The sequence below is a fragment of the Prosopis cineraria genome, unplaced genomic scaffold, assembly GCF_029017545.1.
Source record: "Prosopis cineraria cultivar Desert tree isolate PC_DT_omini unplaced genomic scaffold, ASM2901754v1 PC9, whole genome shotgun sequence".
NCBI classification, from domain to species: domain Eukaryota; kingdom Viridiplantae; phylum Streptophyta; class Magnoliopsida; order Fabales; family Fabaceae; genus Prosopis; species Prosopis cineraria.
This window is the reverse complement of record NW_026555340.1, coordinates 32,590,791-32,712,488: the sequence shown is the minus strand read 5'-3', so window position 1 is coordinate 32,712,488 and position 121,698 is coordinate 32,590,791. Positions and strand designations below refer to the sequence as shown.

Here is a 121,698-nt window from a genome sequence, read left to right as displayed (position 1 = left end):
GGGGCTGGAGGGTTTGCCCCGGTGTTCAAGTTGGCCATTAATGGCAACATTTTTCAAAAGTGAAAAGATAAATGAATATTAATTAGTACGTCGTATTATTATATATTAAAGGTTAATAATGATGGAGGAAAGCTTTGTCACCAAGGTACGATTGCAAGAACCCTAATTTCGGTCACGCTTTGTTGGACATAGTACGGACAAACAAATTTGATGGGAAATCCAAAATTACCTACTTTTGATCTCATCCGCTAGCTGATATGCATAGAAAGAAGAATGAGGTGGACCAAAATGGGACACATAATTTATGCCAAAAGGGGTGAAAAGGTAATTTTCAGTTCGGGGAGGTGCACGTGCCAGGCGAGAGGGAGAGGGAGAGGGGAGGAGCAACACGTGATAGAATAGTTTAGAGAGAGAGAGAGAGAGATAGAGGGTATGGCGGCGGGGGAATCAGGCAGTAGGGCGCGTGCCTATAAGAGAAGGGGACGGGAATCATGGAAATGGTCCAGGAGCGTGAAGTGTTACAAGGATGCCACGTGGAAGTGATGAACGAATTTTTTATAGAGAGAGAGAGGGAGGGAGGGAGAGGAGGGTGGAAAATGAAATGAGATGAGGGGGGGAGGCTTTCTGGACCGAAGCACTCACGGCCGCAACCGTTGAAACTGCCTTTCTCTTCATGAGTCCACCACCTCCGTGCCCCCTGTCCGTGTTTTCCTTTCCTTCCTTCTCTTTCACATTCCCTCTTGAAGACACTTTCTCTCAATATAATACATCTTCGTGATCAACAAAATTAATACTCTTCCAATCTCAAATATAGGGCACTCTATCTTTGATTACCCTCATGTAAAATTTTAAAAAAAAAATTAATACGGTTAAAATTCATTAAATTTGTTGCAAATCGATGCTATTTTTTTCAGAAATATACACGGAAGAGTAGTTACTGTGGGGGACACTATATTGAAAGGGAAATTCAATAGTACTCCATGTATTGTGAAATAGGTGGCTTAATATATATGTGTATGTGTGAAATCATCATCTCAATCTTTTCTCTCTCACACCTTGTGTAGGAGATTTTCTTTTTCGCAATGACTGAAAAATAAATTGACTTGTTTACGCGTGCATGTTCTGTCTCTGGCCCTCCTTGTAAGGTGTTGAGTTGAACTTCAAAATAATCAAATTAATTAGGCAGACTTTATTTGTTCATATACACAGAAATCAAGTTCACTCCTTGTATTTGCAAATTTAATTTGAATATCGCCGGCTCCGAAAGGATACATGTATACATAAGAACGGGTGGAAGGAAGCAGAAAAAATTACAGGATGGCGATGATATGGATTGTTCAAGAGAGGCCTACATGTATGTATGTATTTATGTATGTATGAGATAGTAAGAAGATGTATAACCGGACTCCACGACAACGTGGCGGCAGACTTTCGCATGGCCGAGCCATTTTTGGTGGAGATATGGAAGATAAGTTTTTCAATGCATTACAGATATCATATATGTTATGTAGTTATATAGGTAAACAAGTGCTGAGAACACAACATGATCCTCCTTTTAAAAAAAAATAAATAAATAAAGGAAAGGAAAGTGAATGTGTTTAGCTTTTTATAGTTTTGTGAGAATGAACGAGAGCCGCTTCAATCGTGATAACTGTAATAATAGAAAATAGTACAGTGTTGGGTCCTTTTTTTCCCAAGCAAGTGCAGTGTTAATAATTAAGATACACTTGCATGCAAATAATTTTATTTACAATTGCGTACTAAAATGAAAGTATATATTTGAGAACATTTTGAAGGGATGGACGAGAGGAGTGAGAAAGCCAGATGGGAATTCCAAGTGGCATGGTTGGGATGGGACCACCCGCCTTTGTGGGCTGGTGTTGTTGCGTAGTATCATCTAATTCCCGTTCGAAAGCTCCTTCGCCCCCTGTTTCAAAACTTAAATTCTACTTTTAGCTTTTTTCAAAAATAACAAAAAAATTTGATTGGGCTTTGGGAAAATGGAAATTGTAAACCTCAACAAGGGCATTGATGACAATTAAAAAACTCAAATTATTAAAATGTTATGAAAGGATCGGATCATGGTCTTTATTTACAATTAAAAATTAAATAATTATTAAAATAATTAATGGACACTCATGAATTTGATGATCATTGGTCATGAATTGTAGGTAATGTCAATTGTGAGTAAATTAAAAATTAATTGCAAATGAATAGATAAACTCATGAATTTATGTATTGCTGCTTGTGATTTTTTTTAGAAGGTCAATTGTAAATTTAGATAAGGCCAATTGTGACTGAATATATGGTCCAATAAATTTATACACCGTCACTCGCAATTTACAGATAGTTAATCATGTTATAAATTTATAAAAGGTTACTTGTGAATAGATGCGTCGTTACTTGTAAATTATTTAAGAATAATTACTTGTAGACCAGTGAATAATCTTGATTGCAAATCTATGAACACTCTTCTATCTTTGAATATCTGTTCATAGTTGACTTTATATAAATTTAGAAATATTTTTTTTTTAAATTTCACTAGTGACTATAGTTCAATTTATAAGACTATTATCTATATATCTATATTCATTACCATGATAGAGTTTTGTAAATAACATTATAAAGAGTATTTTTTAAAAAAAATATAATTAAGAATATTAAGATGAATTATATTCTAAGTGCTTATAGCTTGTCAACGATGGACAGGTCTCAATGCTTGAAAAATACTTGTGGATTATGATTATCTGCTCGCAATAGGTTGGACCACTCTACGGATCGAACGATATTCATCAACTCAATTTTAATTGTTTTTTGGATTTGCGCTTGTATGTGGTTTTCAGACATGATCTGTTACTCACTCTTAATATAAGATAAAGTACGAAATTTTTTTAATTTTAAATATAAGACAAAGTTAGAATGATTAACGTTTTTTTTTAATTTTACCCATTATTTATTTATTGTTATTTGAATAAGAAAATGGTAAAATTGGAATGTTACAATTTTTAAATTTCTTTACATTTTCAAGATGGACAACTAACATTTTTTAATTAGTATGAAGTTTGTTAATTTTGTCTTATATCAAGGACAGGACATTCTTTTCTTAATTTCTCATCAATCCCTTGTCAACTCTTCTGAATCGGAATCGACAATCAAATCAAATGAATTAAAGAAATGAAATCAATGGTTGTAACGAAGTGAAGCATAGAGTTTTGAAAAGCCCACACCTTATAATGCGCCTGCGTGTACAAATGCAGGGAATATGTTTCCAAGCCGTAACAATTAACAAACGAAGCGTTCTCCCACTCCTAACACATGCTTCGTTCGCATTTCTTCATATTTAATATATTTATGGTTCAATCTTATCCCTTCACTGCTCTTCACTTTGATGCAAACTCTACTTTTGTTGCCAGTTAAGGGTTTGCGTTTCTGCTATGCAACTCTTACTTTCTCCTATTATCATTCTCTCCGATCATTAATTATTATTTTGAAATTAAACCACGCCGGCCCTTTCACCATTTCACAACCAATTTGTGATTCCTGGATAAACACAAGTCTCTGTCTCTAATTCCCAACCTTAGCATCTTGTTTCCCAAATAGTTAATATCTATCACAATTTCTATTGTTTTCTAACGAACAAATTAACCAATCTATGTTCTACTGCATTGCGTCAGCACTTCAAACCTAATAATGGATACGGTCAAGCATACAGGTCCAGCTTATCTGGAAGTTGATGACTGTAACACACCAAAATTTTTTTTTTTTAAATAATTTAACTCAACTATAGTTGGGTTACAGCCACCCATCACATTTTTATATCAATAACTTCAATTATAAAATATTTTATAATTGGCTTCAACTCATACACTATAACATTTCAGATAAATTTTTACCTCCCACATGCCATTAGGCTAAATTACATTTGTCCATCCTTATACTCCCAACAAGTAAACTAAATCACATTTGTCCATCCTTATACTCCCAACAAGTAAAATAAGCAATTTAGTCATTTTTCAACATAAACCAGTTATTTGGCCTTATAATCATGCCATTTTAACCAATCCAAAGTAAACCAAATATTAAAAGTACAGTCATCCAAATTGTACCACAAATAGAAATAGTTTGAAAAGCATGATTACATTTATATATTCATATAATTGACAATAAACAAAAAGCCCTAATATTGACAATATAACACATTATAAATCATAAATTAAATACCCAAAAGAGACAGTGAATTTATACCACTAAGCCTCTGGAACTCCTCCACGTGTCACTCATGGCTCTTCTCCTGAAAATTGTTAACCACATAATGAGACTCAAAAGTTCCAGTAACCAAAGCCAATTTATGATAGTGTATACAAACAGTTAAGTGTGTGCTTACTAAGTGAGAATTAAAAATAATATAATACCAATAAATATATGAAATATTACAATACACACAAACAACCATCCTTATATCCCTCCATTAACCTCGAGCCGTAGCCCTCACTCGGTGCTAAATTACCCGGCCAAAGGTAAATTAGCCCGAGCCCTTACAAGCCACCTATTGAGCTCCAATAGGGGCGTATCACGTGGCACATAAATACAACAACAATGACAGGTCTCCCGACACCTCCCACAATAATTAAACAAATTCATAATAATATTGCACAATTATACAATATTACAAAATTCATAATTTTCTCAATAATCACCCAATTAACACGAAGTAACACTAATCACAAATTAAAAGCATGGTTACCTTGTGGCTTTTTCAATAAATTATTCCTTAAAATTTCTCTCTCACCACAATCTTCACCAGTAATACAATCTACAAATAACATATTATTTATAAATATTAGTTTTAATTTTTGAAACTAATAAAATAATTCTAATAATAGAATTAAAAATATAACATAATTCCTAATCTCAATCTTAATACAAATCTATAGTTAATACTATTAAATAAAATTTTTAACTCCTCTTTTAATTATCAATAAACATTAATAATAAAAAAAATTAGCTTCTAAACTAATTTCTATTATCAAAATTTTCTTTTTATTTCATAAATTCGTACCTAAAATACTCAAAAATTAAAAATTGAGTCTCTAGCTTAGAATCATAATCCTATAACTATAATAATTCATTTCTCATCCCAAATAATCATCTAAACCTCAATAAATCAACATATATTTTCAGATCTAGTTTAGAATTTGATCCATAAGCCACAAATTCAAAGATCATCAATAAATTTATACTCTAAAATATTTATTATACTACTAACAACCTCAAAAACCATATTTATTCAACATAAATTCATCCATCTTCCAGATCTTTAAATTTTCTACCACTACAAAATCAGAAACCAAAGAAGAAGGATGACTAAGAAAAAATTTTAGAACACTTATTTAGTCTTGAAAAGCTTAAAATCACACCCTAAATATCCTATTAAAAACTCTTACCTTAAAACCCAGCACCGGTGAACTTGGCTCACAAATGCTCTCTCTGCCTCAGCTCACGCACGCAAGAAGGAATGAAGAAATGAAGGAATAGGTGAGTTTTTATAAAAATTCAGTGGGTTCCACATTTTTTTTAAATTATTTCCTCTCTCTTCTTCTTCTTTTTGTTATTATTATTTTATTTTACTATTGAGGCGGCGCCGAAAGCAAACTTCTCTTTTTCTTCTTCTCTCTTTTTTTTTGCATACCTCTTTTTTTTTATAATAATAAATTAATAATATTTTTTTAATTAATTAATTAATAATATTTTTTTAATTATTTTTTTTTTAAAAATTTTAATTTAGAATTATATCCTAAGTTAGATTTAATGATCATTTCTTACTAATTTATTTACCTCTAAATATTTTTTTTAAAATTTCTATTAACCCAAATTAACTATTAAAATTTAAATTGGGATGTTACAATGACGACAACAATAACTAAGGAAGAAAAATATATGTAAACGATGAAAATATTTTTTTTCTTGTTTAATTTGCACATAGATACTGCGTCAATAAGAGAGTTTGACTTGAAATACTAACGTAAGATTTTGTACTGTTTGGAGTGAGTATTTTTGCTTCGTTTATGAGAGAGTTCTAATAATAGCCCAAATCGGCAACGTTATTTTTAATCAGTATAACTATAAGAACTCGTATTATTAGAGGGTCTATTTATAACTTATTTCTCAAGCTCCATAAAATAAAGGACAAATGGCCAAAATACTCATGAAATCATTAGTCAAGAGCATCCAATAATTTAAAATAAAAAAATGATAAAAACACCTATAATGTTATCCTAATTTAGTGCAAAAGTAATTAATCTATTACATCTTTTAAATGTTGATCACTTAACTAACATCTAAGCAGTTATTGACCATTTTTCACTGATGTAGACTAAAAAAAAAGAAAAAATATCAACGAAATCATTGACCAGAAACATTCAGGAATCTAAAATAAGAAAAAAAGGCAGGAATACCTATAATATTACTTTTGTGAATATGATAATGACTAATCCATTAAAATTCATGCTATGTGATTTCTTTTCATCATGCGATACCTTTTATCAATTTGGATCATTAAGAAGAAGTTTTAATGGTACAAGAATTTTAAAGAATCAAGCCATTTAACTTATTATTCGGTCAAAGTGATAATTTTTTACATGTTATTGATATTACGTACATTTGAAAAAGAGGAAGTAGCAAAAAAAATAAAGGGTCTTTGAATGGTAGTTTGAAAAGAGGAGGGAGTAGTAGAAGTGGTAGTGGGCATATAGAAGTGGAACTAAGAAGAAGATGGAAGAAGCAGGGGTGGATCGCCCTCTTGTGTCACCTCCGTTATCAAAACCAAAGCATCAAGTGAAAACTCATTATTATATGATGACCGATCAACTTTTGCAAAATTTCACTTGAGAATATTTTTTAATCTACGTCAGTAAAAAATAATTAATTTTTTCAGGTGTTAGCTAAATAATTAACATTTAAGAGATTTGATAAATTAATCATTGTTGCACCTACTAGAGTAATGTTATATGTATTCCTGCCATTTTTTCATTTTAGGCTAGGCCATTAAATGTTTTTGGTTGATATCTTCACGAGTATTTTTGCTTTTTATTTTAGTTCATGTTAGCAAAAAATAATTAACGTTTACTTAGGTATCAATTAAACGATTAATAATTAAGGAATCTAACAAATTAATCACTTTTGTGTTAATTTATGTAACGTTATGAGTATTTTTATCATTATTTTAAAATAAATAATTTTCATGTCTGAATTATTTAATTAGTAATTATTGAACGCGTTCGGTTTAGCAAACCAATCATGCATGGAAGATGAATGGCAACTTGGTTGAAAAAAATATATATATATATTGGAGGTGCAGGAAGCTAACACACACACACAGCACGCATGTATGCTCATTTAACTAAGCGTTAATGTGAAATTGCATCACCGCTTGCGTCATACTACGAAATTGCCTGCTTTCTTTAATCTTGATATCATTATGAGGCAGTGCACCAGTTCAACTTCTCCTCGCATGTTCATGGCTGTGTCAGTTTTTAGGAAACAAGTTTTAAATGAAATGGTTTGGAACCTTTTGCCTCTGCTTAATTCTCACAGCCTGACTTCATATTACGCAATCAGTGAACGTTTGAAATTTAGTTATTCTTTTATTACATATTTTTTTTTAAACGAGAACAGAACCGACTTTATTAATAACCAAAAAAAAAGATTTTACACACACTAATAGCCAAAATCAAGAGAAAAACCCTGGAAAAAAAAAACTACTCATACAAGCTAGCAGTTTTCATAAATAGTAACAGAATCAACATTTTTGACGGTAGTGTTGTTATCAACTCTTCTTTCACTTTTCACTTTGGTTGTTTTGGGCTTTGACTTTTCTGTTGCGTTGTTACTCATCTAGTCTTGTTTCCTTTTCTTTTCTTTTCCTTGTTGTTTTGTTGCAACTCGTTTTATTCAAACTTTTGTTTTTTGATAATAAAGAGGGCTAAGCCCAATTACACAATGAAACTGGACAGAGTTAGGGGATTGAGATCCCATAATCTCCCTACGCACACGGCACCTTTAAAAGAAAAAAAATAAAAAAAACCGGGGGGCGGGGGGGAGGAACAGAATCAAAATACTTCAGATCCGTTCTGTTCCTCTTTTTGGCGACGTATCCTCAACATGATTCTGATCACGAGGGTTTCTGTGTCCAAGTTTACACAAGCAAATGGACACAGCCCCCGGACGCCTATTTTAACCTCAGCCACTTCTCTCGGGTTCCTTAAATATTTGTATACACAAAAACATAAAAAAAATCATGTATAAGCTTTGTAAAATATATTTATTTATAAATAAGTTTCATAAAATTTTAAAATTACAGCTAGGTCTCTTGAAAATTAAATGTAATTTGAAGTTAGAGTATAAAGACAATAATGCCCCTATAAAGATATATTGCATCAAATAAATAATTTATAACTATTTTATCAATAATTTACAACCATCACTTTAACTTTTTACATCAAATATTCAAACCTTTTTAACTATTGAATATGTAAAGTTATAATTATAAAAAATTAAAATAATAATTATAAATTAGTGATAAAGTGTTTGTAAATAATTAATATTAAACTTTATTAGTAATACATTATCAATTTCATAATTAGATGTGTGAAATTAATGTTACAAAAAGTTGAAGTGATAATTATAAATTATTAATAAAATAATTATAAATTATTTGATTGATGTAATACATTTTTAACAGGGGTATTATTGTCTTTTGACTCTAATGTTAAATTACACTTAGGTCTTAGGGACTTATCTGTTATTTTTAATTTTATAAGATTTATTTGTAAGTAAATATATTTTACAGGGCCTAATGTAATTTTCCCCAAAACCAGTGTTCGAATTTGCATCATTAAGGGCCTCAACTGAGCAACTTTGATCGATTTAATAACAACGAACCCATTTCACACAAAACATGTTTCAAGCCCATTCTTGCCTCTGCAAATTAGGCCCGATACGTGAAATTTGGATTGACACTCCACTGCAAAATTTTATAAATAAAAGAAGTGCACGCCCCACAGCAGGCTTTTAGAAGATTATTTATGTATTTTAAGGAATTTTTAATCAAAAACATAATTACAAAAATATAAACAACAAAGTATTATTTTTAAGAACAGAGATGGCCTGTTGAGTAATTTGTTTTGAGAATAATTTTTTATTTTTCAGAATAAAAAAATAAAAAAATTTATTTGATAATGTATTTTTAAAAAATATATTGGAGAATAAAAAAATAAAAAATTATTTTAAAGAACAAAAAAATGTAAACATCTTTTAGGTATTATGAAATTATTGTTTTGAAGAACAGGGAGAATAAAAAAATACTTATTTTTTATTTTTTATTTTCAGAACATGTTCTATAAAATACTAGTTTTTAAAATAATAAAATAAAAATATTTTTAAACAAGCCCTATTTTTTCTTAAATTTTGATTAATTTTTTGTTTGATATTTATATCTGAATTTATTTTATAACTATAATTAAAATTTAAAGTTGTCTCTCTTCCCGTGAAGACACCCAGTTTCGTGGAGAAGGAAGGATCCCTCGTGAACTGTGACGCGGAAGCGTGCGCAATCTCGGTTCCATTCCCCAGCACTAAAAATCAACCAATCATCAATTTTGGCATGAAAATAAAATGAAAATAAAGCAATCAAGATAAAACCATTACTTTCACGTGCTGACGTAGACTAGAACGAAAGAAAAATCTCACGGTATAAGTAGGTGTTCACGAGACGGAATGGGATCGAAACACCCTATCCCGTGTCTTGTCCCAAAAAAACGATCGAGACTGAATTTTAGTCCCGTGTTTCGTTTCGTCCCGAAAATCATCTTGTCCTGTTAAGAGTCAGGACGGGACCGGGACAAGATCGGGATGTCCCGCCGTCCCGATAAATGGAACAATATCAAAAAAAGATCTGAATAATAACGTTCATTAAAATTTTAAATTATATAATTTATTAAGTTTAAAATCAAAACAACACAAGCACATAAATAACAATAATTTAAAATCAATTATTGAATTATATTAATCACAACTACATATTATAATAACAAATATAAGTAATTTTATGCTATAAGATTAGCAATAACAGGCAAGTTAAACACAACATTAAATCATTGTTCTTTTACTTTACTGAAGATGTACTAAGTTAATTACTCTTCTAAAAATAAGCAAGAGATATGTTATAAATAAAAGTTATTAAATAGATAGATATAATAATAAATTATATTAATATAATTAATATATTATAAAAAAAATATTGCCATGTTTACTCCATGCCATTAAAATTATCAATATAAAAAAACTATAGTTTTAAATAAAAATTACAAGTATTAAAATTATAATTGGTATAATTAATATAAGTTTAAATTATATTAATATAATTAATATATTTAAAATAATATATATAATATTCGGGACGGGACGGGACGTCCCGATGGTAATTCTGTATTCTGTCCTGTCCCGAACTCCTTTCTTGTCCTGTCTCGATTATTTTCAGGTCGAGATAAAACCTGTTTTAATATGATCAGGATAATATCAAATTAATCAGAATGAGTCCAGACTGAACATCCCTAAATATAAGACATAGGGCGCTCTGGAGATTGGAGATGGGATGTTGGGCGACACTAGTAGTAATTATAAAAGATATTTTCACTGTTAGAGCCAGCATTGTGTCGAATAACGAGACACCACGTGGACTGTTACGCGGCTAAAGATTTTTCTTTTTTTTTTGGTTTTTTGTGTAGAATAGAAAATGGACAAGAAATGGCTCCGCGACACTTTCATGGGTTCCTGCTATTTTTTAAAATGTGCTCAAAATGGCGGGACAGTTTTATCCCTCTACTTAACGTTCCTCACTAACGATCTTTGAACCCCCACGCGTTTTATCCCACACTGTGGAAGAATTATAAGGGTATTATAGTAATTTTACTTCACACAGACACGTGCGGGACCTTGACGTAATTACACTTGTTGCGTATTCAGAGTTGATCGGCTGCGGAAGCAATTGTCTTCTCTGCTACGAACTTTCCCTTCCTCAGCTTATAAATCCGCGTTTCGAGCTTCCTTGCTCCGTTCGAATCTCAAACACCTTTGCGCTCTCATTCAAACTGCTCGTCTGATCACCGTCTCCTCAAACTGTAAGTAAACAAAGTTGCCATATATTTCGCATCATATTAGCTTAGTGATCAAATTAGATTTTGGATCTTCTGGCTTTATTAATTTTATTTTCCCCATATATTATTACCCATTTTTTTGTATACCCAATTTTTTTCTTAGCTTTCTGAAGATCAACGGGGTCGTACATAAATTTTTCTTTTCTTTGTTTTTTTTTTTTGGTCAAAGAGATTTCTTTATCTGGGTGTGGTTGTTTAGCTGTGCAAATGACTACTGGTAGCTATCTTGGGATCTCTACCATGAAGCCTTGTTGTAAAATCTTGAGTAGCTGTAAAAGCTCCTCTCTTTTCCGGTTTTCTCCAACCAAGTTTAATGATTCAATCATGGACATCTTGTCCAAATCATATCCCAAACCCGTGCGTCGGCATAGATACCATACCTGTAATAATAATCAAATTGTAAGATGTATTCATACAATCAATCTGAATCGGAGAGATTTTAGCACTTCCGGTTCAAATTGTGGTCACTCTGGAATTTTTTGTAATAGTTGTGTCAATATAGGCAGTTATAGGGGCATTTCATTGCTACCGAATGCAGTTTCGGATTTTAGAAACCATTCTACATCGGTTGATTCTCATGTTAGTGACACAAGCTTTGAGAAGATTTATATTCAAAGTGGATTAAACGTGAAGCCCTTGGTGTTTGAAAGAATTGAAACTGGTCAAAGTAAATTGGAGGAAGTCCCTGAAGATAGAACTAATGAGTCAAATGTAAATATAGATAATTTGAATGGTTTGAATGAGAGTAAGGTTGAGAGGGAGGTGTTTGATATTGAAAAGGAAGCTTGGAAGCTGCTTCGAGGTGCTGTTGTCACATATTGTGGGAATCCAGTTGGGACTGTTGCAGCTAATGATCCTACGGACAAACAACCATTGAATTATGATCAGATCTTTATTCGTGATTTTGTTCCATCAGCACTTGCCTTTTTGCTCAACGGTGAAGGAGAGATTGTCAAGAATTTTCTACTTCACACACTGCAATTGCAGGTAAATTATGGACTTCATGGCTTTTATTACTTTGTCATTCTTTGCTTTATTTGCAGTGACTAAATGTTTTGTCTGTTGAATGTGCAAATTCCTTTTTCACATGCTCGAAAACAAACATTCCTCCTGAGAACTGTTGAGAAGATATACTTCTTTGCTTACTGCTCATAATTTTGTATAGACTCTGGTTTTGAAGACTTCTTTTAGATGATGCGTTAACACTTTTTCCCTCATAACGGATAGTAGCCGATCTTGCCTATATAGAAATTGGGTAGTTTAATGGGTTTCGTAGATCCTGTGTGGGTAGAAGAATGATAGTACCCAATAACTTCACGTCTCTGATTTTTTGTTTCTTTTATCATTCTAATTTGTCCAGAATTATAAATCAGTACCTGAGCCTTCCACGTTTTTCTCTCTGAATGTTCATTTGCATTACATCATTTAATCATATCTTAAAATTTAGAGTTAAGTGTCCACTTAGCCGACATTTGTTACTTCTCTCGCATGAGAATCTTGTCCAGAGGAAAAGGTGAATAGTTAATGGTTCTTGATAGTATTTGGAGCGTTCTCAGGGTAGAACGTTGAATAAGCCTTCATTAGACTCTTATTCATGGTTCTTGATTTTTCTCCTTTTTAACATTTTAATTCAATTAAACCTTTTACATTCACTAGAGTTGGGAGAAGACTGTCGACTGTTACAGTCCAGGACAAGGGCTGATGCCAGCAAGCTTCAAAGTTAGAACTGTGTCTCTTGATGGAAGCAATGAAGCATTTGAGGAGGTTTTGGATCCGGATTTTGGTGAATCAGCTATTGGCCGTGTCGCACCTGTTGATTCTGGTGAGTCGTTTTATTTGTGAAAGAAAAGACATCATGGCTCTGTTAGTGAAATGCCACTGTGCTAGCATTTATAATTATAACAAGATTATGGGTCCCGTGCTTTGTGGAGAGTCTGAAGTAAACACTATTAATGGCCTATGAATAATGTGGTTATGAACTTTGTATTGTATATGGATACATTGGTATATTGATTGTCCATTTGTCCAAGTTCAACAATATTATCCATTCACCTGTCAAGATTTCGTCTGCATATCACTTACTGGAATTACATTGAATTATAGGTTCAAAATTTTAGGCCTATATTTAATACTTTGCTGACAGGATTGTGGTGGATCATTTTGTTGAGAGCTTATGGGAAGCTCACTGGCGATTATGCGTTGCAAGAAAGAGTGGATGTCCAGACAGGCATGAGACTAATTCTTAAGCAGTGTCTGACTGATGGATTTGATATGTTTCCTACTTTACTGGTCACCGATGGTTCCTGCATGATTGATAGACGGATGGGTATTCATGGTCACCCTCTTGAGATCCAAGTAAGCTAATGATGCTATTGTGCCACTCTCAATGCATATTTATAGAAATAGCACCTGGCATTTATTATGTTCGTTAGTAGATTGGTACTAAATGCGGTATTCTTAGAATGTCATTCATTTTTTTTCCTTCAGTGGATTTCGTTGAACGAGTTCTGTTGTAGAAAACTTTATTTTCTGCTATTGCACTTAACACTAAAGTGATGTTATAAAAATGTTTTTAACTCGTCTACATTTGTTAAAATGATCTTCTTTGGGATTTTAATGGCTGTGCATGACATCCTATTTCATAGAACCAGTGGTATTGAATTTGATCTGGTTGATCCTGGAACGTTTGGCTGTCTTCCTGAACCTTCTCACTTGTCTAATTGATGAACTTCTATCTTTGCCATTTGAATTTTCCTATCTGTTTTGGAAGGTGTATGAGTCAAAAAATGATCAAGGAATGTTGAGTAGGCATGTTCCTTGACTTCCTTCAATATTTTGATCAGACTAATGCTTTGGTGACTGGATGTCATGGGATTTTCGTAGTTTTGTGCGGTGGTAGTTTGGAAGAGATTGAGAATTATAACTTAGTCTAGTGAACTCCTATATTACGGGATTCCAATTGCTCAAAATTTGTCATCCTTGATTGGACGACATTCTATTATCCTGTGTTTCCTACTTTCCCTTTCTTGCATATTTGGTCCTGCATTCCAAGTAAATACCATGTGTTTCTAACTTTCTCCTTGTTTGGTCTTGAATTCGATCTTGCAGGCATTATTTTATTCAGCCTTACGCTGCTCACGTGAGATGCTGATTGTCAGTGATGCAACCAAGAGTTTGGTTGCTGCTATTAATAATCGCCTAAGCGCTCTTTCTTTCCACATGAGAGAATATTATTGGGTTGATATAAAGAAGATTAATGAAATATATCGTTACAAGACAGAAGAGTATTCTAACGATGCTGTTAACAAGTTTAACATCTATCCGGAGCAAATTCCTTCTTGGTTAGTAGACTGGATCTCTGAGGAAGGTGGATACTTCATTGGCAATTTGCAACCTGCTCACATGGACTTCAGGTTTTTCACACTTGGAAATCTTTGGACCATCATATCTTCTTTAGGCACAACAAAACAGAATAGGGGCATTTTGAATTTAATAGAGGACAAATGGGACGATCTTGTCGCTCAAATGCCTCTCAAGATATGTTATCCTGCCCTGGAGAGTGATGAATGGAGCATAATCACTGGTAGTGACCCTAAGAACACGTAAGGCTCTCTTATATCATGCTCTCCCCCCTCCCGAGACGCACACACGCACTTGTCATTTTGCCACAATTTGTGTTTAGTGAGTGGTCTCCTTCCCCCTGGTGTTAGTTGCACAATCATATTAACTTTCAGTGACTTCTTGCAGCCCGTGGTCATATCACAATGGGGGATCATGGCCAACACTTCTCTGGCTGGTAAGTTTGATGTTTAATCCTATCTTTGAGATGTATTTTGTGGAAAGTACTCTCAAAGTCTCAGGCATTTCAGTATTTATTTATAGAATGTAAGAGCAATTGGAAGCCTATTACTTTAATTACTTCCTTTGCTGAAGCCTGAAAAATGAAACAGCCTAATTATGCCTCTTGTCTAATAGATTTCTATTCTTTAACCGGTCAATAAATGAACATTTTGGTGGATTGGAACTTTTAGTGTTCCCTTCATTGATGAGACATTATTTAGTCGATCAAACAGCTCGCTGTTGACACTATTTCTTCCAAACATCAGTTCACTTTAGCCTGCATCAAGATGGGACGGCCTGATTTGGCGCAGAAGGCCATTGATGCGGCAGAGAGAAGACTTCCTGTAGATGGATGGCCCGAGTATTATGATACTCGAAATGGAAAGTTTATAGGGAAGCAGTCCCGGCTTAGGCAAACGTGGACAATTGCTGGCTTGCTGACCTCGAAGATGCTTTTAGAGAATCCAGAGAAGGCATCCTTGCTGTTCTGGGAGGAGGATTTTGAAGTCCTTCAGTCTTGTGTCTGCATGCTCAAAAAGAGTGGGAGAAGCAAGTGTTCCCGTTTCGGTTCAAGATCTCGATTTGCTGTCTAATGGGAAGCAGTGCCTGTTTTACCCTGCATGTTCACCTCTCTTCAGTCTGTCTAGCGGCCACCCACGGCCGCCCCTTGGATTAAAAATAGTTGATTTAAGTTAGAGTTCACACCTTAACACTAAATCTCTTCCATTTATTATCAAAGATCATAGAATTGTTCTAAGCCTGTTGTCTTGTTATTTGATGACAACGGCTAGGTTGGTCATGTAACTTATGTTGTATCAATTAGCTATGCAGACAAAATTCCATTCAGATGCTCATCTTTTAAGGAGATCCGACTGATTGTTTATATGTAGTTGAAATGTTAAACGTTATCTTTCGTCACTGCCTTGGTCGTGTCAGGTTTTTTGATCTATGTAGGTTAGCGTATCAAGAGTTGAAAAACACTGCCATTTTAAGACGTTGAGAGAAATGAATTTGGAATGTCATGATATGATGCATAAATAGAATGGATTACTAGAGATTTTCATCCGTGAATTAAACTTCAAACAGCTAACTGTCCACCGGCAGCAGGTTACAAGCCATGGATACTGTCTGTCTCATTCTAACAGCAAGGGGGACTGACCCACATGCTAGGCACAAGGGTAGCAGCTAAAGGAAAAAACCTAAGGAACACTCGATCTAGATAGATATCTATAAGGGAGACACGAGCATTTGTACACGACGCTATAACTGCAATACGAAGGGCCATAGTATCTCAGATGCTGCTCTTCCTGAAAAGGTGAATACGAGCGTCTCCAAGCCTGAGAGAGTAGGCGGCTTTCTTGTACTCGGCCCAAGTGAATGGACGGTAAAGAGAGGGCGTGTCAGGCGTAACTATAACTGGCGGAGCAACGATCCACGCATCCAGGGGCGGAGCCGCAAAATACGCCATCGACATTCTTGACTTGTGCGAGTTTGTCATTGCCCTGTGCCTCACGCTCTTGAATCTTCCATTCGTCATTACCTTCACAATTCACAATCACAATTCACTCATGTGCCACGCCAAATTTTATGATAAAAAAAAAAAAATCCCTTTTCCTCCCCAGTGCTCTGTCCAATCGATGCTCTGAGCTACAGAGTGGATCAAGTGTAATTCAGTGTAAAAGCTGGAGTAACAGTGGCAGATCTCGAGTCAGGGCTTAATACGAGAGATTCTCGACTGCCTGGCGAGGCGGGGATAGATAGAGTGCCCCACTAGCATGGATCCCTTAATTCTGAAGGATGAGAAACAAAATAAAAGCAAAAAGAAGGAACAGGGGCATACCTGCAACGCATCACCTACATTGACACAGAAAGCAGAGGGATCTGGGGTAACGGGGATCCACACGCCATCTTGGAGTGAGATCTGGAGGCCACCGACATCGTTGGATGTGAGGACGGTGAGGATCTGAGGGTCAGAATGCTCTCCAAAGCCAACCTTGCAGGAAGGAGATGGGGATGATGATGACCTGTCCCTGTCCTTGCAGGGCAGCGTAGGTGGGTAGTGATTGAGCCTCAGCACCGAGTCGCTATCAATGTCCCTGATCAGCCTGCTGAACACCGACGAGTCCGGGACCCCCAGTCCCTCTGCCATCACCTCCAACATTTCACATGCTAGCTTCTTCACTGCCTGTGTGTATTCCCTCACCGTAGCCCTGTCATGTTCAGACCCACACTCATCACTGTGCTTCTATATCTCATCCTTATTTCTCTGTCACAACTCTTTTTAAATGATAAAACTACTTCCCATGAATCAAATTCACTCCTCAAGTCATCACACCAATGCTCCTAAGAAAACTGCGCGAGCATTGATAGCTGAAGAACCCACTCTTTTACTCGTCGAGTAGTTAGTCGTGAAGGTGAAGGTATGCGTGACACAGTGGATCTTGAACTGAACCGCTAGGCCGAGCTAAGCTGCCACCCGCTCCTCTCCCTTGTCCTTTATTGGGGAGAATATATAGGTAACAATAAAAATACCTACGGGTTGTTTCCTTTTTAAGGAACTTGAACCTTTTCATTTTTTGAAATATAGGCAGTTTTGGTATGATTGGACGTCATTGATGTGTCATTCTAATGCGCAAAGCCTTGTTCGATGGAGTACGGAGTCTGACGTTCATCTCGGGTTTCTTCTAAAATAATTAAAAGCAGAGGCATAGGGGAGTCAATGACATGACAGGAACGTCATTCAAGAGTGTGTGTCTCTCTCTCTCTGACACATGTCCTCTTTTATCTCCTCCCAGGGCATCCTCCTTCGTTCCATCCCATGCCCTCCCATTTGGGCCAGCGCCACCTCAGTCCTATTAAAGATAACAAATTGCATCTACTACATACTTGAATATGGGCATATGGCCATGGCCTGTGGGAAACCCTCCCTCCCTTGCGTGTTTATATTCACATACATTTTTTAAAAATTAAAGTTATTATCGGATTTCATAAAATTAAAAATTAATTTTACAGGAATAAAATGATACTCTCTGCCCCATGGAAAATTTTACAAGTTAAATTTACAAATATTGTATCACCGCTGTGTATAATTCTATTTTACACATTTTTCATAGTTCATATCCATGCTGACTATTCTTCTAGGCTCTAGAGTCTAGATCATGCTAAAGTGTTATCTAAAGTCTAAACATTAACGTAGCTTTCTTTTCTTTTTTTTTTTAAAGGTTATCCATCCCACAACTTGCATATCAATAGGTTCTATCTCACAACTTGCACGCACAAAGTTATTACAGTTCCCAACCTTTCACATTCGTTCCATGGTTTGCCTTACTTGGTCTTGTCAGGTGATTTTTAATTATTTTTCTTCTTAGGGGGTTAAAGAGTGCGTGGCTTTCAAAAAAGAATGCCCTCTACATATATCTATGTAAATAGTACGCAAAATTATGTCGAGTTTTCTCCAGCACCAGAAACATGATAAGGAAAGTGATTGTGAGTTAAAAGACGGAAGAACAGAAAGCAGACGCACAAGAGATAAACTAAACACACATTATATTATATATCCATGAAGGCCTTGTCACCCCCCAACTGTCACTTTCTTTTCTTATACAATATACACCATCTCTCACCCATTGTTTGCCTACACCATATTCCTGAAAAATAAAATATCCAATATATAAATGGCCAGAACCAGTGGTTCATCCCATTCCCCCCTCTCTTCTTTTTGGGCTAAGAGTTCTCCCTCGACTACAACACAGGAGGAGCTAGGTAAGGCCAGCCATGAAATACGATGCAAAAGGTTAAGAAAATGACAGATATCTAGGGCTAACTAGTACCTGAATTATAAAATTCATACATGAATTGACTGTGTGTGTGTGTGTGTGTTAGTTACTACGAGCTTTTATTAAAACATAATATTAATAGTATCCCATGCAGCCATGCTGTTTAAAGCAGAAGTATTGTTCCCATGGTAGTTTATAATAACTATTCTTGTGATTAGACATCATCTTCGGACAAAAAACAGTTGTTTTTGGAGAAGCAGGATAATAGCAAAGAGAGGACACGCACCTGAAGTCGGAAGGGTCATTGGAGATGTGGAGAGACATTTGAGAAATGGAAGGAGGGCTGGCATTGAGAAGAAGGTACTCCACCTCTCCCGTGTCTCCATTGAGGCCTATGTTCTTGCAGCCATAGCCGAAAGGACTGGCAGGTGTAACTTGCTTCTTTTGAGCTGCTGGTTTCGCGAAGAAGCCAAGTCCTATTTCTTCCATTTTAGCTATAGTTTCTGGAGGGACGCCGTGGTTTATCACCTTGAAGAAACCAAACTCCTCACAGGCTTTCATTATGAGCTGTGACACCACTGACCTTTCAGCTGAAAGGTCCACCATTGGAAGATCAATGCTCAAACTCTTCTCGTCCCGAATAGGGTGTGGAGAAGCCACCACCATATCTATATATTGAATTTTCAAATGCTCAAAATTCAGGTTTATGTTTCCTAAGGGGTTTGAAAACTCGGGAAAGAGAGTAGTACGTGAAGGATGTAAGCAGAGAAGAGGGAAGGTGGGAGTTCTCAGTACAGTACAGAACAGATGGTATAGGGAGTTGTGAACCAATAATGGGATATTTATGCAGCCAGAAAGAGAGAATCCATAGGGAACGATTAAACTGATACTATAATGAAATACTTTCGGGGGGAGAAAATGAGCTACTGAATTTATTTTCCCTTGTTTTATGGGGATTGAGGAATAATGTACTTTAAAATGAAGCACAACTAGCAAAATTTTCGTGTTACAACGTTGACCTTCTCCACTCTTCTCTTCATTGACTCATAGCTTTCCACTTTAATTACTTGTCTGCGATTGTTTTGACATAAATCTTACTTTTGATTACCTTTACAACCATCATTTTGACTTCACCCTCTTCTGCCTGCCTTTCACATGCTGGAATTAAAGGTGTCAAATTAAATACCAAAAGAAATTCGCATATCCGATGAACTTAAACCGAAGAAATACTCTCGTGTTTATGTATCCGTCTAATGATATCTATTTTTAGCTAGACTTGACCCATCTGTTCTAATTCGTATTTGATTTGATCTCTGTACGCACCTTTGAAAATTCAGCCATTTGTGTGAATTTTGCTTTATGCGGACGGCTTCCTAGTTCCCAGAAAATTGACATATGAGGTCCAATCTTTGCTGGTTATGGTCATCCATTCCCAGGACAGCGTTCCAAGTCCACACGTCTCTATTAAACTCAAGTGCCACAACCACGTGACAGCGATTACCGATTCATTTATAGTCTCTTTTGTTTAAATTTTCAATATAGTATTTGTATTTTTGTAAAAGAGGTTGTATCTTATCAATGACGTTTAGCGTTACCGAATATCGCCTTCCCCGGTCTGAAGAAGATTAGTTTCATTTTCTCGGTTTCCTGAATTGAAAGTGATAATGAATTATCTATATTTTAGCCTTCATAAGCCCTGGCCTTTACACTTGATGCATTTGAAGAGTGCAACGAAACAAGGCGATAGTGAAATATGGTAAGGCCCCATTTGGGAGCAATTGGCGTGTGCAAGACTGTCAAAGCTATTAATTAGTTGAAGTGGCCTCTGATGTGAATCAACACTTTCTAAGATTAGCCCGAACAACCACAACGATACGGAAGCTTGACGCTAGCACATGCTCATTCACCATGTACTACTATTTACTAATTCGTATACGCAGTCTGGTGCACAGTTAGGTTTCTTGAAGGCAACAATTATATTGACCACTTTTGGATTTAAAAATACTCTGGCGCTGCCGGATTGCACTATATATAATCTCCATCAACACTATAACTAGCCAGGGACACCTAATTCGATCCTACCAGGCCAGTACTATTAGACAGATGGCCACCTCTCTTTTTATTTTTAATTATTTTTTGACTGTCAATGGAGAAGTAGGTTTGCATTTTGCTGTTTCCGGAGTCCGTGTTTTTTTTTTTTTTAAATGCCGAAAGATGTTGTTTCATCTCCAGTGGGCAGTTCATATGGAGTCGTGAGAAACTTCGTCCTTAGCTTCCTAGCTCTCATGAAAAGAGACTTCCATTGATCTTAAGTGGCTAGTGGGTCCGATGTACAACCAATTGACAGCGTTTCTAAGGGTTTGTGAGGGCAACGTACTATGGTTGCATTGACTTAGTTTTTTTAAAGGATCGATAAGTGTGCAGCTTGGACTTGCATGCATGGTTGTTTATTATATTTAATGTTGTGGGATCGCATACCCAGAAATAATACAACTAATCCCTGCAAATGCGTGACTAATTAAATAAATAACGTCTGTACATATACCAGTTGAAATGGTGCTGTTCGTCAGATTCATTACACACCAATCCCTACAAATCTATCGATCAGTGTCTGTATTGAGATACGTAGTGAGAGTCCTGAATTAAGAGAGCAGGGTAGTGTTGGTTGGAATTGGAACTTGGGAGGTCAACGTACGGCAGGTGGGATGGAGCGATTGATTATTGGTTTGAGTCACAGGCCAGGATCCAGAATCCTCTTGTCCATCACACCAATAATATACACTCTGCGCTCGGTCACTCCCCGGGTACTCTCAGCGCGTACACAGATAATTTCAATAAAAAAAACTTTTTTTATTGAAATTACTAATTTATCATATTAAAATTATTAATTACTGCTAGATATATTTTTTTTGTGGAGTTCTTCAGCATCAATTCCCACAGTCCAGACTAATAAAAATAAAAACAGTTTTAAAATTTTTAATCGCCTCTTTATTAAAATACATTTATCATTTAAAAACATAACATAAAAATTTTAAATTTAGACCTTTTAAATTAAACTTTATTTGAATGTTCCATAAGGATCTCACCGCACCCACCGAATCTCCACACATGGACAATTAGACAGTAATTTTATTGTGTTTGATAAAATTACAAGTTGATGCATGGGTTAATTAATAATCTTTCTACGACCAGTTAAAGAAAGCATTTTTACTAATCACATACACGCGTTCATATCGACCTGTTGAAGAATCCAAGAATGAATTTTAGCACGAATGAGGCATCGAGTATAAATTTTTGGCCAGCTAGCATCAAGTTTAATTTTCTAACCTCATTAATTACATTTTTATTTTATCTTATTTTACTAACCTCGTTAGAAGCTGTGAAGACCACCCTTTCAAAGATATCACTGAACTTACTAGCTAGCTAGACTGATGTTGCGCTAGGACTGACATGATTCTATTAACTTTATGTCTCATAGTTTTAGTCTTGATTTTTTAACTTCCAGTTAACCCCCACCTACATGTTTGAAGGCAGTAGATGATGAAAGCAGGAAACATGTGTCTTCATTTTATTCCTTTTTTTTTTTTTTTAAAGGAAGCCTGCATCTTGCACGTGACTTTTTATCATAACCTTTTGAGGTGTTTTAATTTGATTGATGAAGGTTTCAATATTATTAAGAAAAATAACAATTTTTTTCCTTCATAAATCCCCTTGCGGTGAATGTTCTGTTGGGTAAAAATTGGAAGGGATGAACTCCAGAAAAATACAGAAGGCAAGAAATTAGAACAAGATTAATGATAAAAGGAGGAAGTGTCTCTTTTTGTTCCCATTCTTATTCTGCCTTAATTCCTATTCGCCAGAGGCCCCAGAATTGGCTGGTTTTGGTACCACCACTTTCTGCTGTTCAAGAGACTACGGCGTCATTCATGTTTCTTCATCATTCATGTTTCAGGTCCCATTTTTCATCATTCATGTGATTTTGATTAGTTCATAATTCTGTCTTTCTGAGTTGGTAAAGTCCCATTATTTCCTCCATTTTCATTCATTCTTCTTCCCTTAGCTTCTTAATTTCTTCCTTATATATATTTGTGCGTGCGCGTGATATATCGACTCGCCACGTTCTAAACACAAATAAAAAAAAAAATATATACTAATTTATTGAAAACAGTACCCATTGGATTATGTGGGGATTTAGCCTATTTTTATTATTTTTTATGAAAATTGTTATTGTAGAAATGTCATTCTTTCTTTTACTTCAAGTACAGAGGAGGATGAGCGGAAGAGTGATATGATTCAACTCTCAATTATCTTGAATCGTGTTGCATGGATGATTAATTATAGCACTTTAACAGCAGTTGTATTTTTTATGCACTGCTGTGTCGTTGATTTTCATCTGAAAAGAAGTGAAATGGAAGGCGATGCTGCAAATATATCAAACAATGACGCTGAGAGAGATGGCGCATATATTTCATCATAAAGCAACGCTCGTGTGTTTGCCCTTTTGAATTTTGCACAGTGGAATGAAACTTGCACATGTAAATAAATATCCCAACATGCATGTACCTGAGACACTAATATTGATGATACAACAACAACAACAAACCTTTATCCCATTAAGTGGGGTCAGTTACATGAATTGCAAGACGTCATTGTGCTCTATCATTTATCAAGTTTTTATAAATATTATTAATTAACAGATCGCGTTCAATAACTTTTAAAAGTATTCTCTTAGGCCTTTCTCTACCTCTCTTAATCGGACTCAAAGTTATATGTTCCACTCTTCTCACTGGTGCCTCCCTTGGTCTTCTCTGTACATGTCCAAACTATCTCAATCGATTTTCTACCATTTTTTCCTCAATAGGTGCCACCCTCACTTTTTCGCATACGTGCTCATTTCGAATTTTATCTTTACGTGTATGTCCGCACATTCATCGTAACATTCTTATCTCTACTACTCCAACTTTATGCTCTTACTGTCCCGTTAGAGCCTAGCATTCACTACTATATAACATTACCGGTCTGATAGCAGTGCGATAAAACTTTCCTTTAAGTTTATTAGGCACCTTACGGTCCCAAATAACTCCTTTAACTTTTCTCCAATTAAACCATCCAGCTTGAATTTTATGTGAAATATCTCCACTGATTTCGTCATTATTTTGAATAATGGCGCCCAAATATATAAACTTTTTCACTTGAGGTATAATTTAATCTCCCAATTTCACTTCCAAATTATTGTCGAATAATCCTTTACCAAATTTACAATATAAATATTCCGTCTTACTTCTACTTAGACGAAAACCTTTCGACTCCAATGTCCTCCTTCATAACTCAAGTTTGCAATTAACCTCTTCTCTTGTATCTGCTATGAGAACTATATCATCCTCGAAAAGCATACATTTTGGAATTTCCCTTTGAATATGTTCCGTCAAAACTTTTAAGATCAAGTTAAATAAATAAAGACTCAGAGATGATCTCTAATATAGTTCAATCTTTATAGGAAAATCTTTATAAGAACTAATATTGATGATAAGAAAATAAAAAAAAACGTAAAAAGAAAATAGAGAAACAAATACCATATATATATATATATATATATATCTTGACTTCTCGCCGCTTCTCTTTTAATGTCAGCCACGAGCTGGAAAGGACCCATAAATAATTCGACGCAAAGTTGAAATAATGCCTTTCTTTTCACCCATGTCCTAATCAAACAAAGTGTTTTCAAATTAAAATATCAACGAGGTTTTTGACTGTAGTGTCAAGTCTGAGGAGTTTTAGGTAAAAAGAAAAACATTACTTTGTGTGTGTTGATCTCTCCCTCTCTTCAAACGGTGATGGGTAATGGAGGATCGTATAATTTTCACTTGATCGATCTGAGGGCGAGAACCGAAGAACGGATAAGAGAAGGGGTGTCCAAATCGTTGGGGGGTCAACATTCCTGGTTAAGAATATAATTATAAAGGCAAGGAAGATTGGCACAGCACATTGAATAACCGATTTTTTTTAATTTTATTAAGAATAAAATTAAGAATTGATTGATGTTACACAAATACGAGTGTTGGTGTGTGGGGTCACGTTTAGCAAGGTACCACCACTGATAACTGACGCCAAGGTGCTTTGAGATTCGTACATGCCTTGATAGTTGATTCAGAAGTGGGGCCTTTTTCTTCTTTTAGTGGGGAATGTGTGAATGAGAATGAAAAACTGAGAAAATCACGGGAGCTGGGAAAATTACGAAAAGTCACTTGGAAATTGGAATTGGGAAGTGGGTTTGTGGTTGGCCCCTTTGAATCATCACAGCCCGGCCTTTAAGAAATACTACAGCTTGGGATTTTTTTGTTTTTTGGGTATGTTGAGGAGGCATGCGGGGTAGCTGGGGGGATTAAACAAGATGGGCCAATGTTGACTCAAACGTGCATCAAAGGCCCAACATCGCCTACAAAATGTCAAAAATCTAGGGTTGGGTAAGCATCTTGAGATCCCAATGTGTCATCTATTTCACAGTTTCAAACGAATACAAAAAGATGCGGAGCGAGAAGGCTCAAGAAGCCTAAGATTTATTGGCATGTTGGATCCGGCCCAACCATGCTTGGTTTGGCAGAAGTTAGGTCTTCAGGCTGTTTTTAAGTTCTGGCATGCCTAGCGGGCACTACCATTTGCACCATCAGATATATATGTATATATATTAATTAACATTCCTTATACATGGTTGCTTGATCGGCTTCTATTCCACCCTAAATAAAGGCTCTGATCAGCGGTCAGCTTTGTTGATTTATTTTATATACATGTATGTAAGAGCATGGGGCATCGTCTTTGTTTTTTGGAAACAAATTTAAAAAGAAAGTAAATGTCTCTCTGGGAGTACATGTATACTGGCTTGTTATCATTTTAGATGAAAAAATGTTAGTTGTCAACTTGAAGTTGGAAAATGCAAAATACACGCCCGCGAAAGCAAAATGATTCTCTTGTAGACAACCCTAACAACAACGACAATAATGATTGAATAATTACAACGAGAGTGGAAATGAAATGAAGTTTATCACTCTGAGTAAGTTTTGACCTTGCTCTCCCTTGAACTATGTGCCTCTATTTTCATAACTTCATGGATGACCAAGGCCATCGGAAAGTGCCCCTGGCTGGCGGACGACCATTCTTCGAAATCAAAGAAGAAGATAGAGAATCCTTCTGATTCTGTTGTGGACTTTGTTATGGATGATAAAATGACGGGAGAACAGGAATGCGAACAGCCAAACACCATAGAACATAAAGGTGAATGGTGCTGTGAGAACAAACAAAGAAGTGAGACAAAACAAACATCATATAAGGACTCCTTATTAGGTTACAATAGAGTGGCTAATGGTGGGGAAATAGAGCAAGAGGAAGATCTTCTCCTTGACGACGATGAGATCTGGTGGGATTTACCTGAAGCTTCAGAAGAGGTTAAACAATTGAAAGAGATGTATCCTAAAGTGCCTATCTTTCAACAGGAATTCAATTAATGGTGTAGGCCATGGAACAAAGCCTTGATTATCATGGTGCTTGAAAAATAATTTAATGCCCATGACTTGAAGGACTACCTTAGTCAAATCTTGGCTTCACAAGCTGTGAAATCATTGATCTTCCAAACAACTATTTTGTGGTTCACTTCAAAGATGCTGAAAATGAAATGCTACATCATGAGAAAGTTCTCTTTAAGGGTCCCTAGTTTGTGAAGCTCCACTTTCTTCTAGTACAACGTTGGACTTCATATTTTGACCCTCTTCACAATTCCTTAGGCAGAATAGCAACATGGGTTAGAGTCCTAAACATACTCATATATTGCCACAACAAAAAATTTATCTTGCTCAACTTAAAGAATTGGACATACTCTAAAAGTGGATATGCATACCATTGTTGATTTAACAGCGGCCAATGCTTAAGTTGAAAGGGGGAGATTTGCCAAAATATGTGTGGAGCTCAGTTTTCAATAACACATGTCATTACAGCCAATGCCTTCTTCAATATAGTTTATGAAGCCCTGAACATGATTTTTTTTTGCTTACAGTTGCTATGGTTGTTGTGTGAAAATTTCCCATGGGTATATCACACTAACCAAGAGAACTAGGGAAACCCCTTGTTGCTTTAAAATCCACATCATGGCAACCAAACTATTGGCAGTAACTGAGAGACATGGGTAATGGATGTTGGTGCCTAACCTTGTGAAACCTTGATTCTTGAGGAAGGATTATGAGAAAGAGACAAGAGGTGATTAGAGAAGGAATGACAGACACAGCAAAAAAGAAAGATAGTTTAATTATCAGGCTCAATTGCAAGCTGTATCCAACTTGCAGGAGGAGGAAGATCCTTTAGATAATCAAAATCTTAACACAAATAAGTATACTATTTTGATGTCAGAGAAAAGTAAGGGGACGGATAGATATAACGAGAAGGGTTAGAGTTCTCATGCTAATAACTAAAGATCTATCCCAAGCATAGGGTAGTAAAAAAAGGATAACGAAAAAAGTCAATAATAGGCCTTCAAGAAAAGAGAATATTCGGCCTTCTGAGCCTAATAAACCAGCCAAAAGCCTAAAAAATAGAGGCGACCAATGGCCTTTTAACTACATTAGATAACAACATTATCTTGAACCATAGCCTAAATGCCAAGCCCAATTAATATAATCACGTGATTGTTAGCAAAAATATCAATTTGCTATGTCCAACCAAGCCTTTATCTCCCTTCACCCAACCTAAGCCCAACCTTTACATCACCACCTACCCATTTGCTATGTCTACCCCATCGAACATATCCCCTAAAAATGCAGGTGAACTATATCTCATCACAAAACCCCCTAATTTAAAGGTTGTGTTGAAAACCTAAATGGAGGAGGAAGAAGAATCCTAAGAATTGGATGCGGCCATGGCACCTAAGCATGTTGATGAGGATTTGAAAGAAGAGCCTCTGGACTAATTTGAGGTTAGTCTTTTCAATATTCCTAATTATTTTAATGATTAGTGCATCTTGGAACTATCATTTGGAGGCCAGGCTTTCTTCAATGTCATTAAAGGTGTTGTTTCTACATATAGAATTGATGTCCTCTTCTTAATTAAACCTCACATAAGTAGGAATCAAGCTAATAAGGTTTTATGAAATTTAGTTTTTATTACTAGTTGAGAGTTAAAGCTAATGGTTTTATAGGGGGAATTCAAGTGCTTTAAAATGCTAATTTAATTAGTGTTGAACACATTTGCTCCTCCTCACAATTCCTTAATAATAGAAATATTGCTCTTATTTCAAAGGAAGTTTTTGTGGTTACTTTCATTTATGGTGAAACTCAAATCATCAGATGGAAAGCCCTATGGGAAAGTATCTCTTCCTTTTCAATAACTTTAAGTAACAAGGCATGGCTTGTGATTAGGTATTTCAACTCCTTCTTACACTTATCTGACAAAGCAGGAGGACCTTTCTCTTCTCCTAATCTATGAATCACTTTAATAACTATATATATGATTCTAGCTTGATCGAGATCCCTTTTGTGGGTGGTCGATTCACTTGGCAGAAAAATGGAGTTAAAGAAAGACTTGATTAGGCTTTCTATAGCCTATAATCTTATATGGGAAGAACAACACCCTCATGCTAAAGTTTCTTGCTGCCTAAGATAAAAATCTGATCATATAGTTCTATGATGTTAGATGGTCATTTGTAGAAAAAATTAAAGGAATTCATGTATCAAGCCTTATGGGTTTTAGAAGAAGACTTTCCCAAGGTTATTAAATCAACTTGGAATAATAAAGATTGGGTTGCCAGAGTGTTGATGTTTAGTAAAATTGCATCTGAATGGAATGAAAAATCTATAGGCAGTATACCTAAAAAGAAATTTCAAACTTTGAGAAGACTTGAGGGAATTGATAAAGAACAACAATCTTACAGCCATTAAGGATTATTTAAACTTAAAAGATGTCTTTAGTAAGACTATTAGAAGCTAACAATTTAAGGGGAGATGATTTGGTTTCAAAAATCCTAGTGTAAGTGCCTTTAATGAGGGGACAAGAATACCAAATTCTTTTATGTTGTCGCTAAGACGAGTGGGAAAAAAGATAACATTAAAGCTTTACAAGATGAATTAAGTAACTAGGTTTCTGATATAGAATCTTTGAAACAAATGGCCTGTGATATTTACCAAAGACTGTATTCTAAAGACCAAGCTATACACAAGAATATTATCTTACCCCATAATTTCCCTACTCTCTCAGCTAATAAACTTAGCCTTAGTCATCAAGATGTCTTTGACATTGAGATCAAGAATACAACTTTTAGTATGGATGCCTTCAAAGTACCAGGGACGAATAGCTTACAAGCTTACTTCTTTTATACTTAATAGGCTAATGTGGGTAGGAAAATATGTGATTTTATTAAGGGGGCTTTTACTAATCTTGATCAAATTAAGGATATCAACTATACAAGTATAGTCCTGATTCTAAAAGTTGATCATCTATCCTTACTTAAGGAATTGAGGTCGATCTTCCTTTGCAATGTAAGCCTTAAGATTATTACTCAAATCATTGTAAAGAAATTAAGAAATGTGATGGATAAACTTATCTTACCTAATTAGTATAGCTTCATTGTGGGCTGCCAGGGATGTAACAATCTAATCATCACCTAAGAAGCCATCCACACAACGAGAAATAAATTGAGTGAGAAGAAATTTATAGCTATAAAGGTGGATATGGAAAAGGCATATGATAGACTGGATTGGTGTTTCTTAGAAAACACACTACCTAGTATTGGTCTTCACCAAGACTTCATTTGAATCATCATGACATGTGTCTCTTTGATTACCATGAAGATTTTATGGAGTGGTAACAAAACACTTACCTTCTCACCATCTCGGGGTGTGCATCAAGGGGATCCACTTAGCCCCTACCTACTTATTCTCTATATGGAACAATTAGGTCATATCATTATTGAGAAGGTTGTACCAAAAAGATAGAAACCTCTTAAAATAAGTTGTAAGGGTACTAATATATTATTTGATTGAGGAAGCAGTCAAATAGCTAAGTCAGATACAGGAACTTGCTTGGAAGAGGCAAGTAAAGATGAGAAGTAAAGAGACAAATGGAGGAGTAAAACAAAGAATATTGCAAAAGGAGCGCGCGCGTGCACATATAGAGAGAGAGAGCATTAAAAATTCCTAAATTGTAGAAAAGGAGATAATATGTTAGTGGATGGGGGAGATGGAGCCTACTCATCACCATCAATTTCCATCCTTTCAACCCTCAACCTTATGCTTTGCACTCTTTAATAACAGTAATGCCATTATGAATCCTCAATTTCTTGCCAATCCCCTCTATAATTTATGTACCTTCCTACCTTCTCTCACATGCTACCTTTTCCCTTTGCCATCCTTCCCTCATCATTTTTAACCTCTTTAATCCAAATCCTTATGTAAAACTACTTTGGCTTCATATGGAACACATTCTCGAGTGAAAGTCCCTCCTAAATTCCATCCACAATATCATGTTAAATGCATTCAAAATATCCTACTTTTTAGATCATCTCTCTATAACTAGATTTATATCATCATTTTGCAAATATTCATAAATTAAGCTCACCACTTGTTTATTGAATTCAATGGAAAGCATGATTCAATGTTTATATCATGGACTTAGATGCACCGAGTCATGGGTTTTATCTTAATCTTGTATCAATATTTTTTTACTAGGGTTGCCTTCTTGTGGCATTACTTCTAGCTATATTCCATGCATGCTAGAGTATCCAATCCTACAAGTAAAAAGTATTCATATAAGGCTTGACTAGTTTTATCCAGACTAGATTTAAAAGGACATGAGGTTTGCATAAGTCACTGGTCATTACTTTGTTGGAGCCCTATGTAAATTTGATCCCAAGCTACTTTTCAAATTAAAGGAAGCCTTTAATCTTTTCATGAGTAGGACACTTTAAGTATTTGATTTGTCCAGACATTAATGTTTTGAGAATTTATTTGTCGACTTATATAGTTAATTGTATGTATATCCATACTTTAGCTCTTGGTCGTTCCTCTATGTTTTAGATTCCAAATAAAGATGGTTTGTGGTGAACCAATACCTCCTAAACACTCTCTTGGAACACTTAATTCATTCGAGACCCATAAGTATAAAGGAGAAATCATGACATGCTATGTGTATTCACTATTCATTATATCAGAAGTGAAATCTGCCCATTATTACTCAATTTAATTTCACTAGGGAATAGTGGGCCTCTCTTCTCTTCTCACCTTGGCCTTAAAAATGACTCATTGTGAACGTTCTAGGTCCATTACTAGGGGGACAAATCATGGAAGCACAAACTTATATATCTCAATCAATCGTTTAATCTAACACAGTCTAAAGAAATTTGAGAGAATAACGCTAGGTTATACATTATATTGTCTATAAGTTCACATCTCATAATTATATATATATATATATATATATCACAACCCCCTAAAATCTCTCCCATTGCATGCACTCTATATCTTCATTGACTCAGTATGAATAACTTCCCAAGAATATTAGATTATAAGCTTTTTTGGCTCAAAATAATTAAAGAAAAAGGATAATTAAATCCTTGTTTTTTCTTGGTTCTTTTAAATTTAAAGGAACAGAATGGATTGTCATATATGTTAAACCATAATTGATATATATACCTAAAAACCTTTATTTTATTATAGTAAATTACTATTAATATATGTAATAACATGTTAAATAATTTTAAAATATTAAGTGACTTAGATAGTGTTTAGTTGGAGGGGAGGGGACGGGAGGAAAAATTTTAAAAAAATTTCCCTCCCTTCCCTTCCAAAACCTCCCCCCTAAACTAGGGGGATCCTCCCCTCCCTTCCTCCCCCTCTCCTTAGAGAGAGGGAGAAGGAGGAGGAAGGAAGGGGAGGGGGGATCTCCCCAATTTAGGAAGGAGATTTTAGAGGGGAGGGGAACACCTTACCAAATAAGGGGAGGACCTTGTTTGGTAAGGTGGAGGGAAAATTTTTTCTCTCCTTCAACCAAATATTACCTTAAACTAGTATATTTATTTGAAGTACATGGATGGGAATTGGGAAAATTAGGTGGGGTAAGGATAAAGGTATTAATTTGGACTAAGCTTGATAAGCTAACTTGAATAAATCCAAAAAATCATAGGGTCGGATTTGGGAATTTAGAAGATTTTTTTTACTTTGAGCTTACTTAGGTCGCCCAAATAAACTCAAAGAAATTCAAGTCAGGCACAAACCTAAATGAACTTAGCTTGAATATCTGAATTCCTTTTCTTACTATTTATAAAATAATATAAAAATATGATAAAAATTAAAAATATTAATTTTTAAAATATAAAAATTGAAATTACATAAAAAATAAAATAATATTTCACAATTTACATATTTAGGCTAGCCCAAATAAGCCCAAAAGCTAGAGGAATTAGAGCTGAATTTAACTATATAAGCGTTTTTATATGCCAAGGCATTCTAAGCACAACTTGAATTGAATTCGACCTAAATAAACCTGCTCTATCCGAGTTAGTGGTTCTAGATAAGGAGGGGGAGGAGACACACTAAGTGAGATATTAGGACAATGGTGGTGGAATTTCTGAGTAGCTTCAAAAATTAAGATCTGAACAAGAAAGCCACTAACTTTACTGTGTTATTTAATATCCCTATTTAATTTGGCTGAAATGGCTATAAATTAAGGTGTTGTTGGAGTTAGCTGTGATTTATAAAGGGGGGGGGGCACAGGGAGAGATTCATGAAGACGCGCCTTCTAGAAACCCTGGCGAGAAGGAAACATGAAGATATATATAGTATATGGATACACATTTACAAAAGTTCTTGTTAGGATTGACATTTTGCGACGCTTAGAAGAGTATAGGCAAAATGAATGAACAAAACAAGGTCCAACACACATGCTTGCCTCACATACATGCAGTCTCGGGGGGTTGGTGACCATTTTAACCACTCATAGTAACATTATTATTCGTAGGCGCGTAGCCATTACAAATGATAAATTAGGCCAAACATTATTGAATTCAAGAACTCTATAAGTTTCATGCATGGAATGCACTTCCATTCAGCGTCAACTGTACTATATACCTGTATATATTCTGATCTTTTATGCATGCATCCTCCTTCAGTTTATTCTTCTTTCACGTATATATACATTGAACTCATAATTAACCAGTAAAATTCGTAATATATGGATGTAACACGTACATGTGAAAATAATCTTGTGCGTTTTGCTACAATGATACTGATGAACACATGATCAGTAGAAGAACAGTCCCCATGCTTAAAACTGAGAGAGAGATGACGGTGGGTGTTGACAAGTGTTGGCAATAAAAAATGAATAAAAGAGAAGACAGTTCATGTTCCCATTGATTGGACTGGCGTGAGGTTATCGGAGAGGTTTTGGTGGGTAGAAATGGGTGAAGGTGGTTGGACAGGACCGAAGAAATTTTGGGAATCAGTGTAACAGGCTCAACTCGCTCGTGCACAAAAAATAATTCCCACTACCTAGCCTTCTTAATATTGTAAAAAAAGAAATTTAATCATAAAATACACGTCCCAATCAACACATATAGCATTAGATATATGAAGTCAAGTCGCTGGTTTTCTTGCTTTTTCTTAGTAAATATCCCAAAACCCTTAGGGCAACTTGGGAAATCTACTCAATAACATAGATATAATCTTTGTCAAAGGGTTAGCTGCATGAAGCAAATTAAAAATGTAAGAATATCCGTGAATGCTTTCGTGTTGAAGGGTGCGTTATAAAGCCATAAAGCACCTCATTCTGGTGATGTTATTGATCTTACAGTTCCTCCTTTTCCTCTCCTCTTTGCGAAAGCTTATTCAAGAGATCCTAACGAGAGATTGATGGAGGAAAACCTACCTCCTGGGTTCAGATTCCATCCTACAGATGAAGAGCTCATCACGCATTATCTGACAAGGAAGGTGTGCGATACCAGCTTCACATCCAAAGCCATAGCAGTCGTTGATCTCAACAAGAACGAGCCTTGGGATCTTCCAGGTAGATATAGTTTTAGATCCCTTGATTGTCGGTGACACTTTCACGTCTCTTTGATAACCCGTGTATGCATGGGAATTATGAAGCTAGCCAGCTAGCCTATATAATATAAAATGTGGAAAAACAGGAAAAGCAAGAATGGGAGAGAAGGAATGGTATTTCTTCAGCGTGAGAGATCGCAAGTACCCGACGGGGCTGAGAACGAACAGAGCGACAGAAGCAGGGTACTGGAAGACGACAGGAAAAGACAAAGAAATAATGAGGGAAAGCGCAGTGGTGGGAATGAAGAAAACGCTCGTCTTCTACAAGGGCAGAGCTCCCAGGGGCGAGAAAACCAACTGGGTCATGCATGAATACCGCCTTCACATCAACCACTCTTTTAGGCCTTCTAAGGTAATAGTTCTCGACGTAAGATATGCCAACTCACTTCCATGTATACATGATTATTAACATTAACCTTCTATCCATGGATAATTATAGTGGAGGATGATACAGGGTAATGATGATATTTTTTTTCGCTTGTGGGGTGTGCAGGAAGAATGGGTGGTTTGTAGGGTCTTCCAGAAAAGCTCGGCGGCAAAGAAAGCACAACAGACGTCATCCTCACAACTATCTCTGGACTCTCCTCCTGATAATACCTCTTTGGTCAATGAATTTGGGGATGTTGACCTCCCAAATTTAAACACCATGACTGCAAATTCATCCAGTGGCGGCTTCACCGCCATGTCCTCCCAAATTTACAATAGCCATGTCAATACGAATATGAACTTGACATCTGATCATCGGCTTCCCTCTCTTCCATCCCTCCCATGGCCTTCTGGTCTGCTGAACCCTAACGTTTCCGTGAATTCCTTGCTTCTCAAGGCATTGCAGCTCCGGAGTTGTCAGCAAAGAGAAATTGCAATGACGGATCATTTCGTTTCATATGCTCCGCCTCAAGGGGTTTCCCAAGTGATGGAAAGTACTAATCATCTCACTCCAAATCTCAGACTGGATGCTTCTTCCTCATCCAAGGTTTTAGATATGCCACAGCAACAGCAGCAGGAGCAACCGTTCAGTCTGGACTCCATTTGGTGAAAGCTGCGTATTTAAAGAATGAAGAGCTAACGTTATTGTGTAAACCTCCCTTGTTGATGTCCACACTTAAATGACTCAACCCAATCATTATTGTCGGTGTACGTATTTACAGTGAAAATAGGGTACTCTTAGGGAGTAAAAGCTCCTCCCTCATTCAGTTGCTTTTATATGTTTCAGTGTTTGACACAGTCAAATCTCAAGAAAAGATCAAACCGGTCTGTACAATAAATTAAATGCAGGCCTTCTGCCGGATCTCTCTCCGAATGTGTCATGTCTTTTTCTCTGCTCTTTCCAATCATGCAACACCCACGTACGGTTAAGTAAATTGTGATTTACAATTACATATGTTCCTATAATCGCCTGCTTTTTACGTAATTAATCACTATATTATATAACAATTATATCCAACATTATAGAACCATCTTTTTTTATTTTTATCCCAGTGCTGTGCGTCAGCACAAGGGAAATGGCTAGTTAAACGGTAAAATGGAATCGGATGATGATACCAATAAACTGAAAACCATGCCGTACTAAGTTGGTCCCAGAGGGGAAAACATCAGTTATGAGTTTTCCAGATTTAACACTCGAACCATACTCAAGGCAAACAGGAAAATTATAGCCTCGTCCTCCCATGCTTAGTGGAATGAGCCATTGATCCGAAATTCGGAAGGGGGGCGACGGCGAGCTTAATCTGGTCGATGGCTGGAATGGAAGACCTCGTGCCAGAGCCAAACATAGGAGCAAGGTAATGTAATTTAATCTTAGAAATCTCGATCATTTCTTTTTTTTTTTTTTAATTTTCGCTTTCGCGGGCTTTCCTTTATTATCCGAAGTTCTGGTTCATCTTCATCATTTCGGTATTTCCTTCCCAATGGAGTTTTATAAAACAAATATTTTGTCAGTTTCTGCACCATCTCTCTCCTTCCCCACTATTTCTCTCCTTCCCCGGCCGGTATTTGATTTCGTAGAGGTCGACAGTGTACAGACTTGGGGCTTTTTAACTCTTTGATGGTTCGTATTCGATCGATTACCAATTTACCATTACAATCTGAATTCCATTGAAGGCAATAAGGAACACAAGGAAACATAATTTATTGGATTTCCATACAGGGGCGCGGAACTCTTCCAATGGACGAGCGATTATACTAATAAATTAAATATATAGTCTACAGTCACTCGTAAGCCAACCAGCATACTCAAAGCCAAAAGAGAGCCGCAGAAGATCAGGCGCCATTGGAAATGGAAAATCTGGGATCGGCACATCATTGATGATAGAATTTTGCTGAAGTTCCAATGACGCGCAAACAGGGGAAAAGATCAATTCATTGTCGTAAATCCGCCTCCCCATGTCCACACCTACAAACAGGGAAAATGACTTGAAATACAGAAAACGCAATCTGACTGCATAAAAAGCACTAGATTTTAATTCCCAGAAATATTACAGATTTTAAAAGGAAAAGAAGTCTCATCTCACAAAAGGAATTTCTTTTTTAAAGTTGTTTGAACTGGACTGATTGATCCTAACAAATTGTTGAACAAACAGTCAAATCAGTTCTAGAAATGGCAAAATTCAGCATCTTCGACGATTATTTCGCTAGACCCCAGGGCACTATAACTCCATTGAGGAACAGAGATTGCTTCTTATTTGCATAAATGGAAACTGTATAAGACTCAACCAGAAGGCCGGAAATCAATTACCTACTGGGTGTACTCGGAGGCTTAAACCTTGCGCAGAACATGGGATTCTACAAGATAGAGGTTTACACTTTACACTGACGTGGTGACATCATTTAGATGTTAGAACTCCAGTAATTGTCAGAGCCTTGAACCATAGCATATACTAGTCACTTCTGCATGGAAAGATGTAGGCAAGTTCGAGTTATCCATGCATGCCCCTAGGGGAGAAAACAGAACTCCAGACGCTTTAGCTCGTTTGACTGTGGCCAATATGAGATCCTTTACTTTCTTTGATGAAGTTCCTAGTAGCGTAGGAGCTTTTGTAACTGAAGATGACGTTGGACCCCGTCCCTGACCCTATCCTTGTGACTCTCTAAATTGGGCTTAGATCCTATTTTCACTCGGGGAGAGAGAGAGAGAGGGAGAGGGAGAGAGAGAGAGATGGAAGTAACAGGAATAAGTAGGTCAATCTCTCCTAAACCGCAGCATGAGAATACATTTGTTACCGACTTACAAATCAAGTGATCAAATAGTAGTGCTGATACCTAGTTGGTTGCAGTAAATGAAAGACGCCATTGAGGAAGCTTCAATGATGCACAATAACCTTTCTTCATAGGATGCATATCGTTTTAAAAGCTTCAGGGCTCAAAATTTTCATCATCTTCACAACCAATGTCTTCCTTATCATCATAATCAACATCATTATAGTCATCAGAATCTTCATCGTCACTCTGGAAATAATAATTTAATAAGATCGTTAGCCAAACATACAATTTGAAAAAAATTAACTGTAATCCCAATAAATAATTATTTCTTTCATCACGCCTCCTCGTTTCCCTCTTTTCATACTTGATAATAAGCACTTCTTTATCAGTTCCCAGAACTTACGACCAAAGAATATCATGACAAACTGAACTACTAGTCCAAGGAACTTATATATGCTAGTGATACCATTAACGAAAAAATTAAGACAGAAGGATGAATTCATTGATAACCTGAGAAGGCATGAGAGGTAACTTACTTGGCTAAATTCTGAGATGGGGTTTATTTGATTATTATCCTCTACGCTCCAACTATCTTCAAGCTCATCTTGAGACATACCCTGAGGAATTATGAAAAGATAAAATTAATACTAATTCATACTACCTTGCACAAAAACATGATGATGAGCTATGCTATCCCAACAATTTACATCACCATCACATTTACATGGATAGGCAGAAAATCAAGAAAGATTTAAATGTCAATGTCTCCTTTTCATTTTCCTTTTATTTTTTTGGAGGAGGAGGGGTGGGGGAAGGTTGACAATATAGACTCTGGGAAATAAAGTCATTTTAATTAAACATTACAACCTCTGGGTGGAATACAAAAGGAGTCTCACTATTGGAGGCAGAAAGTTTTCAATTACTAAGATAATGCAATCATTTCATTAGAGTACACAATGACATAAGTTACTACAAGTTGATAACTCACAAGATCTTTTTTCATTTGCTCTATAGTTTTCTCCAGTTCAGTTATATGCTGACTAAGAGCCTGCACAGATCATAAATGATCAAATCTGACACCATAGATATCAAAGAGATGAGAAGATCAATATTTGAAAATAAAAAAGCTGAAACCTCATGGCGTTGCACGGCTACAGAGCGTTTCAATGCCTTTGCCTTTGTTAGAAGGTTTCTAGGCCTCAGAGTGATAGGCCGCCTATAATTCTTTCCACGGTAGTAGATAATGACATATCCTTTGGGAACTCTTTCTATTGCCACAAGTATTCCACCACTTTCATATTCCAACAACCTAGCTGTGTCTTCAACAAAAGCAAGGGTCTTTTGTTTGGTAATCAATTTTACAAGTTCTCGGTGCTTCCAATGCAAATGCATATTCTCAATGACACCATCAAAGACCCCACGTATACCTGGAGATGTTCATAATAGAATGTTAAAATGTTAGCACTGAATTGATGCAATATAGCAACTTTCATATGGCTGAAAATTACCCACCAAGTGGCAAGTATGGTTTCATTCTTAGACCAACCCGGCGAAACATCACGCGCTCTTCATCTGTGATTGTTTCCTGGTCATAATCAGGACCAGCTGGAACCATGGATGCTTCTATTTTAGCTAACAGCCTTTCTGCTCTAAGCTTTTTTGCCTGAGCCTGTTCATGCATTTAGAGTGGTGTGTATGTGTTTGTGCATATATATATAAAAGCATAGTGCAGATAGTAATAGATTTTATTATATATATTAATAATCTTCTTGAAATAAGAAGCTACTTTTTTTGAATGAACATAAGTAAATAGAAACGTACAATATTTAGCTTATGTTCAACTTGTTTGACAAGCCTAACACTCTTGGCTTTTGCAGTTTCTTCCATCATCTTCTCATGTTCGTCAGTAGATATTTCCCTCCCCCAGCGTGCCCGAGCCTCATAAAACTCTGCCAATGATCCTGCTTGTGCTGTTGATGTTGAAGGAATTGTACCAACAGCTTCACAGCGCTTTTTCTCTTCAACATCCTGTACCTGTTTTGCTAATTCTGCTCTTTCAGCTAAAACTGCGGCAACACTTGTTGGAACAAAGTCCTTCCCACGAAACATTACTATGTAGTATTTATTCCTTAGCAACAAAGTACCACCTGTCAAATTCTGGACCACAAAAGAAAATAAAAACATCATTCTTACATGAAAACTAATTATTATTCCTAGTTCTTAGTATATCATGCATACAAGAGAAGGGAAAAAAAACAAAGAGGTCCCATTGGTTCATGTAAACAAATTTGTTTGTGTCACATTACCAAGATTATGTCATCCTATAATGAGTAGCAATATCTTCAAAGTAATAGTGATTTGTCATCATAATTACAAAAATGTTGATTCATTTTACTGTCGTATGTGGTGTTGAGACATGGAGAAAATGGATTAATTTTTGAAATTACAACAGCCTTTTTTTCCTTTCGATCATTTGCCAGTTGATAAGATTAATGAAACAACAATTGAGTCCTTTTAAGTTGTTGCATTGACAAAATGCACATCAATTCAACAGTTTGTACTTTTCCCAAAATGCAATGCCTTTAGCGGATTCTCGCGCAGTTTGCAGAAGTAGTGCAGTATAAAAGAGATTGCATGGAACAAACCTTTAGCTCCTCAGCCATCAGCTTATTGTTTGTATTCTGGATACCTCGTTTGACAGCAATCTTTGCAACTAAGCTTTTTTCCCAAAGCTTGAGAATAGCACATGCCAAACCTTGATGATTTCTATTTCTCCCTTTATGGAAGCCAGCAACAGATTTGTATCAGGAACCGAGAAATAAACATGAAAAGATAATGTAGTAGATGAGATTTACCTAAGGCAAAATGACAAGGAAGTGATTTGGCAACTTTCCTTAAATTGGTCATCTCTGCATTTGTTAGTCGAGAACGCATTCCAGTAGGAAGAAGCCTAAAGGGTGTTTTATAACCAGGAATTGTAGGAGCAAGTAAATCAGCATCAACAGGAAGTATTCCTGTGCCCCACCATTCAACAAAACGAGGACCTAAACCATCAAGCAGGCTGTTATACTCTGCTGCCTCCTGTGTCATGTTCTCTGCTTGTTTATAATTCCTCACAACTGGCTCACTCTTTTCCTGGGATGATGTTGCATTGCTGTCCTCTGTCGATGACAAATTGCTTGTGGAAATATTAGGCACAAAAAGGTCTTCAACTTCCCTTCCATTAGATTGGCTCCTAGATGTAGGTCCTTCATAATGACCACCACGATACACCATCATAACACTTCCAGACCTCCATATGACTAATCCTCCTGTTCGACGCTGCTCAATACTAGCAAAAGTTAGTTCATATGTTCTACAACACGCTAAAGGTAAACATTGTACAAGTGGACTTCCGTACAATAGTCTCATCTAGCAGCAGCGGCATATTGACATGACAAATAAAGCCCAGGCAAGAAATTAATTACATTGCATTATTAACACTACACTTAATTACCTTATATACATCTTTCAGGTTGTGGAGAGCCATGGGCACTACCAAGTGAGATTAAAAAAAAAAAACCATCAAAAGCATTAAGAATACTTTAGTGTTATATAATTTCAAAATTAAGAAGATAACTTGAAAGATAAATAGCTGATAGTTTATCAATGGTCATCAGGAAATGTCATTCAAATAAGAAAATTAAGATTTGTTGCAAAGAAGAGGACGGCAGATATTTTAAGGCTTTGTCATAATTAAGCAAGTTAGTTAATATTAGACATCATGAACTTATCGGCATACTGTAGGTTATCCAAATTGGCCGTGCTTATGAAGGTCATGCAGCTCTAAATAACCTTAAAGAAGTAAGGTAAAAAAACTTTTTTTTTTTTTTGGAATAAAAGGCTATGACATAGAGACAGAGACACAGAGTAGAAACTACTCTGTTTATCCAAATCAATTAACTCCCTACATCCTATAGAAAGCTCTATGAAGTAAACAGATTGTGTCTCAAGGTATTGGAATAAAAAGCATCTTCCAAAACACCACCAGCAATAGCTTTCCGAAACGACAGCAGATTCAGCTCATGAAATTCGCTCAACAGATCAAAGTTACCGGAACGAAAATTTACAATGCAGCCAACTAAAGTGGTGAAAACGTAAAGCAGGGCGGAGTATTCATAATTCATATCAACTGAAGAAATAAATTCAGGTAAACCAACAAACCTCAACAATCTCGTGAGCTGTCTTCATATCCCGAGCAAGTGCCTCATGAAACTTGAGCCTCACCAACTCCTCTTTCCTCCACTTTTCATGAATCTTCTCCAGCACAGCCTGCGTAATCCCAGCTTTTGGCACGCTGATCCTCTCTCTAATGTTCATTCCCATTCTTCTCAGTCGCCTAAGCTCCTCATCCTCAAGAGTTAGCTCCGCCAAAGTTGGTGCCTTTACCCTCCTTTTCTTCAGCCCCCTCTCTCCGTCCACTGCCGTATCATTCTCCTCACCTCTCTCCCACGGCAAGACCATCTCATCACGTTGATCCTCAGCCAATACAGCATCCGGTCGAACCCACTCTCGCCGCAACAAGTCGCCCAGTCTCTCCCCTCCGGTTAGTGGCAATTCAGCCCTGCCTCCAGCTTCCATTTCGTCTTCCTCCTCATCATCTGACCCCAGTCCTAAATTCCGCAGTCGAAGAACGATTCTCTCAATCGCATTCTGCCCCTTATCCTTATGAAAAAAGCGAGTCTCAGCTTGATCAACCGGCTCCTCGGCATTAAAGTCAGAAACTTTTCTGTTCTGTTGTCGGTTCGGTGATTCAGTTGCAGGATTAGAAGAGGGCCATTTGGTGATCCATGGGGCTGTTGGGGACTTTGATTTTGGGGAGGGTTTGGGGCCTCCGTCATCCCAAGAGGAAGAATAGTCGCGGCCACTTTGCTCTGTTGTTCGGAGGGAGGAGGAAGGCCTGAGAACGAGAAACGAAAATTTGGAGTGACAGAAGGAAGCGCGGCCATGAGCGGAGGAGCGATAGTTAAGCGAGAGTGAAGTCCTGAGAGGAAATTCACAAAATTTATTACCCGCGAGGGCCATTTTTAATTGAAAGGAGTTAAATTTGTGTAGTATTTGCTCCATGTACGTCGTCACCCATTATTTGGATGCTCAGCAAGTTGCAGAGCCGCAGCACGGGGACGAAGACGATAAGATATTTTCAATTTTTCCTTTTCTCTTAAAAAAATTAAAATATATAAAATAATTTCAAATTTTAAAACAGTTATATATTTAATTTTTTTAATTTTTAATTTTATTTTTTAAAATAATTAATTATTAAATATATTTTTTTAAGAGTTAAAATAGCTTTCAATTAAAAAATATTATAATTTAATTTAATATTATTATATTTGATTAATTTTAAAATACACCTAATATTTAAATATTTAATATTTAAAATTTTAAATATTTTAATTATATGTATTATATTAATCTAACATAAATATTTATTTTTAAAAATAATAAAATTATATATTACTGATGATAAAAAAATATGAATGAAATTAATATAAATATATATATTTCAAATTTTATATTATAATAATAATATTTTTTACCAATAACTCAACTATTTAAAAAATATAAAAAATTTATTATAAATAATTATGTATTATAATATTTTTATTTATTAATATTTTTAATTAAATAATATTTTAATTCTCATAAAAAATAATATAATCAATAATAGATAATTTTAAAAAATAAAATTAAAAGTTAAGAAATTAATTTTAAATTTTAAAAAATGAGAGGAGTTTTATATAATTATTTTAAAGTTTAAAAATTTTTTATATATTTTAATTTAAAAAAACTAAAACGCTAAACGCATGAGGTTTTTATTTTTTTTGTTTTTTTTTACCAAAATCGCTTGAGATTAAATGCGCAACCTTTTCCTTACCAAAACAAAAAAAATTTACAGGTCACTGGGTTGTTCAATTTTATCTTTTAAATCTTATATATTAAATATATTTTCACTCACAAACTAAATTTTAATATTTTAAAATATTAATAATTATAAGTTATTACAAAATAAATAATTTACGAAATCAAAAAATATAAATAATTTATAAATAAATTCTAGGACGAAGATGAATTCAAAGGAATTTTCTTCTTGTTTTGTTTTTTTACGTCAACGTGAATCATATATACATTATGCTGCATCAAATATGGCAACCTCTGGAACACGGATGGGCTTCGATAACTGTAGATGGAGCCTGGTCTCAAATGACAAGGAAGTCAGGCTGTGGAGGGGTTATTCATGACAGCTCTAGGAAATTTTTGGTTGGATTTACTCACAGGATGACTCAAGGAGATAGCTTGAGTGCTGAGCTCTGGGGGATTCTTCTTGGTCTTCGCTTGGGGTGGGACACGGGTTATCGCAAAATAGCTCTTTAGTCGGACTCCACTGAGGCCATTAGACTAAGTACTTCCGATGTCAGTACGTCAGACCTTGACAAGGAAATTTTAAGGGAGATTCAGATGCTTCGACAACGTGAATGGATGGTGCAGTTATCTCATATTCCTCGTTCTGTAAATGCAGCAGCTCATCACCTGGCCCAACAGGCACTTGATTTAGAACCCGGCCATTACACTATTAGCTTTCCTTCTGATAGTCTTTTGTCTTTGCTAAATAAGGACATGCAATGTGCCAGTGACCTGTAGTTGAGGTCTTTTCTCATTAAAAAAATACGGACATATGCATATATACACGCATCTTAAGCTACTATTTGTGAGTTGTGACGTTAATTGTTGTGTAAACGGGGTGTACAAGTATTAATTGTAGGGATACAAAGAACATGATGGAGAACTTGAGAAGACAGGGAAGTTCAACATCATTTCAAAGGACGATGGTGTTCCAATTATGGCTCTCTCTCTCAAGGACAACAGCCGCTTCAGTGAGTTTCAGGTTTCCGACATGTTGCAGTGGTTCGGTTGGATCGTGCCGGCCTACACCATGCCTCTCGACGCCCAACACATGACCCTGCTCCATGTCATCATCCGCAAGGATTTCTCCCGAGCCCTTACTGAGCGTCTCGTGTTGGATGTCCATAAGGTTCTTCACGAGCTTGAGTTGCTTCCTCCTAAGACAGAGTGGCCTTGAAATCGAAGGCTGCTGCTGCGGGTAAGGTCTTGGGAAGATCCCAAGGTGGGATTAAATATTAGTGAGAATGTTGTTTATGAGAGACACAGTAAGGCCAAAGAGAAAGGTCAAGGGTAAAAATATTTTTTTTTAATTTTAAAATTTATTAACAAACAAGTATATTAACACGTTTTGAGAGATTTTATTATTATTTATATATTTTAAAATTATCATTTTTTCTTGTTTTAATTTAATTTATTAATTTTATAAAATATATTTTCAATCCTTCAATCTTAACATTAAAATGCTAAGTCAACAATTTTAAATATTGGCAAAGAGTACTTAAATGATAATATTTTAATTTTTTAAAATTAAACTTAACCCATCAACATTTCAAAATTCTTTGTTAGTATTTAAAATTGTAATATTTAACAATTTAAGTTAATAAGACTAAAAAAATATTTTATAAAATTAAAGAATTAAATTAAAATTTTATGTGAAGTTAATAATTTAAAATTGACTCTGCTCTTTTTTTTTTTTTTTTGGGGTTTGAAAAAACAGTTAAAGGGGGCGAGTGGGGGCCTAATCTAATGGACAAATATGACACTGCAGCACATGCTATGCTATGAAGAATGAATGTTGCGAGAGAGGAGCCTTCATGACAAATACGATTTGACGGGAAAAATTCAAAGAAATAGGCAAGTTCGTTCCATTGATACTAACAAGTTAATTTTCACTTACTTCTTCAAAATTCAAAGGAAATACCGGAGAATATACTATATACGCTTGTGAGAGAGTGAACACTGCTTCATCCCTCTTCCAACAAAGGGATCTTGTTCTAGCTTAAAAAACTGATCAAACAAACATGTACAATTAATTGCTATATGAGATGCAATGCAACCATAAGAAGACGACTTGGTGGTGTGAGAAACATGCACAAGAACTGTCTGTGTCAGGTGAAAAATTATCGAAGACTAGAAGATCTTCTGCTCAGGGTGGAGGTAGAATTGCCATTGCCATTACTGATCTCCAGACCCAGCTCCTTTATTTTGCGTAGAAGAACCATTTGCTCTGTCTCCAGCTGCACTATATACCCTTTCTGTATATCTTCTAGATTTTCAAGCTCGCTCAAACTTGCAGATACTTCTTCAAGATTTCCATCCTCTATTAAACCTCGAAACTTGATTATCATCTGTTTTATCTGACATAATCCAAATTCAAGCACTATCAAAATAATGGCCTGGCATGACATGAATAGGAAATGCGAATAATGATAAACCTGCCCATAGGACTTGAGTCTGGTCCATTTATTTTTAATTAAAATTGTAAAAGCATAACACACCCACACACTTCATAGCTCTTTTGAACTGAAGGAGACAACTGCATCTGCAAATAAAATGTTTTGAAAAGAGTAGTGTCACATACGGCAGAATCACTCTCACCTGGGCAGGAATTTGGTGTAGTTTACTCAAGGAAGGAGCAGAGTCTAAAGAAGGTCTCTTGCGCATTTCTGGAACTTTCCTGGTAATTCGAACGTGAATCTCACCCCTTTTAACCCCTTGGAGAGGGATCCATTTGTCGGCCATCTGGTTTGGAGGCAACCTCTGATAGTCCACTACACATTCACCAAGGCTCTGTGTCGGAAGCAATGAATTATGGTCCTTCACGTGCAGTACAAGGCGACTCCCGTCATCCGGGAACTCTAATGTCTGGTTCCATTGAGGATTAAGAGTTTTGTGTATGACCTGCCAAACAATGCCACAGCGACTTCTGAGTGACGGCAATTTGTGAGACTACCATAATATCAACATATCACAACATGCAGGCCCACAGAAAACGTAGAGAAATTCGGAAACAAGACTTGCAGTATTAACCTTGGTCTTTTTCTTCAACTGTCCATAGTTTACCCTCACGTATGGGTCACTCGTCCCTCTGAGATCGACACCAATTAGATCCCTTGCTTCTACCAGATCAAGTTCAATCCAACCATGCTCTGAGCCCAGACCTGAACCCTAGCCATTGCGAAGGAGCAAAGCAGGACAGAATGAATATGCCAGGAATGAAAATTCAGCGCAGGACTGAATGAATATGCCAGAGGTGAGATTTCAGCTTACTTAAATAACTGTCCCGATAATATACGTTGAAAAAGTAAGAAAGAAAAACAGCCCTGGCTAGTTTAATCTTTGTACATATTCATCTGCAAATGAACAATTAGGAAAATTCCTATTGGAAACACATACCCTTGAGCCTTTTTTATCATCCACCATAACAGCTATTTGAAGTCTTACTTCTCCAGAACTCACTCTTTCAAGAGGGATCCACACATCCCTTACATTCCCTTCCACCAATCCTTCCAAATTTACAATAGCACTACCAATGTTTTCATCTCCAAAAATTTCATCACTGAAGCATTTTAATCTCAGGTGTTCGCCCCCACCAATCTCATCAAACTCAAACTTATGATTCCAGATAGGACTTGAGGTATGAGAAGTCCTTGTTCTTTGGACATTCTGTAAAAATATTTTGCAGTAAAATCAGATAAAGAGAGACCTTGGCTCAACAATCATTCACACCATGTAATCAGAAATCTCAAATAGACCCAGTATGACCCACCTTTCCATACTGCAATTTAACGTAGGGTTCAAACTTTCCAGATTTGTCTTTCACAGCAAAATTCTTTCCTTCCACGACAGTTATGTTAAGTTTCCTTCCGGTTCTTGACAGAAGTTGTGATGACCCATTAAGTGAATGCTGAGAGTTGATACGGAAGTTGTTCAAACTATGTGAACCATCAGAGAATTGCCACTCTTTTACTATAATTCTCACCTTCAACTAGAAAATGAAATGAAGAGGTAAAATGAAAAAAAGAAATCCAAATTCTTGACTGATCTGAGGCAAATAATCAATCAAGTTCTGGGTGGCAAAAGCGCTTATATGATAATTTTCATTCTTAGCCCTATCATGAGAAATATGTCTAAAGAGAACTAAGCAGAAAACCATCCAAAGTACATTAAATTTAGCAATGACAAGGAAAACAAACTGGTACACAAAGCTCAATTGATAGAGGATGGCACAAGGCCAGTGCAATCGCAGCATTGCTCCAAAGAGACTCAATATGAAACTCTCCTGAATTCAATTGATTTAAATTTAATACCATATGAACTGTTGTGGCTTGAAAATGATCAATATGCTTGAGGTGAAATATTATTATAAGATGAGCATGAATATTGTACCTCTCCGGAGCTGACCCCCTCGAATGGAACAACTACTTCAACCTCTTCTCCTGAACACTCTGCATGCTTTGCTATAATACCAGAATCAGGTCCTATTGCCCAAATTACTGTTGAGTCGTCTTCAACATGCCTCATCTTCTCAAAGATCCAAACAAAAAGTTAGCTCAAGTATTTGCTGCCAATAGAAAAGGAAAGGAAAAAAGCTGCTTGTCTGATATGAATAATAATATTATTAATTGGTGACTGATGCCTTCTATTGCCAATAAGTCATCATCTGTTGCTTGTTCACAAAGGAGAACATGAAAGCCAGTACCTTGATCTCACAAGTGCTCAAATAGTCATACTTCACACTGCTAGGAGGACACTCGTAAAGATTAAAACGAAGAGTTCCTGTACTATCATGTAAAACCATATTAAATGCTGCATCCCATCTAGGAGTTGATCCCAGTCTGACATCTGTTCTCCTAGTTAATTCCTCAAGTTCTACCTCCACAAATGTCTGTAGGTCTTTTTCATCCAAGTTGGCATCCAAAGGGCCATTGCTTGAACCATCTTGTTGCCTTCCCTTGAAGCAACTCCTGGAAAGTTTATTTGCCGAAATCACAGTAACATATACAATGCCTCCTACTGCCTTTCTCCTAAAATCTACAACAGGCAAATACAAACATCGGCGGCGAGGTTCTACCATTGTTTTGAATAAGGTTTCGGTAAAAAGTTTAACCTGTATTTAAAAAAAAAAAAATTACTATTAGCTTGAAACATCAGATTCGTATCATAATAAACATATTTCACAGACAATCTTAACAATATCGATATTCAATTTTTATCCTTCCGTTTTCAGCAATTGGTTCAAAATAGACTTTCAACTACATTGACAGACGCATGTAAGGAATTATGTCAATTAACCGAGGCATCAGTCTGAAGTCAACAACAGCTTCCATATCTGTTACTATAAAATTGTTTCTCACAGTCGCATCCGCATCAAAAGTTACAGTATAAGTGTAAGATAGTCCAGGGCCTCAAGATAAGCAAATGCAATTTTGTTATTTGCCCATAAATGTAAGAAGAATAAGCAGAAAAGAAACGTACCAGCCAAGAAGAAACACCAGGCAACACGGTGGCAGGAAGTGATTGGCTTCCACCGCTTCCAAAGGCAACTCCTATTCTCACCTCAGGAGTTGACACAAATGAATACAGAAGTGCTTTACCATCTAGAATTGGCATAGAAAGAAGCTGACAAATCAACATAAAAAAAAAAAAAAAAACAGATTAAGAGCAACAACAAGGCCAAAGCGGCTATTTTCATCTGATTCAAAAATCAATGTAACCCAAGTATTTTTTTCGTGTCTCCTACTTTAATTTATATGTTTTAGTTTTATGTCAGTAAAGCACAACATTTCTGAGAGAATGAAAATGATATCATTAACATACGTCACCCTTAATATGAAGACTGTTGATCACAATCCGGGCAGTTCCCATTAATGGCTTTGCAAGCTTGACCAGCATCAAAATACTCATTTCATTTGTGTCCCAATCAAGACCCATTTGCAATATTCGCTGCCACATGCCATACCAATGGAACGCTTGTTGAAACCCCATATAAACGATAGATTTTACATTGGAAAGGACAAACCATAATCACATTGAAAGAAGAAGGTAAATAACCTAGCAAAGAAAGTGGAATAGACGTAGGAATAAAAAATATAATCATTTAAATGGCATCAACGGCTGTAACGGAGATAAGCAGTAGCATCGTCTCTTCAAAAAGTCTGAGGAGCCAAAAAGGCAGTTCAAATTTGTTTAAACATGGTTTAGATACCCGGAATCATGATGTTTTAATATTTCATTTGCAATTTTTTGTCAAAAAAAAAAATTATGTGCAAGTAATCAACTAATGTTGCCCTTTTCTCATAAATCCTTGTCAAAACTAAATATGAACATAAAACAGAACCTTTAGAGAGATGGCGGCAACATAGAAGCCACACAAAACCTTTAGAGAGATATTATTTGATTGTGGTGGTGGTGATGGGGTTAAATTCAAAGTGTGAAATATTGGAGATTTGGACTGAAATCTGTTTTCCACTTCCACGTTTCGAATTAAGCTACGGTAGGGACTCCCCCTTGTTTTTTTTTTTTGGGGGGGGGGGTTAATCATAATAATAAAAAAAGATATGGAACCAACGAATGGGGGCGTTTGTGTGTTAAAACTAAAACGACATATAAAAAACTTCTAGTAAATCTGAATGTGAGACAAAAGAGAACCTGGTCTCCAGAAGTTGACCAGCGGATCCCCCGAAGACCCAAGCTAGGAGGGCATGTTCCAAGTGAAAACTCCTGCAGCTGAATTCTTTCCTACACGATAAGATGGTGCTTTTTGTTCAGAATTGTTCACGCATTTGATAAAAACTTGATGAATTATATTCTTCCAAATTATAAGTTTACTTACAATAAGTCCTGGTTTCCGGAGCTTTAAGCGTTTCTAGACTCACAAAAGAAAGAAAAGGTTAATCAGTTCTAAAGTGGTCTGATTTGGCCATAGAAAAACAATTGATGTTCACCCAAGACATGAAGAAAGCTAAGCAGCAATATCTGTGTTAAACAAGATTAGAAACAACCGGGAAAGGCCAGGGAAATATCACCTCGAATATAGCTGATAGCCTTCTTGAAAGCTTTGGGTTGTAATAGTTGAACCAAACTTGTGTCAACAGCTTATTCAGCCACTCACAGGGCTCAAATGGTGTGATGGGCTGTACAGGAAGTTGAAGTCATGTTCACAATGCTCTTGGGTAATTTAAAATGAAGAAAAGAGAAGGGAAAATATACCGAGGTATTCAGAACGACTCGCTTCCATTTATTATTCAATTCCTCCGCAAGTAGTTTGCATTGATAAATCCCATACTGTAAACAAAAAGATCAGTGTCTCCCCAAATGATAAATGAGGCCCCAAGGTCCATCCTTTCCCATGTGAACAAATTTTATAACCTTGAAAACAGGAAAAGAGAAAAGGAGCAGTGGAAATGTGAAATAAGAGAAACAACACCTGTCTAGTGGCGCATACAGCGAGTGCAAGCGGAATCCAAGTGGCTAAAGAGAATAGCCATCTCTCAATTGCCCAAACAATCAATATGAGAGGAATAAACAATAGAACCCGGGGCTTCTCCTGCAGAATATGGTTCAGGAAATCTTCAGTCGCCCTCTCAAGACTAAGAAGGAACCTTTTCCTTCTACTCTGCCTTCTTTTTCTGGTCATTACAGAAAACTACTCCGAAAACATCACAGAAATAACAGATCTTTTTCTTCTTTCGGTTGTTCCCTTTGTCAGCATTTGCCATCCATAACGCTGGGAGGGAAAAAAACAAAACCCTGGATGAAAATTATGGGAAAAGGGGTTGCAGAGTTGAATTAAAATCGAAAGAATATATATTTCTCGGCCGAGCAAGAACCTTGAAGGAGCTGAGAAAACGGGGGATAGCGCATTTTGGGTTGACGGAAGGAGAGGAGAGATGGAAATGGGGGGAAAAAATGGCAGAGATAAACGACGTCATAACATAAACGATCACATCACAACCAAATTCGCGCGCATCACTGTACGGACAATCTTCATGTCTGGATAATTAAGAGAAGGTGGCTAAATTAAAAACATGTCAAGCTTTTGAGTTTCGATTTCAGGTCCCACCTTCTTCGTTTGAAATCGAGGGTCCTGGTTGCATGGCAGGCTATTGGGCATGGACCTCCATACGTGCGACCTCGACGTATACGAGGAATGTTGAAGCTCAGCTGCTTCCGTTTGAACAATGACACGTGTAGCTCACGGAGGCGAGAAACAAATGACAAAGTCATAAAAGGAGAAAAGTTGCTTTTAAAATTTTAGAAATTTTTTTTAGACTTTTATTGGCAAAAATAATTTTAAAAAATTAGTTAGGCAATACTGTAAATTTTTAATTATAGCTTCTTTAAAATTAAAAAAATTCCGGACTCATTCTCATCCTGCCTGCATATATTATATAAATATTTTATATTACTTCATATCCCGTCCTTAATGATGACACAATAATGTTAACACTGTCGAAAATTTTCCATTTGTAAATTAATAACAATAAATAGATAAAATTATGTTAAATGGATTAGGTCCCATCAAATAAAATAAATTATAATGTTTTATGATGTTCGATTGAGGGAGTGATTTAGATATAATTGATCTGTAAACATGGTTTAAGGCAAAACTGCAATTAGCCAAAAGTATTCAAGAAACGCTACACAAGCGTATGTACAGAACATGACAAAGAATTTCATCCTTGGGGACACTAGTTCCTTTTCTTGTCGTCGTTATCTCTTTCAAGCACAAAAGGCGCCGCAGGTATACTGAACCACCATTCCTGGAGTCTCCTGGACCGTCTCTCCGTGGTAGCTTTTCTTGGCGGCGAATACCTTGTGAATATCTCCAAAAACACAACTAGAACTATGTATTTACTGGGCAACAAAGCCAGAACCAAGGCCGTTGCTACAAGAGCAAAGGCAAACTTCTCCGTGGCCTGATTATCAAATAAGAGAGATCATGAATTACATTTTAACATGTACCAGAACTTCCTGAAATGTAGAGGGTATGAGAGAAGAACCTGAGGGAAAATAGAGAGAAATAAGCCACGTAGTTTGAGCAAAATGACGTTACCATACTTCACCAACTGTTCGCCGTGAGTGATGGCATTCTGAACAGCCAGAAGCTGCTCCATGGTATTCATTGGAGGAGGAGCTATTACTTTAACTCCTTCCACAGGCCTACCCTGGCTAAAATATCTTGTCATTATCATAAAAGCTGAAAGGAACAGAAGCATCAGTGCTACCGCATACCCAATCCATCCCCTGCGATTCAGGCCATCTAAAATTTATTATCAACTGAAGGAAAGCCAATGAATTTCCAACATAGATTGCGACAACACTATCGCTAAAAAACAAGCTAAATTTGAACCTAGTCATATTATATCCCACGCCCACTTGCTTTATGATTGACAAGAGGAAGATTGACAGGGCAGAGAACATTATGAGGACCTGTGTACTGAGCACTATAAGATTCAAGATTAAATTATTAGCTAGTTTTAATTGATAACAATAGACAATAGTTTTCTCATCTTAACAATTTGGATTGAAAATATGGCTCAGCCTCAAGATGAGCCAAAGTAAAACCACTGAACCTTCATATTTGTTGCTGCATTCCGGATAAACATTCTCAGAAGCTCCATGCTTACTAAGTTATGTCGAAACCTTCTCCCATCACTATAGATAGCATCCATGCCTCGGATTATAAGGATTTTAATTTAGACATGTAAACTAAAATAATTGAAGGTATCTCACAAGAAATCATTTTTCCAATTTCTGCTATATATCTACAATTCTCAGGATATATAAACTCTCACACGTCTTGAAAAATATTAGGTTAGCTGCAAAGTAATCACTTGAAGTTTTACCTGGAGATAATATAAATGAAGACCAAACAGAGTCCCAGAGACTTCCACGGATCATCCCAATATGCTAAAGATTTAAGAGACTTCCCAAGTTCATCTATGGGATAAAGTAGCTCCTGCAAGTAAAGTAGTGAATAATAATTAGCAGTGTCAAAAAGGATAATTTCAGGGAACTGTACCTTTAGTCTTTAGTTCCTAGCATTGCACGAGAATAAAATTTAGTTCTATCAAAAAGGTGTTGTTTAGAAAATGATAAGCAATGCATATTTACTGTGAAAATAAAAGACCCATTTATAAAAGGAGAAGGTAAATAAAATAATACCTTCATGACAGCCAAGTTAGTGTCAATACCATCAACTTTAACTCCATCAACTGTTGCCTTTGCAGATTCTACCTTTTTGTAGTTGCTCTTTGATTCTTTAACTTCTCTTTTCCAATGAAGTCATTTCTCCAACAGATATCTCGCCCACAGCAAGCCTGCTTTCTTTGGAGGTGTTTGTACTTGTACCAAAAACAAATCCCAAGTTAGGAACCATGTCTAAAGCTGAGATGGAATTCATTACACTTCCAGCCCTAGAATCACTGCTGCAATCTAAATCCCTTAAGTTTGACATATTTGCAAAGGATTCTAATATCAAGTCTCCGCCTGGAAGTTGATCGCAAAGATTAAACATCAGAAGAGCCTTGAACTCTTTAGGGATTGCAGAGCTAATATCTTGAATGGCTTGTAAACGCAAAACTCCTAAAACAGCCTTCAAAAGTACTTCATTGCGAGCAACTCCTTTGATGTTATACTTGTTTATAAATTTATGAACAAACAGAATCTCTTGTATGATAGCTAACCAGTAATCACGACGAGCATGACCTTTAAACTCTGGAAATTCCATAACAACTGGTTCTGATCTACAAGAGAAACATTTTTTGAAGTTAATACCAATTAGTGCCACAACAATCAACAAAAAGAGATAAAAACAGAGATATCATGATGCAAAGTAAACAATAACATATGACATATTTGCTCCACGAATAATTGTACTTTTACTTACAGGGATGCTGAGTTATAGAAGACTGCCTTGTCAAAAAGTCGAGTACCCAATCGCCCAGTCATCTCAGGTTTAATGACCTGTTTTAGATCATCCGCTAAATCATATTTCTTTGGCTTGTCATATTTTACAACAAGAAGTGCTTCAAAATAAAGTGCATGGTCTGTCAGGATTAGCCGGCCTGCATGCACATGGAAAAAAAAAAAATTCACTAAAACTTTGAAATTAGCATGAATGCTTCCAATTCATCTACAAAAATATAGAGTCTAGAAGAGCATATTCATAGGATATATGGTATCAGAAAATGTTTGTCAAAGCAACTCACCTGGCCATGCAGATAATCCTACATGTTCAAGCACTGGTTGTGTAGTGACTGTTCCATCAACCTCCAGAATCTTCTCACCTCTAGATGATCGAAGGGCAGAGAGTAGAGATGAGTCTGAATTGCTCCTCATTTTTCTTATTGCTCTGTAAAGGTAATATCCTTATTAAAAGAATTCCGAGATGCAGTAAAAAGAGAAAAAGATAAATCCTCAAACATGTAGAAAATGCACAGAATGTTGCTGCATAAAATAAACACACAAGTCAAAGGAAGATGAGGCAACGGTCACAAGTTTTAACCTTTCTAGACCACTTAGGTACTTGTCATAGACAGAGAACTTTAGGCGTCCACCGGTTGATGCACTCAGCACGTCAAAAATATTTTCACTTATGATGACATTAGCAATGATTGGAACTGCAGGAGCTATTCGACAGAAAGCTTCTAAACCAACTGATATGTCCTCATCCACCTTCAAGAAAATTTGAGGCCCATCATTATTAAGAAGGCCAGAATATTATAGACACCACAAAAAAGCTAGAACATTTGAGATGCAAGGTTTATACAGATCAGGAAGGCACATTTTTAAGGTAAGTTATATTTATTTGACAAGTTGCATAAATTTATGATGCTAATATGTGGAGAAACATGTTTCGGACAATATGATACATTTTGTATAAACTAGAATATGGGTACTTCTAGTAACGGAAAATAAAATATCAAAATTCTACTTATAAATATAAAATTAATATAAATTGTAAAATTTATAGCAAGCTACATTATTATAAGTCATAAACAATGTCAGTACGTCACCCATCTTAGACTTTGACCAATATTCAAGAAAATGTATCTAGCTTAATAACTAATATGACTTCTGCAGTTAGAAAATTCATATAATATATCATTAAAATACATGGAATTCACATAGTCAAATGTTTTATTCAGTTTACAATTTATAATGGTTTCAGCAAGTTTTTTGGTGCTTCAAAACAAATTGAAGTGGATTAGAAACAATTCAAATCACTTTCAATCCATTTTGGAATTAACAAAAATTTTGGCCAAAATATTTTTCAGAGCAAAAAGCGGACACAGAGACTAGTGTACAGTACAAGAAACCGATACAAATACAGCAGCCAAAAAATGATGAAGCTTCTTAGGCCAAAAGAAAGTAGGTTAACCCAAAACCAAATTCAGAGAATAACAAAGAATTACTTTCTATTAAGATTAATTCAACAATTGATATCAATCAAGAACAGTAATTAGCATAGATGAAAGAACATTGTTCAGTTAAGAAATTCCAGACGCCACAATTCTGATATTGTGCACACAAATATAGGCACACAACAAGACGACATTCTACATGTAATTCCAAAACTTCTTTCTGGATTACTGTGATAACATTTACAAGACTCGAAGAAAAATCAACTTGCTCTTCAGGAAAACATACATTAATTAAAGGTCGGTCAGCAGCATCTGGGATCTCCCAGGCTATCATCATGTCATATGTCAAGCGTCGGAACATTTTATCAGGCAGATGACCACTCACTTGTGCTGACAAAGCAAGTGCCCTGAAGCAGCAATATTCCAAAAAATTTCTTGCAAATCGCAATGGTTGCTTTATAGAATCAGAAGCCTCTTGATCGAAGCCCTCTTGAAGCTCACTTGAAGAGATTCCAAGGGTTCTGCATTATTTGTTTTAGATTACAGCCAAATTTCCAATCATAATCACCGGCCACTGTGTCAAAGGGACAAATATGAAGAATGATAGATTACCTAATAGTTTATGTTTGGACTCAATCCTAAATATTTTGAGATATTATTTCTCTCTCCCTGCTTTTTTTTTTTTTAATACACGAAATAACATTACTCTTAATGAAGCTTCATTTATAGCTGCGGTATCTCTGAATCCTCCTGTATCATCTTTAATTTTATTTCCAAGTCTTCTTCTATTTTAGCATTAGGTATTACTCCAGCCATAGTTACAAGGGGAAGCTTAGTGAAAGCACATTAATATGACTCTGAAAATCAACTCATGTACACCAGTACACTCGTGTCTACGAGGAGGGAAAATCTCTTCACAAAGTGTTTTTCATTCAAATTTGTCTACATACCCTATCACGCTTACAATTTATACAACAATGTCATTATTAAATTAGTTACTAAAAATAATGATAATTACTAATAACTTTTGGATCCCTTCATAGGTTTCTATAAGCAAATGAGATAAGACATCCAGAATTGTACGTACTTGGAGCATCTACGAACAACTATGTTAGCAATTGGAGAGAGCTCGTGTATCCAATTGCTCCCAGCAGATGGTGAGTTTCTCATCTCCTCAAATTCTTCGTCAAAATAACTGCTCTTGCCAAGCAACCATTTAAAGGATCCTTCTCTTACCAGGCGTTCAAGCAAGTTTCCAGTTTTACCCGCAACAGCCATCTCTTTTCTCCACACTATTTTGTCAAGTTCTTAAAATGATACCGACTATGGGATTTCTGTAACAGTTCTTGCATCCATTGGTCTTTCCAATAAGAAGTTGCATCAAGACGAATCCTTAAAATCGACCCATCAAAGATTCAACCAATCAAAATCCATCTTTATGATAATTCAGATAGAGCACAGACTTCCAGAGAAACCAGGATAGAGAAGCAAAGAACAATTTGTCAATAGATATAGAAACAAACTAAACTGCATCAGTTCTTACAACCCCTGGAACTTATCAGGAGTCACAAAATGGGGCTCAATAGATACGATTTAGTCCACTTGGTAGGCAGTGACGATACACTAACCAACAAGGAATAAGCATGTTTGGGATAAACGCCAAGGTAATTAACATCCTTTGAAACCCAGACAGGAAATAAAAGAGTGTTGCGACGACCTGAATAAACCAACAATTTCTCATCGAAATTCCAAATCCACGGAGAAGAATTAAATAACAAAATCACACCATTCGTTTACCCAAAAAGCTGTACTGAGCACTACCGACGTGACCCGTCTCAAAATGCTGACTCGCACAGCAAAAGAATATCTCAACTTCTAAGCAAAGGAGATAAAAACTTCAACTTCTGCCAATTTTCCCGAATCAGGCCGTCGATCTCAGACAAAAAGAATTGCGAAACAAACCTTATCGAAAAGTTGCGACATTCATAGGATCACAGTGACTGATAAACTATTAGAGGGAGGCCGACGGCGGGCAATGCCAAAGAAGAGACATGCAAGATTCTGTCTTGAATTGTGGGTTTTTTTTTTTTTTTTTGGTCTGCAAATTGTGGGTTTATTAATGTACAAGAGTACAAGGGGGACCTGAAACTAAAAGACAAAGACGCCTTCCCTATCAGAATAGCATGTTTGAGTGATAATCCAGAATAAGTGGGATAGAATCGAGAGTTTCCGGCGCACGGAGCCTGTTGGTCTGATTCGCGGTTTTTTTTTTTTTTTTAATTCTTTGTTTGCGTTAATTTAATTGCTGGCTGGACGTATTACACCGTTTTTTCTTTTTATCATCCCACAATTTACATTTCTTTTCAGAAGAATAACATATACTATATCTCAAGATAATTAATTAATTTACAGTGAGTTTTAAAGTGCTCAATTTCAAAAATTTATAAGTTTAGATTTTAATTTTATAATTTTTTGTGATTGTAACAAATTTACAACTTGTGTACTAAATTTTAATAAAAAATAAATTTATTTTTTTAATTATGTTAAAATTTAAAAAAATAAGTTACAAAATATCATAATAAAATTATAAAATTAAAAGTTAAACTTGTAATTTTTTAAAGTTTGATACTTGAATACTCACTTTAAATTATTTTTTTTACTAACACTTTAAATTAATTAATCTCCTTAAAATTTATCTGTCATTTCTCCATTTTTTTTATCAGCACACCTAAATACCTAGCAAAGTTTGGCAATGATGATTAGACTAATTCATGGCATCTTATTAATAGGAACGTGGAGGTATTTTCTTTGATTTAAAAAAAAAGTGTAACTATTTTCATAAATATTTTTTTTATAAGTCTGAAAGTTTTTATAAACAGTAATCCCTTCATTCAAAAATTTAAGATATTTTTTAAGGAATTAAATATTTAAAAATATAAAATATTTTTAGTTTTTCGAAGTGTAATGATTATTTTTTTTTCAATAGTACCCCTATTGATAATGACTTTATATTTATTATAAGATATTTAATAGGAGTAAATATAAAAAGATAGGATTAATTGAAAGTAAATAACTACTTTATTGAGAGTGAGATTCAGTTAAAAATATTTTATATTTTTTAATAAAATAAGTATTTTTTAACTGGTGAGATATGATAATCCTACCAATCCAATGACCCTGGAGCATTTCTTAACATCAAAAAAAAAAAAATCTTTTTTAATATATTATTTTGTTTTTTCCCCTATTTCACAAGTACTGCCAGTTTTTTTCTTTTGAAAAGCATTTTCTTTAATTATTGTAAAATAATTTCAACCGTTTTACATATTATAAATAATTTAATTTTTTATATAATAAAAATTGTGATATACTTTTTTTTGACCCATTTTTAATAATGATATGATTAAATTAAATATATTTATGTTAATAAAAAATCATAAAATTTTAAAAAATAATTTAAATATTATAAAATATTTTATATTTTAAAGTAAAAATTATTTTAAAAAAGTATCTTACAAATGAAATAGGAGAGAGCACTCCTTAACGAGCTCAAATTTTTTATTTTGCAGAAGTTTCTTCTATTACTGAATTCTTTTTTTTTTTTTCTTTTGGTCAAAAAAAGCACGGGATTCAATTATACTTTGCTGTTCCATTTATTCTGTTGCAGACACAAGTACTGACAGCTAGATCAGTGCTCATATCAAACAAACATTAAAAAGCGTGAAAACGTAGAAAGCAAGCATATAACCAACAATCAATCGCTTGTAATTAAAATTCGAGAGTTATTTTAGACTAAGGATACTGGTTAAGGATTGTAATAATACCTCTATCTATACTGGCTAGCTGGCATTTTGGTTTCGTTTGGTTATCCCAAAAAAAAAAAATTGAGAGTTATTTTAGACTAAATTAGTTACCAATAAGGGGGTGTTTGTTTTCAGTTTTTAAAGGCTAAAATGTCCATTTTCAAACTGTCTTTTATTTATTTGTAATAAGTAGTAAAGAAATCAAACTTTCATATCAAAATAAAACGATACTAATAAGGGTTGAGGCTAATTCTTCGGTGAATTAAGGTTTTAATCATTGTTGGGAGATGTATTTGTATTTAATACTAAATTGTGACTTAAATAGAATGAAAAGATACATATATGCAATAAAAAATTAAAAATAAATGCATAAATAAAATGATAACCACAAATAAGTTTACAATGTCAATTGTATTTATTCCATTCCTCATCGTCATCTTCATTATTTAAGCTAAAGTTGCCCACTACAGTTGAATTTCTTTTTTATTTTTTTTCTTTTCTTTTTCTCCTTTTGAGTTGATAAAGTCACACAGTTAAAATTATATAGGGAAAGTTTCAATAAGGGACCTTTAATCACATATAATCAAAAAGAGAACTCTTGAATTTTTAAGATTTCACTACAAGATCAGGTACTGAATTGAAATTATATTTGTGCCGAAAAAGATAAAATCGCCCTCATTTGAATGAATAACATATCGGAAATAAGACAATTTGCTTATTTTTATACTATATGTTATTTATTTATTTATGAAATGTTGTCCATTTCCTTACTTTACTTATTTATAGGCCTACTTTTACTTGATTTCATTCTAAGGACCATAAACAAGCAAAGTAGGGAAACAAACAATATTCTGTAAATAAATGAACAAGATACAGTATGAAAATGAATAAATTGTCTTATCATTAAACTAACACTTAGAATGAAATCAAGTGAAATTAAGGTTATAACCAAGTGATGTTAGGTAATTAACAACATTCTGTAAATAAATGAACAGCATATAGTATGAGAACAAACAAGTCCTCTTATTTATGGTATGTTGTTTGTTTAAATGAGAAAAAATTTATCATTTCTGTCACAAATTTAATTTCTTTTCCATACAAGGTTCTGTAGTGAAATTTTAGAAATTCCAAGGTCTTCTTTTTCATTATGTTCGGTCAAGGATCCTCACTTAAAATTTTTCCAATTGCATATTTACCAAAAAAAACAATAGGAGACACTTGAACGTAAAAAGTTTTTCTAAGGCCGATCATTAAAAATTTGGATAAATTAGCTCATTAGTAGAAAAAAATCTTGCGTCCAAAAAATATGGACCATATTTTTGAAAATTTGAGAGTATAGCCGATTCATATTGATATACAAAAAGTTTATTATTAATATATAAGGAATTTATCGTTGAAAATTTAAAAATTTATAAGCGGTTCATCATTTATATACAATGGTATATCATTGATAAATATAATAAATCAACCATAATGAAAAATATAATAAATATTGGTTGTTTGCTTGGTTTACTCTTGTGACATGAGCTATATTTGCAAGAATCCCTAAAAATTTTAATATTAAAACTATCCCTATTAGCTTGATGAATTTGCCAATCATTACAACGATTGGTTTTTTTTCTTAAAAAAAAAACGTAGTCATTAGATGTCACTCTATTGCGCATAAGAAGATTTCTAATGCTTCTAATAAGATTGACAAGAGATGATTAAGCGTGTATTTATTGTGTATGGGATGCAATTGAATTTATTTCTTTGTTACAATAATGACTAGAATAAAGTAGGATTTTTCCCCTGGCCTTAAGATCAAGAACTTGAAGTAAGCCAAGTGAACAACGACTTGCAAGCATAACAACCTCAATTGTGTAACACCCTCAAATTTACAAACCGATTTTTCGTAAATTATTAATTCAATAAATTATTTTTTTTTGAACCTTTATCATACCTTTATCATGGTAGAAAAATTTCTACCATGGTACATCCAAGACAATATACCACAGGTCTTAAAATATCTCAAAAAGCAATTAGAACCATGAGGGACAGACAGGATCCTCATGGCGTGATATTTAAATTAGGTCATGAATCAAGAGGGACAAACATAATCCTCTTAGTCAAATAAATACTTTTAATAAAAAGGATTAGAGTTTACATGCTTCACAAATAAGATATGTCCTAAGTTGGCACAAGATACATTGTATAATCCAAAATAAGAGGCAACGTAAAAGATGGTGTCTCATACACCATAATTACACCTCTGGTGCTTTCTCGACCGAACTCGCTCCTGTAAAAATATTAACCACGGGGAATGAGACTTAAAAGTCCCAGTAACCAAAAATTAATATGTAATGATGCATGCGGATGTAACTAATCATGCGATTGCTAAGTGGGCACATAAAACATTTAACCGAATAATACTTTCAAACAAACCGAACAAGTATTTAATTTGCATGACTGCACCTTATATCCTCCTTTTGCCATGCTTGGACGCCAAATCACCCAGCCAAAGGTGAGTTGGACCAAGTGACACGCCACTCATTGGGTCCAATAAGGGCTTACCACGTGGTAATAATTAACCGAACAAAAATTCCCATTAACACCATACATTAAAATACCCTGACAAGTCATGCATCATTCAAATATCCAAACAAGAATATATCCAAACAATAATATCTCATTATGATAAACAAAAATAAATTTTTAACCCACTTGGCAATAATTCCAAACAAGTATATACAGTATTTATTTTCAATACTTCATAATTTTTTCCAAACAACAAAACAACACATAACCATTCACAAACACACCCATCACAACACATTAATAATGGTTACCTTGTGTCTTGAATAACAAGTTTCCTTTCACAACTTCTTTTTCACCACTATTTTTGTCAATATAATCTACATAATTATTTCACAATACTATATATTAATTTTACATTAAAATAAATAACTCTAATTTAAAGAGTTAGAAAGTCTTAGATCTATAATCTATATTAACACTAATTTAAAATTTATGCCTCATTTAACTTCCCAAATTCTTTTTTAAAATTCTTGTACCCTAATACACTATTTTTTTTATCCTCAATTCACTTCTAGTATCACAATTTCATCCTTCTATATTCTAAAAATTCATCTAAAAATAAATTAAAAATTTTAGAATTATCCTGAAACCTCAAATCACCTTTCTATAACCTCAAAATACCTATTCATACTTAAATAAATATTTAATAATCATAGGTTTATCCCTACATCTCAGATTCCACATAAATTCAACCATATAGATCTAGATTTTAACTCAAAAATTCTTAAGCATGAGTTTCAACCTCAAGAAAATATTCTATAATATTTATTGTATCCCTAAGAGTTTTAACCTATACTTTTACTCCATCATATCATCAGATTAACTATCCTATAGAAAAAATTTTAATCAGAATATTTACTCTATCCTACAAAATAATCATATCACTAGAAAGCTAATATTATTTAGAAAATAACTATAAAATTAATTTTGTAATTAAATAAATTTTTAAATGCTAATCTAAACAGGAAAGTTAGAACATACTTGAAGAAAAAGAAAATAATCCCCCCTTGCGAGAAAACGCCGAGCAACATGAGAGGAAGAGAGAAAAATAATATAAAAATGAGATTGTGGTCCCAAAATTATATTAAAAAAAACTATAGGTTTGAATTTAATTATTCAAACCTTTGGGCCAAAAGTTGCAATTTTCTCTAAATTGCATCTTAGCCTTTCATGCTTCCTAATGCACACACCCCCTCCTTTTTATACATGAAGGCACCTCTTCTCTTCCCTCATCTAACCAATGTGGGACTTAGAAACAACAACCTTCCACCCCCCCTTTTTTTTGTTCCTTCTACTTTCTCTTTTTTTTTAACACACATAAAAAAATTATTTATGTATTATATCTTAACTAAATATTGCTTATGTGATTTTAAATTTAAATTTTTAAATTTATAATTAAATACCTAACCATAATATCATTTCTAAATAACCTCAAATAATATAAATTCCTATTATTATTATTATTTTTCCTCAAAACCTAAATTCCACAATTTCTTTATTATATAAAAATCAGGATGTTACAAATTACGTCCAGCTTTCCTAAGCAAAGAGGCCTGCAACAGTAAAGCCCATTCTATTAATTGAATTAAGTGGTGAAAGAGCTACTAATGTTTAAGGGACTAGCCTAATGGTAAGCATAATTTTTATTGATGCATAGCTTGGAAACAGTATAGTTTATTGCTATAGATGTTATATTATATAAAACTATCCACCCGTATATTGCATGGAATACAAGAGATGGCTCATTCAATACATGGCTTGTAAATTGCATAATGTATCATAGATTTTATGTTTTATATCAATGATATTAAATTACATGGTGATATTAGTAGTGATGTGACCTATTTATAAAAGGTTTTGGTTGAACTAGATATCAAATCCTTACAAGTTGCAAATACTCAACTTAGAGGAGCAGGCAAAATTATTCGAGGCTTATGACGTAATTGTAAAATATATAAATAGATTAGAAATTGAATGTTCATAAACAATAGGTGTGTCTGACCAAAAAAAAATGCAAGAGGTGTAGAAATTGGGGCAGAGATGTAAGGCTGAGAGTATAAATTCACTATTTAGGCCACTTAACCTTTTCCCACTCAACATATCCCCTCACTTTTGGCAATACATCAACAAAATGAAGTGATATTGTTTCTTCTTAGCTTTAAAGTCATTCCTTATTGTTTTTGGCCTCTATCCAACACACCCACTTTTCACTTACTCATGATTTGGCTTTTTAAACTTAGTGGATTTTCTTTTCTTTTTTTCTTTTTAATTGTATCAATTGTCTTACCAACTATGATCTTTCATTTCTACTTCAATATCCCATCCTTTATCCCTTAATTAATTCCTCTTCCACACCCAACTACTACTTCCAATTCTAAATCCACATCGAGGATACATGATTTGGGACCTTTTTGGTCCTTATTCATACACGCAACAAAAGACCCTGAGTCAAATAGTCTTTGAGATGAAGTTATATTGCCTCTGTCGTCTTTACACATTGTCCCATCCTCTTTCTCAGCATGCTTTGGCCCATTCAATCCTTTATCTTCTCTCCATTACATCCATACAATGCATTTAACCCCTCCTCCCTTTGGATTATACAATCACATCAAATATGTTGCAATCTTATAAACATCCCCCCAGTCATTCTACTTCATGAAATGGCAATGTCCTTAGGAATTTATGAATTCTTTTGTTTTTATGAGTTCCATTTCCCTACCCAACTTTTATTTAGATATGGCTTGAACTTTATCACATTACTAAAATTTGTTCTCATATTTGTTTAAACTGCTTATTATATTATAATATTATTACTACCCTTGATCCTACTAAACATGGACTTTTCAATTGAACCATGATCCCAACATTTTGTTTTGGCTTTGCGTGTCTAACTTGATGGAATAGACACAACCAAATAGGTATATTTTTTATAACAACTTTTGCATCCATCATTTTCCAACAATCCCAATACATAAAAATATAAGATGCTTTTAAATCAAATAATTAAATTGAAACGTTATTCCGAAAACTACAACTTCTTTTTACCCACTCCCTCTTCTTTGTTATTTGTACTTTAACTAGAATTTTGCACATACCAAGGACCAAACAAAAAGCTTATCATCTAGTGTAAATATAAAATATCTTCTCTAATCACTTTTTTTTTAATAGAGCAAGTAATTTAAATTCTAAATTTTAAGATATTCTAGCGGATATTTAAGTAATAAATTTGCACTTAATCATCACATTTACACTTTGTCGGTCAAAAACACATCTATGACTTTTTTATATGGTAGTAATAGATAACACTCATCTAAATCATGGCAGTTACTATTTGAAAGGGAAGTTGAAGTTATGCATAAATGGTTAGATCTGCAATTGCAACCACACTGTTAAAAGGAAAAGAAAAAGCATTTGAACTCTTAAGTTTTTGTTAACTTTCATACAATTTCTTCACATGTTTAAGGGATTATACAATTATGTGCTCTTGAGCTCATGTGAAGAAGTGGTTTGTGAGAAGTAACATCCAAAATTGAATTTAGAAGGGCTAGGTCGGTTGAAAATAAGAAATTCCTACGAAGCCTTCTCTCCCATGTTTAGATAACTCTTTTGCCTCAGCTGCCATTGCTCTCCGCCACAAACGAAACAAAATCGATAAAGAAGTTTGCTAAAGTGGTCAAATATTTATATATCAAACGTGCTTCTATTTTTAACTACCTCTTATCCATCACAACTATTTGAATATATTTATATACATGATGAAAAATCCTTGTATATTTATTTGGCGTGTTATGTCAATAATGTAGCAACACCATATATATAGATTAATCCTTTTATTGTTAGTATAGCCCAACACAATAGGGATCACATAATTTGAGCTTAAAGCTCATAACTAACCATTATTAAATCTTGTTTTTTTAAAAAAACAAAACATAATTTTGGACAATCCATATATATAGTAAGTACATACCGTAAGAGAATTTATATTATATATACACACTTATAAGATAACGCCCATTTTCTCATGATCAATCTTTTAGAGTTGGCACCTGCATTGTTTCCAAGGCATCTGTCTCTAAATTGAAGTCACAGAAGTTGCTTGCTACAATAAGCTTCACGGAGAGGAACTGGAAATAAAACCATGTGTAAATTTAATTTAAGGATATGTTTCATTAAAATTTATTTTTTAAGTTAGCAATGAATAAATCTTCTTGAACTTTTGATCACTTGCCTCCACTTGATGTTGCAAGGACTGAACATAGTTTATGATCTCATCCAACATTACGGTCATACCCATAGTCTACAAGTCCATTTACGAAGATGATAATATGATAGTGACAGTCGTATATTTTTACACAAACTAAGCTTTTGTGAAGAAATTTTATTTTACCTTGCAGCATCCTTGAACAATGTTTTGTGAAGAAATTTTATTTTACCTTGCAGCATCCTTGAACAATGTCCTGTAAGCACCCTAACTTCTCATTGATTTTCCCTCTTCTAACCTGAATCCAAACAAATGATAAATCTGGATTATTCCATGTTCATCTTGAACAAAGAAACAAGAAACAAGGTTCAGTCCGTTGAGTCTATCTATATTTGATAATTAAAACAATGATTAAATCAAGGTTAAATTTATTGGAAGATCTTTTTTGGTCTGAAAAATGGGGTTTCAAGAATTATACCCTTTCTGTTAAATAGTGATTATCAGTAGCTTGACCTCTTTTGGCTTTGACATGAACCACGTCCTTTGAATTGTCTACATCTGTTACATTGCTTTTTACCTTCTTACTTCTTTTAAAACTCTGAAAACGTGAAGGAAAAAAATGAAACTCTGTCCCACACATAAGTTGAAACGCCAATTCAAAACATACCATGTCGTCAGTATGAGATTTGTAGAGTTAATAGAGAAATAGTCCAAGAACTTACATTTTTCGTTTTGCTTCCACTCTCAAAAGGTGCAGGAGTTGAATTTGTGGAATTGGTCTGTAGCACATCTGTTGGTTTCCTCTTTTTACTTTCATGAACTTCATTTTCCCCAGGAAAATTGGGCGAAGAAACTGGAACAGCATTGTGGTTGACATGATGGACAAGGCTAGGAAAAATTTCCTCCAATTTTCTTTCAAATTGAGGCTGAGGGGAGGCTAAGGAGGTGTCACAGGAGAAAGAAATCAAGCTTTGAAAATGAAGAGCTGAGTTGTCCAAGACACATGGCCTCATCCCTGTGAATTGGTTTATCAGTTCCATGCTTGGATCAATATCTAAGAAATGAAAAGATGATCTAAACGCTTGCAAATCTGTTGCAAATTCGGCCATGTGAATCCTAACAACCGAGTTGTTAAGAGGTTGAGGCTGTTAGTATCTGGATAATGTGGGATATACTGCTATTTATGTTGAGGAATTGCAGCTACATAGACGAAGTGAGAAACCTCAAGCTTGAGTAGCCATGTCCCTCTAGTTGGTCCCACGCATAGGGAAATTTGCACGCTGACAATATGGGCCCCATGTTTTGGAAGAAAAGCATTGTCTGCATTTTGGAGCTTTTTAATAGGGGATCCCTTGATATCTATTATCTAATTCTTATTGTATTTTTTCAATGGGGAAAAGAAGTGTTTAGTGATGGGAAAGCACGGTCCAGGTGCAAGCTCTACTAAAACATGAATATTGTGAGTTTTTTCTCTTCCCCTCTAATTTTATATGTCTTTTTATTTGCAGGAGCCTTCTTTTGTCTTTTTAGTGTGAATTTTACAACGGAACGTAATTTTCATTATCAATAAGAACTCCCCTACATTATTACAAGCAAATTCATTTTCATGTCTCTTTAATTATTCCAATACATTACTGAGTTTAGAAATAGTAAAGAGCAATAGTCGACCTTGAAATTATTGTAGACAATGTCGCAGAAAAGTGTACATAGAATAATTTCTAGCGGTCCCCATATCACAAGTACCTTTACTTGGCCAGCTATAACTTTTCTTAGCTTTATTGTACACAACCATATTACCGTGTGATAGTTTCTTGAATATTTTGAATATAGTTTATCCAAAGCGGTCTACTAGTTTCAATACGATGAACCTTGCACTCTTCCTCCACTCCTTTTACAAGCGATATTGTTGTTGAAAGCATAGTTTCATAATTGAGCATGTAAAGAGAAAGAAAGAAGGAGCAGGGTTACTTAGCTGTCAAGTTATGTTAAGAAGAGGGGGTTGCTGTTGAACCTTTCAATTAGTACTATTCGGCCATGCACTTTGAGGTCATAGTCTCTACTTTCTCCATCCCTCACACAGTTGCACTCTCGGTTTCTCTCTTATGGAGTCATGGTTGTCGCTCACGCCATGGTTCAAGCTCACCATACCAGTCACCCTCATGGCCTCACCCCTCAGCCTTCTTCTTTGAGTTCTAGTACTCTCTCTCATTCTTGCTCACAGTCACAAACTCACGGCTTACCAGTAGCAGTCACCCTCACCCCTTGGCCTTCTTCTTCTTCTTCTTTGACGAGTTTGAGTCTCTCTCACACTATCGTTAGCTCATTCTCAGTCTCTCTTAGCTTCTTTTTTCTGCCTTGTGCCTGGGAGTATGCATTCGTCCTTGCTATAGTCGTCACTTATCATTGGTCATCCTTAGTTGTTGGGCATCACTCATTGATGGTTGTCCCTAGTCGCCAATCCAAGTCGCTGCTTAGCTCGCCAACATCACTCTAGCTTCGCCTTCGTCATTGCTTCTTCTTTCTTCTCTTTATCGCTTCAGACTTGCAGATCATTTTTTTAGCATATAGAAACAATTTTTTTTAGCATACAGAAAGATTTTTTTTTTGACATAGTCAAGGAATATTATAAATTTTTCACTTATTAGTTGTAATTTTAAATTTAATATTTTTAGTCAAAAAATATATAAAAAATTTATACTTATTTTTATTATTAAATATCTCAACTGACTTTTAAATCAAATTATCCAAACGAATTTTAATTTATTTAATTAACTTTTGAAAAAAAAATATTCAAACATAAATTACGTTATGTTAATTGATTTTTTTTAACCTCAGTTTGCTAATTTTAGTTGAACCGTAATCTTAATTGTAAATTTTTTAATTCAAACACATTAAGTATCTGGGTGGACGATCCAGGTTTTCTTGGACCCAAAGGAGCGAAACAAAACCGAGTTCAAGCTGGATGCTTTTGCTGCAATATACAGGAAACTGTCAGGCAAAGATGTGTTTGAGTATCGTATTGCCGAAGCTTGAGGTCGTCTCCGTTGTCAGATTGAACATGTTCAAGAATTCCCAATGCTGGATGCTTGAAATTTTGTCCGCTGGTTGAAGGTTTAAGTCCTGTGCTCTGGTTTGATGGATGTAGATTTTTTTTTTTTCAAAGGAAAAATAATTTTTTTTCCTTTTTGACAATTTGTGATCGATTGGCATATTGTTGATGAAAACCTGTATAAATGGTTTGTTGAAGGACAATGCCTCATTTCCAGCCTTCATAACCCATGCATGGACACCACTTTTGTCATTTTGATGGACAAATTACGGCAACGGTCGTTGATCAAGTGATTAAACTAGAGTTTGATTAAAAAAAAAAAAAAGAGCATCGCTTTTGTAACTTTGTTTGGCGAAAGGAAGTTTAAATGAGTTTTCATTAAGAATTCATCAGAATAGAGGTATGTTTCTAGATGGCAAAAGTATATCCAAAAATGTACCATACAAATCACTTATTAATAAAATTTTCATATTAGCAATGAGATTTAATTTTACATCCTTGTGAATTATGGATTAAGCATTTTACTAACAAGATCAATTTTCGTTAACTATTTATTTTTTATTTCATAGGAAAATAATAATTTGATTGACTGAGTGATCTTTATTGCAGATGTAAAAATCAAACATTTATGCTTACCATCAATATATAATTTATAATTTTCAATAACGATTATTCACAAATCGTGAAAATACGATGTCTTTTCAACCAGTAAACTATCCTTTCAACTTCTTGATAGAATAACTCGACTTTGTTCATGTAGCTGGTCTAGATCTGCGCGCAGAGTTGATGCTTTAACAAATTAAGCATCTAATGTCTTCTATTTAGCTTTTCTTGTAGTTTGCACGGTCTTTCCGTGTCTCTGTCCTATCTCTACAAAAAGACTCAAATTTGTTCAATTGCTATCTCGGATCAAGAATTTGGAGTCTGGCCATGCGAAAATTTTATGTTAAAAAGTAACAGCCATTGAGAATCCCCAGCGCGGCAAGCGGCATCCTATGCAATCAGATTTATCAAATCATATTTTACTATAATATCTACAATATAACAAAAAGAATACCTTGGCATAAAATCTTTACAGAATGAGAATGGATGTTATCTTCCTTCATCAAAGGAAGAAGTAGAGATAGAATTTCTAGAATAGTCGTCTATCATACTAGTTCCCCCAGAAGCCTTGGTCGCACTAGTAGCATTAGTATTGGTGAAAGCAGATAATGAGGTCGTAGTCCAACGTCCTACACGGCCTTGAATTCCTGGTTTACCAGGTCTTGGCAAAGTGAACGAATCACTTGAGAGCATCAGATGAACAGCATTCATATCAGGTCTTTCTGATATACTTGCTTGACAGCACAGCAAACCCAGCTGAATGCACATCGCTGCCTCGTCACCATTGTATTTGGCGAGGCTTGTGTCAATTAAATCCATTATCTTTCCCGCCTGATATAGCTTCCATGCCTACGTATACACAAGAAACTTAGCTTTCAAATAAATATGTTACTTCAAGTAATGGCATGCTACTTCATTATTGCAAAATGGTCAAGGTTATACATCTCTACATCCTCCAAGAAAACCATATAAAAGCCAGCCCGACAGTCAAACATCAAATGCTTGATATGAATTAAGAACGCTACTGTTCATTAAAAAAAAAAAGAACACCACGCAACCATTTCATTGGCATGAGTCCGTAAAGAGCAACAGTAGGTTGTTGGCCACAAATGTAGTTACTATAACGAGTATGAGATATTGTCCATATCAACATCTCATGGACCTCTAACTTCAGTTTGCAGAATATTTTAAGAAATAAATTTTAACATGTCAAAAAAATGAATCAACTAAATAACTTAGGCACCAACATTCACGGATAAATTTGAATGCCCAAAAAAATGATTCATGACATGGGACCGCTTTCCCATTTTATCCTTCCATATATAAAGTGTGGAAATCCTAGCATCTGATCACAATTTTATAGCTAGAATCGTGGTCCATGCAAGAAACTTACATAGCTCAACAGATCTGCCTCCTCTTCACCAAGTAGCCGGTCATGGTTTTTTCTCCCACTAACAATTTCTAATACCAAGATTCCATAACTGAAAACATCTGTCTTCACAGACAAATATCCACGCATTGCATATTCAGGAGCCATGTAACCACTACATTCATCAAGGGTATAAATAGTAAGGGATAAGGATGCTTGTATCACAGGGACAAAGTGAAGTGAACCAGTTACTCACTGTGTACCAGAAATCTTAAATGTCTGCACATGAGTGTCATCCCCAGGAAATAGTCTTGCTAGGCCAAAGTCTGAAATTTTTGCACTTAACTTCTCATCCAGCAAAATGTTACTGGCTTTGATGTCTCTATGAATGATTCTTATCGGGGCCTCTTCATGCAAGTACAAAAGTCCTCTTGCCACACCTGTAACTATTCTAAATCGTGTTGCCCAGTCCAGAGATGGTAACTTTCCTTTATCTGAAAGTTTATATACGCATTAACCACTTACCACCAACAGCCAAGAAAGAAAATAGTAAAAAGAAAAAAAGGCATATTTTCCTGTGCGTTGGGTAGAAAGTGTTGCCTTACCAAAGAGAAAGTGATCAAGACTCTTGTTTGGAAGATACTCATAAACAAGCATCTTTTCAGGTCCTTCAGCACAACACCCATATAATGTAACCAAGTTCTTATGCTGAATTCTCAGCAGTAGTTTGACCTCATTGGTAAATTCTCTAACTCCTTGTCTTGATTCTAGAGACAGCTTCTTCACGGCTATTTCTTGACCATTTGGCATCAACCCCTGTAGAGCATGCATATGTTAATTGAATTATTGCATCCACGAACAAGCCCCTGAGAAGTCCCTCGGGTAGGTTGAACCAAGGAAGTAATATCGAAGAACACAAACCTCCCAGTCCCAATTAGCTCACTGTCTTCTCTTTTTTGTGTATGCATTTCCCCCACATTATATTTTTACTTTATTGACTGTTTAAAGAAGACAAATTACAAACCAGTAACTCATCTGCAACGTTATGATAACTCTAAAGCTTAAGTTACTTTTGCCTCACGCGATAAGTTAAATGCTTATAAACAAGATGGCTCCTTCGAAGTTACTGAGACATGAGGCAATAGCGGATGTTTCCCTCAAAATATGGTAACATGAAGCTTGAAAGGCATTAGAAGCTCACCATACTAACAAGATTTTGCTCCTACGGGAAGCGCAGCAAAGTCAACCAATGGACAATTATGATGATAATATTTTAAAATATTATGCTAGATAATGTTGTTGTTGTATACTAGATGACCAATATGGGATCTATATCCAAAAACTCATTATTGATAATTGATGTCGAAATTTTAATATCATATGAACTTGAAAAATCTAGGTATACAATATCTGAAAAATCCAAGATTTAGATGTTGTTTAAACAAGGGATTGTCGATCATGTCCAAACTCTTCATAAGCGAAATTTTAAGTACTTGGAAAACTAAATGTTCGAGTGTTGGATTATAGATCATTCTTTCAGTTCTTCCGATATATAATAATACACCTCGCCCTGTCAAAAAGATTAGAACATTGAAGCAATTTTCATGGAACGAACAGAGAAATAGTAGCTGCATTTATTCAAGGATGATTCTGCAAGCAAGCAAACAAACCAGGATCGAAAAGGGAAATTAGAGCAAGAAATTGCAAGCAGAAAGAAGCCCTCAGAACAAATAAGGAACAGTCGGATTGAGTTTTATGAGAGTAATCGTGGAAGGATGTCGAAGACAGACAAACCTTGTAAACAGGACCAAAACCTCCATGACCTAACTGGTTCAGCTCGGAGAAGAAGTTAGTGGCTAGCTGCAGAGTGTGGAGGTCGAAGAACAGGTCCCACGTGTCGGCAACATCGTTGGGTGGTTGAGGATGGGGAGAATCAGAGGCGGCGTTGGCCTTGAACCTCCTCTTCAAGCAGGGGCATAATCTAAACACAAAACTCATGGATTGCAGTAAGAGCACGAATTCCGCGGCGGCTTCACCAACGGCGACCTTCATATGTTGATTCTCCTCGTATACATGGAATGGAAATCCAAAATGCGAATTAGCTTCTCCAACAACGCGCGCGCTTTGAACTCCTCTTCTGCACACTTTTCTTTTTTTTTTTTTATCACCAGCGAACTCGCCTTCTGCATTTACTTTATGCATTTCACTTTGGTACGAAATTCATTTATGACTTTTATCATGACCTGATTTTGACCTTTTTACACGATCAAAAAAAATCATTTATGACATGTATTCAAAAAAAAAAATCATTTATAATGATTTTTTTTATAAATGATTTTTTTTTTGTGAAACAAAAAAATCGGTTGTGGCCTGTTGTTCGGATTAACAGGGAGAATTTCATTCAAGTGCTTTCATAAAAATTTAATTTTATATAAATTTAAAAAATTTTAAAATTTTAATTCACTCTAAGATATAAAAGTTAAAAGAATTTTTTTAATAAAAAATAAAATATACTTTACTTATTATACAAAATTATTAATTATTAATTTTTTTACTATACTTGTTAATTTATCAATATCATTTATAAATTACATTCGTTTGTCAGAAAATTAATAACATTAGTTATTAATTTACTAACTTTATTTATTAATTTACTAACATTAATTATAAATTATAAGATAGGTCTTGTAATTTATACTTTATGTTAGTAAATTAATAATTGATTTTGCTACTTATCATTAAAAATTTATGTTAAGTCTTATGTAATTATTGACATGTTAACTCATGTAATTTATAATTCATATTCGTAAATTAACAAGTAGAGTAAGAAAAATAATAACAAGTGATTATGTGTAATAAGTGAAAAATATTTTGATCTTTTTATCAATAACATTTTTTAACTTTTTTTCTTAAATTAAACTAAAATTTTAAAATTTTTTTGAACCTTCCTAAAATTAAGTCTCCACATAAGCATTTAACAGAAATTCCACCAGATTAATATTCACTCATGTGCTGAGGCTGTTCCTGTTTGGCTGTTTTCGTTCTAACTTGATGCCGGTGTTTGATTTTTTTTCCTCCGCACTTTTATTACAGTTTAGACTTATTCCGTTTAATGATTCACAATTGATTTTTTTCCTCTGTGCTCATGATCTGTAAAACAAGAAGCCTAGTTTATGAATTAATCAACAGTGATTGACAAGTCTCGCAAGAACACTGCCTTTAGGACCACAAGCATCAAAGGAATCCTTATGCCTTTTCTTTGGGGAAAAAAAAAAAATTGTTTGTTTGTTTGCTCAGCAAAATGTTGTCAGCTTCTTCGTTCCTCTAATTGCCTCCAGTCGCCACATTTTCCATTTAATGCCCATAATTATGGTGTCTTTCACTCTCAACTTCCATTCATGATTCATTACTCATTCAACCCACACCCACATGCTCCATAATTAGTAACTGCCTCTATCATTAAGCAACCCACTTTAATTAATTCATGGTTATGAATTAGTCACTGATCATCACTCTGATCCATGAAATAAATAGCTTCTCCCATTAGATATTATTAAAAAAGAATGCTATCTAGTTCAATTTTGAACTAGCTAGCTAGCCAGCTACACCAACAACTCATCAGAATAATCTCACAACTTCATATATGTACATGCTTATTACTTGTGATAAAAGTGAAAAAGATGGTAATTAAGTTGCATTGCCCAAAACAAAACAGTGATTTTTTCTCACGGCCATCATCTGTGAGAAAACACTCATAATTCTATTCGCATGGAATTTCTCAGACTAGCTAGGTATAGTTACCTGCCATAGCCTCTGGTTCCAAAGGTGAGATCCTCACAATAGTTTCAGCAGAAAAAGGTCGGGACGACGTCGTTGTGGATGAACCTATGATCTTATTACGGACACAATGCATGTATTAAAGCCCAAGGTAAGTTAGTCCCCGCAAATTTTACAAGTATATTGATATCGATGATGTGATTGTCATGTAATTTATTCACATTTTGTATTAGTTTTAGAGGGTCATATAGCATGTTTAAAGTTTTCATACTGAAATGATTTCTCTTTTATTTTTCGGCCAACGGTAAGCTAAGAGTATTTAAATACATTAATATGGACTATTATTCTCTGTATTTTGGAGTTTTGGATGTTGATACGTGTTACATTATAATTGTATGTAAACAGCAACAAGTCAAACTTTACGATAGAGCTGCATTTCATGTTGTTGTCAAGGATAATGTTACTGAATCCTTTAAATGCAAGTATGACTAGTCCTATTTTTATTTGTTTTGTTTTGTCAACAGATTAGAATCACTTAAGTCGTGTTATTTCATAGATATTATCAATATTTTCAGTTATTAATCTGAGAAGTATGTTGTGTCAATATTAGAAGCATAAAGGACATGATAGTAAAAATAAAAAAAAATAATCTTTTTTAGTTCTTCAACTTTTAACTTATTTATAACTCACTCCTTCATGTATGATTTGCTGCAACTCAATCCCCTAACTATGATTTGCTGTGACTCAATCTCTCAACTTTTAACTCACTTAAAACTTGGTTTTTATTTTTTAGATTTTGTAAAAATTATCCTTATCAAATAAGAGAAATAAAAAAATGCTCATATCTTACTCTAAAATACATTTCTCTTACTCTTTGATATGGAATTTAAGCTAGCATGAAAAAAGAAAACTAACAAACATTGAGAGACTAAATTATAAATAAGTCAAAAATTAATAGAATGAATCTTAATGAGTCATATTTGAAAAGCCTGTGTTATAAGTAATTTTTTTAAAAAACAAAATATGATTTGAACGTCAATAATTGAACACCCTGCTTCCACCGTAAGACTTGGACCTTGTTGGATTGTAGCAGTAGAATGATAGCAATGGATTTGTTGAATTAAATTTCCAGGTTGACTTTTCGTCTCTTCATTCATGATCAGGAACTTTCGATCTCATTACCTCCCTGGAAAAATCCACCTTTGTTTATTGCTTCAGGAATAATCGGGTTTGATCTTTCTTTCACAATGTAGTCAAGTCCAATGATGAAGCCAGGACTCCTGATATGGGTGTAGATAAATTTTAAAAATAATAATTCAAAAAAAATTATTTAACATTTTTAAAAAAATAATTATATATTTTATAATTGTTCCCTACTTATTGTCAAATGCTATTAAAAATATTTCCTTCTATATAAATCACTAATTTATGATATTATTTATATATAAAAATATATAATAATTAACCAAAGATTTAAAAAATTAAATAAATAAGTATATTCTTTTTAAAAATCATGTTGGAGTTTTAAATTTAGTGAATTCATAATTGAACTTAAGTTAAAACATTCATAAAAAAAAACTAGTTTTTAAGGGGTTTAAAATTTTGTAATTAAAGAAGATAAAATAATAAATTATTTACTATTTATGTATAATTTCTTTCAAGTCAAGAGAGTGCATATGCCCCTCTTCAAGTACACGTAGCTCCGTCACTATTCAAGTCATGGCCTATTTTATTTTATTCTTCTGGGAGATAATTTTAAAGATATTCTCTATTGCCAGCAAGATGTAATGCTAAAATGCTCAAGGACAAACCAAATGCACTTTACGATTAGATTATGTGGAAAGATAGAGTAGGAAGTTAAAAAGTGTAATGGTTGAGGGTTAAAACATTTCTCGTGCGCACGCACGCGTGAGGTTATGGGGTCCATTTGATTTTTTTGTGTTTCACATTTTAAAAATAAAATTTTATTTTTAGAAAGTTAAAAATTATTTAAATAAAATATTTTATAAAAAGTATATCCTAAAAATATATTTAAACAGTACCTGAAAATGAATTTTTAAAATATAACTATTTAAAATTTTTAAAAAGTAGATTTGAAAAGTAAGATATTATTTAACCATATTACTCCAAGTTTAATCTCTTATTTTTTTATTTAAAAAATATTTAATTTATTAAAAATATAATTATTATTTTAATAATAATAATTAGGTATCAATTTTTTAGCATTATAAATTAAATAATTAATTATGTTAATTTTCAGCATTAATGCATAATAAAAATTATAAATCTTTATCACATTTTTTAAAATTATAAATTAAAAAATATAAATAACTAGAGATTAAATTTTTAACATTATAGATCAAAATTTATGTACTTAAAATATTTATCATATTTTTTAAATATTTTAAATATATTACATTTGTATAATAAAAATTACAAATCATCATAAATTAATATTTTTTTTGGTAATTGTATATTCAAAAATACATTTTATTATCACAATCTAAATAATTTTTAGTGTTTCAAACTGACTTTTAAAAAAATATATCCAAACACAAATTTTATTACGACAATTAACTTTTACTAAACTAATTTTTAGCAAATAAACTTTTGTCAAATAAAATTTTGACAAATTAAAAACCAAATGCACATATAATATCTCATCTCATTCCCAACTAAATGTTGAATTTTTATTTTTGGGATATAATTCCCTTCCATTCACCTTCATGACGCCAATGGCTTCTTCTTCTTCTTCCTCCTCTTACTTCTACTCCTACATATTCCATTTCATGTTCCAATTCCTAACTTGTGGATTGTGGAATCACACACCTGCCTCCCTAGAATCATTCGTGTCCACCGAATGGAATGTTGGCGGTCTTTTCTTTCTCAACCAAAGCATGTTAGCATGTAGAAGCTTGAATCATGTCAAAATATGTTGGTTTTGAGGAATAGTGTACCGCATCAAATAAATAAATCATATTACTACAATCCCACGTAATTAAACAAACTCTTGTTGATTTAATCAGCAGGATCAGAATTATCCAAAATAAAAACAATGCAACTCAAAGAAATAGGAAGAGGAGATAGAAATGACAGGAGGATTAGGCAAGAGGGTTGTTTCTCAAAGGGAAAAATGATAACTCCACTGTACAGAAGTAGAATTGATGATGATAATTATTATATGATTTTAGTATACTAATGGTGTGCTGAATTAGGAGGTATATTCACAATAGTTTAACTAATATAATTAAAACATAATGAACCGACTTATTTCCTTTTGAAATACACAATCTTACCTACTAGTGAACGCATGGCTAACCAATGCCAGAGAGTAATACTAGCTAATGCCAACTACAAACAAATCATAAAGCTGTCATTGTATTTAGACGTGCAAACTAATTGGGCTCAAGTTTTTCACGATGGACGCCTGAGAGATAGGTGTACAAATCAGTGATGCAACTTGATTTGAAGATGACCATTAACCCACATGCCAAATACTCATTGCAGCAACTGTTGCTTCTGTCCAGTGTTAGATGAATGAGCCACTGACTAGAAAATCAAAGTAACAGATATTCCCCACAACTCTCTGGCTCTCTCTTGGAAACTTAGAAAAAAAGAACAGCACAAATTTTCCGAATGAACCTTCCACTATTTACCACCCAAACAGCTTGGTGTCCACTTTTCCTCTTTTCCGGGGCAAATGACTCTAAAGCACTCCCCAACTTCGCTCAAAAAGAAGGCATTCATCTTCCTTTCCTATTTGCGAAAGCAAACCAATTGAGCTGCTTCCAACAAACCCCACCCCCCCTTTTTTTAATACTTGTGCTGGGGAGTATTTGGTTGCAATACAGATAGGGAAAATAAGTATGATTATACTTCTCTGCTAGATTATTCATGTAGAATAGTCAATAGAAGATTGATTGGAGGATTTTCATGTATTACATTACATGTCACTAGGGGTTTATTACCTCCCATGCATGAAGTGAACCCCAACCACCATTTTTCTTTTTCTCTGTCTTTTTTCCCAAATACAAAATAAAAAGGAACACCTCTCACCTTGCTTCTATAAACAAAATGATAAACAGTTCCATTAAGGCTTCGAGGATACTTGTATAAACTAAAGAAATCTATGTATAACAAGCTAATTATTCTCCCACTGAGTAAAGGTAAAACTACACTGTATATATAAGTTCTTACTACCACGTTTATCTGTTTTCAAATCAATGCTAACCTTGAAGATTAAGATGCAAAACACCACTTTAATCAGCTTCAGAAGTCAGATACACATGATGCCTACGAAAAGAGTAAACTCAATAAACTTTGCCATTAAAATATTACCGGTGATTCTGCAAAGAAGAACAATATTGTTCTCAGAAAGATGCTTAATAACCCCAGTGCTTCCTGATTTTGAAGAACAACAGAAGCTTTGCAACCTACACAGTCAAAGGGTTGTTCACTTTCTTTGTTTTTTTTTTTTTTGGTCAGATGCTGTTCACTTTCTTGAATGAGTTTCGAAGATAGCAAGTGAATAAACATACAAGTGAAAAACTGCTAAATTTATTACAGCAGGCATCAGCCAAGTGATGGTAAACTGAAGATTTTTACAGAAGAGCAAAGCCAGTAATAAAAAGCCCGAGCGAGCAAATACATTCAAATATCAGATTTGGCTAGACATTAATGCAAGAGGTCCAGATATTCATGTTTGTTGAGGTACTTTTTTCCCCCTATTTACACGGATGATTTGACCATTGCCATTATTTATGTCACGGTGTGGAACAGTCAGCAAGCAAAATATCTGATACTTCCAGAAGGCAGAAACCAGTTTCATTATCATTTCAGCTCCTGCATGCCAATTAAATCAGAAACTATAGTTATCGATCCAATTCACTTCTGAAAATATAAACAGTGACAAACATACAACTACATATTTGTACCTCACTCTGGAACATCAGGCACCTTGTATGATTCGGCGGTGACCTCGGTCAGCCACAATCCAGGAAAAAGTGTCTGCCAGTGTTGAACCCCAAAACAGTTATGAGCAGAAATGTAGGTAATGTAAGACGTAAATATGAGCTTTGTGACATAACCAGGCAAAAATAACCGAAGAAGACAACTGTCTTGTTTGCTTTACGGAAAAGCCGAGAGAGGAACATTAAAAATAAAGCCGAGAGAAGTTTTCAGCCTTCGACAACAAAACCAGAATTCTTTCAGCACATGTTGAGCAGATTTTCATTTTTCTCTCACACCTTCTAGCCATGGAAGCATAATGAGTATCAAAGTTCAAAAACCCTTGCAGCGACTTACATCTAATTGTCTCTGCACAATCCTAGGCCTCTTCTTAGGTCTTCTCGGAGGCCTCGTTCCAACCATGGCCAAGAAATCTTCTTCAACATCTTCCTTCGATAACGAAACCGAAAATTTGGTTTTCTCATTCTTCGCCACGCTGACTGGGTTCTCCTTGGTCACTGCAGCTTCTACAACCTTCGTCGGCAAAGAAGACGAATTGCACTTGCGCTCTTCTTCATGGGGAGCCTTACAAGCAGCTCTTCTTGTCCTCAAATTCCAAGGCCTAGCAATGGCTGCCGTTTCGTCCTCGACGGCTCCTTCTTCAAGAATCGAAACTTTGAGCTTCTTAGCCGCCACTCTGAGATCGATCATGAGCTTCTCGCGAACCGCCTCGATATTAATCTCAGCATCTTCCCATGAATTGGAATTACGTTTCGGATTGGAAGGTCGACGGTTGATTTGTCTGTGTAGGGAATTACCCGAATTCGACAGGGATCGCGAAGATCCGCGATCAAAAGAGGAAGGTTCTGCGGCCTTGGGGGAGACTTTGACACACCTGAGGAATCTTTGGTTGCCCCATTTCAAGCATGGAAATGAGAAGTTGTGCAATGGCTTTGATGATCTTTCAGTCCTCGTAGCCATGATAGCTTCTCAACACTCGTGTCCTACACTGTCGAAGAGATGCTATTTCCTTCTCTTTCTAGTGCTGAAGTCAGTTAATCTGGGTAAAGCTCTTGTTTTTCAAGTCTTCGTTTTCCTGTCTCTGAGGTCCTCGTTGGTGAATGTTTTGCTGGGAATCGAGGAATATATTGATTCCAAGAGATTGGAGAGAGTATTTCCTGTTTGGGTCTGAAAATCAATGGGAGGGGAGGATTTATACGAATACAATACACGCTCTCCCTCTCTCTCTCTCTCTCACACACACACAAAAGAAAGATATGAAACGATGACAGGGAGAAGCCGAGAGCGGTTTAACGTTCGGTGGGAGTTTGGGTAGCTCTCACAAACCATATGGCTTGGTATTTAATTTCCAGAGACTTCTCTAGTCCTCTTGCATTCATCTTGTTCTCCTCAATTAATCATTTTTTTTATTTTTAACTTCATAAAATTAATTAAAGAATTGTAGTCAGTAATTTTAATTTTATAAAAATTATTTTTTAAAATACTTCAATCATAATTAAGAAAGGTTCTGATTCTAATCAAATTTTATTAAAAAAAATTCTGATAACTAGATTTTACACCATATCTCCTCTCTATTTAGCCAGGATGGAGGAAGTGTAAAATAAGATAAAAGATTTTATAAGTTAAAGTTTAAAGATTAGATTACATTCAAATTAAAATTATGACAAATTAAAATTTAGAGACTCAATTACAATATAAGAAAAAACTATAAAAACTAAATAATTATTTTTTAAAATAAATAAATTAAATTACAAATTTTTAATAGAGAGAGAGTAAGAGTAAAAAATTAATTAAAACTTTAAACTCACCTCTTTATTTTTTAAAATTGAATTCATTAAAATATTTTCATTTGACTCAATTAAATAGTCATATAATAGACATATATATATCTTCCCTTTTTCTCTCCTCATTATGATTCCCCTCAAACTAAACAACCTATAACTTTTTTTTTTTGCCAAAACAAACTATAAAAATAAAGAGAAGTTAAATATTATGTAAATATTTAAAAATAAAGTAATAGTAGCTGGAAGGTGTGAAATAATACCAAAAATACAAATAAAAAATTTTTTTATTTTAAAAATTGTTACCTTGTTATACTTAAATGTAAACAATAATTTATTTTAGTTTATAAATTGTTGTGTCCATGCCAATTAAAAACATCACACATTTTTTTGGCTTGAGAATTTGTTTTAGATAACATGTTTCACTTTATATTATACTACCCTGTAGTACATATTAATTAAGAATATTAATAATAACTTGTTCTACTTTCAACACCGAGTATTTTAAAATGTTTTACCTTTAACGTATTAAAAATATAAAAATAATTTATTCTTTTAAAATTTGTGATCTACACATAAATCAAAATTTAAACAATGCATTCTAACTTATAATTTATTACCTTGTATATTTAAATATCTACTAATTTTATTTTAGGATTTATCATCTTATGCATATTAAAAATATAAATTGAATTTTAGGGATAATCGCATCCAAAAATCTTTAAAAAAATTATTTACAAACAATGACAAAAAACAAATCACCATTTAAAAAAAAACAAGTTTTTATTGCTATTTTAACAATAAATAATTTTGTATTGGTTATTGCCTGGGAATAATTCTCTTGGAAGGTTATTAAATGTGTGATTCTCCCTTTATTTTATTTTAGAATATTTCACCCATGGAAATTAAAATCTAGATAACAACTTGCTTCATTTTATAATTTATTATCTCATGCATGTTAAAAACCTTTTTTTACCAGCCTTGCATGTTAAAAACTTAAATGACATATTTTGTATATAAGTTATTTAAAAAATTAAAAGATGCTTGGAAAGTTCATAAATTAAATATATGTGTGTATATGTATATATATATTAAAATGATATCATAAAATCTAGATAAAACATGTTCTATTTTTATTTTTTTGAATACAAGGAGACGAACAAAGCTGTGCAAGGATTACAGAAGTCAGGTCAAATCAAAGTTTAGGATGGACCTGCAAGCTATAGGTGGTTCATTATAAATAATGAGATCATAATTTTCAAGAAAGGTTTCACATGCGAGCAGATCAGCGCATTTGTTTACTTCTCTAAAGTCATGATCAAAGATGATTGTCCAATTTTTCATAACAAGTTCCTTGATTTTCTTCATGTTTGATGTTAAAAAATGACTAACAGAGAAGCTATGCTAGATAAGTGAGAGAGCTTCCATAGAATTAGTGTGTAAATTAATCTTAATAAGTTTAACATTCCAACCAAGTTGAAAACCTTATAAAATGCCTAATAATTTAACTACAATACTAGGTTGGTAGCCAAAATATTTAAAAAATCCCATGATTGAATTTCTTTTCTTATCGCAAAAGACTCCATCACAAATTGTTGCCCCAAAAGAATTAATAGAACCTTCGATATTGAGTCTGACTCACCCTGCTTTCAAAGGATACCATTTAATTTCATATCTAAGTCTATCTTTAAAATATTAAATCCAATGGCTTTAAGAATTCATAAGTTTGACACCCAAAAAATTTACAACTTTATTACAATAAAGTTATAATTTATTTTTCAAATTTTGATAGGAAATACAAATGATCACCTTTATATATATATATATATATATATAAGATAATATTAACAAAAAAATGGATATATCAGAATATGGGTGGGTTTATCGATAAAATAAATAAATCCTTCATTTTTTTCATTATCTATTAATTATTCTTTAACCTTATTAACATTTAAAAAATAAAATAAAAATTTATTACAATAAAATTGTAAAATTTAAAGTTAAATTTACAAATCTTAAAGTTGTTAGACTTGATATCTTATTATGAAGGATCAAAAACTTTGTTGACACTTTAAAATTAGTTAAAACTGAACTTAAATTAATTAATTCTTTGAGACCTAACTGTCATTTTCACCCCAAAACAAAAACTTATAGAACGATTTTATTAAGGCCTTCCTCGAGTATTACTTTCTAGCTGGCTTTCAGCTTTTGTATCTTACATCGTAAAGAACAGAAATATGGATCCAAGCCGCAGAAGAATTGAAATTTGAAACCAAGACATCCTTGAAGATACCTCAAGTCCTCAGTGCAGAGGAGCTGCGAAAGCATCTATTGCCCAAAAAGAGGGAGTGGGGAGGGTGGGGGCAACGGGAAGAAAGTTGGTTCGTATTCTATACATCAAATGATATAAAGAGATAAGACGCTTCTACATCCGGCTCATGAGAAAACAAACTCGCAAGAGGCCTCTATTGGAAGTGACTCACTTCGCTATGTATAAGATGATTAGATTAAAAAAAGGACCAGGTCGTTGGTTTGGGGGGGAATTTTGAATTGCCTATACAGCTATTTACAAACTCTATCCCCCTCTGTCCTAAGAAGCAGACTAGGAGCAGATGGAATTTGTTGACTCAGACTTGATCACTCGGGTATTGTATGAGCCACAGAAACCACATTTGTGATATAACCAGTGGAAGCGTGAAGAGCCCTTTCGATCACAATCATTGCATAGTATATCCTGCATTTCCATTACAAAAATGACCCACAGAAATAGCACAAATCATCACTGTTAGATGTCTTTCTATAGGAACAGCTCTCGGTTCTGTAACAATGGCCACATCATGCAAATACTACTTATATAAATATTACAGTTGATGCTTTATATGAAGCATTTCATCTGGTTTTGCGAAGTCAAGAGAAGAGCTGTTTCAATATTGTAAGTCGAGGGAGAAAGGAAAATTGTGCAACAATAGAACAAATTTGTTATTAACAAGCACAATTAACAAGCTAGTCAAATTATTTTGGATATCAATCTTAATTCATTTTTCAAATTATACTTCAAGCAAAAAAGTTTAAATATTTGAGAGCCATTATTCAAAATAATGGCGAAATTAGTGGGGATACTTCACATAGAATTCAAGTTGGGTGGTTTAATTGGAGAAAAGTTAAAGGAATTATTTGCAACCGTAAGGTGCCTAATAAACTTAAAGGAAAGTTCTATCATACTGCTATCAAACCGGCTATGTTATATGGTAGTGAATACTGGGCTCTAATGGGACAACAAGAGCATAAAATTGGAGTAGCATAAATGAGAATATTACGATGAATGTGCGAACATACACGCAAAGATAAAATTCTAAATGAGCACGAACTCAAAATAATGGGGGTAACACCTACTGAGAAAAAAAATGGTAGAAAATCATTTGAGATGGTTTGGACATGTATAAAGAAGACAGTTGGAGGCACCAGTGAGAAGAGTGGAACATATAACTTTGAGCCTTGTTAAAAGGGATAGAGGAAAGCTTAAGAGAACACTCTTGAAAGTTATTGAATACGATCTTTTAATTAATAATATTTTTAAAAGCTTAATAAATGATATAACACAATTGCGTCTTGCAATTCATGTAGCCAACCCCACCTAGTGGGATAAAGGCTTCTTGTTGTTGTTGTTGTATCAATCTTAATTCATTTTATTTTTTCTTTAAGAATGTGTTCTTGTAAACATCGAACAAATATAAAGCAAGAATACTCTATTTTATAAAATCCAGACTAACTTCAGCAAGGAATTAACAAAAGATAAATCTAACATTTACGCATTTACAAACATTAAAAATTATTGAAGAGTACAGACACGACATACCTGATACCGTTCCTTGTACTCTTCAGGAAGCACCTCAGCAGCCAACAAGGCATCGAGCATGCCAAAGTAAACCTGGTTTTGCAGAGAACCAAGTACGTTTTGTATCGCTATTACTCCTACATATTTCAATTTCCACTAACAAAGATGCAACAGGAAGTTCAAAAGGCTGTAGCTTGTGCCATAATAATGATACCCCAATTACCCTACGCTCCTCAATCAGGGAAAAAAAAAATGCTAAACAATATTAATAGAATTGAAATGTGCATTCGAATCGTATCACTTTTCTTACAATCCATTAAATCTTTTAACTAAACGTCATAAAGGGTGTATTTCCACATATACTATATAATAACCTCAAATTCCTAATTATAGTATTGATCAACACACGAATAGATTTGCTGAAGATCAGCAAATGCACACTAATATTTAGCATCCATTTTGATAATTTATTTGGGGTGGGGGCGGGGGGGAACTAAAATACAAATACTTATTGCCATATGAAAGCAACAAGAAAAGTTTCCTCATGTTCCAGTCAATCCATGCCATTAAAAGAGAGTAGAAGACTCCAAATTTGAAGTGACAAGCATGAAGCAACTTACTACTGAAATTAAAAAAAAAATGAAAAGTTATACACAGGCTTTCGATTTTCAGAAAAGATTCAAAGCATCAAATGCATATTGACAACACAATTTAACATATGCACATGGTAGTAAATATATTGTTTTCTTACCGCCATATCTCCCAAAGACTTGCTGCAGATTGGACATGTGTAGTGACTACAAGTGTATGCCTAACATATCAAAAGAAGGATTGAGTCAAATTCTAAGAATAGTAAAAGAACTGCAGAAGGGGAGTGATAGAGAAAAGAGGGGAGTAGCAACTTGCAAACTAAGAATGGTGTGAAATAGACCTGAAAGCAAGCTGAATGCATATAATGGCCACAAGGTAGAGCTCTGACTGTAGCACTGGATGTGAATAAGAAGTCACAACAAATTGGACAGTTCATTTCCAAGCCTTTCTCCAAGCATTTGTGAGATGCTGTTTTAATCCCCAGACAACAATTGCATTTCATACAATGAAAATAATCAATTCCAAGCCCTTTCCCAACACGGCATAAATTGCAAAATGGGCAATGATATACAATCCTGAAAACGAATAATGCTTGGTTAATGAACAAAAGCTAGAAGAGGAAGAAAGAATAGTGTCTGTTTTCAAGTCTGCAGCAGTAGCTAAGCAAATTAAGTGGCTAAGAGAGAGACCTCAGATTAACAAGTCCCAAATGAGACTATCAAATACAAAGAGAAGAATTCAACTACTACTTCACGTGCTGACATAAGAATATTAAAGATGTTAAGAATATGAACTGAAATTTGTATTACTATATGCATTCATAAAAGAGGAACTGGAAACTGGAAAGCACCTTTCATCATCAAAAAATTTGCAGATGTTGCAATAATATTTTGCCATTGAAAGTCCATTACATGAAGGGGTCATGCATATGGGCCCAACTACTTGTATATTCAAGCAGCGCATACACATCATTTCTAATGTTGCTTTTCTGCAATGATCAAACAGTTTATTAGAGATATCAAGCACAATAAAATATAACAGAAACCATCAGAAATTTACCTGTCCATTGAGTGATCGCTCACGTTGTCATGGCAAAATCTGCATGGAAATAACTTCCCACAACATGCAGCTCGAAGTTTGCAGTTTCTCTTATAATGCTCACATCCAAATTCTTTTTTCTCCACATCCCGAAATGATGGTGTCCTTCCTTCTATTTCTTCACCATTTGAGGATCCTCCAGCCACAGCTTTGGGTGACTTCTGCTGGGAAGCAATCCAGCGACTACAATGTACAAACTACTAATAAAAAATTGGATCTTTAAGAGTATAGCATGCACAATGATATGAAAAAGTAATTGGTTATGCCACACTGTTATTTGAACCAATGAAATTAGTATTCACTAGAACCAACCTGGTCATTAGATTTTGCACAAGATATGCCTTTCTCCTAGGGTCAAGAGTAGAATCCCGATAAACCTTCCGTATCTCTAACTCAAGCTCACTCTGATTCATCCGAAATATATCTTTCCAACCTGGCTTAAAAATCTGATCATTCAGGTCCAAGCTTTCTTGATATTCAGTACCTGTGAAAGAACCATAAGACATTTTACATTTACCTATCTATCTCACAAATTCTGCAAGACATGAAATAAACTAATAACATATTAGAAACCTCTTTGGGAAGTGCTATGCTCTGATGTTTCAGTCAATGGGATGGACGATGGACTCTCTTTCCAGCATTCATTAAGCCATTCGTTGAACATAGTGTTCTTCGTAGCCTGCTTCCATGTGTCCATCATTTTGTTCTGTTCATCCTGAGTCAGTGCAGAAGTTACCCATGGTAACATTGACTGCAGTACTTCAGCACCAGTAGTTCCAATTATCCGGCCAACTATCTTGTCTTGTTCTTCCACAGTGAAATGTCTCCCAAACAATGGCCAAAGCTCACGCTCTTCTCTGAAAATATGCTGATCTAGGGTCACTCTTATGGATTTGCACATCCCTTGAAGTTTAGTTGCTAACTCATTATATTTTCTTATATTCTCACGCACTGTGGCATCAGAAATTTCAGAATTACTTGTATGCTCTGACATATTGAGTGTCAGCAAATTTTCATGGAGAACAGAAAGCTCAGAAAGAACACAGGATACATCCTCAAATAATTTTTCTTCCTGCCTATGATCCAGTGTGTATGAATGACTCACATTGTGAAGTGCCTCTTTGGATTCCAATGCTGGAAAAACTATGTCATCTTCAGCATTACTGTGAGCTCTATGTAAGCCCCATAAAAGGCGAAATCTTCCAGCAAATTGACGAAGAATTGTCTCATCACCATCACTAAGCTTTCCAGATTCAACATCTAAATACTCCAAGTCTTTGCGTATAGCTTTATGGAATTTAAATATGGTATCAATCGGTCTTTCTGCAGAGCTAGCATCACAAGAGTTATGATCTGTTTCCCATATGAAAAGACTGGAATTCAGAGATGGGGGAGAAGAGCTGAAAGATAAGGAGCGCAAGGACTTGGTAGTAGAATGAGAACTCAGCCCCAGATTATTACTGCTTACTCCTAAACCTGGCACACAACAAGACCGAGCATTACAACATTGCTCTTGGATACTTTCAGTTTCTGAAGTTTCAGGGACATCTCCATTCTTGCAGAACTCCAATATGTTTCGCTTGACTGGCCTTTTGTTCTCATCTGATTCAGCTGATACTGAGCAACCATTAGCAGATAATGCACAAGAACAAGCACAGGATGACTGCGAACAATTTTCTTCAATATCAGCAAGATTTTTAGCAGGACAGCAGCCTGATACACTTGAAGACAAGCACAGACCCTCCTTCCGAGACTTGCAAGCCCAACCACAGAAGAGAGTGACTAAAGCAGAATCTGTTGGAGGAGCTGGAAAAAGTTGACAGAATTTCAGATAAAAAACAAAAAAGAAATTAATATAATCACTTCTTTTTAGCAAAGGAGAATTTAAAATAGATGCAGAACCTGCTAGTTGCATGTTTTTCAAAAACATCTTTGCTTCATCTTCAGTTAATGATCCTACCAACCATGGCAGGACACGTTCAATCAATTTTAAAGGCATCATGCACAAGCTTTGGTACAAAAGTTCGCGTTGCTTTTTGAAGCTAAAGTGCTTCCGAGCAAGTGGAAGAACCTACAGAAAATATAATACCTAAAAATATAATACATGCAGCTTTACATCGAAATATTCTTGCCAAGACAAATGCAGTAAATATTCACTTAGGAAATACAAAATTTAACCATGTTCATCAACCTTTGACAAGCTACAAGTCACACACAGATCCCAGGATTAAGATAACTTTGTTCTTGCAAATCAATAAAATGGAGATATTACACATAAGATACAAGCAGGGTGGGTTTAATTGGAGAAAGGCTAAAGGAGCTATTTGCGATCATAAGGTACCTGATAAATTTAAAAGAAAGTTTTATCGAACTGCTATAAAACTAGTAATTTTATATGGTAATGAATGTTAGGCTTTAATGAAACAGTAAGAGCATAAAGTTAGAGTGACAGAGATGAGAATGTTGAGAAGGATGTGTGGATATACACAAAAAGACAAAATTTGAAATGAGCAAATGCAAGAAAAAGTGGGTGTGGCACCTATTGAAGAAAAAATGATAGAAAATCGTTTGAAGAGAGTGAAACAGATGATTTTAACCCCTGTTAAAAAGGGCAAAGAAAGACCGACAAAAACACTTTTAGAGGTTGTTGAACAAGACCTTTTAATTAATAATATTCCTAAAAACTTAATAAATGATAGAGCACAATGACATCATATAATCCATATAGCTGACTCCACCAAATGGAATAAAACTTGTTCTTATTCTTGTTCTTGTTCTCGTTCTCGTTCTTGCAGATCAACATTATACTTGCCTATATCTCACAATAGCCAATTTCAAAATATTACTGTTTTATCAATGCCCACCTGAACTTCTTCATTGCGGAAATGCCTCTGTATGGTTTCCATTATATGATCAGCATATAAGCATAACTTGGAATAAAATTCAGCTTCAGAATTGGATGTTGCTCCTTCACTCTGAATGCCTTCAATCAAACACCGGAAGTCATTAAACTGGCTTTCTTCTTCAGCATGCTCCTGAAAGAAAGAAAGCTCGCCATCTACAGCAGGAAATATAACCTTGTCCTCAGCAATACTGCATCCACAGAAATTATTGTTTCTTCAGATAAACAAGGTAGCTGTTTAGCACCCAAGCAACATCATTCCGTCAACATTTCTTGTTGAACATGTCTGTTACTATATAAAGAATAAAGCACAAAGAAGAGGGGACAACAACATCATGCATATGGACCTGTGAGACGGGAAAACAGAACAGATGAGTTATAACAAGCAAAGCAGGTTGAAAAAGAAAAACAAATCTTACAAGAAGCATAATAAGGAATCTTTTAATTAAGAAAATATAACATACTTCCACGAGGCTGAATTTGATAAATCAACATTAAGACAATACCTGTGAAATACACAAACTTCAGCAATAAACTGCAACCTTTCATTAAAAGCTGACAAATTAGTAAAATTTCCTGAAAGCTGTATCTTTCTGGTCTCCACCGCTATCTCACTCAACTCTTTTTTGACAGCATTATGCCAGAGCAATATTTCATCAATAGGATGTGTTCCAGCAGCATCAGAAACATCCAGAATAGATTCAGGATATTTCCGTTTCCCAGTTGTCGCATACTCACATGCACAGTTTGCTTTCCCAATCAGATGGGTTAATGGGCTAGGACTACACTGAACATGAGAATGATGTCCACAACTTTCAACTGCGTTAACACCACCTCTACCTTCCATCCAAGTGAAAATAACCTTCAATATGGAAGAATAGCAGTCAGATTCATAAGCATGACATAACAAATTCTCCTATAGAATAAATCCTTGACTTCAACCAGTACACTCCAAAAGGAGAACTTCGCGGGGAAGGGAGGAAAAGGCAGCATTATTAAATAATTGAAAACAACATACTCTGAAGGTTATTGAAAACTATACCTTTTGAAGAAGCTTTTCTTCTGGTACTATCTTGCTTAAGCACTTCTGCAGATCAGTAGATTCATCCGGTGATATAGATGTTGACAGCCAGGGAAGAAATTCTGTCATTGTATTGACAGGTATACTGCACAGAAACTGCCAAACTAGAGATGCCTGCTCGTCTGCTGAGAAGTTCTTGATAAGCAACGGAAATACCTGATATAATCCAAAAAGAAAATGATTAACACCCATAACATAAAAACAACATTTCACAAATTCAGGGCAATAATGAATGTTCCTACAATGAATTCCTTACGACACCAGCTTCATAGACAGATTTCTGTGTCGTGAAAACTCCCTGAAGGGAGCCAGACTTGAAAACATGTTCATTCACACATAAACTTCATTCTCTTCCTAATATATAAAAATTGCATTAGTGGATATTGCAAATAGGAAGAGAACAATTAATTGTCTTAACAATTATTAAGACAAGATGACAGAAAACTTCTAAAGTTACTTGCTGTACCTACTAAACCATTAGTCAATCACTTTGTATTTAAGTTTTACTCCACGTCACAAATTTGTAAGGAGTAACCGTCCTTTACGATTCAGAGGTTTGCTTTCTTTCTTTCTTTCTTTCTTTTTTCCTTTATAAAAGAGTTCCATATTGATAGTGTTCTTTTCTTCATAAAAATTTCTAATCAATTGGACCAACAGTGTTCACATGACTTTAATAAGAAATAAGACTTATCTCATTTAAAAACTACCAGCATTAATTACAATTTAATAATTATTTTTCCAGTAACATAATTTAATAAGAAACAAAACAGAGGACTTTAGAGATTAATGTGCAAAACAGAAGGCACGCTCATAAAGAGGGCCAGACAGCTTCACACTCTTGAAGACAGGGGGGACAACATAAACAAATGCATGATAAAAGACCTAATAACAGACAACTTCATACCCTCCAGGAAAGGAAAAATGGAGAACTAAAGACCAAATTAAAGTTTATTACAATCACAGGAAATAAGGAAAGAAAATGGGAGATAAATTATTGACTTTAACACACATTATGGGCATGTGAATCACAAGGGATTTGAGATGGAATAACGTGGGTCAAGGGGTTTCAATATTTTTCATTTGAACAATGATCTTTTTTATTTATTTATTTAGGTTTCTAGATCAAAGACCAGAAAACACTTTGTAACTTATGCTGACTTGGCCATAGAATTTTCAATAACCTGTGCAATCATAAGATCCTCAAGATTGTAAAGTAAAGACATGGGGAGAAAAAGGCTTCGAATGGTTCACAAGTGAAAATTCATCAGACAAAAAGACAATTTATCTTTGTATTTTTCTCATTCCATGAGTCCAAGAGGAATAAAAGAAAAAGCTATCAAACATATATATACCTGCTCCTCTTCCTTAGCCATGTGTTGACTAACTGATGTTTGCAGAGCTCCTGTGCAAGATGCTAACTCCTTTGAAAAACTTTCATCATTTTGGATGGTAGAATTTAGCAGCTCAAATAGATGATCAAACAGATTGCTTTCACCCTTGTGTTCAAGAGAATATGTTTGAGCCACATTCTTCACACGTATATCAAGAGCAGGAAAAATCACCTACATGTCCAGAATATATTTCCTTGAGAACTTTGGAGTACAGCTGAAAAGCAGAGGCAATAATGCCAAATAAAATAAAAGACACTTCAAGAAAGTAGGCAAGTTCCACAAGTTGAGCATATAGGACTGAAATCACACACAAGCAGTCAGTGGACTCTATCAAGAAATCTGTAAAATTTCTCCAATAAACAAATCAAGGCCAAGGGGAACACTTGATAATTTAAATTTGAAGTTGACAAAAAGTTTCCCATGCATGGAAGGACTAGCTGTAAGACATACCACCCAAAATTGTTGGTCGTTCCCCAACCTGTTTATCAAATACACTAACTACCTTCTTATAACCTCAACGTAGACATGAATCAGTATTCGATCTGTTTCAGGGTAGCTAGTTGTTGCTGTTGTTGTTATTTTTTTACCCTTTTTTCTTCTTTTTTTTTTTCCTTTTTTTTTGGGGGGCGGGGGGCGCAGCACATTGATGCTTTTACTTGGTGACGGCAAACACCAATAAGTCTTTCCCATGAAATACTTGGGCCAACCACTATAGCTTCAAGGATATTAAAAGCGCTAGTAATTTTTATTAGGAGCAAATCAGCAAAGGAACCATATTAGGACATTGTCACTAATTCTTACCCTGAAAAGGATGATGAAAATAATAGTACAGTCTAAATAAATAGGCTGCTTATAAAAAAATAACCGTCGACGTTTCGATTACCGATTATTTTTGCATTTCAGCTTAAGTTCTTCCAAAAACTAATTGATGAAGACAACGGGATACGCATTCCAACGATAGGGTCATTGCAACAAAATATGTAATCCAGTTTGAAGTGTCCTGTTTGCTGCGTCGAGTTGTATTTGATATAGCTCTGGCTATTAAGTATCTGTTTCATAGCTTTCGATGAGGAGTAACGGAAGATAAAAGCCAAAAACCCCCTAATGAAAAGAGTCTACCAGAAAGGAGCATAAGCTTTAAATAAACCACAATTTGCAAAAGGGGTTGAAGATAAGGGCAAAAGTAATTACGAATTTATTCCCGTTTGTTCTCCAGGTGGAAAAAGAGGAGAGTATATATGTTTATGCTAATAACAAAAGAAGAGCCATGTTAAAGTGACCAAGAATCAGACTCAGACCTAAAATATACAAAAGGAAAAGAACGCCGTTTGGTCATCGAAAGATGCAGTTAGTCAACATGAGGCCGAGAAATTTTTGTTTCCACAACATTGCCAACACTTAACAAAATCTGATTATGCGGTAACTTGAGAAATAGGCTCGAATATATTAATTTCGACAGGTAGATTGTGAACAAGGAAAACAAAAACTAGACCTCATCTTCAGCATTGGAGTGGTGTCTATAAATGGATCTAACGAAATGATAGCGCTCGAAGAGTGGCTGAATATCAGCGCGGTTGCCCGTCGCAAATGCCATGGCCAACCGGTGAAGAGCATCAAGCTCATTTCGAATCGCCTTATGAAACAAGAAGAAAATCAAGATTGGAGACTCCAACTCAGAGCAGTTCAAGACACCATTGGAGGCCGAAGTCGATGGCGAGGAGGAATCGACGCTGTTCACAGAATTGGAGAGCACAGGCACTCCTCCTCTACCTTCCAAATGCTGGAGTCCCGTCAACGGTGTCGCCATGCTCTTCTTCTTCGTCTCCGGGGATCCTTTCTCGGGCCTTCTCGCACCTTTTATTTTCCGGGAAATTTATACATCCAGCTCCCTTCGTCGCCGTCGCCTAACTTCGTCTAAGTTTTAGTTTTAGAATTAGATTTTTTGGTGCTTCTCTCTCTCTAAATATTTCTATTTTATAGTCCATGCATTGGCGCTGACTGCTGAGCCTGAGCGCGTTATAACTTTTATAAGGCCCCCGGGGGGGTGTGGGGGTTGGAACTATTATTATTATTATTATTATCATTATCAGTATTATTATTATTATTATTATTAATTCGTCAATAGGCGAGGAAAGTATAATATGACTTAAATGAATGGGTTGGTGTTTTAGTTAAGCCGACGGCGATACGAGAACCAGGTTTCAGTTTCAGGAGGCGAGAGCCAAGTTTATGACTCGGGTAAGTCCACGTGGCTCAAACGTGCCACGTAGGAGATGATGTGTGCTGCCAATGTTCGGGCACGTGGCTTTTAAGAAATTTTTCTTTTTTCGAACGTCGGGTCTTAATCTTCTTTTAACACTGGCGGTTGAATGTCAATCTCAATTTCCATTATCAAATAAGGTAATTTCGAGAATTCTATTGGATTATTGTTTATAAATCATTAGTATTATCATTCTTATTATTTTATAGTCCCTGTACTAAATGTATATGAGTTAATTGGAGATTTTACTTTGATTAGAAAATATAAAATTTAACTCTTTTTATCTGCTGTATTTATTTTTTTCTCATAAACTATTCCTATTTATCACCTATTGAGGATAATTCTTAATGTAAATAACTGAAAGGAAGGGTATCGTAAAAAGAGACACATTTTTCACAAGTGATTGATTAATTTAATTAAATTAATTTCTTTAATATATAAAAATTAATCATCTAAATCTTAGACTTGGACAGCACGTATTATTTAATGAGAATGAAAGGATAGGAGGAGGGAGAAATAGAGGGCAAGTTCATGACGAGACGCAACCTCTTGGGGCCAAAAAAAAAAAAAAAAAGGCTTTGTAAGGTCATGTTCGGCTCCGCCATTGTTTTCTCTTTTCTGATTGGCGTGGGCATTTTGGTGGATTTTATTATTAAAAAACAGTGGGAAATTGCGAGAGGTTAAGGAAAAAAAGGCAACGGGGCAAGGAAAACAGGGGGGAGGATGTAATATGAATATAATATGAGATAATGTTGCTTAGTGGGCGGGGGAGCGAGAGTGAAAGAGAGAGAGAAAGGGGGATGAGAATTACACGTGGGAGGCACGAGCAGAGTGTGGGAGGGATGAGCTGGCATACGCGGATCCCTCTCTAGCCCTCCACCCACACGTAGCCTCGTCGTTGTTCGTTCCTTGTAATTCTAATTCCCACTCAATCTCCACTGTGCATGGCTGCATGCTTCGCCCCCTGTCCTTTTTGAATCTCAGGTCTCAACCTTTTTTAATCCCACTATATTTGGAGATTCCTTGTCCACTTCTCCATCTTTCGTGCACTCTCCCGTATCGTCTCATTAACAATAATTCCACTTGTTTACCCCTTTTTCGTTACTCTTTGGTTCTTGCTTCTCTCACACTTGGCACTTTGGCATGTGGCTGGCTATAATAGGCAGCACTGACTGGGATGATTCATCTGAAGCAACTGGGGCCACATCTCCGTGAAGTGCAGGTATATACAGTGACGCCATCATACCTGCATTTGTCTCTCCTGCGCACTCTCGAGCGCAAATTGGAGTATTATTATATATGGGAGTGCTTGAGTTCCTAAAGAATCATCGCACCCCTCAGGGCTTCTGATTCCGGGCAATGCCAAGACTCCCACATGAATGGTGCTGGGATTATATATCCATTAGTACCTAGTAATTTTGAAATTTTGTTTTCATTATCAGCAGTGCCACGCTAGTGATCATGCAGTTAATAACTTGATCTTTTATAACATACTTCCTCCATTTTTATATACAATATGCTTTTAGCCGAATTATACATACTAATAAAAATTTGTTATATAGTTGAAATACCATTAAATCAAAGGAATTTTCCAATTTTACTTTAAATAATGTCAACTAATATCATGATAATGTTGGTCATGGATAAAACACATAATTAATACTCCTTTCATCTCAAATTATAAAATACTTTTAGATAAAATTTCATATACCAATAAACCTCATTAAATATATCAAATAATTTTATCTTTTCAAAATAAAAATATAAACTTCTAAAAATACTCATTATTTAATGCATTGAAAAGAAAATGGATGATAGTTAATTATAAAAAAAAGGGTAATATTAAATTGATACATTTAATAAAATTTTAATTTATTTAAAGTATCATATATTTTGAAATGAAAAAATTCTTTTAAATGTGACTTATAATTTAAGATGAATGGAGTATTTTTTTAAACAAGAATAAAATTATTTAATTATTTAAAAATATTATGATATTTTTTATATTTAAAAATAAAATAAACTTTTAGAAAATAATGTTCCCTAAAAGGACGCTATTTGGTCGGCAAAGTAGCAGTGCTGGATAAAATGAGCTCCCGAGAAGAACTGTGCTCTCATCAATGCGCTGCCCTCCATGCATTAAGACTGAGCCATCTTTAAAATATATAAACGCTAAATAATAAATACTCACATCTTCTGAGCGGAAAATTAACACCTCCAGGCCACACAAAAAAAAAAAAAAAAAGTGCCCTCATTTATTGTCCGTAAGAACATGGACTCAATGATCCAGCTAGCTGAAGTAATTACTTTCTTTAATCTTATTTACAAAATAGAGAAGAAATAATTTTTTGATCATATTTATAAATTATATTATTAAATTTTTATTATAAATTTTTTTGCCCCCTGTTAAATGTTGAAAAAAAATATATTATTAAAATATATATATTTAATAGGGATAAAGTTGAGAATTTAATAAATTTTAAAGGTTTAGAATTTAAAGTCACATCATAAAATTTTTATTATAAATTTATTTTTTACTCTCTATTGAATATTGAAAAGAAAAAAATATATTATTGAAACGTATATATCTAATAAGAGTGGAGTCGAGAATTTAATAAATTTTAAGATAGAATTAATAAATTTTAAAATTTTTTTAAATATCAGTAAAATATATTGAAAGTGAAGAATAAATGGAATCAGGAGAGTAGAATTTATTAAAACTCGACACTTTTGGACGGGATCCGCTACTACTGAATTCGTGTAAATAAAGTTTTTGCTTCGCCAACTAAATCCAAACAAAATAGTTGGATTAGTGCTATAAAAGATTGACTGGAAAATCTTTAGCGCAGATAAAGCCTCGAAAGCGAAGGGAGGGAAAAAGCAGGCTCACTGCTCAGCCATTAAATCTGAAGTTAACGGTGCTCAAATCATTGTTCACCCAAGTTGCTTCACTAATTTGCTTTACTTAAAGAAAACACTCTGTTCGGGGGTCTACAAATAAAGTTGGAAAGGAAATTTGCCTAAAAGCCACGGGGCATCACAGAGCAGTATTGGGACAATTTAATCAAAATTTTTGTTTGTGATTGTTCTGTAATTTCTTTTAGCTGAGAAAGTATCATGAACGCACCTGAAACTATTTGATTGAATGGGGTCGCGGAATAGGCAACAGTATTTCGAAGTACGGCGCAAATATTGAACGGTGTGAGGAGTTTTCCTTCCATTTAGCCCTGTCCGGATTTTCTAGTGACGGGGGCTTTGGACACTTGATTGGTGCAGCCATATTTGCTTTTATGTGAGGAGTGCTAATTAAACGAGGGTTGCAAAAGCGATTGGAACATGACTAAATTAAAGCAGAGTAGAAACACGAATCTTGTAAGCTATGGGTTGGACTCAAAGTTGCTTCCCATGCGGAGGATGATGGATTGTCAAATCAAATTGACTGTGAAATGCAAGAGATAGTATTGACCTCCCCTCGAATATGAAAGGTGAATCCATTTTTCACTTAATGTGAGCTTTCTTTTCACACCTTTTTATATTGCCTCCATGTGAGTGTAAAGATAGTCCACTATGGACTAGCTCATGACACCACCCTCGTCACTTGGCCTTTTCCCTCGCAATCTGATTAGTGTTTTACTCTTACAATCAATCTCCCATGTTTACATTAGTTGTATGCCTGGTTTTGACTTTAAACGCACTTTAACTTCAATTCGCTGGGCGATTAATTTAAATCATAAGTGCATCATGCTTATTTATTATCTTACGAAATATCGATAGATTCATAAATTCTATTGAATGCATGAATCAAACTAAGACATAATTAAAAACATAATAAAAGTACAAACAAAGCTTCAAACCTTTTAAAATACGCACACACATATAAAGAGTTATTTGTAATTGAATTTGAGAATGCTCAAATTTAACTCTGTAACATAAATCATATAAAAAACAATACTATCCTACATGAATGATAAAATATTCTAGTCATGCATAAAAAGTTAATAACTTCTGAAATGTCAAATCACAATTTTGAATGCACATTGAAAGATCTGCATAAGCATCACCAGTTCACCGCCTCTGTCATTCGTTAGGGCAGGGGAGCAAGGGACAGTATGCCATATTGCCATGAAACTGAAACCAACTAGTACTATGCACGAAACATAATATAATGTGGTTCAATCTTGGCAGTGAATATTGAATAGTCACTTTCTTCTTCTTCTTCTTCTTCTTTTGGGGGAGGGGTTCTCTATCTACCCGTTTATTCTTTGTCAATGCTGAAGGCGAGGCAATAGCAGGTCCACAAGAGCAAAGGGTGCACCCCCCACCCGAAAAAGGCATAAAGAAAGAAGGAAAAGAGAGTGTGAGAAACGCATCTGTGTAGTGTGCAGGTAAATAAGAATATGTAAATTTTCATGTACAAATAATACGGCTTATAGCCTTGTATAATATATATATATATCTATCTATCTATCTATCTAATAAATTTATAGAAAATCATTCCACCTAAAATTTTATGGAAAGTCAATTGCTGTGAACAGTGCAAATTCCCAGACAAAATTTATGAGACAGGCATACACGCATTTTTTAAAAAAATCAAATCACCCACTGTAATGTTAACATCGAAGTTTTCAAGATTTAACTAATCCAAGCGGATTTTTATCCACAAATGTAGGTAAATGGGAGAATGACAAAAAATCCTTTTAACATGTGAGAATCTTAAATGAAAACCTTGAAATTGTCTAATCACTTCGAAGTCCCAAGGATTTTTTTTTTTTGGAATTAAATTTTTTTACCAAATTACCTCAATAACCCTCTACTCAACTCCCTCACTCCTCCCTCTTTTCTTGACAAGTGCGTATTTTACTGATAAATAGGCATATATTTTAGATTATATTTAATTATATTTATTATTATTTTACGTCTATTTAATTAATTTCTACAGATTTTTCTCTTATTACTTAATTATAAGATAAAGATAGTTTTTGCTGCAAAATCTACTCATATCTATTTGTTTTATATTTTGCTGAAGAAATAGTAATTGAAATCAAGGAGAGAGAGAATACACCCACCTAGAGAAGTATATATATATTAATCATAGGAATCATAGGATAATTGTGTAAGGATATCATCAGCGGCAGGATCATGTCGAGGAGGATCCAAAGATATTTTGTGATTGCATTCAACCATGAATCATTCAGCAAAAATATGTAAACTAGTCTATAAAAAAAGATATAAGGCTTATTTAAAATTAGCCAAATTCATCACCTGAGTGTTAGAAATCAGGTCACAGAATCTAGAGGACCTCCTTCGAGTTAGGAGTTTTTCTTTTTATTTTATTTATGTTTTCTATTGAGATGTTTTGTGTTGATTTTATGAATTATTATTAAACTCTCAATCAGGACAAGAAATAGCTTGATTGTAATGAATTTTGCTTTTTTGATTTGATTTGATTATTTTATTTTTTTCTTTGAACTTAACATCTTATTTAGGAGATTTTAATGTTTCAATTTGTATTTATCTCTCTCATTTTGATCACTCTTCTGCTATATAAATTGTATATGGATGGTTTGATTAATTAAAAGGTAAAAAACTTATCTAAACCTAAAGAGATAGACGCATATAATTATACTAGGAATAATTTAGGAATCTGTGTTACCTTAAACCTAGTTTCATGGTTGATCTATAAAATAAAATTGAGTGAGAACTAAATTTAATTCTAATTAAATGCATTCTAATATACTAGAAGGGAATTAGGATGCCTTCGAAATGATTTTCACTGTAAAGGAAGGGAAGACAGTTACTCTTTCTATTACAAAATGTAAGCATTTTTAACTGAATATCTTACTCTTTCTATTACAAAATGTAAGCATTTTTAACTGAATATCATTTTCAATAAAATAGTTATTTATTTTTAAATTAATCATATCTTTTTATATTTAACTTTATTTAATAGGGTACTTGACCTTAAAATAAATATAAAGTGATTTATTCAATATGAGTACTTTTGAAAAAAAAATAATAACTACACCTTAAAAAATAAAAAATACTTTATATTTTTTAACATCTAATCCATCAAAAAATATTTTATATTTTTTAATAAAGTGAATAATTGAATGTAAATAATCGATCCTGATACATGAATTTTGATTTCTAACATTCATTTGATTGATTGGTTCATTATTTCCATCACTTTTATTGTTTTTTCGCACCACCATTATCTAAATTAGTTATCAGTTTTAAAACTACTTTTTTGATTTCCTGAAACAACAAAGTTAATCGTTTTCTTCTGGTTTTTGACTCCTAAAATATTTTAAGATTTATTTGTATGTCGGTTTCGTGCACTTGCGTCACCCCCTCTCTCCATGAATTCAAAGACATCTCTCTCCATAACAGCGAGTGGATATTTCTATTGAAAGGTTTGGGATCATGACAAATGAAAGACATGAAATTACAAACAAGGGTAAAGGATAAAATTCCATCCACCAGCTCTTGACAGTGTGATTAGTATAATTACAATTGTAGATGTCATCGTTGAAAATCATAGAGTGAAAACAGATATGGAGGTCGCTGCATGTCTGAAGCTCACTATGATCCGAAGGTCGCAGCTCATCCAAAGCCGTCTCTGTCATGCCAGTGCCACAGACGTTCTCATCATGCAGAAGTCGTTCCTGTCAGTCTCGATCGAATTAAGTTCGTTTCAAGCTCTCCAGTTGGGCTCCAAATTTCCGATCGTCATGCTCTCCAATTCGTCTCGAGTTCTCCGTTATGATCACCAGTCGCATTTTCGCAACAGAGATCTTTAATAAAGCGTGATTGCCACCTTTAAAAGCAGAATTGTCAAGTCCAGATCTTTGAGCTCTAGAACTTAGAGCGAAGCAGCAAGCTCATTCTCCTTGCCAGAACTAATGGAGAAAAGAAAATGATAGAGATCTAATAATTGACGCGAGGACATTTCATTCACAAATAATTAGCCTAAAATCACAAAACTTAGTTCCGAAGAATTACTAAACTTAATAAAAGACGATATAACATCACTGTGCCATGGAGCCCACTGAGTTTCTGATCATAGCCATGGGGAAAAAATAAAATCACTTCGATCACTGTTATAAAGGGAGGGAGAGCTGTGTTAGTTTGTTTTACCTAAAAAACTGAAGAAAAGAGAAAACGAACAAAAAAAATATTATCACTCTCCCCATTTGAATAAACAGAAAAAAATAGGGAGAAAAAATAAATATTTATCGTAATAATTATAATGTCCTTATATTAAAATATATCATGTTTCATGTAATTGTATTTGTAAAAATAAATTGGAAGGAGAAATTATATTAAATTAACATAATTAAATTAATTTAAAATTAAATTATTTGTTAAAAATATATTTTTATATTATATTTTAAAATCAAATAATTAAAATAAATTTAATGTAATCGTGGACACTTGAAATAGTCAATGGTTAAATTATTTAATTAAATAGTTATTAATGTAATTCATAACCATAAAAGTTAAAAATTATAAACTAAACTGTTTAATTAAAATTAAATTAATGTAATTAAGTAATCTTCTGAGGGTCAGACTGTCAGAGTGCGAAATAAATAAGAGAGAGAGGATAGACGGTGGAAAAAAAATTTAATCCCAAAATCTCTCCACTTTTAAAAAGAAAGGTTAAAAGAAAAATATTGTGAATCCTACACTTTATTTTCCTCCCACTTTTTTTTTCCTTTTATTTTTTCTTCCCTATTTAAATAGAAAAAAATTTGTTTTCTCTCCAAATTTTCTTGTCTCTCATGTTTTCTTCCCAACCAAACATGGCATTAAAGTGAGTGAGCTGGACGAAGGCTAGCATGATAATTTTGTGAGAAAATTTAATTCCAAACAAGTCTCTTCAGTTGAGACTTTAGAGTGATTATACTATTTCAAGGTCTTCACCTGAGATTTTCATATTTCAAAAGGGTTTCATCATTCTCCCTAGACCAATCATGCTTCGAACCAAACTTAAATTACTTACGATTTTTTTTTTTACCAATAACTATGTACGAAATTGAAATCAAGGTTTCTCCATGGGCCTTTGGCCCATCTACTTGCCAAAAAAAAAAGAAAAAGAAAATTCAGAATTTATTTGTTAATCTCTTGCGACTTGAGCACCGAAACACAATCGTCTGACAATTTTTTTAACTTTTTTTAATCATAAATTTATTATAATAATAAATAAGTAAATATTATAAAATTGTTATTTTAATATTTAACAAACAAATAAATATTAAGATGTTAAAATTAAACTTAAATAGTTTAACTCATTAAAATTTAACTTCAACAATTCACATATAAATTTTAATCCGAACAATTTAGAATTGTACTAAACAAATTAGAATTATAATTTTTATTTTATTGTTACACAATTGTCTATTTATGAAAGGTAATGTCATTCAAGGCATGATTTAATATTAAATATAGATAATTTTTTTAATACAAATTCAAACATTGATTTATTGTAGTGTAAGAAATTAATTCATTTTGTTCCACTCAACTCTTATTTTAAACTATTTAGATCATTTTTTATCTTTTTAATATTGTTCTAAATTGTTTAAATCAAAATTTTTATTTAAATTATTTATATTCAATTTTAACATCTTAATATTTATTTATTTATTAAATATTAAAATAATAATTTTATAATATTTATTTATTATTATTATAATGAATTTATTGTTAAAAAAATAAAAAAAAAATTAACACTGTCAAACGGTAGTGTTTTGATGCTCAGCACAGAGCATCGAAACCAAATCCTGATCCCCTACCCCTCCAAAAAAAAAAAAGGCCGAACGAGGCCTTACTGTTTATTGCCCTTCTCAGGCCCATTCCCATGGCCGGCCCCGACCTGACAGCTCCAGCTTCGCCGGCATGAAAAGCTTAATTCAAATAATTAAAAAAAAAGCTTAATTATTTGAATTAAAAATTAAAAAATTAAAAAGAAAGAAGCAAGACTCTTGCCAGTTACCCCTTTGCTCCCTGAATCAAATCGAATGTGGCGCTGGAACATCGCCGACTCCGACTCCTTCCGAATCCGAATTTGCGCACGATTCTGCTGTTTGCAGCCATGAATTTCTAGGTCTTCTATTGGTTTCTCATCTTCCAATTGTGCTCACCGTGAATCGAACTTGTTCACTTTGTCGTTGTTCTCCTCCTTCAATGGCGGGTTCTTCGATCATGGACAACCTTTTCCAGCGCACTTTGGAGGATTTAATCAAAGGTTTCCGCCTCCAGCTCGTTGGCGAATCTGCCTTCATTTCAAAGGCCGTGGAGGAGATTCGCCGTGAGATCAAGTCAACCGATCTCGACACCAAGTCCATTGCTCTTCAGAAGTTATCTTACCTGAGTGCAATTTATGGCGTCGACATGTCTTGGGCTGCTTTTCATGTCGTCGAGGTTATGTCATCTTCTCGGTTTGCCCACAAAAAGATCGGGTACCTTGCTGCCTCCCAGTCCTTTCACGAGGGTACCTCTGTCCTACTTCTTATTACTAACCAACTTCGCAAAGATCTCTCGAGCCCTAACGAGTTTGAGGTAAGTCTTGCTCTTGAATGCCTATCGAGGATTGCCACGATTGATCTTGCTAGAGATTTAACACCAGACGTGTTCACATTGCTGTCTAGTAGCAAGGTTTTTGTGAGGAAGAAAGCGATTGGGGTGGTCTTAAGGGTTTTTGATAAATACCCTGATGCAGTTAGGGTGTGTTTTAAGCGCTTAGTTGAGAATTTAGAGAATTCGGATTCACAAATTGTGACTGCGGTGGTGGGGGTCTTCTGTGAGCTCTCTTCTAAAGATCCCCGATCATATCTTCCCTTGGCGCCTGAGTTTTACAGAATTTTGATTGATTCCAGGAACAACTGGGTTTTGATAAAGACACTAAAAATATTTGCCAAGTTGGCGCCACTTGAACCGAGGTTGGCTAAAAGGATTGTTGAACCTGTTTGTGAACTTATGAGGAGAACTGGAGCGAAGTCCTTAATGTTTGAGTGCGTTAGGACTGTGGTCACCAGCTTGAGTAATTATGAGTCTGCAGTCAAAGTGGCTGTCTCAAAGATTGGGGAGCTGCTGGTTGATCCGGATTCAAATCTCAGATTTCTTGGACTTCACGCTCTTTCAGTCGTTGCTTCAACCCACTTGTGGGCAGTCCTGGAGAACCAGCAAGTTGTGATCAAATCATTGAGTGATGAAGATCCTAATATTAAACTCGAGTCTCTGCACCTGGTTATGGCTATGGTGTCAGAGAGCAATGTGACAGAGATATCAAAGGTATTGGTCAATTATGCATTGAAGTCTTCTGACCCAGAATTTTGCAATGAGATTTTGGGTTCCATTTTAACAACATGTAGTAAAAATGTATATGAGATCATTATTGACTTTGATTGGTACGTTTCACTCCTCGGAGAAGTGTCAAGGATTCCAAATTGCCAAAAGGGTGAAGAAATTGAGAACCAGCTCATTGATATTGGTATGAGAGTGAAGGATGCTAGATTGGAGCTTGTCCGGGTTGGCCGTGATCTGTTGATAGACCCTGCATTACTTGGTAATGTGCATTTGCATAGGATACTATGTGCTGCTGCTTGGGTTGTCGGGGAATATGTTGAGGTTGCAAGTAACCCATTTGAACTGATGGATGCACTACTCCAACCTCGTACAAATCTCTTGCCACCATCAGTTAGGGCAGTTTATATCCATTCTTCTTTTAAAATATTGATTTTTTGTCTGGATTGTTACCTTGTGCAAAATGAATGTTCTGTATCCTCATTAGATTCCAGCAATTTGGCTGGAGGGTATTCTGGGTTGGTTGGTGGGAAAAAACACACAGAGACTCCTAATTTGGCATCATATGAAGGTCCACCACATAATGCTCAGAATGAGGGCTTTAGCCCGCAAAATACAGTGGACTCCTCTAAGGAGTTTGCTGTTCAAAATAATACGGAGAGAATTGTTACTCTGGACCAGACATCAATTGCCACTTCTGTGGAAAAGAATAATTTCACACTTGAATCTATCACTGGTCTCTTAAATCTAATTGAATCAGTTTTAAGCCCCCTTGCAGCAAATCAGGATGTTGAAGTACTAGAGAGAGCACGAAGTGTACTTTCTTTTGTTCGATTAGTTAAAGCAGAAATATCTGATAATCCCTACCAGAATGTGGGCATCTCAGACAAGAAATATGCTCAAGTTTCAGCTATTGTTAAATTGATGTGTGATGCTTTTGCCAACGAACTTGGTCCAGTCTCATTAAGTGCTCAGGGAAGAGTTGCTGTACCAGATGGATTAGTTCTGAATGAGAATCTTGATGACTTAGGAGCAATATGTGGTGATATTGAACTGCCTTCTTCTAGTTCATTTTCCATAGGAGGCCCTCATTTTGGCACTGCTCCTGACGCTTCTCCATTTAATCTTTCAAAGAAAGACGAGACAGAGCCATTGAATGAATCTACTTCTTTGCTTGAACATCGGAAGCGGCATGGATTATATTACCTTCCTTCAGAGAAGAATGAGGTTAGTTCTGATGATTATCCTCCTGCAAATGACCCTCAGAGAAAGAATAACTTAAATGATGGATCTGAAGATCTAGCCAAGTTGGCAGGGCAATCTCTTAATTTGAAAAAAAGGCCAAGCCAAATGAAGCCCAGGCCTGTAGTGGTGAAACTGGATGATGGAGATGTGGTACCAATTTCAGTTAAGAAGCCTGAGCCAAGAGATGATTCACTTTCTGGTGCTGTAAGAGATGTTCTTTTGGGGAGTGAAGACAAACCAAGTTCATCTCGAAGCAATCCTTCTAACAAGTCATCAGGTATGAAGAAGGAGAAAAAGAATCTAAGCACACATCATCCATCTGAGATCAAAGAAAACTTGATTGGTGCTGAAATGCCTGACCAAGCAAATCCAGATTTAAAGAGCAAACACCATAGTTGTCATAAAGAGAGAAGAAGTCCAAGGAAAACTATTGAAGGTGAAGAACCTGATCAAAGGGGAAAGAAAAAGAGTAGTCATCACCATAACAGACATAAAGCTCGTCAAGGATCCAGTTCACCTTTGAGTGTGGCTTCACAAACCCCAGTAATTCCAGATTTTCTTTTGTAGTGACCAAAGATTTTGCATTTGATTTTGTTTTATGGCTACCTGCTCTCATTGGTTGAGGCTGTTTACCTGTATTCTTTGCCCTCGCCCCTCAGTCCTTAGATCAGTCATGTAGATTTTAGTTGCATTTCTTTTGGTCATTGTCTATAATTTCTTTCTTTTTTGTTTGTTTTTTGCCATTCATTCACAGAGAGCATATATGAGAAATGTTCGAGTTGGATATATTCTGGCTTTCTTTATCTACAATAAATTATTGAAATTTTACCATGATATTTTGACCATGAATTCTTGAAGTTTCTGGGACTGCAAACCCAAAAAGTTTAGCACCTAAATCTTAGTTGTTGATATTAACTAAATGCTAGAAGACATTGCTCTCCAACTATTTCTTTGGAAGTTCCCTTGACACTCTGGATTTTTATGGAGCTGAATGATGTCAATTAACCGAACTAGAAAGCAGAATAACTTGAGCCAATGAACAGTGCCGGCTTGTGAGGGGATTCACTGTAGAGGATGATTATTGATGAATAGTATGGCTCAAATGAATAGTGACGGCTTGCAATTGGGCTGCGTGCATTTTTTTATCAATTCAATCTCCCGCCTAAATTTAAATTTGAGATTCAAATCTGTAATTCATCAATACATATCTACATCTTGCTGACTGTGATTATCATCTATAGCATGGTCTCCCGCTTTGAAATCATTATGCGATGGATGTTAGGTTTTAAGATAGTGTTGACCATGAGCCCTGGTCTTTTGGAAAAGAGGTTTGTTCATGTTTGGCTATATAAAATATAGAACTAATCATTGCTGGTTTTATTAATTAGGTAATAACTAAATCTATGCCACTTGGAAGCTGGAGCCAGAATGTATCAATGCTGTAATGTTTATATTGTTCATTAATTTGGCCCCAAGTTATCTTTTTTGAGATTATCGAAAAATAAATAGAATGTTTCACTTGCATTTCTTTTCTTGCTTTACGTTTTGGTGCATGTAGTATGCAAAATATTTTCTTTTGCTACTTGGTTCAGACATTTCTATTTATGGTTCGGATGTCTCCTTTAAGTTATATTTCAATTCAGAAAATATTCCTCCCTAAAAATATGTGCATGTTATTTCATAATATCTTTTAGTTGCATACTTGCCTAACTTCCTCTGGTGAAATGGGCATGTTATAGAAAGAAGTGTTTTTTTTTTTTTGGGTCATGTAGCAGTTAGATTTGATGTTTTTCCTATACATATTTGCTTTTCAGTTTTTATAAGTAAACATATTATCTGCGACTATATGTACTGAAACATAGTCTAATTAAATGGTAATATCCTATATTACCAATGACATGTTCCTTCTCCTTTGAGCGTATTGAATGTTGGTTATGAATTCCTTTACCCTAAAAACTAATATACATCTGTGTGTGGATGGTGATATTATATTTAGGAAAGTGGAGAGTGTAGGGGAGGGAGTGACTCATCTTGAACCAGGAGGTCATCCTTTTCATCCCCTATCGCTGTATTTGTGGAAAGTTTACTTGGCCGTCTGTTGCTCTCAATTCTTTTGCAACCTTTTTACAACTATGCAGGTTTCGGAGGATCCATTGGTGCAGCTGCTATTTTGGATTTCGTTGATTCTGGCCACAATTTAATTCTTGCAGCTGATAGTAAAGCACAATAATGCTCAATAATGCGATCATTTGTTAGCAAAAGAATTGAGACAAGTGCCCCTTTAATTAACTCCTTACTTGCATTATGCACAATAATGCTCAAGGGTTAAGCAATAAACATATGTGAGTAATAAATTTGCTGTTTATAAATGCGATCATTTGTTAGCACCACCGTCTGAGCCTATGAAGCTTCCTCTTTTGTCATTAGTTTCTTTCATTGGTTAATGTTGGATTGCAACAGGATTGGTGTGTGTTGTGTATAGGAGTTATTTTTCTGCTCATTAGCACTAAATGAAACTATAGAGTACTGGAAGATGCTCGCTGTATAGTACATCCTTCTGTTCTGATTATTTTTGGATAAACATGTACCAGGCTCCTGTTCTGTTCTGTGGATTGGCCACTCATGGAATCCTTCCAATAGCCTGGTAAAATGCCTTTATCTCAGTTATTTTATTGGCTTTAATTCTGGAAGCATTGTTAATGCATTTATATTGAAGTTGCTTGAGTTCTGGTTCCTCATTGATATAACCATTTTGTGTCTCAGATGCAACCGATGCAACCTGATTATATTTTAAATCGTGTGTATGATTATTTCTATGTATATATGGGAGCTTGACTATTTGTTTGTTTGCTGCTTCAGATTTGTGTTATCATATTTGTACACGCAAATTTTCTGTGCGTGATCTTATGAGCATAAGTTCTCCAACGGAATAAACACTCCTTCAACGCAATAGAAACTTCAGTTGGCTATGGACAGTGGCTTCATGGAGAGGCTGTTGCAGCTGGCACAGTACTTCAACCTCACTGTTGTTTTTTTATTCTCATGTTTTTGGGGCATATGAACTTTTATGCATGAATGGCAGTAAATTTAGCACATACTTTTATGTTATTTAGGCTCAGGATAGGAAATCTGAAAATGTATGCTTGCCTTACTAATGACAAGCTCTCAGTATCAGAGAATCTAATCTCGGTTATGTTTCCTGCTAATGCTGTGTAGGAAAATTTTGAGTCATCAATGAATGGGCACTGAAATATATAGCCTAGAGTAGCTTGTAGCAATTCTTTTACCACAAGGTTATTTTATTTTCATAATTTAGTCTTCTAAAACAAAATCAAAGTTGCTTAATAAATTAACTGCAATGACATAAATGAGAGTTAACATGATCATCAATTAATCGTTCTGGAATTTTTTTCATTCTAGTGTCATTCTTCTTCAAACGACAATGTCTTGTGTGATTTCAAAAAGAATTGAATTGGAACAGAGCAATACACCAGTCATTGTTTCAAAGTCCGTAAACAAGTCTCCGGAATGCTTATAAGGAATTTAAACACGCTCACATCTTAGTCATTCAAAAAGTTTGCGAGATGCTTTTGGTTTATTATTCTTGATATTTATAATTTTTGGTTCATGTCTTAGATTTTTGTTACTAAGAGTTATGTTAAAGAAATGTGATGTGTCTAGAAATACAAATGAGCTTTATTTGGTTCTTTTCCCATTTATTATTTGTTTGAGTGACAATTTTGTAAAAGAAAAAGTAGACAAAATTGCGGTGGAGTTGGTGATAGGAGCTTCTTATCAAAGTTATGCTTTTGAAAGAAAAAGATTACACAAATCATGCAGGGGCAATGTCTAAATTTGCAAATGGCCAAACAAACTCCTGATGCCTTAAAAAGATTTCATATAGTTATGCGTTTTGATATTGTGCTTTTGCTGTCAGGTAGTCCTTTCAGATTTGGGGGAGATGCATCATCTAAGGTGGTCAAGGGACATTCAGTTGAGTTTTCCTTGGTAGTTTTTACATATGATTTTATATAATATGTACCATTGTTGATCTTGCTGTTAACATATGGATAATTTCTGTTTATTTTTAAAGCTCATGGTTCAACATTACAATCATAATTTAAAAATCTCTCGTAGTTAATTTTAGCTAATGGGTTCCTTCTCTTTGTTCATTCTGTGTCATCAAGCAAGGTTTCTGTTGCTTAATTGAGGTGTTTCAGAATGCTAATTTTGTATATTAGTTGGAGATTTTGTCCGTGCGTGCGTGGGTGGACAAAGTTGATAGGATTGAAGTTGATGAATCAGATGCAAAATACATGGAATAAAGCTTGAAAAATGCCGTTGAGGCAGTTGCTGAAACTGGATTCTATTCAGGCTGAAGGTGAAGCGAGGCTGCAGAGAAAAGCTGAGGTAGTATTTATGGCGTCAAGACTAATCTGAAGTTGTAATGTTTTCTCTGTTGTTCATGCCGTTTTCATGCAATCCTTATTTTGACGAAGCATAAGTCATCATGGATCATGATTGATGACATTTGTCAATATTAGTGTTTTAAATAATGAAGCAGAATGCTGATTTTTTTCCCCTGGGTGGGGCGGGGGTAAAGCAGAACGTGATTATGTGTTATGTATTCTATGAAGCAATTTCCATTTTGAAAGAAAATGTTTTTTCAGCCAAGGTAGGGGTCCTGACCAAGATTTTGGGAATCATTAGGTAGAGAATATTTGAAAACCTTGCAGAATGAAATTCTATGCATGCCAAAACTATTCGTAGTGGCAATTGAAGGGATGAAAAATGGTGTTACTGCTGATTTTTGTACTTTATGAAGTTTATTATCAATTGCTTGCCTGTGACATGTGCTGTGTAACAAACAAGTTCATTGCTTTTTGTTTGGTCGCGATGGAGCTTGCTTATTATGAGGTATATTGACGTTAGAAATTTGTATTATTTATAATATTTGGCTATGATAGAATTTCATATCTCTTCACATACCATCATTTTTATCTTCTTATGGGTATCATTTTAAATGTGTCTTTTACAGTTTGAAAACTTCAGATGACATTGGGTGATGTTCTGCACCATATAATGAGTATTTGCTAATGCTACTCAATTAGATGCAAGTAGTATGGAATAGGAGAGTAATTGGATACTTGAGCAACTTAAATTTCTCAATCCGTTTGCATCTAGGAACTGGTTTCCCATGTTTTCCGCAATTTAAATAATTTTAACTCAATATTGAGTGGACAGTGAGTGGCTTGCACTGGCTGGCATAATACTATTGTGGGGAAAAACATGTTTTTTAGTCTTCGTTGTTCATTCCCATGATGGTGTGGATCTTTTTTTCTAATTCGAATTTTGACTATTCTATATGGCTTAACACTTTGTGTCCAGGTTGATTTGGAATTTGCAGAGTCTGGCCTGTGCGTCTTTCAGTGATAAGTTTTTTAATAAATTTAACTGCACAAAATTTCATTTAAAATGTTGATGGAATCACGAGTATTTTCTATATAAAGAAAATAAAGGAAAATGTATTGTGCTTGGTTGAACTATGTTTGAACCACGCAGGGATATTTAGAAGCATCTAACCAAATACCAACGAATTAAATCGTCATGAAAAATTGGTCAATTGGATGGTTCAGTGGTTTGGGAGGGCTGCACCATAGTATATTTGCTCGGCCAGCGACTGCAATCTATGAAATCAAGTCTTTACCTATGGATAACTATTTGTAGCTATCTTAAGGGTTAAAACTTTTGATGATTCTGACATGAAATCTAATTTCATTGCCATCAATGTTTAGTGTAGGATTTTATTTCAAAATGTGGAACCCAGTGTTAATTGCATTATACTTTCTCTTCTATTTTTCATTTCATTTCCATTAATGTATATCAAGTATTTGCCTATGGACAATGACAAGTAATCAAATTTCACTACTATCAACGTGGTGTATAAGAAAATCTTCAACATTGTTAAACCAAGTGTTATTTGACTTACATGTTTCTTTTCCTTTCCATTAATGTATAGCATTCCTTTCATTACCTTATTCATGTTTATATGTTTATATTTATTTCTCTATATTTGACTTAAGAAATTAAAATGCAAATTTTGGATGTTGCTGAATTATGGTTGTTTATTATCCCATTTATACAATTATTTAATATTTAATTATGCAATGGTTTGTTTATTTTTCTTTATTATTTAGGTTGGTTAGCGTCGAGCTGCTACTGAAAAAATATATCAACTTTTATTCAAAATGCAGCATCTAATTTATCCATTTGAGTTACAAAATTATTGCAATGTATAAAGTTTTTTCCATCGAACACGGGTTATGTTGGTTTTTTTTTTTTTTTTTGCCCGTACTACGTAACTCTTTCTCATCGGAAAGGCGATCATGTACGCAAAGCGGTTGAAGATTCGTGAACGAAAAATGTTAAATTGAGCAAGTTCTCCGGAATGTAGAAGTAATTGCAAAATCTGGTTGGCAATGGAAAGTGGGTAAATATTGTCAATTCTATTAGAGTTGTTTGTTTAAAAATGTAAAGTATTTTTAATTAAATTTTATCCTTCAATAAAATAGTTATTTACTTTTAAATTAATCCTATCTTTTTATATTTATCTCTATTAAACATCTTATAATAAATATAAAGTCACTATTAATAGGAGTGTTTTTGAAAAAAAAAAGGTAATTATTACATTTTGAAAGATTAAAAATGTGTTATATTTTGAGCATCTAACTCTTCAAAAAATACATTATATTTTTAAACGGAGAGATAATGAATTTAACTAAATTTAGCTCTCTTGCAAGGTAAAAGTTGTTAAATAAATTCTCATCCATTATTATTTCCTGACTAAATATATCTAAATTCCATTATTATCTCCTTATGAAAACAAATATCATTGTTGGGAGCTTTACAATTCAAAATGACCTTGGTTAGAATTTGTTTCTATAATTGCATCTTCTTTCGTAAAATAAAAGTCCTGAAAAGATAACAATAATCTCAAATACGAGGATATTTTTAAAAAATTTTAAAATTAAGTGAAAATATTTTTAAAATATTATAATACTTGAGAAAATTCTAAAAGATAACCATAATTTAAATAAATGTAATATTACAATAATTAAAACGGGATATGCTTCAATTATAAAATTTATTTTTAATACCTCAAAGAATTTCCAATATAAAAAATAATTAAGAGTGTTTTGTACAGTTAAATGATGTAAGATGTAAATTAAAATCTAATTCATGGTATGTTTTGTAATTTCCAATTTAAAATAAATCAAAATAAAAAAATAAAACAAAAAAGAGATTGGAAGTATATTTAGACAATAATTTTGTATTGGGTGATTAGTTTCTAATTAATTAATGCATTCTAACTCTTATTCAATTTGACAATAAAGAAATATCATCACCATGATCTTATATATGAGGTCTTGATTGATTTTTGTTTTTAAAATTTATTTTTCTTTTTTAAAATAAAAAAATGTTTAGATAAGTTTTTTTAAATTTAAATGTTTTTAAATTTGTTTTCATTTTGTCTTAAAAAAAATTAAAAAAATTGAAGGGAGTGGGGAAGAGAAAAGCAAAAATATACAGAACGATAGCACATAAGAGAGAAAAGGGAGTTTAGGACTAACACTCTCATAGTAATTCTTAATTATAGAAAGCCTAAACCAGGCAAATGAGTTAAGGCTCTTGATCAGCCTCAATCTTAACCCAAGAAACAAATATGAGAATATTTTAGAAGTTATAAAATTAAATGAAAATTATGTGCTATAATCTAATACGTTATAAAATTTATTTTCAATATCTCCTTAAAATATTTTCAATATAAAAATAATTAATAGTATTTTATTAGAAAATTATGTTCTATAATTCATCATATACTTGACAAAAAGGGGAATGTTAAACAATCCCATGATGTATGATGTGAATTTGAATTTAATTTATGGTAAGTATTGTAATTTACAGTTCAAAATAAATAAATAAATAAATTAAGAGTTGGGAATCTTAAACAATACTTCTTACATTGGTTGTAAATTTCTAATTATTTAATGCTTGTAGGGCTCTGTTTCAACATAAAAAAAGAAATACAATCACTAATTCACTATAATCTTATGCATCAGGGTGTGGTTGATTTTTTACTTTTAAAATTATTTTTTATTTTTAAGATAAAAAATTGGATAAGAGTTTTGAATTTAAATGTTTCAAAAATAGTTCTCATTTTTTGCTTCTTTAGGTAAAAACATTGATACAAGATGTGGGGAGAAGAAAGGGATAATAAAAAAGAAGAGAGAGATAGAGAGAGGAGAGAACTAGAGGGAAAAGAGAAACTCCAAGAAACAAGATAAGGTGGTAGCAATTTTTTTTTTTTTTTGGGATAAGATGATAGCAATTCTTAAATGTAAGATCACTATAATATTTTTTAGGTTTAAGGTGGAAGCCTATCAATAACCCAAGACTCATTTGCCAGGTATATGCATTTTATTGATGCTAATAAAAGTTGGATCAAATTTTGAATATCTCATTGAAAGATTTGTAATATGAAAAATTACTAATAGTATATTAGTGGAAAATTATGTGCTCTAACTTATCAGATACTTGGAAAAATGAGGGGATGCTAAACAATCCCATGATGCAAGATGTAAATTTAAATTTGATGTTTTGTATGCATTGTAATTTCCAATTCAAAATAAATAAATAAATAAAAACACACAAGATTTTGAAAATCCGCGACAATAGTCCTTCTATTGACCCATAAGCTTCTAACTAATTAATGCATTCTGACTTCATTCCAACTTAAAAGGAGAAATATGATCATTATAATCTTATACATCAACATGTGATTGATTTTTGACTTTACAAATTATTTTTTTTATTACTAAAAATAAAAAAATTGGATTAGTCATTTGAATTTAAATGTTTCAAAAATTTTCTTTTTTTCTAAATAAAAACATTGATACAAGCCGAGGAAAGGAGAAGGGAGAATAAAAAAGAAAAGAAATGGAGAGATAAGAGAAAAAAGAATAAATTCAAGAGACAAGACAAGATAATAGGAATTCTCAATTATAAAATGACTATATATATATATATATATATATTATTTTTTTTTTTAAGGTTTAAGTTTGAGGCTTGTCAAAAGCACCTTAACTTATTTACTCGATACATGCCTTTTACTGATGCATGAAAAAAATTGAATCAAATTTTAAATATCTCATTATAGGATTTCTAATATAAAAAATAATTAATACTCCTTGCATCTTAAATTATAAAATATTTTAAATAAAATTTTACATATCAATAACCCTAATTAAATATACTTAACAACCTTATTTTTTAAAAATAAAAATATAAACTTTTAAAAATATTTTTCATTTAATAACCTTAAATCTATATTTAACTAGTATTAAATAGAGAGAGAAAAGGTAATATTAGAATAAGCCTATTAATAAAATTTTATTTTTTAAAAAGTATTTTATATTTTGAGACGGTAAATTTTTTAAAAAATATCTTAGAAATTAAGATGGAGGAAGTAGTGTTTTACTAGAAAAATATGTGATATAACTCATCAGACAATTGACAAAATGAGGGGCAATGTTAAACAAACCCATGATGTAAGATGCAAATTTGAATTTAATTCATGGAATGTTTTGTAACTTCAATTCAAAATAAATAAATAACACACGGAAGAAGATGGAACATTTGACAGTAGTTCTTGCATTGGCCTATAAACTTCTAATTAATTAATGCATCCTCAGTCTTTTTCAACTTGAAAACAAAGAAATGCGATCACTATAATTTTATGCATTTGGGCATGATAATAAACTTATGTTTTCTTAAAAAGTATTTTAAAAATAAAAAAATTATTTGGATAAGTGTTTTTTTATAAGGCGAAAATAAATTTGGATAAGTGTTTTGAATTTAAATATTTACAAAAAAAAAAAGTTTGATTAATTTTTTTGAAAGAAAAAGCAGAGGAGAAGAAACACCGGGAAAAAAAAATGATCTTTGGCAATGGAGGATCAATCAGTCAGAGGAGAAGTAAGTTGTACGCAGTCGTTAACGAACACAAAGCATTCCTAGTCGCATCATTAACATGGCTAACGACTGGGCTGATAATATCCGCTTGCATTATTCTCGGACTTGGATACTCTAAATCAGATTTGTATCGTTCTGTTTTTTAGTTCTAGTTATTCATTCAGAAGCTTGACGGCTGCTTCTGTAATGATTCGGGTTAAACTTAAAAAGTGAGAGATAATAGGGAATAGTTATGGTGTGACACTGCTTTGAATTATAAATACCATACAGCATTTTGTTAATTATCTAGAATTCCAGCTTGATTAATAATGATGAACAAATGGCGGCGGCCTTGGCCATTCAATTCATTCTCTGTTTGATTCAATACAACCGTGCAGGAACCTTTTTGCCCTTTCTCCACCTTCAATTTGCCATTCTTTTTTCTTTTTGTCCCCTCCTTGGATTCACCATTTTAACTCCAAAACCTGAAAAGGTTAAGCCTTCAAAAGCTTACCACGGAGATTAGGCTTGCCTGCCATATCTTTCTTTTTTAAGAAGGTTGTGAGCGGCTAAATGTTATGTGCTGTAATACCCAATTTCCTAATACGTACGATTCCCTTCACCAAGTTAAAATCTGACGTTATACTAACCAAATCGACCTTTTCTGTTAAAGGTAGAATTTATTTACAATTTCGAACTTTTTTAAAGTATGTTAAAAGGAAAATACTAACAGTTGGAACAATTTTTTTCTCTTACATTTTTTAAAAATTAACATGAGTAAATTACATTCAAATTGAGTCATTTCGCAAAATAAGATAATATCATAGAAGTGCATGCCGCATTTGTCTGCGAAAAGTATGATTTCCGAATGCATATGCACGCGGATGATTTAGTCATAAATTTATGCTGATCCGTCATAGCTTAAGAGTTATTTTATAAAATACCGAATATGGTATTGTTTGGTGACGAATTTAAGAATCTATTTGAGTCCAGAGTGAGCCTTCTGTATGGTAACCAGAAATCTGTCTCGCCAACGACAGCAGTACTCTATAACCCCATCAACCAGCAGTCGCTTTCTCAGCCTCTCTCGCCATCATCGTGACAATGAAGACTCGCCAACAAGAAGCTTCACCGGCGTCCTCAGTCTCATATCTCAAGCTCAGGCTCTCCTTCAATTCCCAACTCCACCTTGTTAACTTCTTTTCTCATCTCTTGCTCTTCGGCTCTGGTTTACTCGTTGGAATCGCACTTGCTTTCTGTCTCCCAGACTTGTCGCCTCTCGGCTTTCGAATCCGGCAACAACTTCATTCTTCTTCGCCCTCCCCGCCTCATCCTGTCTCGTCAAACCGCACGAATGTGACGACCACCTTGGTCACCCGACATGGGTTGCGAGATTTGTTGAAAGCCGATGATCAGAAGGCTATGCATGACATGAACGAGCAAGAGTTGCTGTGGAGAGCTTCATTGGTTCCAAAGATTAAGGAACCGCCCTTCAAACACAAACCCAAGGTTAAGTTCATGTTTTTGACAAAAGGGCCCGTGCTGTTGGCTCCTCTGTGGGAGAGATTCTTCGAAGGCAATGAAGGCCTCTACTCTATTTATGTCCATTCTCATCCATCTTTCAACGAAACTCTGCCTCAAAGCTCTGTGTTTTATGGTCGCAGAATCCCCAGTAAGGTCAGTACATGCTTCTTCTACTTCTCCTCTTCTGCTCCAGTAAGTAAATCTTCTCGAGTCTTTTTTTTTAAAAAAAAAAAGATAAAATTCGATCGATAACAAAAAACGTGCATATGGTGCATAAACGTACATTTTCTGCAAATATAAGGAAAGGGTAAGGGTGCATTTTATTTTGCCCCACGAAGCAAGCAATGGCACGGTATCATGCATAGATTAAACACTGCAGTTTTCATTCAATTCCAAGTAATTCTGATTTTATGATGTCCTACGACACATGGTGTACCTCTAAAATTAATTTAATGGATTTTACAAAATGTATGAGCTGTTTCTCCTAAAAGAAAAACAAATAGATAAATGTGACCTAAAAAGGTGCGTCCATGGTAGTGTCATTTATTCAGGAGACATTACATGGTTCTCAGTAAATAAGAAAGGTTAACCCCAGATAAACGGCAGTGAAGGATTCTGGGGGTAAACACAAGAATGTAAAGGTTGAGAGTTTTAGTCCGACCCCTTTTCCTTGTTGAGTCGGGGAAGCAATTCCATCCTTTTCTTTCATTCCACTCCTTTTCCAGCTCGCCAAGAAAATTCCACTCTTCTACGTTTCCAAATGCCACCTTTTCCACAACCTTCACTCAACTTTCTTCATTCCTTCACGTTCCACACCATCACATGCAACACCCAGACCTACACATTCATATATTCTGCATCCCTTTTATTATGCAGTACCGATATAATTAACAATAGCTGATGAAACAATTACAGGAGGTAAAGTGGGGCGAAATCAGCATGGTAGAAGCAGAGAGACGTCTGTTAGCCAACGCGCTGCTAGATTTCAGGAATCGGCGTTTTGTTCTGCTTTCGGAGTCATGCATTCCTCTGTTTAACCTCTCCACAGTATACAATTACCTGGTGAAGTCGAGAAAGAACTTCGTGGAAGCCTACGACGCCCCGGGGGCGGTGGGTCGGGGCAGGTACACCCCGAGAATGAGGCCGCTGGTGAGGCTGTCAGAGTGGAGAAAAGGGTCGCAGTGGTTCCAAATAGACCGTGGTCTGGCCGTCGAGGTGGTCTCGGACCGCCAGTACTTTGCGGTGTTCAGCAAGCACTACTTGGCCACCCTGGTGAGTATCAAGTTTTGGAGCAGAAACTCCAACAGGACACTGACCTGGGTTGATTGGTCCAAGGGTGGCGCCCATCCTTCCAGGTTCATCACAACCCATGTGACTGTGGAGTTCTTGAAGAGGCTCAGACACGGACGAAGGACTTGTGAGTACAATGGCCGCGCCACCCATTTTTGTCACTTGTTTGCCAGGAAGTTCACCCCTCATGCTCTCACTTGACTCCTTACCTTTGCTCCTCGCCTCATGCATTTCAACTGACTCCTGTCCATTCCCAATGTTTTCTCCATTTGTTTGTGTAACACAGGATTGAAATCTTGTCATTAATTCTTTTTTGTTTTTTTTTTTACTACAATTAGATGTCACAGTGCAGTCCATACATCAAGATCATATCTCCAACAGCCAAATTTCTTGCATATTATTAGGATGGATTTTGAAATTGAAGATAACAGGAAGGAAGAGGGAGGGATTTCCTAGAGTATTACATAGCAGGTTTGATTTGATGATTGAGTAAATAAAAGCCGAAGAGACAGAGAATTATATGTAATTATCGAATTTCAGGGCTGTCTGTCCTGTTTATTTAATTTTTTTTAAAAGTTACGTGTTAAAACTTTAAATTTTTATAATATTTATTTAAAATTAAAAATATATATTTAATTATTTTAAGAATTTATTTTAAATAGTTTCTAAAAATAAACCAGATAAAAAATTTTATAACAATTTAAAATTATATTCACGTATCTTTTTTTTTTTATCAAAAATTACATGCACATATTATGAAATTTAAAAATAATTATAAAGTAACTTTTATTGTGTTAAAGAAAATAGTGGAGTATGGGTAGGAGCAGGATTTCTTGGGCCGAGAAAGAGGAGAGTGCTGCTCTCTTGCACCCCCCCCCCCTTTTTTTTAAAAAAAAAAAATTCAGCCAATGGGGATCTTGTCTTGTCAAACACTCCATCTTTCATTTTCGATCATCCTATGTGGAGGTGGAACCCACTCCTGGCAATCCTTCGCAGTGTTCAACCGAACTTAGATTTTCCCGATACTTTTTCTCAATATATTTTTCAATAGGCAACCACATTCATTCATTTAATTATTTATTAATTTAATAATATTAAATTATTAATTATAATAATAAAATAAATACATTATTCACTAGTGTCTCATAAATAATTTTGAAATTAAGTTTTTGTGATTTATCATAATAATCATTAAATTGCCATAACCAATAATTTGACACAATTAAATCAAATAAATAATGAAATGGATGGATGATATTAAATATTTAAAAATGTATTGAGAGAGTATGAAAATGATCCAAATCATGAGTATGAAAATGATCCAAATTCATGATCAACTTCTTCTTTACATTTCTCACAATTCATCCCTTTTCAATATATTGATAAAAAAAATTAATCTAGATCTCTTGAACAAACAAAATGAAAAACACCCCTTAAAAGTCTGAAACTTCACAGCACATTAAGGAGAGTAAAAATAAAATTAAAATGTTGAGAGAAATGACAAAATCGATCTTTTTTCAAATTAAAAAAGCCTCTTCAATTAGAAATGGCCAAATTTCACAACCAAGAGACATCATCATCGAAATCTCCAAGCTGGCAGGGAGTAATCAGAGGTTTTGTGAAGGAAATGGATGAGAGAATGGGTTTGGAAAAGAAGGGTTTGATAAAAGGCGTATAGAGTGAGAAACATGGAGCTGTAGCCTAAATTGGAGATAATGTCCTCAAGGGCGGTTTATATGGGAGAGAGAAAAAGAAAGGGATACGGCTTTTTTTTTTTTTTTAATTAAGGTGTAATTTTATTTTTAAACTATTCTTAAAGGAATAATATTATTCCTAAACCATTCATCATAACAATATTTCCCTCACCATTTAAACATTTGTTATTGTAGCTAGTGAAATTCACTTTTTATGAGTTAAGATGTAATTTTGTCCCTAAACTATTTTTAAAGGAGCAATGTTATTCTCATCATTTTAAAATTATAAAATTAAATAAAAATAAAATTATAATAATATTAAATAAGATAATATTAAATGTATATATAAATATAAAATTGTAATAATATTAAATAAAAATAATATTCAATGTATATATAAAATAAATATAAGAAAAAAATTTATAGTATGTTAATAAAATATCATAAATTAATAATATTATAAATTATAATTTTACAACTTGTAAAATATAATTAGATCTTAGTTACATTAGATATGAGTAGATTAAAAAGTATATACATTTGCACTTATAACTATCGACCGGAATTGTCGTTAACGACTTGATTTGAACTAAAAAATATTTTTATGATTGAGTTGGATTGAACAAGAGTTGAGTAACTTTTAAGTCTAAAACTGAAGTTGAATTAGGAACCAGAGCGGTTTTCAAAAAATCTGATGGTTTTAAATATAATATTAAAAAAGCTTAATTTAAAAAAAATAAAAATTTAAAAATTAGATCCTACTAAAAGTTAAATTTATTTTTGAACAATTTACATATATAAAATATGATTTGAGACTTTTTTTTATAAAGATATTGATAGTTATAGGTGCAAATATAGGTACTTTTGAGTTTACTCATATCTAATTTAACTAAGATTTATTTATATTTAACAAGTTATAAAATTATAATTTATATTT

General features: G+C 34.3%; 12 protein-coding genes and 1 long non-coding RNA gene across 21 annotated transcripts; 4 read left to right on the top strand and 9 right to left on the bottom strand.

Moving 5' to 3' along the window:
• Positions 1–4,118: 4,118 nt before the first annotated feature.
• LOC129319870 (uncharacterized) lies at positions 4,119–5,503 on the bottom strand. The gene is made up of 2 exons (XR_008595540.1): positions 5,445–5,503; positions 4,119–4,291 (listed from the first exon to the last, which is right to left on the bottom strand). It is a non-coding gene; the product is annotated as an uncharacterized LOC129319870 (long non-coding RNA).
• Positions 5,504–11,042: 5,539 nt separating this feature from the next.
• Positions 11,043–15,971, top strand: LOC129320029 (alkaline/neutral invertase A, mitochondrial-like). The gene is made up of 6 exons (XM_054965159.1): positions 11,043–12,200; positions 12,870–13,035; positions 13,357–13,568; positions 14,322–14,815; positions 14,961–15,009; positions 15,320–15,971. Exons 1-6 carry the CDS (start codon positions 11,421–11,423, stop codon positions 15,644–15,646), a joined length of 2,028 nt encoding a protein of 675 aa, XP_054821134.1. The 5' UTR covers positions 11,043–11,420; the 3' UTR covers positions 15,647–15,971.
• Positions 15,972–16,100: 129 nt separating this feature from the next.
• On the bottom strand, positions 16,101–19,758 carry LOC129320030 (gibberellin 2-beta-dioxygenase 2). The gene is made up of 3 exons (XM_054965160.1): positions 19,116–19,758; positions 16,894–17,263; positions 16,101–16,593 (listed from the first exon to the last, which is right to left on the bottom strand). Exons 1-3 carry the CDS (start codon positions 19,493–19,495, stop codon positions 16,345–16,347), a joined length of 999 nt encoding a protein of 332 aa, XP_054821135.1. The 5' UTR covers positions 19,496–19,758; the 3' UTR covers positions 16,101–16,344.
• A 13,877-nt stretch (positions 19,759–33,635) lies between these two features.
• On the top strand, positions 33,636–35,200 carry LOC129320944 (NAC domain-containing protein 92). Its single transcript, XM_054966631.1, has 3 exons — positions 33,636–33,862; positions 33,987–34,252; positions 34,394–35,200. The coding sequence occupies exons 1-3, from the start codon at positions 33,709–33,711 to the stop codon at positions 34,934–34,936; spliced, it is 963 nt and encodes a 320-aa protein (XP_054822606.1). The 5' UTR covers positions 33,636–33,708; the 3' UTR covers positions 34,937–35,200.
• A 761-nt stretch (positions 35,201–35,961) lies between these two features.
• LOC129320554 (CRM-domain containing factor CFM3, chloroplastic/mitochondrial) lies at positions 35,962–42,279 on the bottom strand. 2 transcript variants are annotated; one of them, XM_054966067.1, is made up of 10 exons: positions 41,302–42,279; positions 39,954–40,419; positions 39,744–39,874; positions 38,920–39,255; positions 38,611–38,767; positions 38,233–38,525; positions 38,087–38,146; positions 37,635–37,715; positions 37,159–37,344; positions 35,962–36,337 (listed from the first exon to the last, which is right to left on the bottom strand). In XM_054966067.1, the coding sequence occupies exons 1-9, from the start codon at positions 42,202–42,204 to the stop codon at positions 37,252–37,254; spliced, it is 2,520 nt and encodes an 839-aa protein (XP_054822042.1). In that variant the 5' UTR covers positions 42,205–42,279; the 3' UTR covers positions 35,962–36,337; positions 37,159–37,251. The 2 variants fall into 2 exon arrangements, with proteins under 2 accessions (XP_054822042.1, XP_054822041.1); XM_054966066.1 differs by having other exon boundaries at positions 35,962–36,292.
• Positions 42,280–44,892: 2,613 nt separating this feature from the next.
• LOC129320780 (uncharacterized) lies at positions 44,893–51,141 on the bottom strand. Of its 2 annotated transcripts, XM_054966376.1 has the most exons (15): positions 50,874–51,141; positions 50,471–50,770; positions 50,254–50,328; positions 50,070–50,177; positions 49,877–49,909; positions 49,693–49,782; positions 48,862–48,987; positions 48,520–48,663; positions 47,744–48,151; positions 47,431–47,565; positions 46,811–47,029; positions 46,438–46,707; positions 46,072–46,209; positions 45,640–45,942; positions 44,893–45,398 (listed from the first exon to the last, which is right to left on the bottom strand). In XM_054966376.1, the coding sequence occupies exons 2-15, from the start codon at positions 50,678–50,680 to the stop codon at positions 45,162–45,164; spliced, it is 2,496 nt and encodes an 831-aa protein (XP_054822351.1). In that variant the 5' UTR covers positions 50,681–50,770; positions 50,874–51,141; the 3' UTR covers positions 44,893–45,161. The 2 variants fall into 2 exon arrangements, with proteins under 2 accessions (XP_054822351.1, XP_054822352.1); XM_054966377.1 differs by lacking the exon at positions 50,874–51,141 and having other exon boundaries at positions 50,471–50,777.
• Positions 51,142–51,569: 428 nt separating this feature from the next.
• LOC129319836 (uncharacterized) lies at positions 51,570–57,392 on the bottom strand. The gene is given in 11 exon segments (XM_054964915.1): positions 51,570–51,962; positions 52,047–52,290; positions 52,893–53,005; positions 53,212–53,316; positions 53,318–53,792; positions 53,936–54,113; positions 54,258–54,400; positions 54,554–54,723; positions 55,699–55,933; positions 56,500–56,804; positions 57,375–57,392. Coding segments are annotated over 10 exon segments (2,082 nt in total). The 5' UTR covers positions 56,691–56,804; positions 57,375–57,392; the 3' UTR covers positions 51,570–51,734.
• A 7,941-nt stretch (positions 57,393–65,333) lies between these two features.
• On the bottom strand, positions 65,334–67,122 carry LOC129319348 (transcription factor BEE 1-like). Of its 2 annotated transcripts, XM_054964392.1 has the most exons (6): positions 66,713–67,122; positions 66,469–66,588; positions 66,223–66,288; positions 66,018–66,086; positions 65,834–65,913; positions 65,334–65,415 (listed from the first exon to the last, which is right to left on the bottom strand). In XM_054964392.1, exons 1-6 carry the CDS (start codon positions 67,097–67,099, stop codon positions 65,334–65,336), a joined length of 804 nt encoding a protein of 267 aa, XP_054820367.1. In that variant the 5' UTR covers positions 67,100–67,122. The 2 variants fall into 2 exon arrangements, with proteins under 2 accessions (XP_054820367.1, XP_054820368.1); XM_054964393.1 differs by lacking the exons at positions 65,334–65,415; positions 66,018–66,086 and having other exon boundaries at positions 65,745–65,913.
• A 2,908-nt stretch (positions 67,123–70,030) lies between these two features.
• Positions 70,031–73,186, bottom strand: LOC129319793 (cysteine-rich receptor-like protein kinase 44). Its single transcript, XM_054964856.1, has 5 exons — positions 72,806–73,186; positions 71,617–71,827; positions 71,268–71,505; positions 71,036–71,186; positions 70,031–70,491 (listed from the first exon to the last, which is right to left on the bottom strand). The coding sequence occupies exons 1-5, from the start codon at positions 73,061–73,063 to the stop codon at positions 70,132–70,134; spliced, it is 1,218 nt and encodes a 405-aa protein (XP_054820831.1). The 5' UTR covers positions 73,064–73,186; the 3' UTR covers positions 70,031–70,131.
• A 6,143-nt stretch (positions 73,187–79,329) lies between these two features.
• Positions 79,330–81,074, bottom strand: LOC129320472 (uncharacterized). The gene is made up of 3 exons (XM_054965941.1): positions 80,093–81,074; positions 79,723–79,795; positions 79,330–79,630 (listed from the first exon to the last, which is right to left on the bottom strand). The coding sequence occupies exons 1-2, from the start codon at positions 80,714–80,716 to the stop codon at positions 79,724–79,726; spliced, it is 696 nt and encodes a 231-aa protein (XP_054821916.1). The 5' UTR covers positions 80,717–81,074; the 3' UTR covers positions 79,330–79,630; position 79,723.
• A 2,753-nt stretch (positions 81,075–83,827) lies between these two features.
• LOC129319827 (zinc finger protein BRUTUS-like) lies at positions 83,828–94,441 on the bottom strand. Of its 6 annotated transcripts, none has more exons than XM_054964905.1 (14): positions 93,928–94,440; positions 92,397–92,606; positions 91,006–91,200; positions 90,470–90,825; positions 89,926–90,154; positions 88,964–89,132; positions 87,635–88,867; positions 87,374–87,545; positions 87,023–87,244; positions 86,814–86,951; positions 86,304–86,538; positions 86,124–86,183; positions 85,394–85,528; positions 83,828–84,271 (listed from the first exon to the last, which is right to left on the bottom strand). In XM_054964905.1, the coding sequence occupies exons 1-14, from the start codon at positions 94,240–94,242 to the stop codon at positions 84,140–84,142; spliced, it is 3,801 nt and encodes a 1,266-aa protein (XP_054820880.1). In that variant the 5' UTR covers positions 94,243–94,440; the 3' UTR covers positions 83,828–84,139. The 6 variants fall into 6 exon arrangements, 5 of the variants coding, with proteins under 5 accessions (XP_054820880.1, XP_054820881.1, XP_054820884.1 ...); XM_054964906.1 differs by having other exon boundaries at positions 85,394–85,465; positions 93,928–94,439; XM_054964909.1 differs by having other exon boundaries at positions 93,319–94,071.
• Positions 94,442–103,689: 9,248 nt separating this feature from the next.
• LOC129320212 (AP-3 complex subunit delta) lies at positions 103,690–107,099 on the top strand. Its single transcript, XM_054965510.1, has one exon. It carries the CDS (start codon positions 103,879–103,881, stop codon positions 106,807–106,809), a length of 2,931 nt encoding a protein of 976 aa, XP_054821485.1. The 5' UTR covers positions 103,690–103,878; the 3' UTR covers positions 106,810–107,099.
• A 10,190-nt stretch (positions 107,100–117,289) lies between these two features.
• LOC129319257 (uncharacterized) lies at positions 117,290–119,572 on the top strand. Its single transcript, XM_054964262.1, has 3 exons — positions 117,290–117,930; positions 118,693–119,194; positions 119,406–119,572. The coding sequence occupies exons 1-3, from the start codon at positions 117,358–117,360 to the stop codon at positions 119,558–119,560; spliced, it is 1,230 nt and encodes a 409-aa protein (XP_054820237.1). The 5' UTR covers positions 117,290–117,357; the 3' UTR covers positions 119,561–119,572.
• The last annotated feature ends 2,126 nt before the right edge of the window (positions 119,573–121,698 follow it).

Excerpts from the sequence above, each read along its gene's own strand:
- LOC129320029 (XM_054965159.1), top strand. The coding sequence starts at position 11,421 with ATGACTACTGGTAGCTATCTTGGGATCTCTACCATGAAGCCTTGTTGT. Across the intron at positions 12,201-12,869 it reads TTCACACACTGCAATTGCAG|AGTTGGGAGAAGACTGTCGA; the intron begins GTAAATTATGGA and ends TACATTCACTAG. Across the intron at positions 13,569-14,321 it reads GTCACCCTCTTGAGATCCAA|GCATTATTTTATTCAGCCTT; the intron begins GTAAGCTAATGA and ends TCGATCTTGCAG.
- LOC129320030 (XM_054965160.1), bottom strand. The coding sequence starts at position 19,495 with ATGGTGGTGGCTTCTCCACACCCTATTCGGGACGAGAAGAGTTTGAGC. Across the intron at positions 17,264-19,115 it reads AATGACCCTTCCGACTTCAG|GGCTACGGTGAGGGAATACA; the intron begins GTGCGTGTCCTC and ends TGAACATGACAG. Across the intron at positions 16,594-16,893 it reads ATGTAGGTGATGCGTTGCAG|GTAATGACGAATGGAAGATT; the intron begins GTATGCCCCTGT and ends TGAATTGTGAAG.
- LOC129320944 (XM_054966631.1), top strand. The coding sequence starts at position 33,709 with ATGGAGGAAAACCTACCTCCTGGGTTCAGATTCCATCCTACAGATGAA. Across the intron at positions 33,863-33,986 it reads CGAGCCTTGGGATCTTCCAG|GAAAAGCAAGAATGGGAGAG; the intron begins GTAGATATAGTT and ends GTGGAAAAACAG. Across the intron at positions 34,253-34,393 it reads ACTCTTTTAGGCCTTCTAAG|GAAGAATGGGTGGTTTGTAG; the intron begins GTAATAGTTCTC and ends TGGGGTGTGCAG.
- LOC129320554 (XM_054966067.1), bottom strand. The coding sequence starts at position 42,204 with ATGGAGCAAATACTACACAAATTTAACTCCTTTCAATTAAAAATGGCC. Across the intron at positions 38,768-38,919 it reads TTGAACATAAGCTAAATATT|GCTCAGGCAAAAAAGCTTAG; the intron begins GTACGTTTCTAT and ends ATGCATGAACAG. Across the intron at positions 38,147-38,232 it reads TAGCCGTGCAACGCCATGAG|GCTCTTAGTCAGCATATAAC; the intron begins GTTTCAGCTTTT and ends TGATCTGTGCAG.
- LOC129320780 (XM_054966376.1), bottom strand. The coding sequence starts at position 50,680 with ATGACCAGAAAAAGAAGGCAGAGTAGAAGGAAAAGGTTCCTTCTTAGT. Across the intron at positions 47,566-47,743 it reads TGAGCACTTGTGAGATCAAG|ATGAGGCATGTTGAAGACGA; the intron begins GTACTGGCTTTC and ends ATCTTTGAGAAG. Across the intron at positions 47,030-47,430 it reads AGGGGGTCAGCTCCGGAGAG|TTGAAGGTGAGAATTATAGT; the intron begins GTACAATATTCA and ends TTCATTTTCTAG.
- LOC129319348 (XM_054964392.1), bottom strand. The coding sequence starts at position 67,099 with ATGGCCGAATTTGCAACAGATTTGCAAGCGTTTAGATCATCTTTTCAT. Across the intron at positions 66,589-66,712 it reads GTGGAAGCAAAACGAAAAAT|AGTTTTAAAAGAAGTAAGAA; the intron begins GTAAGTTCTTGG and ends TCACGTTTTCAG. Across the intron at positions 66,087-66,222 it reads TTGTTCAAGGATGCTGCAAG|ACTATGGGTATGACCGTAAT; the intron begins GTAAAATAAAAT and ends ATGGACTTGTAG.
- LOC129319793 (XM_054964856.1), bottom strand. The coding sequence starts at position 73,063 with ATGAAGGTCGCCGTTGGTGAAGCCGCCGCGGAATTCGTGCTCTTACTG. Across the intron at positions 71,187-71,267 it reads TTTAAGATTTCTGGTACACA|TGGTTACATGGCTCCTGAAT; the intron begins GTGAGTAACTGG and ends TGATGAATGTAG. Across the intron at positions 70,492-71,035 it reads AGGCAGATCTGTTGAGCTAT|GCATGGAAGCTATATCAGGC; the intron begins GTAAGTTTCTTG and ends GTGTATACGTAG.
- LOC129320472 (XM_054965941.1), bottom strand. The coding sequence starts at position 80,716 with ATGGCTACGAGGACTGAAAGATCATCAAAGCCATTGCACAACTTCTCA. Across the intron at positions 79,796-80,092 it reads TTGTGCAGAGACAATTAGAT|ACACTTTTTCCTGGATTGTG; the intron begins GTAAGTCGCTGC and ends CAACACTGGCAG.
- LOC129319827 (XM_054964905.1), bottom strand. The coding sequence starts at position 94,242 with ATGGCGACACCGTTGACGGGACTCCAGCATTTGGAAGGTAGAGGAGGA. Across the intron at positions 89,133-89,925 it reads TCCGCAATGAAGAAGTTCAG|GTTCTTCCACTTGCTCGGAA; the intron begins GTGGGCATTGAT and ends TATTTTCTGTAG. Across the intron at positions 87,546-87,634 it reads GCATAGCACTTCCCAAAGAG|GTACTGAATATCAAGAAAGC; the intron begins GTTTCTAATATG and ends GTTCTTTCACAG.
- LOC129320212 (XM_054965510.1), top strand. The coding sequence starts at position 103,879 with ATGGCGGGTTCTTCGATCATGGACAACCTTTTCCAGCGCACTTTGGAG.
- LOC129319257 (XM_054964262.1), top strand. The coding sequence starts at position 117,358 with ATGAAGACTCGCCAACAAGAAGCTTCACCGGCGTCCTCAGTCTCATAT. Across the intron at positions 117,931-118,692 it reads GTCGCAGAATCCCCAGTAAG|GAGGTAAAGTGGGGCGAAAT; the intron begins GTCAGTACATGC and ends AAACAATTACAG. Across the intron at positions 119,195-119,405 it reads CAGACACGGACGAAGGACTT|ATGTCACAGTGCAGTCCATA; the intron begins GTGAGTACAATG and ends TACTACAATTAG.